The 134,660-nt window shown below is 45.1% G+C and overlaps 1 protein-coding gene and 1 pseudogene across 11 annotated transcripts; one reads left to right on the top strand and one right to left on the bottom strand.

Moving 5' to 3' along the window:
* Positions 1–27,849: 27,849 nt before the first annotated feature.
* LOC112313049 (EP300-interacting inhibitor of differentiation 1-like) lies at positions 27,850–30,697 on the bottom strand (annotated as a pseudogene).
* Positions 30,698–74,041: 43,344 nt separating this feature from the next.
* Positions 74,042–127,528, top strand: STEAP3 (STEAP3 metalloreductase). 11 transcript variants are annotated; one of them, XM_071220647.1, is made up of 8 exons: positions 74,048–74,117; positions 77,631–77,782; positions 88,856–88,922; positions 99,442–99,953; positions 101,502–102,029; positions 107,472–107,636; positions 124,754–125,073; positions 127,130–127,528. In XM_071220647.1, the coding sequence occupies exons 4-7, from the start codon at positions 99,450–99,452 to the stop codon at positions 125,033–125,035; spliced, it is 1,479 nt and encodes a 492-aa protein (XP_071076748.1). In that variant the 5' UTR covers positions 74,048–74,117; positions 77,631–77,782; positions 88,856–88,922; positions 99,442–99,449; the 3' UTR covers positions 125,036–125,073; positions 127,130–127,528. The 11 variants fall into 11 exon arrangements, with proteins under 11 accessions (XP_024425506.1, XP_071076748.1, XP_071076749.1 ...); XM_071220648.1 differs by lacking the exon at positions 127,130–127,528 and adding an exon at positions 121,216–121,271 and having other exon boundaries at positions 124,754–124,886; XM_045203125.3 differs by having other exon boundaries at positions 124,754–127,527.
* Positions 127,529–134,660: the final 7,132 nt, after the last annotated feature.

Here is a 134,660-nt window from a genome sequence, read left to right as displayed (position 1 = left end):
AGAAAGGGCTGACTGGCAGCAAGGACCCACTCTGTACTCTGCTCCTTTGCCCAGGAGGCTGGAAAAGCTAAGGAATTCAAGGCTTCTTGGAGCAGCCCGTAACCAGTGGCAAGTAGGAGCTGGCTTGTAAACCCTCCTTAAAGAGGAACAACTGCAACACAATTTGCACACCTTCCCTCCCAGCCTGATTCACTTCCTCATCCCCCTCCCTAGCCTCACCTCCCAAATAAATCCCTCTCACTGACACTCTTGTTCTGGGCTCTGCTGCCCCACAGTGCAGAACTACATATGATCACACGCATCCATTCATGGCTTGCTGTTACATGGGTAGTGGTGAAGAGAGCATTACGATATAATATTTTAGGTCAGGAATTTTTATCACAGCTATCCTCTGATCCCCTAAGGGGTGTGGGTCACTGGCTTCCACCTGCCTCTAAGTTCCCAGAAGTGTTTTGGCCTCTCTGAACAACCCCAGTGAAACTGCAGCCCCAACTCAGCTCCCTAATCTGTCGTTTGGCCCCTGTGCCAGTGGGGTTGGCGGCAGAAGAAACAGCTGGCTCTGGCCCCAATGGTCTCTATTTGCATCTCAGCAGCCTGACCCTGTTCTCTGATATCCAGAAAGACCCAGCAGTCAGGCTTCCATAGCCCCTTATCACCCGTTCCGCAGTCTAGACACGGAGACAGGCTCACAATGCTGGGCACAAGCCTGCCTCCCTTTCCTGAGCAGCATGACCCACTTTCTTTCTCCCACTCCAGACCTCCACTGCCTTCCCCACCTCCCTCAGTCCTTCTAAGAAAAGATGAGCTTTCACAAGTATGGTGAATTTGCAATTTTTTAAAGAAGCTGGAGATACAAAGCTTAAACAAAGGAGTGGGCTCTGACTGGCGGGTTTTCAGGCATAGGCAGGACACCTTAGGGTATTATTCAGATGCAGAAGGAGCAGCATTCTGCCCAAGGGCAGGTGTATTTAAGGTGGGCAGGTCAGACTTTCAGTGGGGATTCCACACTGTGCTCTAAAAGGGGCCCAGACAATCCCTCTTCTCTCCCCTATATCCCCAGGATTCAAACCCAAGCTATATATTTCTGATTCCAAAAAACATGGGCTTGTCATAAGAGTTGGGCCTCAGAATAGAAACAGGGATGGGAGGGGAAGAAAATAAACAAGGCCCCCCTCCTTGCTTTCCTCCCTACTTTTGCCTTGAGGTTGGGAAAAACCACCAAAGGAGGCCCCTCTGTCCCTCTTGTGGCTCTAGCTCTGTCCACTGGGCTGGAGCCTGTCCGCTGAGCCCACCAGGGCTCCCTGTGTGTCATCCCTCAGCCGGCAGGACACTAGTAGCAATTGTCAGAGAGACCAGCCAACCCTAGCCAGCCCCCTCCCCACCCTAGGCTCTGCTCAGAGGACAAGGCTGAACTGATTCTGTCAGGAAGAGTTAGACCTCTCTCCCGGTCTAGCTCGATTAGACAGTATGAGACAAATGTGTTTGGACAGCCTGGATCCAGAGCACTATCTGTCATACACACTGGCCACCTCTCCAGCAGGCAGCGCTCTCCCCAGAAAGATCATGCAGGCTCCATCCATCCTGTCTTGAGAAGGCTGGCATCAGAGCCTGAGGGTCCAGGGAGGAAACCAGAGACATCAGGTGTCTGTAAGCCAAGGGTCTGTGGGGGAAAAGTGTTAGGGCCAGCTACATGCAGGACCTTGTGGGGAGGCCAACAGCCAGCACCTTCTCCCTGCCCCAAGGAGGTGACTAATCAGGCACCCAATTCCAGGATGATCACAGAAGCACAATTTTCTGTCACCTGAGAGCTGCCAGTTGGGTGGATGAGGGAGAGCAGGTGACTGGGTGAATATGACAGGGCCTTTCTGTGAGGGGACTCTAGCTTGATTCCAGAGGAGACTCCTACCCTCACCACCCCCTCTTATACCCCACATGCTTCCTACACAGACCAGCTGGCATGGCAGCCAATAACAGGCATGTTGGTTGGAGTAAGCAGGAAGGAATCCTCAAGACTCCAAGCCCCCCGACCGGGTGAGCTTGCAGCGGACAATCCACGAAGCCAAGCCCCTCATCAGCCCTCAGCCTGTCAGCACCTAGCAGGCAGTCATTCCCTCCTCCCAGACTTCCCGCAGCCTTCCCCTGATAAATGCAAGAACCAAAAACTTCACTGAGGTGATGGAATTTCCCTGTATCGAGTCATCTTGGGGGCACAAAAATTCCGAGCATCACCCACACCATCCAGCAAAGTACATTTCTTGTCATTAACATAACTGGTTGGAGGCAGCCATGAATGTGATGGCCAGGGTCTGAGTAACAGATGCAGGTGTTATGGACTGAATGTATTCCCCCTAAACTTCATGTGTTGGAACCCTACCACCCAATGTGATATTAGGAAGTGGGTCTTTGGGAGGTGGTTGGGATTTACATGAGGTCATGAGAATGGAGCCCTGATGAATGGGATTAATGCCCCTCAGAAGAGACGCTGGAGAGTTTGCTTCCTCTCTCTGCTCTCATCATGTGAAGATACAACAAGAAGTCAGCCATCTGCAACTTGGAAGAGCTTTCACTAGGCACTGGATCTGCCAGCATCTTGACGTTGGACTTCCCAGCCTCTAGAACTGTGAAAAATACATTCTGTTGTTTATAAGTCACCCAGTCTGTGTTATTCTCTTATTGCAGCCTGAGCTAAGACAGCGAGTTAGAGGATGAAAATTGGGCTCCCATTAGAATCACGCCTGGCCCAGCCTGGCCCTTAATTAGCTATGTGACCTTGGGCAGTTGCTGGGGCCTCTCTGAGACTCATCTGTCTCCTATTTGTCTGTTTTGCCCGAAAGATGGTTTGGGAACAGCTGTAGTCACCCTTCCCAAAACCACTGCCCAGATGCTCATTTAATGACCACCTGTTCAACACTGGTATTTTTCTAGGTTCTTGGAATACAGTGAACAAAGCAGACAAAAATTCCTGCCCTCAGAGAACTCACGTTCAAGTGGGTGTGCCCCAAAACCTCACCTTCCTCTTCATAAGGCACTTCAAATATCAAAGAGATGGGAACCCTTGTTCACTGTTGGTAGAAATGCAGACTGGTGCAGCCACTGTGGAAAGCAGTATGGAGATACCTCAAAATATTAAGAATGGATCTGCCTTTTGACTCAGAAATCCCACTTTTGGGAATATATTCAAAGAAACCCGAAACACTAGTTCAAAAGAACATAAGCACCCCTATGTTCATTGCAGTGTTATTTATAATCGCTAAGATATGGAAGCAGCCCAAGTGCCCATCAGTAGATGAGTGGATAAAACAACTATGGGACATTTACACAATGGAATTCTATTCAGCATAAAAAAGAATATTTTACCCGTGACAGCATGGATGGACCTGGAGAACATTATGCTAAGTGAAATAAACCAGGCAGAGAAAAGACAAATCCCATGTGATTTCACTCATATATGCAATCTAATGAACTAACTGAACAGGAAAAATAGAGACAGACTCATACATGGAGAGTAGAATGACAACTAAGGCAGAGGAGCTTAGGAGGTAGAGGGATTAGGCAAAAAGGAAAAAGGACTCATGGACAGTGTGGTGATTTGCGGGGGGAAGGGAGCATAAGGGGGCTAAACAGTAACGGAAAAAATACAATAAGAATTCCTTTTAAAAAAAACTCCTCTGAACTTCCTACTGAGGGTTACCTCTCAATGTGACAACTTCTGTAAGCCTCCACTAGCTGCGCAAAGCGAGCCTGCCCTCTACTGACTTGTGAAAGAGCCAGAACAATAGGAAAGGGACAGGAGGTGGATGCAGATGGCAGGCCCCCATTGGGCTGTGGCAGGACATACCAGCATTCAGAGCCTGCCACTATCCAGCTGGGGCCTTTCTTGAACCTTTTTAGGAAGTGCTTCCTCCAGATGTAGACCCTCCAAGGTTAGGCCTGGAGGTGGTTCTGAGGTAGGAGGCTGCTGTTCCCACCCCAAGACCTTACTTCTATTTTTTCCTCTGGTGATCACTTTGATATCAACAACCTCCCACCATGAGACCTTTGGTGCTGCTTCCCCCGTGAAAATTGGCCAAAGAATAGACTCAGAAACTTTCCCCCAATTCCCACCCCCATAACACAGGACAGCAACACCAGGAGATTCCAGCAAGACCTGGGAAAGAACTGAGGGTTGAAAAGGGGGGACTAAGAAGCCCTTATGGTATGGCTAGAAAAATATGCCTTTCTTTCTACCAACTTCTTGGCTACTGTAAGGGCTCTGCCCCCAGCCTACCCCACCTCCTCTGGGTACTACCAGCTGCTACCAAGTCTAGACTCAAGAAGAGAAAGCCCTCTGTTCTCCCACCCACCTGAGGGCCATTGTCACTATGGCTCCCTGGCAGCAGACACTGGGATGGGACAGAAACTCCCTTGCAGAAGCTCCAGCCTCTATCAACAGGTCATAACAGGTCATAAGCAATATGACCTGCTGTACCATGACAGGGAAATAGAAGCTCAACACAGCAACCCCACACCCAATCAGGGAGGAGCCCATCCAACAGCTGCCACAGCTGAGGGGGCTGGGGCTGCTGCTGGGATGCCACCAGGGGATCGTCTCCCTTCAGCAGACAGGGTATGGCAGGAGAGTTGAGCAAGTTAATCAGGTGGTTTGAAAGTCTGCCTGCAAGGCTAAGCAGAAGCCCGGCCTAAAGCTGCTCCACCTAGGCCACCCACCTGTACTGCCTGTCTCCAGCAAGGCCTCCCAAGGCCCCCCAGGTCCCCAGAAGAAAGCTTCAGCAGCTGTTTCCACAAAGCTAAATGTGTGTGCAATGTTTCCTAATAAAATGCAAAGTCTGTCGAAGGCACTCCAGCCCCGTCTTTTAGCTCTGAGGTGTAATTAATACATAAATTAAGCTCACGCAGACTCACAAATGCCCAGAAAAAAAAGAAAAGAAAAATATAATTAGTTTGCTCATATGACTCCATCTGTTAGCTCTGAGCTCAGCACCACACAGCAAATCCTGAGGGCTTTGGCCCCATTGGCAGTGCCGGGCTCTGCTCCTGCCCTGCTCTGGGGAAGAGGCACTTCGTGATAACTGTAGGGACCTGGGGACTCTGGTCATGGGTGAGCAGAGTGCTCTGGAGCACACGCACTGTAGGATAGGAGTGTCCCGAGACCTGCCGATGTGGCCTTGCATGAGGGGGGCTGGGGAGGGCAGCCACAGGGAATTGGCATTTATGTCTTCCAGTTCTGTCCTTCTCTGAGCAGAACTTGAAGAGGGGTGAGTGGGGAACAGAGAACTGGAATGGATGTAAGACTCATCCTCCTCCTCCAACCTGTCATCTCTGTCACATACTATCTACAAGAGAAAGGCTGAAAAGGATAACAAGAACTGGAGGGGAAGGTGCTAGAAGAAGGCTTGGGGCAGGGGGCTGGGGAGCAAAGAAGGCCAAGAGTAATTTAACAGTACGATTAATAACTATGCAAACATTTGTGTAATACCAAGGGCTTTCATGTGTATTGTGTCACTAGATTTTCAGTACTCTGGGGAAAGGACAAACAGATGGGATTTTTTTTCCAAAAATTATTTATATTACAAAATAAATACATGTTTCTTTAAAAACATTTAAATAAGAGTATGAAGTAAAAATCACCCCCAAATATTTCCTCCCTTACTCTCAGTTCCCAGGAGATTATGTAATTAACAATTTATTGTGTATCCTTTTTGCAATACATTAATATTTGGAACAATAGTTATTAAAAGGGGGGATTGTGCTTTGCATGTGGTTTGGCAACTTCTGTGCTAACTCACAGTTACAAGCACCATACATGCACATCTTTCTAGGTGAACACAGAACAAGCTCACTGTTTTTGGTAATGCATGGTACTCCAGCATATGAAATGATTTATAGATGTTTTGTTTATATTTACCACTCAGTTTATATACCCTCCTATTGATGAATTATTGGCTTATTTCTAAAATTTTATTAAATTTACAGAGATATTTAGGGCTGGTATTTCTTTCTTACATATTTTATAAAGACTTAATTTTTTAGAGCCATTTGTGGTTCACAGCAGAATGGAAAGGAAGGTACAGAGATTTCTTATTTGCCTCCTACCATCATACATGCATAGCCTCCCCCATTATCAATAGCCCCACAGAGTGGCACCTTTGTCACACTTGATGACCTACACTGACACTTTGGCATCACCCAAAGTCCATAGCTTACTTGAGGGTTCACTCTTGGTGTTCTATATTCTATGGTTTTGGAGAAATGGGTAATGTTTGCATCCACCATTATAGTATTTCACTGTTTTAAATATCCTCTGTGTTCTGCCTGTATTTTTCTTGTTTTCAAAGATAGAAATAAAACAGGCCCTAGGTAGATTGCAACCCTGGCTACAAAATTAGGAAGTGGCAAATACTACCTTGGGCTCAGCTCTTCCAACTCCATACCCAGTGTGCTCTTTTCACTGTACCGTAGTGGAAGATGGGGCGGGAGACAGGACAGGCTAGGAGAAGAGGAGAGGGGAGGAAGGGAGGAAGGTTCAAGAAAAGAGGCAAAGAACCCTGGCTGGTGTGGCTCAGTGGGTTAGGCACTGACCTGTGAACCAAAAGGTTGCTGGTTCGATTCCCAGTCAGGGTTCATGCTTGGGTCGTGGACCAGGTCCCCAGTTGGAGAGCCAAGTGATGTTTCTCACACTGATGTTTCCCTTCCTCTCCTCCCCTATCTCTAAAAATAAATAAATAAAATCTTCTAAAAAAAGAAAAGAGGTGAAGAAAATCAAGAGGGCTGAGGATGGAGTGGTAAGAAGAGCCACAAATAATTCACCAAAAAACATTTTAAGATTCTTAAAAGCCTTATTTGTTTAAGCAGGTCCTTGCAACCATGTACATTATTATGAAAAATCAGACCCATCTAAGTGTCCACCCATCTGGAGGAGATTAAGTCCATGACTGATGCCCCATGGAGGGAACATGGCACAGGAGCATGAGTGCTGGTCATGAAAATGACAGCCACAGAGAAGGGCTAGGGTGTGGCTGGAGGGGTGGGGAGCAGAATACAAAAGAGTGTTAGGGTGGAACTCCTTGACTTCACCTCCTGCTTTCAGCCTGCCAGGTGGCTCCTGCCCTTTGACACCATGGAAGTTGCTTCCACCAAGGACCTCGGGACTTGTAGGTAAACCAAACCCATGCACATGTCTAGACCCTCAGGTTTCTGGGTAGTGTGCCCACCTTACATTTCATAGCACACTGGGAACACGGGGTGAGGCTGCTCTGCACTGGAGGTGACCAGGGGACTGTGGGTGCCCCAGCCCACCCTTTAAGGTCAGAGAGGACCAACACCTCACCTACCAGGCTCTACCAGCACCACTGGGACACCCAGTGGGAAGCTCTGCTCTGCAGCATCCCAGGTGATCGCTGCCATCTCCTTTCTAAAGGGCTTCTCTCTGGGATGGTGGTAGCCCTATGGCCTTTCTCCAGGCAGGTAGAGTGGTGCCATGAGCCCCAGCCTTTCCTAATTATGCACGCTTCTCGGCACCCTCAAGGGCATATTTGCATATTTGTTTATTTTTTTAATATAGGGCATTAATCATTATATGTACTACAAAGCACATGCAAAATTACATATTAAATAGGAAGATATAACAATAAAATAAAGATTTTCAAGATGATGCTGTAATTTTACATGTTAATGGTACCCAGTAAGAGCCTTTTCATGTTCTCACTAAAAGATATTAAAAAGCACTGTTAGTGAGAGCAAGGTACGTAATTGATACTGTCAGATCTGATCAGTGAGTTACTTCCTTTTCTCCTTGTGCCTGATAAAGAGCTCCTCCTAGGAGCAGGGTGTCAGCTCTGCCCTTTCTTTTCATTCACTTGGGCTCCCTTCTCAGTATCCTGGTCAGCCCTAGGTGACTTGGCAGGCATCTTTCTAAGCTGTGTCTGCTTTGGGAGGTTTGCTTAGTGAATGTGCCTGCCTGCGCAGGTGTGGGCCACACATATCCCAGCAGACTGGGAAGGGAACCAGACTGGGGAGCCCCTTCCCTGAGGACAGCTGGGGGAGCAAAGTGCATATCCCATGACCATCCAGGATGCCTGGTCAATCTGTACTACAGATTGAGAAAGACTATATGTCTTTTCTAATTTCAGTTAAAAATATATAGAAATAAAAGGTCTTATAGTTTTCCTATACCCCCAGGGGTTTTCTCACACATCCCCATGGAACACACACCCCACTGGTGAAGTGGTTAAGAGCTTAGACTCTAGAATTTGACTACCTGGGTTCAAATCCCAGCTCTACCACTATATTAGTGTTCTAACATTGTGCCACACATTGCCCCAAAACTAAGTGCCTCGAAACAACCATACTCATGGATTGTCTCCCACAGGTTCTGTGGGTCGGAAATTCTGGACTGGCTTGGCCAGGCAGTTCTGACTTGGAGTCCATCAGAGGCTGTAGTCAGATGTCAGTGGGGCTGTACTCATCACGGAGCTTGATCAGGACTGGGGCTTTATTTCCATGGCACCTCACTCACCTTCATGGCTGGCAACTTGGTGACAGCTAATGGCTGGGGGTCTGACTTCCTCACCACAGGCTCTTTGAGAGACCTCATGGCACAGTGGGGGCAAGGCTTTTTGTGACCTGGCCTGGGAAGCTACCACCACAACATCTGCCATGCTCTGGGGGCCCCACAGGAGGTTCTGATTGGTTGTGGGAAGAGACAGACCTGTGGGTGAATCCAGGAGGTGAGGGGACCTGGGTCCCTCTCAGAGGCTGCCACCCATAGCCCTTACTAGCTGTGTGAATTCAGGGCACTTTCTCCACTGCACTGTGCCTTGTCCTTGCCTATGAAATGAGGGCAATGATATCCTGGAACAAGTTTATAACAGACTCAACTCCACTGGGTAGATGTATAAAATGGCTTCATTTTCTCAGTCCCTGTCTTCACTTGGGCTCTTTCAAAACACATTTTTGAGTCTCTTAAGGACATCTCAGGCAGGTCCAGCCCTGTTTATAATCATAGTCTCATATCCAACTGACATATTTCCTCTGTGCACGGCCAGCCTGGGCCAGGCTTCTGGGACCTGCAGAAAGGAGACTTGGGTCTGCATTTCATTCCCCTGCCTTCCCTCTGCTAATATACTTTCTCCCTCTGGGGACAGTGTGGGGTGTGCTGAGAGGAGGGTTAAGAGTGATAATCACTTACTGACAGGCGTTGCTCTGGCCTCTCTCAGCTGTCGCCATCTCTCTGGAGAGACTATCCGTATGGAGCTCATGCCACTCTCTGGGGCATGGATGGATCGTCTGCTGAAGTTTTCCAAGGGCTGTGTGGCTTTCATGGGTGATCCCCATCTAGTTCCTTCTTCTGCCGCCCCCTACTTCTGTACTGCAGGGTGGGCACCAGAGATGCCCCTTTCTGCAGCACCCTTCCAGGCCAAACTTGCAGGCTCAGCCAACCCATCCCCTCCATCCCCACACCCGTCTCTTAGGAAGGGGGCACCAGTCTGCTCTCTTGCAGGCACCCCCATGGCTGAGAGGCCTTCTCCTCAGCCCCTCCCTGACTTCAGACAGGCTAGTGGCCCCTGGCCCTGCCCCAGAAAAGGGATAGCTGTCCTGCTTGCCTCAGGCCAACCACTCACTACCTGCCCTTTCTCTAGCTCCCTCTCTGCTTATATAGTAGTTTGATGAGGCTTTCTGTTTGTACACCCTGGGAGGGGTCTGACTTTCCTAATGGCTTCCTTCGTGTAGAGTATGGAGCTGTTAGTGGCCCTTTGCCCTCAGATTTTGTTCACAAGAACCATAGCTGGGACAATGGGGAGAGTCCCACCAGCCTATGGCTGTCTAGTGCTGCATGCTGAAGCCACAGTGTGACGAACTGGGGAGAGGGAGTGCTCAGTGCAGTTGTCCCAAATGATGGCTTGATGTTGCTGTCCCCTGGGCCTTTGTGGTCTTCCATACAGTTGCCCCCCCTGGCCTAACTCTCAGACTCCACACCCTAATTATCTGACTCTCTTCTCTTATCTGTCTTCCAGAGTGACTTTCTGAAATGGAAATCTGACCCTGTCAGTCTGCTTAAAATGGTGCCTGTCAAGTTAAGTGCAAGCTTCAAGGCCCTCCACGTGGGGGCAGAGGACATACATGGTTAGCTGCAGCCAATGACCCTGAAGTCTCTCCTGCCTTCCCATGAAGGAGCTAGCTGGGACTGGAGGTGCCCCACCCTGGCCCAGGCAACTCATACAGCCTCCTGCATGACTCAGGTCACCCTACAAAAAGGGAGCAGGAAGGGTCAGGTCCCTCTCCCAGAACACAGCCCTATTGTGGTTTAGCTGCACCTGGTTCGCACATGCGTCTCGCCAAGAAGCTAAGAGAGGACTTAAGTCCTGTCGGGTCCTCAATGCTCGTCTACCTAAGAGTCTGAGCCTACACCCTGCCCTTGGCTCACCCCCAGGGCTATCTCCCAGAGCCAGCGGTCTCTCCCTCCCCCACTGTTCATGTACACATACATACCGACTACCCTCCAGCCACAGGGACTGCTTGTGGGTCGTGCTATTCTTCTGAGAGGAGTGCCCTCCAGTTCCTTCCCACAGTATCCCTAAAACCTCCAGTCCATAGATTCGTCTCTTGTGCTCTCCTGAGGATTTAAGCACAGCTGCAACAAAGCACTTTCACAGGATAGTGGGCACAAGACCACAGAGAACAGCTGGCCCCTGCCCCAAGGATCTCCAGGTTAGCTGAAAACACTAATACGTAAAGGATGCAGTCAGATGATGCAACTAGAGAGTGTGCGGAAAACCAACTGTGGTGCAAAAAAGGATCTGGCTCTGCCTGTGGAGAATGGAGGCAGCTACCAAGGAGGACCAGCTGGATCTGGTGTCCAGGAGCTGTAGTCAATTTTTCTTCTCCACCCCCAGGTGATTCCTGCTGACATGACCACAGGGCCCCTTGGTGGGGTCAGTGCCTTCCTCAGGTACAACAGCCCAAGCTGGATGCTCCAGCCTTCCCATTATACCCACACACAGGTAGGTAGGCTGGAGCACTCAAATAAGTCTCTGCTGAAGACTACCAGAGAGGGGGAGTAACAAAATAACCATAACAATACGACTAACATTCATTGAGTGTTACTGTGTTTCAGGCAATTCTACATGCTTTACAAATATTAACTCGCTTAATTTTCACTAATAACACTGTGAGATGGACACTGTCGTTATCCCCATTGTGTAGCTGAAAAAACTGAGGTTCGGAAAGGTCAAGGAACTTGCCCAAAGCCACATATTGGTGTAGCAGAACCAGGATGTGAACCCCGTCATTTTCATCCTGAGCCCTCACTTTTTAATTTTTTAAACTTTTTTTATGAAAAAAATTAAACATACAAAAATAGAAGAGTGTACCAAAACCTCCTGTACCCTTCACCCTCTGCCAGCAATGATCAGCGCATGGCCCATCCTGTCTCATGCATACTGCCACCCACTCTACCTCTCCTCTGTTATTTTTAAGTAAATCCCAAACATTATACTATTTCATTCATGAATATTTTAGGAGAACTTACTAAAAGATAAGAACTTTAAAAACACATAGCCACAATACCATTATCTTGCCTTTAAAAAATTAACAATTGCTTAGAATCATCAAATATTTAGTCACTGTTCAAATTGCAGTTGTCTCAAATACACCATATTATTACGGTTTGTGTTTGAAACAACACAAAAATAAGATCCATGCATTACTGCTAGATCTGTATTTTTTAGCTTCATTTAGTCTATAGATTCCCACAGCTCTCAATGCTCGCTCACTCTCTCCCTGCTTATGATTTAATTACTGAAAAAAACTGCATTGATTTTCCTCTTAAATTTTCTACCATCTGAATTTTGTTGACTATAACTTCATAGTGTAAACTACTCATTTCTCTGTTCTCTGTATTGCTATAAATTAGTAGTTGGATCTTGTTCAAGTGGAGGTTAGATGTTTGGCAAGATTATTTCATAATATTCTTCCATGGAAGGCATGTTATATCTAATTGCCTCCCTTTTTGTGATGATAGCAATGGTTGGTGCTCAGTGCTTAAACTCCTCATTAACTAGAGGTAACAATACAGATGTTCCAATTCTATCGTTCGGTTTTCATTGACTTTTACAAAGAGATACTTCCTCTCATCTACTATAGTATTTGGTTACTCAGTGGTAACATTTATATGGGAGGGACAAGATGTTTTGTTCTTTCCCTTTAATGACCAGTTTTCCAAGTAATATACTTGCTTTTAGCATCAACCAGGTTTGGGTTTCTTGGGAGTTTGTTTTTGTTTATGCCCTATCTTGTGGATTTAAGTGTATCTGGTAGTTTTCAATTCATTGTAGTTGTCAGCATTAATCATATTCAAATACTCCCATCTTTGGTCAGAGGGGCTCCTGAGTGCTTGTGACCAGGTCCTAGTAGTGTTTAGGAGCACCCTTTTTTGTGTGATGTGACAAGATGTTCCAGGTCCCCAGCCCTCTCTTGTAACCAGCACACACAAAGATCAGTGATGGTCTCCACATATCTCTCCAGACAACCAAATATTTAGTACCTCCTCTTTATTCACCTCATGGCCGAGCATAATGGAGAGTCATGCATTGGGACACAGACCATTCAGCATTTCTCACAGGTAGCAACCCACCTTCCTCTCCTTGTAGCCCCCACCTTCACACCCACAGCCCCTCCAACATCCCACAATATACTTCCATGTGAACAGTAATTTTCTAAGTATACTGAATTACTGGGCCCCAAAAGCTAAATGGCAGGATCTCCATTCTTCTCCACTCTTCCCTATCCTCTGCTATGGGGCTGCCCATCTCACCATCTCTCTGGGCCACCATTGGCCTTCATCCTGCTTCCCACACAAATGCCATCTACACCCATGCTCTAGGCTGCTGATGTACCTTCTGGGGGGTCCACCTGAAGAGCTATTCACCCTTGACCCCCAAGCTTGACCTTGCTTTGTGGACTATGCCCCCATGGAGGTCCCCCTTTCTGCTAACCTCTAGGACCTCAGGGGTATCAAACTCATCTTCACCAGGGGCCACATCAGCCTTGCTGTTGCCTTCAAAGGGCCGAATGTGATTTTAGGACTGTATAAATGTAACTACTCCTTAACAGTTAAGCAAGAGCTCGGCACTGCCACTGGGTAGAAACAAGGTACTGGGCCAGATAAAACAAAGTGGAGGGCCAGATTCAGCCTGTGCGCCTTGTGTTTGCCACCTGTGCTCTAGGTCCTCCTCCTTATTGCCCCTTCATGGTCGGGTGCAGCTCTCATCTCTCTGGGAACTGGCCTGCCACTCAGTCATACAACTTGACCCTGGCCTTTGTCACCCTGTAAGTCTGGTCTCTAGCCACTACCACCCAGATGTCTCCAGGCCCTGACCACACCTGACTGTCGTCTTTCTTTCTCATGCCCTGCTCCTCTGCAGAGGACTCACTGTCCTGCCCAGCTCTCTGCACTCGAAGATGCTGATCTGATGTTCTGGGAAGAACCTGAGCAAGACCATTCACCCTCCAGAGGCCACCAGAAGAAGTGCTGGGGGTGCACTGGTACAACAGGTAACCTACCCACACAACTTATGAGCATATACAAGCCCTGGGGAGAATTCAAACAAGTGGCCCTGCCTGCCAAGGTGTGACCAGCATCTGAATTTCCCAAATAACTTGAAAATGAAGTGTGTGTGTGTGTGTATATGTATATATATAACTTGTATGTGCATGTAATATTTCTTGAAGAATGCATAAAAAACTGGTAATATTTGTTGTCTCTAGGAAAGAGACTGGCTGACTGGTGGAGGGAGTGGGAAGACTGATAGAAAGAGGCTGACAAATACTTTTATACAGTGCTTTATTTTTTATCATGTGTGTTATTACTTCTTTCCTTTGGTAGAGATTCTGTCTTTGTTTTGTTTTTCCTGGGAGGCAAATTTTATTGATAAGAAAAAAGATGGCAATGACATTCAGTCATAGTCTCAGCTGATATCAACTGATTTAAGGTAGATTAAGTGCAGATGAGGGTGGCTCTAGGGTTGGTTATTTAGCGGCTCACCAATGTGACCAAAGACCAGGTCCTTCCGTGTTGTCCCCTCAGTGTGTGGACTTTGTCCTCGGACTTCCTAACCTCATGGCTACAAGAAAAAGGTAAGCAATAAAACAGGGCAATGCCTAGAAGTAGAAGAAAAGCCATGTCTTCCTTGGGTCTCTTTTGAGGAGTAAAAAAACTCTCCCCCAAAGTCCTCTGGCAGACATATCTCACTGTCTAGATTACATCCCATATTCACACCCAGACCTGTTACTGGCAAGAGAAAGGGACACCTTGAATGTTTCGAGCAAGGACTGCTGCTCAACCCATCACCAGCTAGCCCTCTTAAAAACAATTATTTTTATAACAACCCTCCTTCAATTCAGAAACCAAATTCATAGATAACATAATTTACCTATAAATATACATTTCAAAAGAGAATCAAAGTGATGTTTTAGCTGTAATACAGGGAGAAAGTAAAGGTAATTTATAATAAATTATCCATCTTTTAATAAGCAAATGCACAGGCAGCATACTCTATAGGATGTAATGAATCAGTGAGATGCTGGCAGCTACATGGAAATGCCAAGGCCTTGGCAGCCAGAAATGCAGGCACGTGCCAGAGATGATTCAACTAGCACAAGGCCATTGCCACTGACACAACAATTATCCAAAATGGTGAACAACTCTTGATAAAGTTTCAAACAAAGCACAGTACAATTATCCCTTGATTTATGCAGGAGTCACTTTCCTAGAAAAGTCAGGGCATATTTTAAAACATGCAAAAAGATACTCAGAGTTTATATGCCAAATGGAATAAACTTTTAGGCTTAGAAATGGGTTTTTCATTTGCATGAATGTCTTAAAAGGACATCAGAAATTTGAGTGTCATATGGGGCCATTCTCTGAAGAAGGACCAAGAAGGAATGCCTCACACACTGGAGGATAGTTAGCATTCTTAGACTCCCCTCATTCAATGTCTATTGGAGGGGCTTTCCCCAAAAAAAGCTCCCACCAATTTCCAGAACACACTTAAGGAATGTTACCACCTCCTCTGAGAACTACTGACTTATACCACCTTGCTCTCCTGACCATGGGACTTCGCAGAGCTGGCTGGGTGCCTGGACAAAATTGGGGCTCTGTAGGAAATGCAGAGGTGATTAGAGGTGAACAGGGAATCAGCAGTCTGCTAAACACAGGTAACATTTGGAAATATTTGCTTATAGCTCTTCCTACATATACATACTTTTCAATACAAATAAGAATAGCTGATTTACCAAATGGGCAGAACTCAATAGGCATAGACAACAAATGGCTTTCTTTCTCCTCCCATCGCTGTTATTCAGTTCTGCTCTGTCAGTGTTCCTTTCCTCATCCCAGACAACAGCTCACACAGGCAGTCCCACAGCTTTTACAGACACGCTGGCCTCTCACAATCAGCGTAGTATTTTCAAGCATAGAAAGCACAGCCTCGTCTACATCAAGGTTCAGTCTGGCATAAGCTTCTCTCCAGGCCCCAGCTCAGACCCACCAGAGACAGGATAGTAAGAAGCTAGGGAAATTCCTTCACAAGTGGGAAAGGGAAACTGAGACAATATAATTAAATAAAGCCAAACTGTCTGAGCAATTTACAGCCATCTAATGAATCACAAGGTTTTTATCTTTGCCAACTAAGGACACCTAGGAGCAATTGGTTCACACATTCCAGACTGCCTGGGACAGACCAACCTCAGTCCAGGTCCCTCTTCAATGACACTAACCTGAAAATAACCCCTGATCCCTCTATACGAACATTTTGATGAATAAACATATTAAAAGACACACCTGAAAAGCCAATGAATATTCTGTTAAGATGTTCCCCTGAAATCTCCCCTAGGATTCCGGCCAAAGAAAGATATTGTAAAAAGCTTCAAGGAAAAGGACCCACAGTTTGCTCTTCCCGAAATTTCCTCGCTGGCCAGTCACTCTGGTGCCCTGGGGCAAGCATTCCACTCAGAGATGTAAGACACTTCCTCCTTCTTGTCAGCACCCCACACTCCACAAGCTATTCTCTTGGAGACCCTTACTTGTCTTGGCTCTGAACCCAATCCCATCCTGCCTGAAGAAAGGGGGCAAACAGACAAAATCCATGAATTAACTTCAGTGAATCTGTTTAAGTTTTTAATTGTCTGTTTTTAAAGCTTAGGGAATTGAGAAAGATTAGGAAATCACAGAAAAAGCTAACATTCTTTTGGATGACCCCCGTCCCCAATCCAGATCTTTGAAATCATTTGTGTAAAATCTATATACACACATACATGTATACATATGTGTATATATGTATACAGCTATTAAAAAGGAGCTATATATAATATATACCTATACACACACACACACACACACATGTATATCCTAAAAATATATATACTGTCATTTTGGTGCTTTTGTTGTTTGCACAAATGGTATCTTACTGTATGCATTATTCTGTAACTTGGTTTTCCCACATGATGGGACATCTTTTAGGCCCCTGTCTCACACTCCTTGGCTTGCCTTTTGCACAACAGTTGCTGTGGCAACCAGCTGCTCCCAGGTGTAGCCTGGCAGCTTTACGTCAGCTGTACCTTGTATGTCTTCCTTTCTGCCCCAGGTATTCCTGTACACCAGTAAACCCAGAAATGCCAAGGAATTAACCTTCCCTGGAGCAGTCCTTGACCACTGGAAGATGGAAGCCAGTGAATCACTATTTCACACTTCCAAGGATCAGGCGCTCAATTCTATCGCATACCCTAAATCAGCAATTTTCAACCAGTGTGCCACAAGAGGCACACTGGTGTGCCACAAGAATTTCTAAAACACGCCATACCAGATTATTTAGTCAGGGGCACTTGCCTCTTTTCCCTTAAATTGTCAAATAAAAAATGACAACATCCAAAGCAACAATAGCCGTTCAGTATAAAAGAATCAAAATTATACCTAATTTTTGTCATATAGGCAAAAATTATATTTTGGTGTGCTGCAGAATTTTAGTAATTAGCTTCTGTGTGCCATGAGATGAAAAAGGTTGAAAATCACTGCTCTATATGGTTTCTCAAGGGTCCCCAGTTAAAATGCATCCCAATTGCCGCTGCAGTCATTGGCTCAATAACACACCACTAGAATGGCTTTCCCTGCTTCTCAGTCCCTGAACTCCTAATCTCAGAAATTACTTCCCAAGATAAATCTCCTGAATGCAATCCCTTGTCTCAGGTTTTTGGTGGAACACAAGCTGAAACACTAAATTTAAAATATCATTTTAAAAAAAAACTGTATGTATCCCTGGCTGGTGCGGCTCAGTGGATTGAGTGCCAGCCTGCAAACCAAAAGATCGCCGGTTCCATTCCCAGTCAGGGCACATGCCTGGGTAGTGGGCCAGATCCCCAGTTGAGGGTATGTGAGAGGCAACCTATCAATGAATTTCTTGCATATCAGTGTTTCCCTCCCTTCCCTTCTCCTCTCTCTAAAAAAAATAAATAAAAACAATAAAAGTAAAATAAAATAAATCTATATTGATCTACTTTAGTGGTTCTCAAAACATGGACTGGAGACTTAGTCCCAGAGACATTTTCTGAGGGTCCACAAGGTCAAAACTATTTCCATAATTGATAGGGGAACCCTAGAGTTAAAGATGTTAGCCTTAGTTGATAGGCTTAAGCGTTGAATGCGTGGGGAGAGCTGTTATTCCAGGAACTGCAATGCGTGACCACATTGACTCTAGGAGATTGACAAGCAACTTAACCTTTGTGCCCCAGGGGGTCTGCAAGCAATGAAGATGGTATCTGAGTTCTTGATCAACATACAAAGAAGTACTAGGAAAAGTTGCCTGGACTGCAACTCTTACCCAATTAACCTTTTTTCCAACCCCCTTATCCACCCTTTCTTCTGCTTATAAAAAGGTCAGCTTGAGAGAAGATGTTAAGATGGTTTTTGAGGGTACATTAACACCATATTCGCAGATTGCTGGCATCTCAATAAAGTGCCTATAAAGATTCAATCTTTGTCTCCACTTATTGGTTCTGGTAGTGACAGGCAGCACAAATGCTGACTTTTCTGGCTTCACGATCTCATAAGAGGTTACTTGTCTTTTTCATTCTTACTCTCTCACAAGTCTACAATGAGGTTTTCAAGAAACTATATTGTATGTGCAATAGTCTGAATGCAGAAGCAGATAAGAGAATCTAGGTGTCTTCTAATAAGCCAGCAGTTAAAGAGATTTGAAAAAAATGTAAAATGATACCATTGTTCTCACTGTGGATGAAAAAGGTCAAGCAACCTCACAAAGTGGACTGATCATAAATTCCTCTCTGGACAGATCATAGTGGTTTGTCCTGCCCCAAGCATATAACTTCTTCAGAAAAATGTTTATCTTTGCCTTAAGCAAGTACTGTCCATTGTTCTTGTGCACCTTTGAAATACCAGAGTAATCATCTTTTTCAGACACCTTGAAGGCATGACCACCCTCAAGGGAGTACAGATCTTGTCAACTATCATATTATCCAATCCTCTCCTAGCTTTTTCCCACCTTCATTTAATTCCAAATACATAAAAAAACTGCAAGTTGTCATTCTAGGTCATATTTTTCTCAGTCTGTTTATAGTTTTCTTTTTCCTTCTTTTAAAGTATATCTTACTGATTATGCTATTACAGTTTTCCCATATTTCCCCATTATCCCCCTTCTGTTCTGCACCCCCCAACCCTCCAGCATTCCCCACTTTAGTTCATGTCCATGGGTTGTACATATAAGTTCTCTGACTTCTCTGTTTCTTATACCATTATTAACCTCTCCCCATCTATTTTATGCCTATCATTTATGCTTATTCCCTGTACCTTTCCTCCCCCATTTTTCCCCTCCCCCTCCGCTGAAAACCTTCCATGTGATGTCCATTTCTCTGATCCTGTTCCTGTTCTAGTTGTTTGCTTAGTTTTTGTTTTTGTTTTTTTAGGTTCAGTTGTTGATAGTTTGTTGCCATTTTACTGTCCATAGATTTTTATCTTCTTCTATTTCTTAGATTAGTCCCCTTAACATTTCATATAATAAGGGCTTGGTAATGATGAGCTCCTTTAACTTCACCTTATCTGGGAAACACTTTATCTGCCCTTCCATTCTAAATGAAAGCTTTGCTGGATGAGTAATCTTGGATGTAGGTCCTTGCCTTTCATGACTTGGAATACTTCTTTCCAGTCTCTCCTTGCCTGCAAGGTTTCTTTTGAGAAATCAGGTGACAGTCTTATGGGAACTCCTTTGTAGGAAACTCTCTACTTTCCTCTTGCTGCTTTTAAGATTCTCTCTTTTTCTTTAATCTTGGGTAACTTAATGATGATGTGTCATGGTGTGTTCCTCTTTGGGTCCAATTTCTTTGGGACTTTCTGAGCTTCCTGGACTTTCTGGAAGTCTATTTCCTTCACCAGATTGGGGAAGTTTTCCTTCATTATTTGTTCAAATAAATTTTCAACTTCTTGCTCTTGTTCTTCTCCTTCTGGCACCCCTATAATTCTGATGTTAGAGCGTTTAAAGTTGTCCCAGAGTTTTCTAAGCCTCTCCTCATTTTTTTTAATTCTTGTTTCTTCATTCCTTTCTGGTTGGATGTTTATTTCTTCCTTCTGGTCCACAACATTGATTTGAGTTCCAGTTTCCTTCCCGTCACTGTTGGTTCGCTTTATATTTTCCTTTGTTTCTGTAGCATAGCCTTCATTTTTTCATCTAATTTGTGACCAAATTCAACCAATTCTGTGAGTTTCCTGATTACCAGTGTTTTGAACTGTGCATCTGATAGGTTGGCTATCTCTTCATCTCTTAGTTGTGTTTTTTCTGGAGCTTTGCTCTGTTCTTTCATTTGGGCCATATTTCTTTATCTCGTATCTCATATCTCATATTTCTTTTATTTCTTACCTGTTATGTTGTAAGGGGGTGGGACCATAGGTATTCACCAGGGCGGAGCAACCCTCTTTGTTGCACATTGTGTCGTTGTCTGTGGGGGAGGGGTCAGGAAGGGAAAAATGCCACTGGCTTGCTCCACTCTAGCCCCACTTTCCAAGGATTTCTCCTGTAAGACTGGGAGTTTCTCCCACCATGGCAACCCCCACAGTAGTTTACAGCTAGCTTCAAGTCTTTAGTTTTCTGTTCAGCCAGCCCTGCCTTGCCCACGCAGTCTGCTGCTTTGCCACATGTCCTCTCCACTCAGCTGCCCATCTCTGCCCCTCCTACTGTTCTGAGTGAATGTTTCTTTAATTCCTTGGTTGTCAGAGTTCTATGCCATTTGATTTTATGGCATTTCTGGTTGTTCATTGTTTTTAGATTTGTTGTTATCCTTTTTTGGTTGTGCCAGGAAGTGAGGTGTTTCTACTTATGCCTCCATCTTGGCTAGAACTCCATCCTTTTGCCTTTTTTTTTTTGTAATTCTCACCTGAGGATATGTTTATTGATTTTTAGAGAGAAAGAGAGAGATAAGTATCAGTTGTCTCTAGACTCGGGATGGAACCTATAACCTAGTTATGTTCCCTGACTGGGGATCAAACCCACAACCTTTCGTGTATAGGACAATGTTCAAATCAACTGAGCCACCAGCCAGGACTCTCAGTCTATTTAGATCTTACTTCCAGACATGTCCTCTGTTTGGCTCACATAAATTTTTATAAAATTTCTCCACAGTCTTGGATGTTCTTATGTAGACACCACTAAATTGTTTTATTTTGGAAAATACATTTTTTAAAAATTAAAGTTATTCACATTAATATAAATATTATGTTAACATGTAATTGTTTTCTTATTTTTTAATTAATATTTTTTAAATTTCTCAGTTTTGTAATTTCTAATGCTATAAATATTAGTAGATATAACCTACATAAACAAAAGCTTTTCAAGAGCATCAATAATTTTTAAGATGTAAAGGGGACCTGAGAGCCACTGGTCCAGTTCATTGCTTTTAACTTCTAAATCCACTGAATACATGTTATCCATGTATATGCCTTATGCATCCCTTTCCTTCCTGATGAACATTTAAGTTATTTCAATTTTCTTTGGTCAAAGACGATGCTGCATAAACATCCCTGAAGCTGCTTCTTGCACATGGGTGCAAATATTTCTGTATGGCAGATTTCTAGAAATAGAATGCTGAGTCAAGGGATATAAACATTTTTAGTTGTAAAAGTCAAGTTGTCCTATGTATTTGCTACTAAAATGAAAAGGACCCACCCACCTGATGAGCAGCAGAGCCAAACACTAAACACCAAGTTTGTTAAAGTGTTTGTTGGCAGGGCATCAAGCCAGGAAAACAGGAAGCTATCACTTAAATGCCAAACTCCCCTGATGATTTTTAATGAAGTGATTTTCAAGGCAAGATTGAAGGTTAAAGATTAGGAGTCACAAATGAAGATAATTGGTTAGTTCTTGTGTAAGCTTCAGAGATGCTCCTTAGTTTGATTAATGTAGGTCCTGATGTCATCTTGTCTGGAGCTTTCCTAACTGTGGTTGAGTCATCTAACTAGGTTGAGGAACAAAGATTCTGAAAAGTATCTATGATTGTGTGTCAGTAACATGATCTTTAAAGCAAAAGGCAGAAACTGAACATATCCTAATCATTGTTTAAGCTATCACTGGTTTATGCATAACTAGATGCACTTTCCTATTATGTCAAGCAAAGTGTACTCTTTTGTTTGTTTTGCTTTAATATTTTTTTCATTTTTCAATTACAGTTGACACACAATATTATATTTGTTTCAGGTGTACAACCCAGTGATTAGGCATTTATATAACCTGCAAAGTGGTTGCCCTGATAAAACTAGTATCCTTCTGACACGATACATATTGTTATTACAATATTATTGACTATTTTCCCTATGCTGTACATTACATCCCCATGACTATTCTGTAAACACCAATTTGTACTTCTTAATCCCTTCCCCCTTTTCACTCATCCTCTTAACCCCTCTCCCATTTGGCAATCATCAAAATGTTCTCTGTACCTTTTCTCTAATCTATCCATGTTGTTGCAGATGGAAAGATTTCATTCTTTTTTTTTTTTTTTGGCTGAGTCATATTCCATCATATGTATGCCTGACTTTTAAGCAAAGTGAACTTTGAAACATATTTGCCTGGAATTCATGTTGTAGGAAGGCCTTCAGCACATGACAGACATATTTTCTTAATCTTTAAACTATAGGTGGCTAATATACTTTCTTAATCTTTAACTACAAGCTACAGGACAACCAAAGCAATTGAAACATTTCATTAAAGTCTACACCTACAGCTCTAGATTCTATGATCCAATGCCTAAACATGTGTGCTGTTGATTTTCAGTTTCACATTGCCTGTACAATTTATGTTTCCTGTGTCAGTATACAAAGTACCCATTTCTTCATATCCTTTCTTACCAACACTTTGTATTGTCCAATTTTGCTCTTAACAAATATGATGATTGCAAATGGTATTCTCTCACCACTTTTTTCCTTTGGATTTCCCTGATTACTAGTGCAATTGGTCACCTTTTTATGATTATTGGTCATTTGTATTTTTTCACACAGTATAAGAAATTTTATTATCTCAAATGATGGTGCATAACCTATAACAAGCTTAATTAGAAAAAGACACAGAGGGAAACTTCAAATACTGAGGTGGATTTCTGAACAGGTTTAAACCCTTTAAAAGTTGATGGTATAAGTTTCATATTCTTTGTAAAATGTACGGCCTTCCTTTCACTTGACAACTTTTACTTGACAGTTCTTACTTTATGAAGTTCAACCAGTCTTTAGCCTGTAAGTTAAATGAAAAACAGAGAGTGAGTAAAATAGAAAATTTCTCTAATATATGAGGGTTTTAGAAATAGTTTGTTTTCCTTATACTTTCACATACATTTAAATGTTTGAATTTGAAAGTTTACTAAGGACTTCTTCATTTTTGACTTTTAAAAATGGTCACCACTTCTGGTCAAGATGATAGCATAGGCAGACATGATTCACCTCTTCACACAACCACATCAAAATTAGAAATAAAATATAGAACATCCATCACTCAAAACTGTCAGAAATTGAGTTGGAAGGAAGTCTGACAACTATGGAATTAAAGAAACTACATCCATCCAGACTGGTAGGAGGAGCACAGATGCGGAACGAGCTGGTCCCACACCCACATGTGGTGGATAAATATTCAGCAGGAATATCTTAGGAGCAAGGAGTCCCAGACCTACACAAGGTCCACTAGCACAGAGTTCCAGTGCCCAGAAGATAAGTCTCCACAACTCCTGGCTTCAAAAACCAATAGGGATGACTTGGTGGAAGAAACTTCTGGAGCCCCAAGAAGTTCCTCTTAAAGAACCCACACATGGACTCACCTACTCAGACTCACTCCCTCTGGGCTCCAGCAATGGGAAAGCACCTTGAAAGGCACCAGTGGCATACAGGGAGAAACTGAAGTATCTGGCATCAAGGTAAGCAAAGGCTATCGTCCCTTTTCTAAACCCTCCCCCTACAAAGCCACAGAGCCAGCAAGCTCTTGCCATATCTGAGACTCCATCGCCTGGCTAACACTGTTTGACTGCCTTGGAGATCTCCAGACACTCCGCCCCGCCCAACTTATGGGCCCACAGAAGTTGCTATTCCATATGACTGGCTGGTCTTGGCTCATGCTGTACAACTTCCTAATTCCTCTCAAAAAAGCAATGGTTGGCCTCAGTGAGGTTCAGGTCTGGCACTAGGAGCAGCCAGCTTAGATTCACAGCTTGGCTTCACTTGGGAATCTCCAAGCCCAGCACAAGTAGCAGCCATCTCCAATTGCTTTATGGCTCAGGCAGGGTGGCCCTGGGAAAAACATATGTGGGGGCTGACCTTGGCCTGCACCACCTGGGAAAACCCAGGGCCAGCACACCTAGTTGACAGCTACAGACCACATCAGAACACCAACACCCTGCACCTGCACAGCTGATACTCCACAGAGGGCAAAGGTTTGTGGTCAGTGGTCACAGTCAATCCTTATGGCTGACTGGCCTGGGTAAATCCCTCCCATTGATCAGCCAATAGTAACCAAGGGTAAACTACAAGAGGAGGGTGTACTCAGCCCCCACAAAGACACACCTCAAGCACCCAGCTTGGGTGTTAGGGGAGGCTGTGCCACTGAACCCTAGTAGACACCTACTGCATTAGGCCTCACCACCAAGACATGGAGTCAAAGCAGCTCTACCTAATACATAGGCACAGACACAGGGAGGCTGCCAAAACAAAGAGGCAAAGAAACATGACCCAAATGAAAGAACAGATCGAAGTTCCAGAAAAAGAGCTAAACAAAATGGAGATAAGCAATCTATCAGATGCAGAGTTCAAAATATTGGTTATAAGGATGCTCAAGGAACTTAGTGTGCACCTCAACAGAATAAAAAAGATCCAGTCAGAAACAAAGGATACACTAATCAAAAATAAAGAACAATTTACAGGGAAACAACAGTGGAGTGGATGAAGCCAAGAAGCGAATCAATGATTTGGAACATAAGGACACAAAAAATCAACCAATGAGAAAAACAAGAAGAAAAAAGAATCCAAAAAACAACAAATATAGTGTAAGGAGTCTGGGACCACTTCAAGCGTTCCAACCTTGGCATTATAGGGGTGCTAGAAGGAGAAGAGAAAGAGCAAGAAATTGGAAATCTACTTGAAAAAATAATGAAAGAAAACTTCCCTGATTTGGTGAAGGAAATAGACATGCAAGTCCAAGAAACACAGAGAGCCCCAAAGAAATTGGACACAAAGAGGAACACACCAAGGCATACCATCATTAAGTTACCCAAGATTAAAGAAAAAGAGAGAATCTTAAGAGCAGCAAGAGAAAAGCAGTTAGTTACCTACAGGGGAATTCCCATAAGACTGTCAGCTTATTTATCAAAATAAACTTTGTAAGCTAAAAGGATTAGCAAGATATATTCAAAAATCATGAAAAGCAGAGGCCTATGGTCAAGATTGCTCTACCCAGCAAAGATATCATTTAGAATCGAAGGGCAGATAAAGAGCTTCCTGGACAAGAAAAATCTAAGGAAGTTCATCATCACCAAACCATTATTATGTGAAACGTTAAAGGGGCTTATTTCAGAAAAATAAGACCAAAACTATGAAGAATCAAATGGCAAAAATACATACCTATCAACAGTTGAATCTAAAAAACAAACTATCCAAACAAGAAGAACAGAGACAGGATCATAGATATGGAGAGGGTTTTGATGGTTGTCAGATGGGAGGAGGCTGTAAGGGAATGGGTGAAGAGGTGAAAGGATTAATAAGTACAAATAGGTAGTTACAGAATAGCCATGGAGATGTAAAGTACAGTGTAGGAAATGAAGTAGCAAAGAACTTATATGTATGACCCATGGACATGAACAATGGTGTGGGGATTGCCTGGGGTAGTGGAGGGTATTGGGTGAGTGGTGCAAATGGGGAAAAATTGGGACAACTATAATAGCATAATCAATAAAGTATATTTTTGAAAAATGGTCAAATTAATGAATTTTCTTAAATTGCAGGTCATAGCTGCTTTATAAATGGTCAAGACACACGTACAAACAAAACTGCAGATGCTTTTGGAAGCACTTTAAGATATAGGACACATGGCCCTGACCAGGTAGCTCAGTTGGTTAGAGTATCATCCCAATATGCCAGGTCTGTGGGTTCGATTGCCGGTCGAGGCACATACAAGAAGCAACCAATGAATGCATAAGTAAGTGGAACAACAAATCAATGTTTCTCTCTCTCTTGCTCTCTCTCTCTCTCAAATCAATAAAAAAAATTTTAAAGATATAACACACAATACATATTTGACAGCGGTATGTTTATCTTTCTGGCGTACTAAGAATACTCAATTTATTGTACACTATAAATTTAGCCTTTGATAACTATGACTTGGCTAGATCACAAAGTGAAATCTTCAAAGTTTTCTCAATAGGCTTTAGTCCAAATAACTCAAAGACATCGCGGGTCCTAAGTTGGATACATTACTTTTTTCTCATTGAATCAGTATCAGCAGGCTCTTGTACTGTCAGAGTGTCTTGGTCATGACCTATTCTCTCAAAAACATTTCTTACAATGAAATATGAAAGTAATTCTTCTCAATCCAAAGAAAATATTCTGGATCAATAACAGAGTCAAAACCATAGGTGTTTCAGGACATTCTTGAAAACAGTTTTCAATAATCCTCTAAGACCCTTTTTGTTTAACAGGGTTTTTTTTTTTTTTCTTTTTCACAACTGTGCAGTCATTGCCCTCTTCTGCACAACAAATTTTTTTTGAAAATAAAATCTTTCAAAAACTAAAAATGGAACTGCCTTTTGACCCAGCAATTCCACTGCTGGGATTATATCCTAAGAACCCTGAAACACCAATCCAAAAGAACGTACGTGTGGGGGATCTCCACCCACAGAGCACCCCTGGCTACCACGGATGAGTATAAGTCTACCAAGACATGATCTGGTTGGGGAGGAAAGGTGGCTGATCTCTCAAAGGAGAAGGTCCTTGAGCCTATTCCTCAATTGGCTTTTATTGGGTTCAATTTGCACAGGAATACAGGTAAAGCTCATCAATCATTGTCAGGCAGTAATGATCAAAAAATAGATAACATTCAAAGAACTATGAGGGCTTACTCTGAGTCAGGGTCAGATAACTAAAAGGCCATAAAACTTTGGGAAAAAAGGAAACTCATTTTCTGCAATGACCCTTATCAGAAAATTGAGGGCATTTTTAGCAAAGCAGGTTTCACAGGATTTTATGCATTCTCTTAGGCCTGATTGCCCCAGGGAACCACCCATTCCTGCCCAGGGCTGTACCACCCTCTGGCATTGTTTCAGGCTTAAGTCAGGCAGGGGAATCAAGGCAGTCAAGAGATTAGGAGACTTCATACAGACAGAATGAGGACTCAGGCTATGTCAAAGCTGAGGTCCATCACTCCTTTTTTCTATAGTCCCCCAAGTCCTTCCCTGATGACCCCACCAAGACTGTGCCTGTCTTAGGTCATCCCTCCCTTGAGGAATCTTACCCATCATTAGGTAACCAGTCATCTGCCTGGGGCCAAGTATGGTGAAGTAAAGGGGGTAGAGGCATTGCCTCTTCCAGAAAGATAAGCTTTGTCTCCTTAGTGGCTTATGGTCCCGAGGTCTTTTTACTCAGCCTTAGCCATGGGGGGGTTACAGCTTCTGAAACTAGGCAGGGCAGTTCCCAACACCTATGTACCCCAATGTTCATAGCAGCAAAATTTACAATAGCCAAGTGCTGGAAGCAACCTAAGTGCCCATCAGTAAATGAATGGATCAAAAAACTATGGTACATTTACATGATATTATGCAGCAGAGAGAAAGAAGGAACTCCTACCCTTTGAGACAGCATGGATGGAACTAGAGAGCATTATGCTAAGTGAAATAAGCCAGGCGGAGAGGGACAAATACCATATGATCTCACCTATAAATTGAAATGAATCAACAAAAGAAAAAAGCAAGCAAAATATAACCAGAGACATTGAAATTAAGAACAAATTGACAATAACCAGAAGGAAGGTGGTAGGGGATAATGGGGGGGAAAGGAAGAAGGGTTTTCAGGAACAACTATAAAGGACAAATGGACAAAACCAAGATGGGGCGGAAGCAGGGGAGGGAGGTGGGGATGGCTGGGAGGTGGGGATGGGGGGGAGTAGTGGGGGGTAAATGTGGACAACTGTAATTGAACAATAAAATAATTTTTTTAAAAAATAAAAATTTTCATTGACACAGAACTATTTGGAATAAATCCAAGAAACAATGGAATGTTGGGTCTCTCCTCAGATAGTTTCTTCCTCTTTAACCGCATTTAACTACTCTCTATCAATATTCACAGGCAAGTTCTTCCTTCAGATGATTGACAACCATAACTGAGAAAAGCTCCTCAATAAAAGCTGACTGATCAAATGGAGTCTTCTCATAATGCTTCCAAAACTGCCATCCAGAGCTGCTCCTCTTGCTCTGGTTGTTCTCAGAAACATCTTGTTAGCTTCTTCAAGGGTCGCTAATACTCTGTAGCCTACACCACTCAGCAGCTCCATTTCCAGATAGTCATAGTTGTCCTCCCAGTCACCAAATTCCTCTCCCTTTATTATGGGGATTTGTAATGGGATCTGGAAATCAGTGTGTCCAGGAAATATTAGAAAAAATATATTTATAGGATGTCCTTACCCCCACAAGTCTGAGCTGGGGGATGGGACGCATGGAGCAGGGCCATTGAGAGTTGAGAACAGGCCTGGGGAGGGAGGTGAATGATATACTATTACCGAATGAACCCACCCCTGTGCTCCCAGGGTGTCCCCCCGTACTAGGTTTACCTTGCCCACTGCCAGGGAAAGACATCTCTCAATGCCAGAGATTGGTGAAAAGGAAAGGGATTATTTATTTAAAAAGTTATACAGACTTAGAGTAATGACTTAATGTCTTCATTAAAAATACTGAAGTCCTTTAGAATACCCACAAATGCACACAGTCCTTCCTTCTCCCTTTTGCCCAGTCCAGGGTACCATATCTCAGGAAAAGAAGTAGAAGTCCGTCCATGGTTCAGGCAGCCCCTCAGTTCAGGCACCATCAGCTGTGTTGCTGCCACAATCTCCAGTTAATCCAAAACCATGTGGCACCTTCTCATGGCCCATTAACAAGCATGCTTTCACCCCTTTTCTTCCAGTCAAAGTCTCTCCTGCTTCCTAAGCCATGTGGCAAAAAGGGAGCACCCTAAAGCTGCACAGTCTCAACTTTTGCCAAAGCTGCAGGGTCCCAAAAAGCCCCAGCATGGCTGCTGGGCCTGGGTTTAAATCCCAGTGCCAATCTTCCTCTGCAGTCCCATTTCTGACTCTTCCCACAATCAGTTACACCTGCCAGCATTCCCGTATTTTTCCAGCTTTACTGGGCTGCCATAGTACCGTATTTTTTGGAGCATAAGACACACTTTTCCCCCCAAATTTGGGAGGAAAATGGGGGTGCATCTTATAGTCTGAATGTAGCTAACCTGGCTTGCTGGGGAGGGTGGGGGCAGCAGTGGAGCAGGGTCACAGGAGGCAGAAGCAGGGTCACCACTGCAGGAAGCCGGCAGCAGCAGGAGTGGGGCAATGCTGTGGGCCCTGGGCTAGGAGGAGGGGGTGTCCTAGTGGTGCGAAGTAAGGGAGGCAGGAGCAGAGTCCCTGGTACGCACACTATAGTGCTAAGGAGGAGGGTACAGGCGGTGCAGGCATGTTAGGAGAAGAAAGTCTGCGGCACCTGTACACGCCTCCATTGTGTGACTGGTGTGTCCCCCATTAACATTAACATAGGCAAATTCCACTGCAGGGTCACCTGTCAATGTGGCCCTGCAGCTGCTGCAAAACTACAACTCCCATCATGCTTGGACAGGTTGGGATGATGGGAGCTGTAATTTGGCAACAGCTGCAGAGCCACACAGGTTGTGCAAAACTGCTGTCCCCATACAAGAGTGTTGTACAACCTGTGGCCCTCCAGCAGCAGATCTCCCCTATAACAGTATCAGCAGCGGATCCCCCCATAACAGGGTCAGCAGCAGATCCCCCCATAACAGTGTCAGCAGCAGATTCCCCCATAACAGTACGTCATCCACTGATGTTCTCAGCTACAGCGCCCCCATAACAAGGAAGGACACAGTGCTGATAGGTCTGTCATTACTGTATTTTGTTGTAGAAAGATACAATAGCATACTGTAGTCTCCTGCTGAATCTACCGTAATTGTGGAAAGATGTCAAGCAGAAAAGGGTTTCTGCTTTAAAGGGTGTTATTAAATATATTTTGTTGTAGAAAGATACAATAGCATACTGTAGTCTCCTGCTGAATCTACCGTAATTGTGGAAAGATGTCAAGCAGAAAAGGGTTTCTGCTTTAAAGGGTGTTATTAAATATTCTACCATTTCTTTTGCTTCAATTTTTTTTTTCCTCTTTTCCTCCTCTAAAACCTAGGTGTGTCTAATGGTCTGGTGCGTCTTATAGTCCAAAAATACGGTAAGTCCAGGCAGGTGTGGCCCCATGGCATGGAGCCAGTCATCTCCAAGCTCTGCTGCAGGTGCTGTAATCAGGGGGCGTTGCCTCCCAGTTGCATCCTGGGTGGAAGTCACTCCCATCCCCCTGGCTCAAAGCTTGGCCATAGCTATTTAACATACCTATGAAACCAGTTAAAGGTTATAGATATGTTAAACGACCGTTCTAGAGGTTATCTGCAAAACTGTGCTATTCAAAACAACGTTCAATGGCCCTGCTCCATGTGTCCCATCCCCCAGCTCAGACTTGTGGGGGTAAGGACATCCTACATATATATTTTTTCTAATATTTCCTGGACACACTGATTTCCAGATCCCATTACAAATCCCCACTTGTGGGCCTCACCTTGGCTGCACCCTGTTATACCTTGTACTCACTTTCAAGTCAGGAACCCCAATGTGGCCTGGCCAGGGCTGGGGGTCTTTAGCATGGCCTCCTTTGCCCTCTGGCTCCACCATTGGCTGGGCTCCCTCCTCCTCCATTGGCCTTTCCTTCTCAACCTGTGGCAGGGCCCATTGCGGAAAGGGTTTGTGATGGCTCTGGTTCCCGCTGCTTACCACCACCTGCAGGAGCTCACTCTTACCAGGCATTGCATCCATCTATAGATCATTTCACTCTTCACACAGCTCAACATCTCATGCACTTCTGACATTGCTCAAATGGCTTCACCTCTTGCAAGGCGTTTTCCAGCCATTTGTACTTTCTGTTATCAACTGATTGTTCATTTGCTCATTTTTCTATTGGATTGTGCCTTTTTCCTGGCTTGTGGGAGTCCATATATTCTGTATATTTAACCTTTCTTATATGCTCTTTCATTATTTACATGTCTTTTAATTTTATTTTCTTTTGTCATGTTAAAGTTGTTTGTGTTGACATCAAATTTATTGTCAATTTATTCCTGTATATTTTTTCTTCATGTGTTTTGTTTAAAATCTTTCCTCCCACAAATCAAGACAAGAGAGCCAGCTTTAAGCTCATTGCCCTCAAGAAATTGCTCAGCTTCTATCTAGCAGGTGAGCTCAAGTTTCAGGACCCAGAAGCTATCCCATCCCAATCCTCAGGGAATTGGCCCTTCAGCATTCTGTACTCAGATCTGATGATCCTCTCAGGCCTTTGTGGGTTCTAATGTTCAAGCTGCCTTCAGGCTTCCCAAGTTTCTTCATAACAGCGTTCAGGTATGGCCTAAGCCCCTGAGACTCCCTGGCAGGCTTTGGACTCCAAGTTCCATCTGATTTCACCTGAAACAGTTCTCTGAACCTTGAGGCCTGAATATCCACACAGATTGAGATGGCCCTGGCCTGGAAAATCTTCTCATGTGCCCTGATGCCATTCAGATCTGTTTTCAACCAAGCCACCTGGGTGAGACTCTCTCGGAGCTTAAAGATGGTTCAGAATATGGAGAAATTAGAACAGGGACATCGGAACAAGAACAGAGCTTTCTGGACAGTGATACTGACAGACAGTTACTTTAAGGAGCACTGTAGGCTCTGGTGTTTTGAGTCTGCTCTGAGGGAAGCTGTTGAAAGGACTTCATTGACAGAGGTTGAGACTTGGGCTGCTAAAGCCTTCTTTTAGTGACTAAAGAGCTTCTGGAATTGGGAATAGCGAAGATAATGAGGTGAATTCTACTGTGCTCTGTTTGGAGTGAGGCATTATCAGACAAAGATATAAAGCAACCACAATAACTGCACTTTGAGTGGTAAACACTTGGAATTAATGGAAAGATTCTCATCACAGAAATAGAGACTATAAAATATTAAAATATGATATCAGACATTAAAATTCACTGGATGAATCTCAATAGCAGGACAGAGGTGACAGGAGAGGTCAGTGAACTTGACAATAGGTCAATAGAAATTATACTATTTTAAGAACAGAAAAGGAGGGGGAGACTGGAAAGATAAACAGAGCCTCAGGGGTCTGTGAGATAATATAAAGAGCTAAATGTGTGTCATTGGATTCCCAGATGGAGAAGAAAGAGATATCAATGCACAAAAAAGTATTTAAAGGAACACTGGCAAAAACAGAAAAACAAAAACAAGAAGAAAGAAAAAAATAAATAATGGCCAAAAATGTCTCAAATTGGGAAAAGACATAAATGTATAGATAAGAAGTTAATAGAAAAATAAACAGGATAAACTCAAAGAAAATAATCCCAGATACATCAAACTAAAACTAGTAAAATCCAAAGGTTAAGAAAAAAATCTTGAAAGCACTAGAAAAAAAATAGCATTACTTTTTTGGAGAACAATAATTGGAATGACCACAGAGGCCAAAGACAGTGAAACAACATTTTTTAAGTGCAAAGACCTCCCAACTCAGAATTCTATATCCCCTGAAAATGTCCTTGAGGAATGAAGGCAGAATAAAGATATTTTCAGAAAATGGAAAACGAAGAGAATCATTACCTGCAGACCTGCTTAAAAAATAATAATAAAATAATGCCCTGGCTGGTGTGGCTCAGTGGATTGAGTGACCGCCTGTGAACTGAAAAGTCACCGGTTCAATTCCCCGCCAGGACATATGCCTGGGTTGTATGCCAGGTCCCCAGTAGTGGGCGTGCAAAAGGCAACTGTATATTGATGTTTCCCTCTCTTTCTTCCTCCCTTCTCCTCTCTCTAAAAAAAATAAATAATAATAATAATAATAATAATAATAATAATTTCTTCAGGCTGAAAAGAAATAATACTTGGGTACCAGAAACATCAAGAATGAAGGAAAAGCAGGCTTTCTCCATCTCTTGAGCGCACTCTTGCTTTTCCATTCCCTTTCTTCCCTCAAGGCACATACCTTTGTTTTCTTTCTCCTAAGCTCCAAGTGACATTCTTTTGCTTCTGTAAATTGTTGCCTGAGTCCATGCACCAAGCTGGCTCACTTCTTCTACCTCTGTGACTTTCTAAATAAACGTTTACTTGTAAAAAAAAAAAAAAAAAAAAAAAGAATAACAGAAGAGCAACAAAAATGCAAATATCTGTATAAATAGAAAAATGTTTTCTGCTTTAAGTTTTTTAAAGTATGTATGACTAGTCAAAGCAAAAATTTCAATAGTATCTGGAGTAGTTTATGTAGGACATGTGACATATGACAACTATAACACAAAGGCCAGTGGGAGAATGGAATAAAAGGACCTGTATAGTTACTTGTACATTTTATTTGAAGTAATAATATATTAACTATAAGTACACTACAAAAAATTAGTTATTATTGTGGATTGAACTGTCTCTCCTCCAAATTCATATGTTGAAGTCCTGAGATTGTGGCCTTATTTTGAGATAAGGTCTTTACAAAGGTTATCGAAATAAATTGAGGTCATTAAGGTAGGTCCTAATCCCATATAACTGTGTACTTATAAAATGAGGAAATTTGGACAGAGACAGAAACACAGGGAGAATGCCATGTGAAGATGGGAATTGTGCTACCACAAGCCAAAGAACTATGAGCAGCTAGAAGGGAAAGATCTACCATGCTCCCCTTCAGAGGGAATATGGCCCTGCCAACACATTTACCTCAGACTTCTAGCCCCAGTTTGTGGTACTTTGTTACAGCACCCAGACGAAACTAATAGAATTTTACATATATTATTACATATATTATATTTTCTAGATCAACCACTAAAAATAAATAAGTAAATACAAAGAGACACAGGTAAAAAGCCAATAAAGTGGAGTACTAAAAAATATTCAAATAATCAAAACAAAAAATGGAAAGCAGAGAGAAAAACAGAGAAACAAATTGAAAATAAATCTATATCAGTGATGACATTAAATATAAATTATCTAGATCCCAATTAAATAACAGATTATCAGATTGGATTTTTTCAAAAATATCAAACCATATACCATCTTCAAGAAAAAAACTATAGGTATAAAAACATAAATATTTTGAAAGCAAAATAATGGAAAAAGTTATGCTATGTGAATACTATTAAAAGAAAACTGAAGGATTTCCAGTCAAGATGGTGGCGTAGGTAAACACAGCTCACTTCCTCTCACAACCACATCAAAATTACAAGTAAACTATAAAACAACATCATTTAGAACCATCAGAAATAGAGCTGAATGAAAGTTCTACAACTATGAAATTAAAAAAGAAACTCAATGAGACTGATAGGAGAGACAGAGACAGAAAATGGGATGTTCCCACATCCACGTGTGACCAATAAATACTGAAAGGAATGACTCAGGAGTGAGAGGTCCCAGGTCCCCCAGTCCAGGGATCCAGTGCCAGGAAGAGAAGTCTCCATAACTTTTGACTTTAAAAATCAATGAGAATACAGGCTGTGGAAGACAGAAACTCCTAGAGTCCCAGGTTCTTCCTCTTAAAGGGCCCATGTACAGACTAACTCAGACTCACTTGCTCTGAGCTCCAGCATGGGGGCAGATTGAAAGGCATCAGAGACATACAGGAAGGAAATGAATTGTCTGGCATTAGGGCAAGAGCTGAGGGGCAGCTTTCACCCAGAGAGAAATACAGGTAGAGGCCACAGTTCCTTTTCTGAGCCTTCTCCCAAACAGCACCACAGAGCTGGCAGGCAGGTACCATATCTGAGACTCCATCAACCTGGCTCACTCTGTCTGCTCCACCGTGGTGATTCCCTGAGGCCCTGTGCCACCCAACTTCAGGGCCCATCCAAGTTGTTTCCAGTGGCTTTTCCATAAAAATGTCTTATATTTGCACATGCTTCAGACTTTTCTAAAACCTCTCAAATAAGCAGTATCTGGCTTCAACAAACCCCATAACTCTTCCTAAGTTGCTCCAGGCTCAGCACTAGCAGCAGCCAGCCTTGGTTCAACACTTGGCCTCACCTGGACACCTCCAAGCCCAGTACAAGTAGAAGCCACAAGCAGATTGCTTTGTAGCTTATTCTATGTGACCCCGGACAGAATATAGGCAGTGGTTGGCCTTGAACATGCCAACAGTAATCAAGACTCAACTACAATGAGGGGATGTATGCAGCCCACATGGTGGGCACATCTTGAGTACCCAGCTTAGGGATAAGGGAGGCTGTGCCACTGGACCCTACAGGACACCTACTACATTAGGCCATGCTACCAAGACACAGAGTCATAGCAGCTCTACCTAACACACAGAAACAAACATGGGGTAGCTGCCAAAATGAGGGGAAAAGGAAACATGGCCCAAATGAAAGAACAGATGAAAACTCCAGAAAAAGAGCTAAACAGAATGGAGGTAAGCAATCTATCAGATGCAGAGTTCAAAACACTGGTTATAAGGATGCTCAAGGATCTCAGTGAGGACCTCGATAGCATAAAAAAGATCCAGTCAGAAGCTAAGGATATACTAATTGAAATAAAGAACAGTTAACATGGAAACAAGGGTAAAGTGGATGAAGCCAAGAATCAATTCAAGGATTTGGAGTATAAGGAAACAAAAAACAAGCAATTAGAGCAACAAGAAGAAAAAAGAATCCAAAAAAAAAATGAAGATAGTGTAAAGGAAGGGTGTCCAACCTATGGCCTGTGGGCCACATGCAGCCCAACACAAAACTGAAAATTGCCGTTCAACCATGAGCACATCACAGCCAATTTCACCCAGTACTAAGGACAAGGTGGTTCAGGTTCTACTGAACATCTCCCCAAAGGACAACTGGAATTTCTTTCACGTCATGTCAAATCTATGCCAAACAGTGGGCATCTATGGCGGCACCATATTCCTGGGAAAACAAAAACAAACAAAAAAACAGAAAAACTGAAAATTTACTTAAAACATTATGAGATTTTTTTGTGATTATGTGTCCCAATGTATTTAACGTGTGGCCCCAGACAACTCTTCTTCTTCCTGTGCCACAGACATGCCAAAAGGTTGGACACCCTTTTAGAGAACTTCAAGGAGCCTCTTAGAGAACTTCAAGTATATCAACATTCACATTAGGGAGGTTCTGGAAAGAGAAGACAGAGAGTAAGAAACTGGAAATCTATTTGAAAAAATAATGACAGAAAATGCCCCTAACTTGGTGAAGGAAATAGACATACAAGTCCAGGAAGCTCATAGAGTCCCAAACATGATGAACCCAAAGAGACCCACATCAAGACACATCATAATTAAAGTGCCAAAGGTTACATACAAAGTGGGAATCTTAAAAACAGCAACAGAAAAGCAGTTACTTACCTTCAAGGGAGCTCCCATAAGACTGTCAGCTGATTTCTCTGACATTGCAGGCTAGAAGGAATTGGCAAGAATTATTCAAAGTGGTGAAAAGCAAGGACCTACAACCAAGATTACTCTACCCAGCAAAGCTATCATTTTGCATTGAGGGACAGATAAAGAGCTTCCCAGACAAGAAAAACCTAAAGGAGTTCGTCACAACCAAACCAGTATTATACGAAATGTTAAAAGGTCTTCTTTAAGAGGAAGATCAAAAATATGAGCAATAAAATAGCAATAAACACATATCTATCACAAATTGAATCTAAAAAACAAAATAAGCAAATAAGCAGATCAGAAATAGAATTATAGATATAGAAAACGTTTGATGGTTGCCAGTGGGACAGGGGTTAAGAAGGAGGACAAGGAATTAAAAAGTACAAATTGGAAGCAACAAAATATTCATGGGAATGTAAAGACCAGCACAGCGCCCTGGCTGGTGTGGCTCAGTGGATTGAGTGTCAGCCTGTGAACAAAAAGGTCACAGGTTCAATTCCCAGTCAGGGTACATGCCTGGGTTGCAGGCCTGGCCCTGAGGTGGGGTCATGCAAGAGGCAACCAATCAATGTATCTCTCACATCAATGTTTCTCCCCCTCTCTTTCTCCCTTCCTTCCCCTCTTTATTAAAAAAAAATTAAAATAAGGTACAGCATAAAGATAGAGCAGCCAAAGAACATATATGCATGACCCATGGACATGGACAATGGTGTGGGAATTGCCTGAGGGAGTGGGGAGGGGTGTGTGGAAGAGGGAAAAGGGTGAAAAATTGGGACAACTGTAATAGAATAAACAATAAAGTATAATTTTAAAAAGAAAACTCAAGTGACTATATTAATATCAAAGTAATCTTCAGGACAAGGAATATTATCATGCATAAAGAATGACATGACATACTACTGAAAGAGTCAATATAATCTTAAACATTTAGGCACTGAAAAACAAATTTGTAAAACACATCCACAGAAAGCTGAACTGAACAGAGAAATACACAGCTATACTTGGAGACTTCATACTCCTCTCCCAGTTACTAATAGAAAAATTAAACAGCAAATTGCTAAAGATATAGAAGAACTAAATAATACAGTTAACAAGCTTTCCCTAATGGAACTAACAATAGCAAAATATACATTCTTTTTGCACACACAAAGAACACTCTCCACAAAGAATATTTTCCAAACCACTTGGAGGGGAAAAGTTGTAATATGTTAAAGAATTAAAATCACACAAAACATTTTCTCAGACATAATGAAATTAAATTACAAATGAATAACAGAAAAATATGTGGATAATCACAAAATACTTGGAAATTAAACAACAAAATTTTAAAGAGATATATAGGTCATAGAAAATCTCACTAAGGAAATTTGAAAATATTTTGAATTAAATGAAAACATAGTATTCTAAAACTTGTGAGATGCAGCTAAAGTAACACTTCAAAGGAAATTTATAATATTAATGGTTATATTAGAAAAAAAATCTCAAATCAATTAATAAAGCTTCCACCTTAAGAAACTAGAAAAATCAGAACAAATTATACCCAAAGCAAACGGAAGGAAATAATAAAGATCAGAATATAATCAAATTGTTTCACAGTCCATGTGCCCATCAGTAGATAAGTGGATCAAAAAACTGTGGTATATTTATACAATGGAATACTACACAGCAGAAAGAAAGAAGGAATGCTTACCTTTTGCAACATCATGAATGGAACTGGAGACTATTATTCTACGTGAAATAAGTCAGTCGACTAAAGACAAATACCATATGACCTCACTTAATAATTGGAATCTAATGAACAAAATAAGCTAACCAGAAAAATAGAACCAGAGACATGGAAACATGGGACAGACTGATAGCTGTAGGAGGGGAGGATGGAGTGGTAGAATGGAGGAAGGAAGGGCAAAGGACTAGTCACGGAACACCTATGAATGACTCATGGACATGGACAATGGAGAGGAGATTACTGTGGGAGAGAAGGGTGGGCTGAGTGCAGGGGGGAAAAGGGGAAAAAAATAGGACAACTGTAATAGAATAAACAAAAAAGAAAAAGTTTCAATAAAACCAAAAATTGAAAACAATGGAGAGAATCAATGAAATTAAAATCGGGTTCTTTGAGATCAATAAAATTGATAACTCTCTAGCCAAACTGTCCAAGAAAATAAGAGAGAAGGCACAAATTACTAATATCAGGAATGAAAATATGAACACATGTGAAAATCTTCCATGAACTATTAATGAATTGAATCCAGCACAATATAAAAAGGACAGTATGTTATGAACATTTAGGATTTATCCCAAGAATTAAAGGTTTGTTCAACATTCAAAAAATCAAAGTAATTCACAAATTGAAGAAACTAAAAAAACAAATGTGGTCATCAAAATAGGCGCAGGACAAGCATGTAATAAATTTAACATCCATCCGTGATAAAAAGAAAACTCTCAGCAATCTACTAATAGAAAGAAACATCCCTCACCTATAAAAAAAACATACAACTGCCATGACTGGGATGGCTCAATTGGTTGGGCATTGTCATGCAAAACAAAAGGTCACAGGTTCAATTCCCACTCAGGGCACATGCTTGGGTTGCAGGCCAGGTCTCCAGTCGGGGGCATGCAAGAGGCAAACATTAATTTTTCTCACACATCAATGTTCCTCTCCCTCTCATTCTCCCTTCCTTCCCCTCTCTCTAAAAATAAATAAATAAAATGTTTTTTAAAAAATAATACAGCCTTGGCTGGTGTGGCTCACTGGATTGAGTGCCAGCCAGTGAACCAAAGGGATCGAACCAGCCTGGGGTTCAATTCCCAGTCTAGGGCACATGCCTGGGTTGTGAACCAGGTCTCCAGTAGGGGATGCGAGACAGGACACCACACATTGATGTTTCTTTCCCTCTCTCCCTCCTTCCCCTCTCTAAAAATAAGTAAATAAAATCTTTTAAAACATAAATAAATAAAAATAAAAAAACATACAACTGACGTTGTGTTTAATGATGAAACACTGAATGCTTTCTCCTGAGATCAAGACAAAGAATGAATGTGCAGTTTTACCCTCCTATTTAACATTGTTTTGGAAGTCCTAACTAGTACAATAAGGTTGAGAAAAAGAAATACAAGGCATGGAGATTAGAAAAGTTGAAATAAAGATATCTTATTGTTAGATGATCTAATTGCATAGAAAATCCCAAGGACAGCTAAACATAGACCTAAAACTATAAAAGTACTAGAAGAAAACATAAGGGAAAATATCCCTGGTCTTGGATTAGGCAAAGATTTCTACATAGAACTTCTGCTCAGTGAAAGACATTGTTCAGAGAATGAAAAGACAAATCACAAAATGTGAAAAAAAATGTGTTTTTGCAAAACACATTTCTGAAAAATTGTTTATATCAGAATAAAAAAGAACTCTGAAAACTCAGTAGCAAGAAAACAATCCAATTAAAAACAGGCAAAAAATTTAGACACTTCATCAAAGAAAATATATGGATGACATATAAGCAGATAACAATGATGCTTAACATTATTAGTCTTTAGGGAAATGCAAACTAAAACCACAGTGAAATATGACTAGGCAAGAACCTAATCCAAGATTACTTTATCCAGCAAAGCTATCATTTGGAATGAAAGGGCAGATAAAGTGCTTCCCAGATAAGGTCAAGTTAAATTTATCACCACCAAGCCCTTATTATATGAAATGTTAAAGGGACTTATCTAAGAAAAAAATCAAAAATACAAACAGTAAAATAACAACAAACTCACAACTATCAACTGAACCTAAAAAAAACAAAAACAAACTAAGCAAACTAGAACAGGAACAGATTCACAGAAATAGAGATCACAGGGAGAGTTATCAGTGGGGAGGGTGCAAGAGGGGAATAGAGGGAAAGGTACAGGGAATAAGAACCATAAATGGTAGGTACAAAATAGACAGGGGGAGGTTAAGAATAGTATAGGAAATGGAGAAGCCAAAGAATGTATATGTACGACCCATGGACATGAACTAAGCTGAGGAAATGATGGTGGGAGGGGGGCACAGAGCAGAGGGGAATAAAGGAGAGGGGAAAAAGGGACATCTGTAATACCATAATCAATAAAATATATTTTTAAAAAAACAAATACAACTATACCCCTAAGAGAATGACTAAAAAAAATAACAAATGCGGAAGAAGGTGTGGAGGAACTGGAATTCTCATACATTGCTCATGTATACCTATGTATGTACATGCATGTATACATGCAAACAAGGCAATTCTTTCATTGTTGTGTGTACACCCCATGTATGAACATGTGTGTACATGTATATACATGCATACATGACATGGATCCCGGCCCGCAAGATCCAGTGTTGTGGTTGCAATATACAAATACACACAGACTACAGAAATCCTGTGGAGGAAAAGGGACAGCACGGCCACTCTCAAGAGGAGAGCGCCCTGACCCTTGCCTTGACAGGCTTTTATTGTTTTTCTAGGCCCCTTACATCAAAGATGGTCCTCCTTTACTATGCATAGGTTTGTTTTGGGTGGTTATCTTTTGCAGACAAAGAAGAGGATGTCACTGAATACATCAAAGAAGGATATTTGCAATGTAAAAGGAGAAGTGGTCAAAATGGTTATGCTCCATACCTGGAAGGTCTAGCCCAGATTTTGGGAAGATAAAGATACTCAATAAACATTTGCTGCCTCAGGGTGAGGGAGTTTTAGCAAGAGCAAGTCTCATAGCAGTCTAGGTACAATGCAGGCCTGATTTCCCACGGGAGAACCTATCCATGGTTGTGGGTCCTGCCCACCAACCTCGCTCCCCACTGGCTTTTTCGAGTGGGGGGCTGAGCCACATTTCCCACACGTGGAACAGTTCCCCACACAAACATACAATCTCATACACTGTGTACACATACATACAAAAGGGTTCAGCCACTTTGGAAGAGAGCTTGGCAGTTTCTTACTAAGTTAAACTTATCACATGACCCAGCAATCCTGCTTACCTAAGAAAAAGAAAACATAATGTGAACACAAAGAGCTGTATACAAGTGTCTATAGTGGCTTTATTCACAATCACCCCAAGCTGGAAATAACCGACATGTCCTTCAGCTGGTGAATGAATAAGCAAGCCAGTATATCCATACAATGAAATACTACTCAACAATAAAAAGAAATGAACTATTGATACGTATGCAACAATGCAAGGAATCTCAAATGTACTGTGGTAAGTAACAGAAGCCAGACTCAAAGGGCTAAGTACTATATGATTCTATGAGATTCTGGAAAATATCATAGACTTTTTTTGACATTCTGGAAAAGCCAAAATTATAGGAAAAGCCAAAATCAGTAATTGTCAGGAGCTAGAGGCAAGGGAAGAAAATGACTAGAAAGTGATTGTAAGAGGTCATCGTGAGGGAATTGGACCTGTTCTAAGTCTTGCTTACACAAATGATTACATAACTATATTTCTCAATATCCTCAAAATTCATACACCAGAAAAAATGTGAATTTTCCTGTACATCAATAAATGTTTTAAAACGAATAAAAGGAATATGGAAACTGAGAGCAAAAAGGCAGGAGCTGAGTCAGGGATGTGGCAGATTGAGGATTGGGATTTGAGCAACAGTTAAGATTAACGATAAGGAGCAGCTATAGCAGGAGTTCTGGAGAGGGGCTCAGTGTGGGCAAGGAATGGGAGGAAGACCCATAAGGGCTCCAACTGGAAAGACAATAGAAACATAAAAGACTGCAAGAGACCATCAACATCTTATCCATGGGTCCCCCAACTTGATATGTCTTGAGTCCCTTAGAGAACACACTAGGAAGACATTACTACTGGTGGTGCTCACGTATTCCCTTGGGGCAGAGTGGGTACCTCTTCTGAGGACACCTGAGGGGGTCTCACTGGCCATGGCCTGTGAGAAACCAAAGGACAGTGTCATATCTGAAAACAATTTCCACATTAATGTGAAAGGGGCAGGGAAGGATGGTCCTGTGGTGAGGTTTTTCAATTAAGAGGGATGGGTTACTCAGTAAAACCTTTAGTGAGCACAGCCTGGGACTCCATAGGCAACACCAGTGAAATAGACAGCTTACACAGATGTCCGTGGAGGTCAAACATAGAACTGCTGGGTTCCAGCAGCAGGCAGGAGGGGTCGACCACATCCCGATGACTCTACTACAGTTTCCTCGATCTTTTCATTTCCTTCATTGTACAGAAAGCCACTAATGCATGTGCACAGGCATATCACATTTTTTAAAAATTTATTTTTTGCTACATGACCAATGATTTGTTTTCATGGATATCAAATAGAGATGGGATGAGAAAAACTGTTTTGGTAAAAAATTCCCCTTTTCTCTGTTACTGGCTTGCTCATTCTACTTTCATCTTTATCTTCTAGTAAATTTTTTTGCTCTCAATGCTTATCAAAAACAAATCCTTATACATCTTATTGGGAGAATTTCAATTTTTTAAAAGATTTTATTTATTTATTTTTAGGGAGAGGGGAAGGGAAGGAGAAAGAGAGGGAGAGAAACATCAATGTGTGAGAGATACATTAATCAGTTGCCTCTCACACGCCCCCAGCTGGGGACCCGGCCCACAACCCAGGCATGTGCCCTAACTGGGAATCAAACCAGAAACCTTTCAGTTCACAGGCCAGCACCCAGTCCTCTGAGTCACACCAGCTAGGGCTCAATGTTTTTACTTCTTGTAAAACAAAGGACCATCCTGTAACTTTTTTGCATGTAGCTATTTCATGCAGACAAATCTGTCCTTACATGGGGACACTACACTCTAAGTAGAGACTTCCATTTTGAGTTAAGAATCTGGTTATTTTTTTCACCCAAGGAAGCACACACCAAGGCACATCATAATTACATTACCCAAAATTAAAGATAAAGAGAGAATCTTAGAAGCAACAAGAAAAATGACATAGTTACCTACAAAGGAGTTCCCATAAGACTGTCAGCTGATTTCTCAAAAGAGAACTAACAGGCAAGAAGGAGCTAGAAATAAGTATTCAAAGTCATGAAAGGCAAGGACCTACATCCAAGATTGCTCTATCCAGCAAAGCTTTCATTTAGAATGGAAGGGCAGATAAAGTGCTTCTCAGATAAGGTCAAGTTAAAGGAGTTCATCATCACCAAGCCCTTATTATATGAAATGTTAAAGGGACTTATCTAAGAAAAAGAAGATGAAAAATATGAACAGTAAAATGACAGCAAACTCACAGTTATTAACAACTACTCCTAAAATAAAAACAAAAGCAAACTAAGCAAACAACTAGAACAGGAACAGAACCACAGAAATGGAGATCACATGGATGATTATCAGTGAGGGAGTGGGAGGGGGAGGGGGGAAGGTACAGAGAATAAGTAGCATAAATGGTAGGTAGAAAATAGACTGGGGGAGGGTAAGAATAGTATAGGAAATGTAGAAGCCAAAGAACTTATATGTATGACCCATATATATAAGGGTCATGGACATGAACTAAAGGGGGGGAATGTGGGCGGGAGGGGGTATGCAGGGAGGAGGGGAGTGAAGGGGGGGAAATGGGACAACTGTAATAGCATAATCAATAAAATACATTAAAAAATAAATGATTTTAATTATTGGAAAAAAAGAATCTGGTTATTTAAATACAGTTATGATGCTAGGGTTCTGGTTCTATGGCTCTGGGGTGAGACCCAGGAATCTGTATTTTGAAGGAGTACATGAAGTGAGCCTGGTATTACAGCCATCTGAGAGCCTGGGGACACGCTCTTCTAATCTAGAGATGGGAAAGCAGATAAACAGTCGCATGTATTTGACTGAAGTTGGGAATCTCCGTCTGGGGCTGCCCCTGACTTGCTTTTAGAGGGAGGCCAAGCAAACGTTGTAAAGACCAGTGGGTGCCTGATACAGTGCTTGTGGACAGGAAGACACAGCAGAAGGAAAGAGCACCATTTCTGCTTTGGAGCATTTAATAAATCAAAAATGGGAGGGATGCGGAATGGGAGTCTAGCCTGTGAGCTCCTGAGTGAGGGTGGGACTGGGGCCCAAGGCCAGGTCTGAAGCAGCCCAGAGGCATCTCAGAGTGGCATTTCAACACAACACTGAGTTCTCTGTAAAGGTTTCGGAGGGGGATATGGGAAAGGGGTGGTTCCCATCCACCCTCCCCATACCCATCCTCCACCAGAAAACCAACTCTTCCTCCCAGGGCTGTGTCTTGGATAACCATAACTCCAACTTTCTGGCCACCAGGGAGAGACCAAGGAGGAGCTCTGGTTTGGTGGGTGTGCTGAGGGTTGAGCATAAGGATGACAATTGCAGGGGCCAAGGGGCAGATGAATTGACTTGAAGACAAAAGCACTGTGCTCCTCACACAAGCCACCTCCTCCACACTCCCTCAGCCTTAATGTCCCTCATCCCAGCCCCTTGGCCACCCCACATGGGCTATGAGCACTGCCTTGACCAGGGATGCATTGGGTTTAGTTTAACCTTCAGGGACTCATTATGACTGTGCCCTTCCTTCCCTCTCCTCCCACCCTCAAGAAACACTTGGGGTCTTTTCCCTCCTTTTGTTCAGGAGACAAAGGCTCTTCCAGTCCTGTGTTATTTCGGGCTGTTTTCAAGGTGGAGTTTCTCATCTTGCCTAAACCTTATGTCTGTACTAGCCTGGCTCTCCTTATTTCTCAGGGAGCAGGATGTGGACAATAACACAGGAACAATTGCACTCCCTCCGGGCAGGGATTCATTTCTCAATTATTTCTTTATCCCATTTACTTAATGACCAAATCTAGTGTCATTCCATATTTTATGACCATGATCAGACTCATGAGGAGGGGAAATGGCTTCATGCCACTGCCAACAAGGGGCCCTGCCTCCTCTGTGCCTGGGGGGACCCAAGAATATTTTCAGGCTCTCCCCTCTCTGTACTTGTGCACCTGCCACACCTCCAACATTAGTTACCCCTTCCCACATTTGAATCTTTAGTCCGCCCACTCCTGTGCCTTGGACTTGGACTTTACCTTGGCAGTAAAACTCATCCTCAGCCTTACAAATCCTTCTCACCCTGGTGCCCTCTTAAGTATCCTCACCTCCCTTCTCCTACCCTCTACAGAAGCTGCTCTACCCAGCAGTAATGACAGCTGCTGGTGACTGGCATCCCTGACAGCAAGGCACTGTGCCAAGCACATTCTCAACTATCATCTCCTTTAGTCCCTGTGACAATCACATTTTATAGATCCATGCCCTGGTCGGTGTGGCTCAGTGGATTGAGCACCAGACTGTGAAGCAATGGGTCGTGGGTTTGATTCCCAGTCAGAGCACATGCTTGGGTTGTGGGCCAGGTCGCCAGTTTGGGGCACACAAAAGACAACCACAGATTGATGTTTCTCTCCCTCTCTTTCTCCTTCCCTTCTTCTGTCTCTATAAATAAATAAATAAAATATTTTACAGATCCAGATACAGAGACCAGAGAGGTTAAGTGATTTGCCCAAGGACACACAGGCAGCAAATGGAAGAGCTACAATCTGAACCCAGCTCTGATTCTAAACCCCATGCTATAAATCCCTGCCCTAGTCAATCCCCCCAAGGCCACCAAGGGCATCCCCAAACCAAGTCCATGGATCCCCTTGGCCTCAGTCTCCTTGGTATCTAAGCAACATTTGACACTTCTGGTTTCTGATACCTTCTTGGCTCTCCTCTGTCCCATTTCCCCTCGACCTCCCATCTTTGCCATCAGTACCCACCCCTATACCTCCCCTGCCACAGGTCAGATCCTCAGCCTTCTCCTCTCACTCTACAATATTTTATCCAGCTGGCTTTCTGAGTTTCAGCTCTTACCTCTACCCCAATGCCTATCCAATCTGTGTGTAGAGCTCTCCCCAAACTCTCCTCAGTTCCACATATGTGTTCACAAAGGCTTTGTCCATTCTCTCCACACTCCCACTACCAGAAGCTGTGTTGGAGATAGCTGCATGTCCATCTCCCTGCCTACTCAGGCTGGAGATTCTAGGGTCAGCTCTGCTTCCTTCCACCTTTCTGTACTGATGGAAATGGCTGCCCACACACCTCTCCCTATGAATTCTCATTCTTCGCACTGTAGCTTAGGGCACGTGTCCCTTAGAGGACACTGGGAGCTCATGATCACCACCCTCTTCAGGAACCTGTGACCTTTTGATGGGTACCAGTCCTGGAGTCCCTCACCTGGGCACAGCCCCCTGAGCTTAGCTGGCCAGTCAAGTTGGGACACCGAGGGCTAGCACTGAACTTAGCTCAGAAACCATCTCCACCTGGAAGCTGCGCCTCTTATCTGGGCACTTTCTCCTCTGGCTCTGACAACACCTGGACTAACCTTAATGTGCTGTGTTGTTCTGTACTTGGTGCTGGGGACACTAGTGAGGAGAACATATGCCCCTGATTGCCTAAAGTTAACCAGTTTTATCAGAGGAAACAGACATGGAGAAAATGCAAAGGGTGTGTCTAATGTTGGGTCTGCATGCAGGAGGTTGACACCAGTAAGGGAATGACAGAAGCAAGATGGGACTCAGGTGAAGATAAATGGAGATGCAGTCACACCAGAGTCCTCAGTTGACCCTATTAGGAGCTCTGAGCTGGATGGCCCTTTGGATTTGTCTCGAACTGAGGCAGGAAGACTTGCTTTTCTCCCTTCCCTTCCCCTAGAATTAGAATGTGGGCTGCTCCCAGCAATGGCATGGACTTGGACAAGGCATCTGCCTTCAGCTAATGGCATTCCCAGAGAGGGCTTGCAGCCATTGCACCATTGCAGCAATACCCTAGGCAGCTGGGGACACGAGGGCTTCCGTCCAGAAGGAAGGTATGTGCGGCACGCCGTAGCACCCACTCCAGGGTGCATACCATCCTGGGATGCCTAAAGAGGGGCTGACCAGTTCTAAGGCAAAGTTCTAAGGTGAAAAGAAATAGATCTTTCCATTTGGTCTGCTTCTTGCAATATACCTTTAGGTGTCTGTCAAGTAGACATTCCAAACACCTGCAGTTCTGCACTTCTCATATAAATATTATGGTAATGGCTAATGTTTCCTCTGCATTTGCTATGCACCAGGCCCTGTGCTAAGCTCTCCACTTGCATAGTTTACTTAATATTTACAGTACTCCAGGAATTAAGTACAGCAGATCCCTGAATAACATGCTGAGTTATAATGTTATTCATTACATCCTTTTGCTATAATGTTGGTGAGAGGAACTTCACTTGTTTATATTAGTTAGCCTATGGTAAAACTGGTTCATTATATGTCATTTTGCTGTAGCTCCAAGAACCTATCAACAACATCAACTGAGAACTCACTGTACTGTTATTGCCTTCATCTTACATAAAAGGAAAGCAAGGCTTAAAGAGGTAAAATAACTTGCCCAAGGTCACACAGCAAGTCTGAGGCAAGCTCCCTCTGTCTCAAATGGCTGCCCTTTCATCCCTCAAAGCTCAAACCTCACTTGCTCTATCTAGACCTCTTCATTCCTCTTAGAAAGATCACTCCTTGCACCTTGTCTCAAGAGAGCAAGCTGTCCTGGGCCACACACTTTGGTTTCTAGCCCCTTCACCATTGAGGACTAGGTCACCTTGGAGGTTCCATCCAGAGGGTTAATGTCCCTCTTTAACTGCAGCCTCCAGCTGAGCCTACAACTTCAGGGACATATGACCTTGCTGGTTTAAGTAAGATTTCACTTCCTTCACTCTGGACTCCAGCTTTGCTAGCACCCTGCATGATGGCATTCATTAACACAGGGCAGCTGAGCTGCAAAAGGAACGCCCTGAGTTTGAGGTCAGCAAAAATCATGATGTAGTTCTCACCTGTGCCCTGGAGGGCCACCTCTCCTTCACCTGTGCTGCTCATTTGGTTGACGCAACTAAGACAAAGGAAGGGCTTCAGGGTCCCTTCAGCTGTGAAACAGTTTTGAAACCACATTTATTTCATTTGTTAGGGAAGCATCAGGAATAGGCCATAATTTGTGTTTTGTCCTCACTGGTTGTTATAGGTCAGGTTCCCTGGAAGCAGACCCTGAGATGAGGATTCATGTGAATGGTTAAGGAGAAGAGGATAAGGAGTGAGAGTGCAGGACAGAGAAAGGGAAGAAGCTAAGAAGATGCTGCCGAGGGCATATGACATGATGCTGTGACCGTCACCATAGATAACCAGATGCCACCACTGACCCTGCAGCTTCTGCTGCTGGGGGCAACAATGCCACCTCAGCCAGCAGGAATTCTGACCTGCCCTGCTTCTAGGTGTCCCTTCCTCTTAACCCTGAATCACTTGTGGGATCCTGTCATCATCTAACCTTAGGGCACCTATGGCCATCCAGCTGCCCTGGCTCAGGAGAGCAAGTCAGGGCCTACCTGTCCCAGCGCTAGCCAGCTATTGTCTCAGGGCTGCCTTAGGAGGGTGCCACCCACTCCACGGGCCTGGGTCCTCTGTGAATGTGTGCAACAAGGTGATTCCAGCAGCCTGAAGGCTGCCGGCTGAAGCGAATCACAGGTGCAGGCATTTGACACCAGGCCCTCAGAAACCAGGGCATGGGTACACAGACATGGTAAAAGGGATCAAGAGGATCAGACAAGTGTCCCCTGTACTACTTCAGGTATTTTTGCCTACCCTTTGCAGAGACAGTAACAAGCCTTTTGTTCCTGGGTCACTAACCATTCTGTGCTGCTCAACCAGTGAAAATCAGAAGCTTCCCAGGCCCACAAGGAGACAAAGACCACAAAAGCTTTTGTTTTCAAACTCTTGGTTCCTGACATTGATAGAGTGGAATTTTCTAGAAGGAAAATATGTCAATGTTTGCAAAGATTGAAATCCGGGGAGGAAAGGAGGAATTAGTCTTCCCAGAGCCCAGAAATTAAAATCGAGAGATTCTGGGGATGGGTTCTCTGATATTGCAAGATTCTGGGCCTTCCCCATAACACCTTCCCAAGCAGACAGCAAACTCCGTACAGGAGGTGCCTACATAGGCTGACCTTATTGAAGCTCCCAACCTTAGTAGAGACCCCAGCTTCAGTCCAGCATGGAAGCAGAGGGACCACCCCTTATCAGAGGAACCAATGACAGCAGAAGACCAGAGGGCTTTACCCTGAATGTTCCCAGGGTGAAGTGCACCCAAAATGTGACACATACAGATTTCTCATCTATCTTGACAAATGGGGGCTTGCAGCCAGTTTAATTTGATTTACAGCAAAGAAAATAACATGACATTTTTTTCACCACCAGCAAGAATTAATCCCTTTCAGTGAGGAGTACATTTCCCTATTATTGGTTTTTGCATGACTGTTCTTCCTCCCTAGGCGACCCTGGCTCTTCAGGGGAGAGGCGATGGTTTTTTCATCATTTCTGGGGGTCTTCAAGGAGTGAGATCTATTGTAACCAGCCTTCTTCTACATGAACACATAGGACATCAGTGTTGTTAGTTATTTGCATTTCTACACCTCCTCCCCCTTCTTATACCATTGCTCTCCAAGCACGTAGAACAAAACAGTGCCTAGCCCAGAGCAGGTTCTCAGAAATGTTTTATGAAAGGAGAAATGGATGGATGGATGGATGGATAGACTGAGATACGGAGTCAGTGAGCAAGTGAAGGAATGCTTGCTCTAGAGTAATCTATCTGGGCCACAGCCACTTCCTGTTGACTGAGCAATGAGCATGACACAGGGTCAATCAGCTTTCAATGCAAGGGAATGTGTAGCCAGAGGAAAGTTCCCTCTCTCTCTCCTTCTCCCTGACAGCCATCACCCTATGGGCTAACAGAGGCCCTCCACCAATTCTCCCACCAGGATGAGAAAGTCCTAACAAGACACTTTGCATTCAGAAAATTAACATTTATAACACAACCAGAGCCCTAGCCAAGCTCAAGGCAATGCCATTTTGGTGAGTCTGACGAGCACTGGCCAACTAGTTCGACTTATTCTACCTTCCCCTCATTCCAATACCCTGGCATGTGGAGCAAACGCTCTCATTCCCATCCAGTGCTCATGGGAGTGCACACTGACAGCCTCCACTCAAGAGCAACTTGGGAATATACGGTAACATTTTAAATGGGCACACCATTTAAATCCAAGCACTCTACTCCTAGGAATTTATCCTGAAAATATAGTCTTATGTATGTACAAAAACCCATCAACACTGTAAAAGCAAAGCATAGAAACCATTGAACTCTATCAAAAGGGAGATAAATGAATATGACATATTCTACATCCATCCCTAAGAGTGACAGCTCCCCATGTTCTGATGTGGAGTGATCTCTGGATACTTTGCTGAGGTGGGAATCAAGGTACAGATCTGTGTGCCTCATCTGCTACCCTGTATGCCAATCTTATCTAGCAGAGGGAAGGGAGGCAATGCACTTGTGTTGTCACACTGAATGCTGCTTATGGAGGGAGAAGGGAGGGAGAGGACTGCACTGTTGCTGAGGTCCCCTTGTGGTCTTGGGTCCTTGATTGCTCAATACATAGTTTATGGGTGGAGTGAGCCCCTGGCCATTTTGCAGCCACATGTTTCTCTCCTGATGAAGTTCTTTTTGGTCCTGGTGTCTTCAGGAAGCCTCAGAGCACAAAGGTCAGAACGCCCACTGAGATGCTTCCTGGAGATGTTGGGCGGCACTGGGTCTCCTCTCCAGCATTCCTGGAATGAAAGAGGCCAGTGCTGGGCCCAGGTTGAGTCTCCTGGGGACTCAGTTTCAAGCTGCCTTCTCATGGACTATGAGCTCCTTGAGCTCTGGACCATGCCCCACATGGGGTGGATATGGGAGACCAGGTAAGTGCAGAACATAGTAGATGCACCTATTATCCCAACAACCTCTGCATGTTTCAGAAATGGGCCATTGGGTGAGACTTGGGGAGGAGTTGCCCCTGCCTCATCCTTAAAAGCTTAAGAGGCCCTGACTTGCTTCCCGTGGCCTGGACAGCTGGACAGCTGCAGGTGCCCTAGGTTTAGATTATGAGAGGCTCCCACCAGTGACTTAAGCCTAGAGGCAGAGACACTCAGAGCAGGGCAGGTCAGAAGTCCTGCTGGCTATGGTGGCATTGCTGCCCTCAGCAGCAAAAGCAGCAGGGCCAGTTGTGGCATCTGGTGTCCATAAGACAGCCATGGTGCCCTGGCACATGCCCTCAGCTGGCTTTTTGGTGGCCTGTGGTTCCAGCCTATTTCTCTTTGGCCTCCCTAGATCCTGTGAGGGCCAATATCCTGCCCCAGAGAGTCAGAGCCCAGGTCTGCTTGGGGCAACCCAGAATCTTGACAGTCACAGGAGATAAGACAGGGAGAGGGCAGGAGGGAGGGAGGAAAGGAAGAAAATATGCCACTGGAGACCCTTCTGTGGCATCTGGGGGAATTTAAGGCTGTTTCTAGCCCAGTTTCCATGGACCGAAGCAGCCTGGACAGACTTATCACCTTGTGTTGGTTAAACATATGCCTTCTTCATTTGCTTGGGGGTCTCTGGAAGTTAATTTGTACTTCCTCTCTCTGGGTCTCAGTTCCCCTCTCTTTAAACAAGAAATTAGGTAAGATTATCTCCAAGGCTGCTTCCTCTGATCGTTCTATCAGATGGTTCATGCATTCAACCAATTAGTCAGTCATCAATCATGCCTTCCTGGAAGGCTCCAGCTGTGTTAAAAACATGGGGAAACTGAAGCCCAAAGAGAGGAAAAAGGACTTCCCTGAGGTAAGACAAAACCAGTGCTGAGCAGGGAAAAGGTGCAGGACTCCTGTTCTTCAAAAATTGGTGCCTGTTCTCCAACCACTACCTTCATCTCTTGCATGTCTGCATTTTTTTGCAGCTCAATACCCATTAACAGTCAGGAGGGATGAGCAAAGACTCTATCAGAGGTCCCAGGTGTTCCTAAACATGTCCAAAATAACAGAATCACCCTCTGAGTGGTACCATAAGTTAGTAGAGGAGCTAGAAGCTGTCCTTGCGCACCTCCATCCCTGGCCCTTTTAGTCCTCCGGAACACCTCACCAAACTCCTCTAGAACTTAGTAGTGACATGGGCCACCTTTAGAAGTTACCTAACCTCTCTCCCATTTTACTATAATAAAATGGGCATAGTTGTTGAATAAATGAATAAATACACCTCAATTTTCTCATCTCTAAGTAAGAAGGTTGGACTAGAATTAACAAGAAGCTCTTTCAAGTTCCAGCTCCAACATCTTCATTGATTGCTAACTGGTTGTGGAACGATTGTGTGAGGTACTCCAGCCTCATCCGCTGTTTGACGTGGCCCTCTCTTTTTTCTTAGCTGGATAATGATGTCCTTAAGGGTGAGGACTTTGCCACACTCACTGGGTGTATGTTTGTCAGTCTGTGGAATGTGTGATGGGGGTCTCAGCACTGGCCCACTGGTTTTCCCTTACTATATTGGTTGCCTCTAGTGCCCCATCTCACACCCCTTCACTCTCCCCTATGACCAAAGCCATGCCTGGCTTACCTGCTGCAGGCTTGCACTTCCTCTCCTGTCCCAGGGCTTCTCCAACACTGTGACATGGGTCACCTGAAGCACGTGTTCCACATGCAGGCATTCACAGCTCAGAAGTGCAGGACAGTTGAGGATTCTCAGTGCAGCCCTCCTCCACAGGGTAGGGGTGGGGCACAGAAGCAGATACACTTTCCAAGAAGCCTCCAGCAGGACAGAGACCACCTCTACCATATACCTTTTATATGACTTTTTTTCCTTCATTTCACTCCCCCAGGACTCACTCTGCTCTGAGCTCTCTTCCCCTCTTAGCTAAACCACACATGCTGGGCTGATTCTCTGTCTTTACTGGGACTCCAGGCTGAGACATAAGCCCCAGGGATCTGAGTCAGGGCCAGAAAGCAGGAAGGTGCAGGGCTCAGGCTGTGGGCTGCAGCCAAGGAGGACTTCCTGGGTGCTAATAAAATCTCTGGCAGGACAGAGGGTATCTAACATGGAGCAAGGAGGAGAAACATCAAGGCAAAAACAACTGAATGAGAGGATTTCTCTGACAGTTTAAGAGGGCTTTGGTTAATCCAGGGCTTCTCAATCTACTGACATCCTAGGCTGAACACTCCTTGCTCGTGGAGGAGTTGTCCAGTGCTCTGCAGTATCTCTGATGTCTCCCCACCAGATGCAGGCGGCACCCTCCCGGCCATGACAACCAAAAAGGTCTCCAGACACTGCCAAATGTCTCTTGGGGGCAAAATTGGCCCAGATGAGAACCACTTGGTTAATCAGAGACGGTTCAAGAAACACCCCAACGGGTTGCTCAGTTGGTTGAATGTCATCTGGCAAAGCAAAAGATCGTTGGTTGGATTCCTGGTCAGGGCACCTGCCTGGGTTGTGGGCTGGTCCCCAGCTGGGGCATGTGTAAGAGGCAACCAATCAATGTTTTTCTCACACACAGATGTTTCTGTCCCTTTCTTTCTCCCTCCTGTTCCCTTTCTCCAAAAATAAATACATAAAATCTTTCAAACAAAGAAACACCCTAATTGGCGATTGAAAAGCTATTCACTAGAGACAGAGTGATTAAACCCATGGAATCTGGGAGTACCTCAGTTTCCTCATCTGTAAAATGGGGGTGATTGTAATGGAACCCACCATCATAGGAGATAACACTTATCAGGACATACATGACAGAACCTGGCCATGTAAAGGTGACCTGTCATTACTTGTCTCTCAAGTGGAAAGGACCTTAAGTCAAAATAGGAGCATGGGTGATTCCAGTTGGGGATCTTGTGTTCCTCCCTACTGGTTTCCCAGCCTAAAGAAAAATATGTAGGCCAAGTTAGCAATCATTAAACAAAGAATAATGGCAGGCAAGCTCATAGGGGGCTAAGATTCTGCTACCTAATTCCAATGTATGGTGGGGTTTTGTCCATAACACAAATAAGCAATGCTCAGACATCAGCTGGGGGTCCTACAATTCAGCTCAATTCTGACCCTATCTACCTGGAAATAGCATCCAATTCTGCAAGTTAAGCATTCACTCCAACAAGACTGTCCTCCATTTCAAACGTCAGTCATAAGTCCAGGATGTTACCTGTGCTTCTGACTGACCAAGTATAGATCAGAGATTTATAGACCCCCTCCCCATACTTTGGGTCTGATGTTTGTTAAAGCACACAACTCAGAAAACCTGCTTACTCACTAGATTACTGGTTTATTACAGATGATATTAAAGGAAACGAATCAACAGATGAAGACGTACATAGGGTGAGGTCCCAAACAAAGGAGCTTCTATCCTTGAGGAATTTGGGGCCCAGCATGGTAGCACTTGGAAGTATTCTGGTTCCCCAACCTGGGAACTCTCTGAAACCCTCCCTTTGGGTTTTTATGGAGGCTTCATTACATAGTCAGATCTATAATTTATATTTGAGTATGTACATACTAGGTTAGGGTGAAAAAGCTTGAACATCATTGATTTATGCCCATTTGACAAATCAGCCATTGAACAAAAGCTTTCAAATATGAATATATGCCAACAGAAAAGAAAAACCCTGAGCTTGGGAGAAGCTCCACAACAGGTGTTATCTCCCACAGCAAAAAAAGATGTGAGGTCTGATTTGCACTCACACCACACTGAGCTTGACAGTTCATGAAGCACAGCCCACCACCCTGAAACTGGAAAAGCCAGAGTTCGTGCTGCCTCTCACTACCAGAACCAATAAGGATCGAATATTTATGGGCACTTTATTCTGATGGCCAGCAATCTGAGAAAACAGCAGGTTATATACCCTCAAAAAACATTTTATCTCATTTCAAGCCAACCTTTTATAAGGACCAAAAAGGGTAGGTAAGGGGGTTGGAAAAAAGATTAATTGGATAAAAAGGTGCAGTCCAATACTTCTTTATCTATTCATCAACAATTCTTTTTATTTTATTTATTTATTTTTAGAGAGAGGGGAAGGGAAGGAGAAAGAGGACAGAAACATCAATGTGTGGTTGCCTCTTGCGTGCCCCCTACTGAGGACCTGGCCCACAACCCAGGCATGTACCCTGACTGGGAATCGAACCAGCGACCCCTTGGTTCAGGCCAGCACTCAATCCACTGAGACACACCACCCAGGGATGATCAACAATTCGTTATCTGAGTCAAAGGTGTTCCCTCCCTGGAACCCAGTGGCTCAGATGCCATCTCCACATCCTGCAGACCCCCTGGGGCACAAAGATTGAGTTGCTTGTCAACCTCCTGGAGTCCTGTGGTCCCGTATTCCTGTTCCTGGAATAACATCTCTCCCCACGCATTAATCACTTAAGCCTATCAACTAAGGCTAAAATCTTTAACTCTTGAGCTCTTCTATAAACAGGACTTCATTCCATTCCCACTGCTGGAGAATCAATGTTCTCAATTGAGAAATGGGCAGAGGGAGGGCCTTCCTAGAAGGGTGCTGAAGACCTTAGTGATAATGAAAGTGAAGCACCAGGCAGACAAGAGCTACTCAGCAGCAGCAAGACGGCCAGTTGGCAGGTGAGGGGGCCCAGTGTGGGGCATAAGGAGAACCATGGCTGTCCCTGCTCTCATAGAACTTCTGCCCTAGAGTATTTGAGACATGTCTTCTGCCTCAAGAAAGAGACTGGAGAATGTGGGCCTGTCTTCAGGACATGTGCCATGGTTGAACATGCTCGAGGTGAGAAGGCAGGGCCTTAGAGGAGGGTCAGCAATGGCTTCCCAGACCTGAGTCTCGATAGGAGACCTCGCCTCAGGATCACTGCCTCAAACAACACTCTTTTATTTCAAAATTTCATTTATTTATTTTTAGAGAGAGGGGAAGGGAGGGAAAAGAGAGGGAGAGAAACATTAGTGTGAGAAACATCAATTGGTTGCTTTCACATGTGCCCTAACCAGGGACGAACCTGCAACCTGGGCACATGCCCTGACCAGGAATCGAACCGGCGACCTTTCACTTTGTGAGAGGACACCCAACCAACTGAGCCACATTGGTCAGGGCTCAAATACACTCTTGAGAAAGGCTATGTGGGGCCGGTTCCAGTGTCTTTCTCCTACTCTCCTCTTCCAAAGACCAGACAGCCCTGCCCAACTCCCACCTACCTTTCAGGTTCACAACATGCATTTGAGAACCTGAGGGATGCTCCTCTCCAAAATACATTACCCAGGCCTATGGTGAATTTTTCAGTAGCTGCTCACCTCTCTAATGGTCCGGGAACAGCCTGGGCCTCCACCCCAGCTAAGTGCTCAGGCCTTCCAACCTCTGCCCCGCTCGGGCAAGATGCCCAGCGCTGCCCTTGTAGCCAGGCTCACCATATTGCCATCAGCTTCCATTTGCCCTCTACCAAGGACTTGGGCCTCTGCTGTGGCATTCAGCATGTTATTTTATCCCTAATTTTACCTGGTCCCTGTGTAATAAGCCTGGGGAAGTGAAAAGTTGTGTTTTCTTTCACTTGGGGAACTAGTCAAATTCCAAAGTAAATATTGCTTAGGAAGAAATCCCAATGCTCTGAGGTTGAGAGTAGAAGGAGACTGGCTGCTGAGCCTGGAGACCCTGTACCGTCACCAGTGCCACTGGATTTCCCAGCCCCTGCCAGCTCCAGCCATTCCTTCAGTCACCACCATACCACCCTCGGTGGGTATAGTCCTTCCACACTTTGCCTACCCAGTCCCAGGCCAGAGGCTAGGCTTGGAAATGTGGGTCTCCAAGCCCATCAGCCTGTCATCTCCTAAAAGAGTACCTTTGCTTTTGAGGCTGAAATCATCATAACACAAGCCCCTACCACCACCTACCCAGAAAGTTATTACCTCTCAGAGTAGACCTGCACCACCTCTACCACCATTATTTCTGAATATTTCCAAAAAAACTCTCTCCAAAGCCTCTTAAGTGAGGCCCTTTTTCCAGCTTTTGGTCTGGCTACTACATTACAAATGACTACATGAGACAGCCACATGCCTACTTGTTTGGGCATAGCTTTCTCCACCGGGGCCCACGAATGCCTCCACTTGCTCTGCAGAGGGAATGGGATCCCTGACTGCCCACAGCATGAGCAGGCCAACTATGACTCTGAGCAAATAGCCCTCAAAGCTTGGAGTTAACCCAAGTCCATCACTCTCAGTTCACATAGACCTCAGCCTGACCTTACAACTCCACTTAGTTCTTGCCTGTGCCTTCTTGATTCCTCAGAACCAGGTGTTTGAAGGGAAAAAGAGGAAGGAAGTTACCAGCAAGCAGTGTCCGCGGCATTGTGGCTGAGACGAGAGAAATTCACACGGACTACTGAGTCCTGTGGAGGAAAAAGGACAGCACAGCCACTCTCTCAAGAGGAAAGAGCCCCAACCCTTGCCTTGACAGGCTTTTATTGGCTTAATTTGCATAGGAATACAGGGTGTATATGGAAAGCTTATCAATCATTGTCAGGCAGTAATAATCAAATAGATAACATTCAAAGAACTCTGAGGGCTTATTTTGAGTCAGGGTCAGATAGCTAAAGGGCTATAAAACTTTGGGGAAACAAGCTCATTTCAGGCTTGGACCCTTATCACTTAAATTGAGGGTATTAGCAAAGGTTTCACAGGATTTTATGCATTCTTTCTTAGCCTGATCGCCCGGGAACTTGCCCTTTCCAGCACAGGGCCACACCCACGTCCAGCATTGTTTCAGGCTTAGGTCGAGCAGGGGAAGTAAATCAGCCAAGAGATTAGGAGACTTCTTGCAGACAAAATGAGGACTCAGGCCATGTCAAAGCCTAGGGGCAAGGGTCCACCACTCCCTTTCTCCATAGCCCCCCAAGTCCTTCCCTGAGGGCCCCCTTGTGACCATGCCTGTCTTAGTTCGTCCCTCCCTTTAGGAATCTTACCTGTCATTGGCTAATAGATCATGCACTGGGGGCCAGGCAGGGTGAAGTAAAGTGGGCAGAAGCAGTGCTCCTGCCAGGGAGATAACCTTTGTTTCCTTAGTGGCTTAGGGTCTCAAGACCTCTCACTCAGCCTTAGCCATGGGGGATTACAGTCTCTGAAACCAGACAGGGCGGTTCCCAACAAACCCCCACCAGTGGGAACTCTTGCCCCTCCACACCTGAGCAGTCAAGCCCAGAGGGGACCCCCTTGCCCAGTTCTAAGGCCTCCTAACTCCCCACCCCAGGATGAATGTCTTTCCCATAACTGATCAACAGACCATCCATTTCCTGAAATTAAAAAAAAAACCTACCCCAGCTATGCACAGAGTGTAGTCTGACCTAGACAAGGTCAACTTAGGGAAAGAGCAACAAATACCCCTAGTAGCTGAAATAGACTTTATGTACCACCTTAAAAGGGTGTTTTCATGCATTTATACCTTCCAGGTGCCAGGCCCCAGGTCTGGGAATGGAGAGGTGGCCCGGAGGTAACACATTTAGGAGGGTCTGAGTCCCACTGCAGGGGTCTGTAGGCTCTAGATGCTTCCATGCCCACATGTACATGCATGGCATGGTGTTTACTTATCAGGTAGCACAGCACAATAGGCAGCAGCATTGGCAAAAGGACATTTTGGGGCTGTCACCTCCCCTCCCCACAAACACACCTGAGGCCCCTAAACCCTGGAATCAGAATCACGCAGCTTTGGACTGAATTCCAGTTCTGCCACCTCTACCTGTCTGGTGGGAAAATTCACCACACCTCTCCAAGTCTCACTGTCTTTTTCTATGGAATGAGAATATTGTCACCAATCATAGGGTTTGTGCCTGAAATCTTCCCATCAGTGCCTCAGGTGCCTTCCTGCAGAGTGAGACCTACCCACAGTGGACCATTCATAGTTGCTTGTCTCCTGCTTCAGCCCACTGAGAATGACTATGCACAGGGAAGTTGGCAGGCCTCTCCCTGTGAAGTCCTTGGAGGCAGAAACAGAAGACAAAGTCAGAAGTAAAAAGGTGGGGGAGGGACACCTCATCCCAATCAGCTGCCATCCCAGGGCACCCAGCCTAAGGCCAGCTACATTTGCATTCTATTTGCATAAATTTCCATGAACACATGTAGCCAATTATTTCATTCGATTATCTCTGCATCCAGGAAAGGGCACCAGCAGAAATGTGGCCCTCTGGGCTTCATGTCAAGAGCCCCTATCCAACCCAGAGCCCCTATCCACCCCCCAGCAGAAAATGGTCTCCCCTGGGCTGTCACCTCCCCTCCCCACAAACACACCTGAGGCCCCTAAACCCTCTTCAGGAGCTCCTGCCCATTGCTTTTGACTGAGGCCACCAGAAGTTCCTATTACCTGGGGAAGACAGGTTTTGGCAACTCCAATCCTCCCAAACTCCTGAGCGCCCTAATTTAACCAGATTAGAATCTCATATGTGGAGGCAACTTTTAAGATGTCTAACTCAGGGGTGTTCAACCTGATCCCCCTATAGACAGGTAAGAGCCGCCCTGCTTTAGATAAGGGATGGGTGGGACCTAGATTCCCACCCTTGGTCTAGACCCTCATACCACAAAGGTGTCTGCAGGGACCTCAGGCTCCTCAGAGCATTTGAAACCCCTCACTTTACATCTAGGGAAATGGAGGCCCAAGGAGGAAAACGGTCTCAGTCAAGGTCACAGTGGCTGCAGCAGAGCTGGACCCAGAACCCAGACCAGCTGGTGTGCCTGTGCACTCAGCAGGGGTAGAGAACAAACCCAGGAAGCTCCCAGCCTCACAGAGTAACTTCCAGAATCAGAGTAGCCAGATGGGTCTGGAGCAAAAAGGGGAAAAGAGGGGCCCCATCCCCCCTTCCCACCCTGGGAAGATGAGGGTTTCTAGAACTCTGAAAAAGATTGTGAAGCAGAGAGCTGAGGGAAGACTGGGCCTTGTGGTCACCCAAATCAGGCCCTCCAGCCACGGCTGGGGCCAAGAGGCAGAGTGCACCCTGAGTCCTAGTATTCTCCTTGCATCCCCTCCAGCTTGTGGAATCCACGGGCTGGGATTGATTGTGGAGCTAACGAAGTATAGGTGAGGGGAGGGGGGGGATTAACAAGTGTTCAAGGCCCAATTTTGCCATCAGCACTTAGCTTACTCCTACTGCTGTCATCATCCCCATTTCACAGATAAGAAAACTGAGGCTCAGGATTCAAACCTAGGTTCTTGTAACTTCAAAAGTCTTCTTTCCAAGTGTCAGCCAGTACATGCCCAAAGGGTGCTACATTCACTTCCTTTCCTGGATTTCACAGGCAGTAGACTTGACCTAGGGTCCTGGCTGGTGTGGCTCAGTGGATTGAGCACTGGCCTGCAAACAAAAAGGTCAACAGTTAGATTCCCAGTCAGGGCTCATGCCTGGGTTGAGGGCCAGGTCCCCAGTAAGGGGTGTGTGAGAGGCAATCACACATTGATGTCTATTTCCCTCTCTTCCTCTCTCACTTCTCCTCTGTCTAAAAATAAATAAATAAATAAAATCTTTAAAAAAAAGATTTGACCTTGGATAATGGACCTTTCTGCAGCCTTTTCAACCCAGGTCAGAGAGGTTATGGGCAGTTGCTTAGAACTCTGATTAACTGTGCAGGCTCTGGGCCTGGGCAAGGGGTTCCCAACACATGAAACTTACAGATTTATTATGATGCCTAAGTAGACTTCAAAACACAGCTCATCCCCGTTCTGTTTTGATCCACTTCCCCCAGGGCTGCATCCAGGCAACAGAAACAAAGTGGGAGGGCTGTGCATGGAAACTGACCTGTGGGGTTTCAATCCTGGCTCTCCCCCTTTTTGAACTATGTTACATCTTGGAGAGGATGTGTAGGACCCTTGGGGCACGTACTGACTGACACTTAGAAAGAAGGCTTTTGAAGCTACAAGGACCTAGGTTTGAATCCTTATCCTCAGTTTTCTTTTTCTTTTTTTAAGATTTTATTTATTTGTTTTTGGAGAGAGCGGAAGGGAGGGAGAAAGAGAGGGAGAGAAACACCAATGTGTGGTTGCCTCTCGTGCTCCTCCTACTGGTAACCTGGCCCTCAACCCAGGCATGTGCCCTGACTGGGAATCTAACTGTTGACCTTTTTGATCACAGGCCAGCACTCAATTAACTGAGCCACAAGAGCTGGGGCTTGAGCCTCAGTTTTCTTATCTGTGAAATGGGGATGATGACAGCAGGAGGAGTAAGCTAAGTGCTGATGGCAAAATTGGGCCTTGAACACTTGTTAATCCCCCACCTCCCCTCACCTATACTTCGTTGGCTCCACAATCAATCCCAGCCCGTGGTGGATTCCACAAGCTGGAGGGGATGCAAGGAGAGTACTAGGACCCAGGGTGCACTCTGCCTCTTGGCCCCAGCCTTGGCTGGAAGGCCTGATTTGGGTGATCACAAAGCCCTGTCTTGTCGTCCCTGTCCCTCAGTTTCCTTATTTAAAAATGGAGGAAAATGTGCCATGAGGATTAAATGAATAATATCATTAAAATGTGTAGAACAGTGCCTGGTATATAGCAAGTCCTCAACAAATGTTAGCTATTATCATCACACACACTTAGCCTCTTAAAATCTTTCTGGGTCCTTACTGCCAAGAGATAAAGCCTCACTTCTCATCCAAAGGCAAACCAGGTCTCTCTTCACTTACCCTCCACCGCCAAGCCCACCAGGATCATCACCCTCAGGGGCCCTTCAAACCATGCCTGTTCCCAGCGGCCCTCAAAGCAGTTAGTTTCAAACCCCTTGAGCTGGCAAGGGCAGGGGTCCAACAAGAAGAGATTCCATGGTCTCTCCTGAGGCAGGGTATGGCCAGGCCTCCTGATTCCCAGACCAGGGTGCCCACAGAGCCACCCGACCACTGGGACAGTGGAAGAGAGGTAGGAGGGGTGGCTGGCATTCATTGCCCACCTGGAGTTCCTTGCCATGGGGCAAGGGGAGGCCAGAGCAGAGCTTGCTCCCTGAGGGCTTCTCAGAGAGTTTGTTTAGGTCAGGACACGGGATCAGGAAGTCTTTTCCAAAGGGGAAGAGAGGGCCTGTCTGGAGGTGTAGTTTCGTGGAACTGGCTTTTTCAGTGGTCTGCCTTCCTCTCTGAACACCATTTCTTTTCCACTCAGATTGGCTGACTGTCCTTTAATGAACACTTACTAAATATTTGGCACTTTGCTGGTAATTTCTCACTTTCTGACACCCACCTAAGGAGGTATATACTCTCATCTTGCATCTGAGGAAGCCAAGGTTCAGTGGAGAGACCACCTTTGAACCCAGGACAGTGTGTCTCATTGTCCTACAGTTGCCGCCAGTAGACCAAGCCCTGGCCCATCCTCTCCCTGCAGGCCCCTCACCTGGCCAACTACAGTACGTGGCCCTTAGCACATATAGCAGGCCTTAGGCCATGATCTCCCTCATCTTTTCCTGCAGGGACCTGGCTTCTCAAATGCTGCCAGTGACCGGTAAATGCCTAAAGATGGCTCTAAGGATGATGGTCCACTTGTGTGCATATCAATGGAACCAGGCATCACAGCAGATAGAACCAGACTCTTGAAGACGTACCTGACATTCCACAGACCTGCTTGCAGACTATAAAAATATCAGGTGGACAAACCTGTGAGAAACTGGCTGGTGATAATCTCACTGAGCTGGAGTGGGGGTACGCTGTGAGAAGTGTTTGGGGGAAAGGCCCCCCTGGTTCACCTGGCCACATACACAGACCGCCCCTGCTCTGTCCTCACAACAAGCTGGCTCCAGTCCTTGGCACTAAGAGGATGTCACCGAAGGTATTGGCCACTACCCACAGGAGCCCCCCACCTAGAGAGTCAGAGAAAGCAAAAAGATATGGGCGTCAGGAGGGCCTGGTTCAAATCTTAGCTCTGCCACTTCCTCACTGCATGGTGCTTTTCTTATCTGAAAGATGGGACTGATCCCCGGCAGGATGGGTCTGTTTGGGGCTTAAAGAAGGTCATGTAAGCACAGCACAGTGCTGGCCTCAAGGTGCAACTTTAACAAATGTCACTTCCCTACCTCTGTTGGGGAGGAAAAATGATCCTCCACCCTTCGAGGTTCTTCTGGCTCGACCAATATCAAATTAACACAAGACAGATTATCAGTAGAAAATTAAATGGAAGTTTAATAACATGGATACCTCCCGTATACATGGGAGAGACCCAGGAACACTGAGCAACTAGCCAAAGTAGCTGAAGCCATTGCTTTAAATGGGTTCAGCTAAAGAAAAAGGATGATATTGGGATGGAGAGTCAGCTATGGGAGGTACCAGGAAAAGCACAGTATACAAGGCAAAGGTTGTCCTGCAGATTTAAGTTCAGGCCTTCACTGATTTGAGGCAGGCCCAGGACAGTGAGGGAGATACCTTACAGGCACATATTTCCCTCACAAATGTAAATGTGCTTTACAAAGGGAAACTTCTTGAATTTCAGAGCTTCTCCCATGTAGCCTTTTTCTTAAAAATGAACCAGCCTAACATAATCAATATCCCCAAAGAGGCATATTTTGGAGTAGCAAACTCTGCTCCCTTCCACCTCCCCTTGGGAACCAAAACCCAGGAAACAGAATTGAGCAAGTCGAAACACATCCTCAGGCCTGGATGGATGTGTGCTAACCAGTTTGTTTGTACTTAACTTTGAGGCCATTGACCCACCTGCACTGGGCCAGGCTGTGACCCTCCTGATCTTGATCAGCCTCAGATGACTTTCTCCACAGCCCGTGCTGTGCGGGGTGAGTGCTGCTCACCCAGCCTGGGGTCCCAGCCAAAGGAGCAGCAGCACATGGAGAGATGGCAGCTGAAGCCTCTGGTGAACAGGGTCCTGCCCTAGGCTGTGGAGAGTCCCCTAACATAAAGGACCCCTGATCACGTGAGATGGGCACTGATGTGTAGAGAGAAAGTTTGGAGGGACACAGTGTAATCACCCCAAGTCGTTACCGGCAAAGTTAGACTGCGGTTCTTGAGTTCAGCAAAGAAAGAATTCAGAGCCAGGATCTCAAATTATAAGAAAAAGTTTACTTAGAAAGCTACAGAGATAGTAGAAGTGAGCCAGCAGGGCTGCATAGGCTCAGGAAACAGGTTACAGAAGCAAAAGAAGGGCCCTTGGAGCTTAGGGGAGAGAGAAAGGTAAAGGTAATGCACCTAGGGCTAAGGGAAAGGTGCTGCTGAGCTCCTGAGAGGGCTAGCACAGCAAGAAGGAGGGTCCTTCCTTTTGAGGGTATTAAAGAGTGGCAGTTTAGTGGAGGTCTTAGGGTCTTAGTAGAAGATCTCAATAGAATATTCATCAGCTTTATGCTACTGTGCCAAAATGAAATTTATCCCGCTGAGTTCATCCATCCTTGGGTGTGGTTGGCACCAGTGGCACTAATTGGATTTACGTTATCTACCTCCCGGAGCAGGGTGATTTAAGCTATTTACCCTCTGTTAGGGGATAAGTGTGCACCATTTACTCCAAGTGTCCTTGGTTACAGAAGATAGGATTTGTGATTCACTAGATGGCTATAAATTGCTTGGCCATTTACCAATATCTTGCTGTGTATAATGAGCACTTTTTTGTCCAAGTTTTTGAGGGAGAAGTAATGATGCACATTATACATGGATAGTACTAATTCTGTATCTATAGGAATGTTTTTAATTCTTTTATTTATGCTTATATGTTAAAAGTATAACTCTAGAAATCAATAACGATATCCATATGTGGAATAATACCCTGGAATACAATAACTGGTTTTGTTAAACTTGCAACAAAAGCAGTTCGGCCAGTGATTCAATGAAATGAAATGAAGAGCGACGTACCGTTATCCACAGAGTAAGACAGGTGATGCCGATTGTCATCCACTCGATAAGACATGTAATGCCGACTTTATTACCACAGGGTGAACAGCACAACATATCTCTTCGTACACTTTAGGCAGGAGAAATTATTGGAAAATCCTTTAGAAAGTGTCGAAATGGTTTTTGTACACTGCAAGCTTTAAACTAAAAGTTAATAAATATGCTAAAAAACATGGCAACAGAGCTGCCGAGAAACACTTTAGACCTCCTTCCTCAGAGAACATCAGCAGATTGTGGAGGAAACAGGAAGAAAAGCTTCAGATGCCAAGATACAAGAAGGCGGTGCGAGGGAAACCCCCACAGTGGCTGGAGGTGAAGCAGGAGGTGAAGACCTGGATTCTGGAGCAGCACCAGACTGGCGTCTATTTTGACCAAGGTGATGCAAGAAGAAGGTGAAAGGATTGCATGAGAAAAAAGCATTGATGATTTCTCAGGGGCACCTAAATGGTGTTTTAAGTTTATGAAGAGAGCAGGTTTGAGTATGAGGACATGAATGAAACTTGCCCCAAAACTTCAGCAGCCTATGAGAATCAAGTTCTGGAATTTCATTCTTATGTTATCAATCTTCGAGAGTCTTAGCACAACTTTAAGCTGTCCAGAATCGCCAACATGGATGAGGCCCCACTCATATTTGATGTGCCACCCAACAGAACTCTGGACGTCTAAGGAGCAAAGACCATGGCTGTTAAAACTAGTGGTGTGAAAAAACACATTTCACTGTTGTTCCAGCCTGCTGTGCAGATGGGACAAAGCTACCACCTATGATCATCTTTAAAAGAAGTGTGTGCTGCAACCCTTCAAGGCCGGGCAGGTCCATATAGTATTCGCACAAACAAAATAATATTCCCGGAGCCATTGGGATGTCTGGCATGCCTTTATTCACGGGTGGGTGAGCCATGCATACGGCAAGCTGCATGTCTCCCTGCATGTCACACGTCATGGCCTTTGCTCCCCAGCGTGGCACCCATCATGGTACCTGTCCCCTTGTGTGTCTCTCATCACCCCCAGCAGGGAGTCCCTACCTGTTTAAGTACTAGAGGGGAACAAAGCCAGAAAACTGCCAGAACATTACGTAGCATAACATGATTCTGCACATGTTATGGGAACAGTTTTTCTGACCCAGTCTCAGGGCTATGAGAACACTGGTTATCAGGCCCCTCCAAGACTATGGGAACACTGCTCCCCTTAGCTACCCAAACACCTGAGTGAGGAAGCCAGACTGCCTCCACTTACACTACAAAAAGTGTTTCTAAAAGGAAGACAAAAAGATTCCAAGTGGTGTTATTGTCCACGTGCATGAAAAAGGATGAATGAATGAAGAAGGAAAGAAAATCTGGTTTAACAAAGTCTGGACATGAAGGCCTGGAGGATTATTTAGAAAACCAGCTTTGTTTGTTTTGGATCACTTCAAAGCCCACATTACACAAAGTGCAAAAGCAATTGCAGCGGACTTGAAAACCCAACTTGCTGTGATACCTGTTGGGCTAACCAGCCAACTACAACCTCTTAATGTTTCAGTAAACAAGCCCTTTAAAGCCCTAATGAAGAAAGAGTGGACATCATGGATGCAGTCAGCTGGTAATGATTTAACACAGACAGGACCAAGAAAGCATCCATCGCCCAGGTTTGTGACTGGATCCTAAGATCGTGGAATGGTGTCAAGAAGGAAGTGGTTGTGAACTCATTTTAAAAAATGTGGCCTCTGTTCAAGTCTTTTGCCCATTTTTTAATTGGGTTCTTTGTCTTCCTGGAGTGGAGTCATGTGAGTTCTTTATCTATTTTGAAGATCAAACCCTTGTCCAAGGTATCATTGGCAAGTATGTTTTCCCATACAGTTGGTTCTCTTTTCAATTTAATGCTGTTTCTTTAGCCATCCAGAAGCTTTTTTAATTTGATGAAGTCCCATTTGTTTGTTCTTTCCTTTATGTCCCTGGCTTTAGGGGACATGTCTGTGAGGATGTTGCTGCGTGGAATATCTGAGATTTTCCTGTCTATGTTTTCCTCTAGGACTTTTATGGTGTCACAATTTATATTTAAGTCTTTTATCCACCTTGAGTTTATTTTTGTTTATGGTGTAAGTTGGTGATTGAGTTTCATTTTTTTGTATGTAGCTGTCCAGATCTCCCAACACCATTTGTTGAAGAGGCTATTTTTACTACATTTTGTGCTTCTTCCCCCTTTGTCAAATATTAATTGACCATATGTGTCCCAATGTTCATAGCAGCACAATTTACAATAGCCAAGTGCTGGAAGCAACCTAAGTGCCTATCAGTAAATGAGTGGATCAAAAAACTATGGTACATTTACACAATGGAATACTATGCAGCAGAGAGAAAGAAGGAGCTCCTACCCTTTGAGACAGCATGGATGGAACTGGAGAGCATTATACTAAGTGAAATAAGCCAGGCAGTGAAAGACAAATACCATATGATCTCACCTTTAACTGGAACATCATCAACAAAAGAAAAAAGCAAACAAAATATAACCAGAGACATTGAAATTAAGAATAATCTAACAATAACCAGAGGGGAGGGGGGAAGGGATAGTGGGGAGAAGGATTTTCAGGAACTATTATAAAGGACACGTGGACAGAACCAAGGGGGAGGGTGGAAGCAAGGGAGGGAGGTGGGTTTGGCTAGGGTGGGAGGGAGCGGTGGGGGGAAAAGGCAGACAACTATAATTGAACAACAATAAAATAATTTTTAAAAATGTGGCATCAACAATGCCATGGATGTAACTGAGGACGGAGAAATTTACCAGAATGAGGAATGAGACTCTTCAGAAGATACCAGTAATGTAGAAATTGAAGAAGATGATACTTCTGATATCGACAGTGAAGAGTTCTTGGCCTTCTATGATGCATAAATATCATAAATTTGTTACCAGTATATAAAATTTCTTGTACCATATTTTCAAAAATAAATGCTAAAATTCCTTTATAATACAAAAAACAAATGTCTAAATATAAATAAATAAATAATTAATTAATTAAAAAGAAAGATTTTTTCCTGAAAGTTTGGACCAAAAATGTGGGTGCACATTATACACAGCAAAATACAGTAATTATCAGCCTCAGTTTCCCCATTCCACTTGTCCTGGCTTACTAGCCTGTCTCAAAGTGACCCCTAGCAGGTTGGGTTTTCTTTTCTCAGTAACGCCAGGTAGAAGTCCAAGGACACATCCTTCTCCCAACCCCTCCATCTTCTTCTCAAACAAAATCTAGCAGAGGATGATCTGTGACCTGGTTCCCGCCACAGACGGGTGATGGCCACCAAGGGGACAGAGAGGATGGGCTGCTGTAGCACAGAGATGTTTCCAATTTATCTTAAACAACTGGCTTCTCCTAAAAGCAACTTAAGATAGCTTATAACGAGGGGAGGGAAGTGGAGATGGCTGGGGTGGTGGGGAGAGGTGGGGGGAAAGGCAGACAACTGTACTTGAACAATAAAATTTTTTTGAAAAGATAGCTTATAACGAAAAGCTTTAACAATAATGCTAACAGTAAACCAAATACAAAAAATCATAGACTAAGGGAAAATAAAGTAGGATTTACATATATTCCATAAGGTTAATAGTGTCATGAATATGCCTCTGATTGTAATAGCAACCATGGGAAAAGGGAAAGTAAGACCAGTTGCTGGAAAGGAGTTAGCATACTAGTCCTATATTTTTTCTTGAAGCTTTGTCTAATAGGCATCGAATATTGTGAAGGACAGCCATTTACTCCATACTTATTCATATCCAGAAGCAGATTAAATCAAGCTATTTGGCTCATGAGGACCTCTGAGAAAGGAAAGCATATGTACGATATTAAAGTGCAACCCAGTGAGGATGACCGCAGTCCAATATAGGCTATCTGCCCTGGCCCACCTATTCCAGGACTTATGCTTTATGTTGTTTGCACTGTAGACCAGCATTTCTAAACTTTACTGTGCATGCAATCTCTGGCAGGTCTTGTTAAAATGTGGTTCTGATTCAGATCTGCGGTGGGCCTGAGATTCTGCAATTTAAAACCCTCCTGGAGGGGAAGGTGGGTATAAGAGGATTAAATAGTAATGGGAAAAAAAATACAAAAAGATTAAATTAAAAAAAAAAAAAACAAAAAAAACCCTGGCTGCTGTAGCTCAGTGGATTGAGCACAGGCTGCAAACCAAAAGGTTGCCAGTTAGATTCCCAGTTAGGGAACATGCCTGGGTTGTGGGCCAGGTCCCTACCTGGGGCCATGTGAAAGGCAACCACACATTGATGACTCTCTCCCTCTGTTTCTCCTTCCCTTCCCTTCTCTCTAAAAATAAATAAATAAAATCTTTTAAAAAATTAAAAAAAAAACCCTTCCAGGTTATCATGTGTACCACATTCAGAGCAAGGGGCTGAGGCCCAGACTTCTCTAGCTGTGTGCCTGTACAATCTCCCCCATCTGAAAGGCAATGCAATAGTCCCACAAACACACAAGAAGGATGTGCTCCTGGGCTCACTAAATGCTCCCTGGTGGTGCTGGGCCTGCTTCTACATTCCCATTGGCCACCTATGGCCTAGTCACATGCCAAGACACTTGGTCTTACAGAAAAATTTATTAAGTGCCATGGACAAAAATTTTTTTTTTAAAAAAAGGATTCTACAGAAACTAACCTCACAGGGTGATCTGAAATTCCTAACTGGGCAGGTCATAGTAGGTAAGTTATGTGCCAGGCATATAACTTCCCTAGTAAAAGGTTATCCTTGCCTTAAGCAAGCCTTGTCCCTTGTTTTGTGCATCTAGGTTAACACACCTTTGAAATGCCTCTTTTCAAACTCCTCAAGCAAAACCACCCTCAAAAGAGCGCATAATTTTGTTAACTATCCTGTACGCCAACCCCTACCTGGCTTTCTTCCTCCTTATAATCTTCCTATGTTCCCTCCTGAATTCCAAATGGACAAAAGAAGCTGCACACTGTCATTCTAGGATGCACTTTTCTCAGTCTGTTTAGATCTTGCTTCCAGGCACATCCTCTGTTTGGCTCAAATGAATTTCTATAAAAATTCTCCATAGGTTTGGGCTTTTGTACTTTGACAGTAACAACTATGTGCCAGGGAGCAACCTTGGAGAGGAGGTTGCTTCTGCTCACCCCACCCCCAGTTCTTTACCCACCCTTCCCTTTAACAGCTGCCCTTAGAACCTTCTCCGCACTCTGGTACTGGCCACAGTTAAATCTCCAGAGGATACACAGTTTCTCATTCCTCTGAGCTCAGAGAACTCTTCCTCTAAGGAGAGTTCAAGTTTCAGCAGAGGACCAGAAGGAGGGCAGCGTTATACCAAAGTAGAGTACCAAGCTCTGGGGTGCAGGGAGATTTGATGTAGGGATGGGTGTATCCCAGTGCCCTGTCACAAAATAAGGTGCCATGTGAGAACAGAGTCTGTAAGCTTAAATCCCAGGCCCCAAGCACACTTTTGCCAGCTTGCCTTCCCATTCAGTGCTACTCCCTCACAGACCATCCCCATCGTTCTCACTGCCTCAGCTCCCGGAGGTTCTGACATGGCTTAACCCACTGAGTCATCACGGTGGCAGGCATGACCCCTCTGTTTGCCCAAATTACCCTCAATATCCCCATCCCTTGAATTTGTGGGTGAGGAAAGGGGCAACATACTAAACCTGACAAGCTCAGGGTAGGCCTGCACCACAGCCTTACAAACTCAGACACCAAAAGTAACCACAGAGGATGGTTTGAACATAAAAATTCCTAACTAAGGAAAAGCGGGTGGGAGGTAAAAGAGGGCAAAGAAGGGATAAATGGTAACAGAAGGAGACTTGACTTTGGGTGTGAACACACAATACAGTATACAGAAGATGTATTATAGAATTGTACACTTGAAACCTATATAATTTTATTAGCCAGTATCACCCTAATAAAGTCAATAAAAATTTAAAACTAAATAAAAATTCTTAACTGAAAAGAGACCACAGCGGTAGTCACGTCCTAGGTCTTGACATGATTTTACAAAAGTCAGAGCATGTCTATTTGTCTTTTTCCATCTAAGACAACATACCTTTATGGATTGATTGATTTTTAGAGAGAGAGGATGGGGTTGGGGGGGAGAGAAATCCATTTGTTGTGCCACTTATTTATGCATTCATTGGTTGATTCTTCTAATATGCCCTGACTGGGGATCAAACCCACAGCCTTGGTGTGTAAGGACTGTGCTCTAACCAACTAAGCTATCTGCCCAGGGCTAAGATAACATACCTTTGAAATGTCAGAGTAATCTCCTTTTCCAGACTCCTTAGCATACTACCTCCCACCGAAGCAGGAGACCACAGAACTCCTCATTGTTATCTTTTTCCCTGCATACCATCTCTATGTGCTACAAATGTTGTTAACTATCCTCTGTAAAAGAAGTGTAAAAGAAGTATGTGTCTCTCTGTTTGACTCTTTGTCCAATCCCAGAGACTCCCCGCTTTGCTTTCTCCTGCTCCTTTAATCTGTTACCACCGTATTTCAGGTAACTCCTTACATCTCCCCCTTTGATTCTAGTGTGTAAAACAAGCTGCAAAACTGCCGTTCTCCAGAGTGTTTTCTCAGTCCATTGAGATTTTTTATTTTTCTTCCTGGCAATTGCCATCAGTTTGGCTCAAATAAACTCATAAAAATTCTCTACAGGTTTCTTACATTGAGGAATTGTAGCTTTACTCCCTCTCTCACAGAGGCGAGTAGATCCCTGTGCTCAAATTTGGAGGACTCTCACCAAGCCTGGGTGAGAGGGGAGGTGAGTACAGGTGAGGGGCCCCTTCCCTGGGTCTGCTGCCCCGGTCGGTCAGGCAGGACTGCATCTGCGTGACCTGGCTCCCAGCCAACACTGTCAGAGTACATCAGGGCACACAGTTTCTCCTGACCACCTGGTTTTAACAGTCAATTAGAGTATTTATTTTGTGAAATGGATGTGCTCTGCCCCAGCCTATAAATGTTGCATCAATATGAGAAGCTGAGAGGGAACAACAGCCCTCTCTTCTCTTGCCCAAGCAGGAGATGACTCTAGATTCTCAACCTGGATGCTCCTGTCCTCTTAACCAAAAGGTTAGCATTGACTTCAGGAAAAAGGGAAATCTCAAGAGGCTGACAGTGACAGGCTCTATAAAGAGAATATTCAGCAACTCCAGGTGTAAGCATGCATTAGTGGGTGCACTGAGTACCTCCTCTGTACCAGCACCCTGCTAGCTCTGAGGCAGACAAGGGAGGAGAAAAAAAGTAGGCAGAAGGTGAAGAAGGATGAGAATGGGAGTGCATTAATTCAACAACCATTTACTGAGCACCTTCTATATGCTAGGCACTGGGAATACAAAAGTGAATGAGATAGAAAAACACTGCCTGCCCTGGGGAGCTCATATTTCTGTGGGTGTCATTACCCACCATGACCTGCCTAGTTAAGAATTTATAATCAGATCACCCTGTGAGGTTACTTTTCTCAGAAAGACCTCTGCCTGTACAGCTTTCAGTTCTCTCTCTCTCCAGCTCATGGGGAACCCCACAAAGACACCTATCAAGTCTATGCTGGATAGATCCAAGGATCCTTCCAAGAATGCTGAAAGACCTTAGCCCTCCATTTTCCAAGTTCTGTTTCCTGTGCCACCCATTGTAGTTGTAGGAAGGATGCTCAGAGATCCCCATCAGGCTAGAGCAGACATTTGGAGAGCACCTGCTCTGTGGAGGGCACCAGGCTAGGGGAAACTCACCATCCAAAGGCAGGGACGAGGCAACAGGCACCTGTGTCCCAAGCACTTGGAACATTGTGTGGCATTGTGGGGCTCCCTGAGTGCTGAATGAATAAAGGACCCATGAGAACTTCCACAGGAACTCAGAAAGGGTGGTGCTCTAGCTCAGGGTAAGTCAGGAGGGTCCCTGAAGAAGATGGGAGAGGATGGGGGCCAGACAGAACACAGAGCTGGGAAGGGAGGATATTTTAGACAGGAAGAAACCCATGGAGGTAAGAAAGCACAAGATGCTCATGGGTGGGTCTTGGTGGGGAGAGGGGGTGGAGAAGACACCCCTCACAGCAGCATTCCCACCACAGGGATGTCCCAATTATGTGTCTTCATTCCCACTGTGCTCTCTGAGGCCCAGTTGTGGGGCCATTCCTGAGGCCCAGGCCCCATGCCTCTGGCCTCAGGTTCAGATAACCCCTGCTGGGCTTATCTCTCCAGCACAAGTTGGATTCCTGGTGTAATTTGAAGCTCTTTAACAGGGGCTGGTGGAATACGCCCTTCAGCAATATTCCAGAAAGAGCCTCAGGGTCAGATAACCCCTAGTTAGCCTCCCAGAAGAGGAGTAACCTTGGTGCCTGACTTTGCCATCAGAGCCCCCATGTCCTGCCCTTAAAGAGAGAGGAATAGCTGTCAGTAGCACCCCAGTGTGAGAGGTCTTCCATGAGACAGGGCTTCAGATGAAGGCACATACCTCTGGGAAGCTACCCAGAGGGTACTCTCCCCCAACTGCTGTGCTGTGATGCCATCAGCATGGGGGACAGGAAGGCAGCCAGCCCTGCTGGAGGCCGTCTTTTCCCGGGGCAGGGTGGTGGTTTGGAATCCACAAGGTCTAGACCCTGAGTCAAGCTCCAGAGTTCCCAGCAGCTACTGAGGGCCCAAGGATCTTGAAACCTTACGACTATTGGGAAGGGTCAAAGGTCTGCCCTAAGGGTGGACAAGGGACAGAGATGTGACAGGACCACACAGGCCTGAATGCAGCCTTGTTGAGGGGCTTTTGCTGTCTGCTTCCATTGCAGAAAAATAGGAAGCCAAATCCAATCTGGCACGTCGGCCTCTTACCATCTGTGCCTGCCACTTAAAGTGGGTTATGAAATAGACGTGGACTTGCAGTGTCCCGCTGAGTAAGGGAGCGGGTCTCAAAGTCATTCTGGCCTCCACGCCCTTCTTGTCCTGGTTAACAGGAGTTCTGCGCACTTTAACACGAGTAGGGTAGGGAGGGGGGATGGGCGCAGATCCGGAAGCTACGGGGCTGACTCCGAATATTGGGCTAGGGGCGGAGGGTCTTTGCTTGCCACCTACGCCGCCCAAGCTGCGAAGACGCGCGGAGATCGCGGACCCTGCAGCTCCCCGATTGCCGCCCTGGGGGAGGTGGCGGAGCCGGATAAGCTGCAGCTTGCAGGCTGACCGCCAGCCACCTCCCCCGCAGGGGCGGACCCCGGGCAGGCGGGCGGGGCGCAGGGGGCGGGGGCGGAGCCTCCGGGCGGGCTGTCAGCCTCCGTGGAACCTTCAGCCTCCGCGGCTTCTCCGAGCAGCGGGACTGAGAGGTGAGTGACTCGTTCCCCGTACTGTGGCGGGGCTGTGGCTTCGCCCTGTCCCGGGGCCCGAGACCCGGCACTGTCCCATTGCCCCCCTGCGCTATCGCCGCGCGGAGGCCACCAGTCTGGAGGCGACCATAGCCGCTGGGACGCAGCCACGTGTGCCCGGCAGCGGACAGTCAGTCCCGGGTCCGCACTCCGGGCGTCCTTACTGCTTCAGAGACGCCAGCCGCGTGCGCCTCCGGGGCGGGCTGGGTCCGGTGCGCCCTGCTCTTGGCGCGGCACTAGGGGGAGCCGGCTTCGGGACCCCTAGATGCATCCCGGGCGCCCCTCACGCGCACCCGCGGTGTTGACTGGACGGTGTTCCCGCAGCTCGGCTGGGAGCAGTGGGCTGGGTCTCCTTGGTCGGAAGAGGCTAGACTGAGCAGTGTCGGCCTCTGGGCGAGAAGCTCTTGCCTGGCAAACTTACCTCTCCCGTTCATTTCCCTGAAATCTGGGATAGGCTGCCGGAACACGTATAGTTGGAACTTTGGTCACTCTGGGAAAATGAAGGGAAGGGTATGCTAAGCTAATACGGGGGTAGGCAAAAGTAGGTTTTACTTACGGTCTCAATACAAATAATACAATAGTAAATAATGCAAAAGTACGAGTAATACAATAATTAATAAAAATACAAGAATAAACTGTTTCGCATACTCACAACTGTAAACCTATTTACCCATCCCTGTATGTTGTTCAGGGACTAAGAGGCGGGATCCACGCAGAAAATGAAGGCAGATCCTGCTGGAGCCCTGACAGAGGGCATGGAGAGGCCTCCCAGGTGTCAGAAGTAGGCGCTCCAGAAGTGGAGGTTCTCAGAATACCCCTGGGGAAGTATTTCTGTCTGTCAGTGCAGTGATGATGTAATAAGAGCAGACATTTATTATGCATTTATCTATGCCAGGCAGCTTGCTTTGCACACGGTATTCCAGTTACTCCTCAGGACAGGAAGGCACCATTATTATCTAGTTAACGATAGGGAAACAGCTTCAGAGAGCATTGGCATTTTGTGAAGGTACACAGGTAGCAAGAGGTACAAGAGGATTTGTACACAGCCTGATTTGGGGTCCCAGAGGAGCCTACCACTGGGAAGAAGGCATGTTCTCAGGATTGTGGCAGCCCAAGAATGAAAGTGCTGGAGGCCAGATTATTCACAAGACCAAAGGGTCTCACTTGGGTGTGCCCCTTCGATCACCTTCATAGTTTGTTAGGTCCCACCCACAGCTGACAGAATCCGAGTCTGTAGCGTGAAACCCCAGCCCACACCCAGCCAAGAGCACCTGGGTGGCTGGGGCCTGTTTTATTCTCCTCTATCCCCAGTGGTCTACAGAGGGGCTGGCATGGAGCATGTGCTTAATCATTATCAGATAGATGAGTGGACCTAGTGGGGCAGGGGGCATCATCACTGGGGTAGAGAAGGTTTCCTGAAGGAGGCCTTGAATGGACAAGTGGCCTCAGCCAGGCAATGTGGGAGGAAGTCCTGGAGTTGGCATGGTGTGACACTGGCCTCAGAGCCATTGGGGAGTTAGGGGGTTGGACAGGCAGCCCAAGCCTGCTGAGCTCCCGAGGACCTGGCCTGGTCATACTGGGACCACATGTCGGGCCTGGAAGTGCCAAGCAGGTGAATTCCTCACCTGTTCACGTTTCCTGTCCATTGCCCCGTTGCTCTTCCCTCCTTGGACTTACTAGAGTGTTGAGCAGGGCTCCAGGTAGTTTAAAAGTGAAAGTGAATGACCAAAGTCCAAAGCTGCAAACCTCAGCGGAAGAGGCATAAAGTGGCTGTACTGATTGTAGGGAAGGGCTCCTGGCTTTGGAATCAGATGGACCCAAGTCTGAATCCTTGCAGCTCTTTGCCATGTAATGACCTTGGCAGAGTCCTCAGCTCTCTGAACTTGTCTCTTCATCTGTAAAATCTTGGTAAGATTGCACCTGATATTCCTATAAATGGGAGACAATAATGCCTGCCTGGGTGATTAATTATGTGAAGGGCTATGCTTTTAGGAGTGCAATAAATATCAGATTCCTCCCCCTTCCCCTGGGGTTTGAGTGTTAATCATCTGGGGACCTTCTAGGCTCATTGCTCTCCTAGTCTGAACCCCTCAGTTCACTAGAGAAGGTAACTAAGGCCCAGAGAGTGACCTCAGGCCCAGCCTCAGGACTCCCTGCTGAGTGTCCTGGCCTATGACTCCCACACTAGGAGAGGTCTGTGCCTCCTGCTTCATAAAGCTTCAGCAGACAGGGGTGATGTTCAGGTAGGCTGGAGTAGGGGGAAGCAGGCTGTTCAGTGATACCCAGGCTCTCTGGACTCCACCAGAGGCTGGAACCACCTTTCCTGACCTCCCCACAAAGCATAGGGGCCAGGTTTTCCTGGGCTGGGCAGTTATTTGGAGCTGTGTAAGTTAAGCACTCCATGAAATTGCTTTCTAGCATCTGGACCAGGAATGGGCCTCTTGATTTAAAACAAAGAAACTTGCCAGTTTAAGGCAGCTTTTAAAACCTAAGTCCAAGCTGGCTCTTTTCCTCCCTCCTGGGGGTTGGAAGGGTGAGTGCCTCTTTTTCTCACTTGCCCTATTCTCGCCAACCCTGTCCTATTCCAGGAGGCTGTGGAGAGTACAGAACTTGAAGAGGTGTGGGGACGGGCCACTGTAAGTGGTTTTCAGAGGTTTGGCTATAGAAGTTGCACTTCCTGCTGTAATCAGGCCCACCTACCTACCTGTCTGACCTGACTTCCTATCAATCTTGGGCCTCTGCATGTCAGCCCTTCACATCCTTAGTGTGCCTTGGGCATCACTTCCATCACACCTGAAGTGATTATCATCATCATCACTGAACACTCAGCTTCCCACATGCCAGGCCCTGGGCCAAGCAAGTTATATGTGTGAGCACATCTGAACCTTCCGACTCTTACGATGTAGATAATGTTCTCTTAACCATTTAACTTTTCTGAGGACACGTGAGACTCCAATCCATTCTTTCAACCCCAAATTTGTGGCTTCTAAGTTCTAACTACATATCCTTGTCCAAATTATGTCTCATTTATTCATTCAACAAACATTTACTGAGCACCAATTTGGTGACAGGCACTCAAGACCTGGCTGAGTCCCACTTCTGTCAAGATGAGTGTTGGTTGTCATTTATAACCCTGCACAAAACCCACACCCTCCACTTATTTTTTTTCACATTTTCATGGTTTGTTTATTTATTTATTTATTTATTTATTTATTTATTTATTTATTTATTTATTTATATTCAGTTACAATTGTCTGCATTTTCTCCCCTTCCCTCCACCCCACCCCAGCCAGTCCCACCTCCCTCCCTCCACTTATTTTTGAATGCAGGTGAGGGAACCAGGTATCAGTGAGGCCCAGGTCCCACAGCTGTGGGAACCAGGATTCAAAACCAGAGACAGCTCCCTGCTGAGCTGGAGGGATTGACCACTGTACCTGCTGTCAGGGCTTGATTGGTGACTGCTAATTTATGCAGGACCATGAACTCCTGAATTGTCACTTCAACACAGGGACACGTGTCCCTCCTCCTTAGGTGTGGAACACTGTCCCTGGAGAATTACCTGAAGCTCAACTCTTCCCAGTCTGTCCTCATCAATCACCACAGTCACCTGGCAGAACGTGCAACAGGTGAGCACTAATTGTCCTGCAATCACGCAGTAACTTATTCTTGTCTCCCTCTTCCGCTTCCTGAGAGCCAGGTGGAATCTAAGTAAACAGTACATTGTTAAGCCTTCTGGAGCTATCAGCTGAGGAGATTAAACTGTAAAAAATAATAGCCCCAAGATTATAAAATCAGTCACAGGTAAATGTGATGTGGGGACTGGAGAATGAGCCTTCTAAGCTTTCCATGGTGGGGTGGGCCGCCGGCTCAGTTTATGTGTAGGCAGCAGGTTTCCCAAAGCCTGGCATCGGTGTGCTGGCATCGGTGATGGAATGACCCTTTCTGTTACTATAGCATCCAACATTTGTGGTGTGGCCATCACCAGAGTGGGCCTTTTGAGGTCCGAGGGGCCTGTGCTGAGGCTTTCTGGATGACCACCAGACTTGCACATGGGTTAGTAGTAGTAGTGCATTGGACACACTGGGGTAGGGATGCGGGGGTCAGTCACCACTTGCAGCATATCCACCACAGCCTGGGTGTGGGCTGAGCAGTACAGGAGGTGAGACCATGCTCTCTGTGGGTCCACGGAGCTGGCCCCAGGCTGGCCAAGGATATGGTGGCCGCCATAACTAGAAGAGAAGGGAACAGGAGAGTGCTGGGCATGGGCAGTGGAGGATTATGATGGGCATCAGGGTGTTTCCATCGGGAAAGACCCACCCTCTGGCCTTCCTGGATTGGAGGGCTGGAGGTTGTAGACGTGACAATGCTCTGCTCTGGTGAGCTCTGGCATGGCTGCGTTTTGTCCTCCCATAGCCTTTCTACAACTCTCTTGAACGTTCTGAGTTGGCATGGCTGTTCGTGGTGAGAGGAAGCAGCTTCCAGGATTGGGGGGAGCTCAGGGCACAACTAAAGGCTCAGAGAGAACCTCAGGGTACAGGGAAGCACAGCTGGCCTCGACACTCCAGGAGCTGTGGGGGTGCTCTTGGAGGCCCTGTTCCCCCAGGCCCGGAAGGTTTGCTGTCAGAAGGAAGTATGGTTTCCTGCCAGGGCAGTGTCTCCAAGGGGGTCAGACCACCCAGGAGTTTTAGCAGGAACAGAAATGATCCAGTGTTCACTGCCTGAGCCCTTAGGCCCAACAAGCATCTACCAACCTCCCAATGAGCAGAGCACACTCTGCAAGACTGTGTAAATACACAGGTGTGTGCAACACACAGGTCCTTGCGCTTCGGTCGGGAGCTTAGAGTCTAACTGGGAGGCTGCATGACAATGCAAAAGGTGACCTGGCAGCAAAGAAGAGCCCAGTCTCAGAGCAGAGCACAGGAAATGTGTAAACAAGAGCAGTTCTAAGGTGTGTATTTGAGGGCTTTCAAGTTCAGTATTTTGCTTACTCATCACGAAAGAGAAGGAAAGTAACCTGCCCAAGGTCGCAGGGCTGGTACATGGCTGAACCTGAATTCATATCCAGGTCTGTCTAACGAGATCCACCAATGAACACAGCTTCTTCTCTGAATTCAGAGCAGGGAGAGCTGGTTGTGGGGCTGTGGGGCTGGGGAAGTGCCTAAGTGCCCAAGGGCGCCGAGGCTGGCTCTTTCAGGAAGGGGGATTTGGATGGTCAAGAGGATGTCAAGACTTCAGGTGGAAGTAACAGGGTTGGCAGAGGTGGGGAGCAGCAGGGACTGGAAGGAAGGGGAGTGGAGAATGAGCTAAGCAGGAGTCAGTCTGTGCGTGCTGGACAGTATTGGACTCCGGGGAGAGTCAAGAATGCCTCTGCTCACAAGAGCTTTCTGTCTAGCAGAAGAGACAAGACATGGGGGCCACAGCACTCAGAGATCATGCGGGCCCTGTTCTGTTGTAATAACAGAGTAAACCCTCCTGGAGCCTGTGGTGTATGTTCTGGTTACCAAATGCCCGGGGTTATTCAGAGCTACCATTTCCCAAGATCACCAGTTTTTTCAAACAAGTTGAAAATCAAATATACTTGTCCTAAGACTGAACGTGGCGTAATTTACTCTAATGATAGAGAAGCCTCCAAACCTCCGGCCTCCCTCTGTGCTGTCGGCGTGGCCTCCAGGCAACTTTGAAAGCCCTCAGCAGCAGGCAGGCACACACCCATCCTGCTTTGCCCTGTGACAGTGCTGTGTTCCATCTGTGGGTCCGATGGGCATTGACAAGCAAGTAAAGACAACCAGGAAGCCTTTGTTGGCACAAAATGCAGAGAGAATTATCACTAAACCTGTGACAGCCACAGGGATTGCAATAAATGACCCCTGTACTTTCTGCACTCATTATGTTTGGCTTTGTATCCCAAAGTTCGAACATACCTCCTCTCTCCTCTCTCAATCTCTCTCTCTCTCTGCCTCTCTGTCTCTCTCTCTCACACACACACACAAACACACACACCCCATAGTGAAGCAGCCTGCCCTGCCTTGGATGACATTTATTCATTTTGTGCATCCTGGGTTCTGCTCGTTATTCTACCCTAGTTCCTGTAGAAAACAAACTTGAGCCTGAGCCATTACTTATCACTGGTGAGGTTTCTTCCCCACATAAGTGTATCAAGCCAGAACTGCTCTCTCATGTACACTCTGCAATTGATCATCAGTTAACACTGCCCAGCCAATCATGTCGCCAAGAGCCGGAGTGCAGGGTGAGGGGGCAGCCACCCTGTTGTCCAAGTCCCGGGAGGTCCCTCACCTTCTGAGGGTCATCTGGAGTTCCGCCTTCAAAACAGAAGTCAGGCTGCCCACAGGTTAGTGGGAGACCCAGGCAAGAAGCGTGGCCCAGATCACAGTGGAGCTGTCAAGGACTAGTGCTTCAGGCCCTTTCATCAGCTAGATGTACCAGCCTGTTGTTGGTAAATGTGGTTAGGACACTGATCCCAGACGGGCGTGTGCAGTCACCTCCCAACAGCCCCATCAGCCCCCTGGCCTGCTCACTCTACCCTGTCATCTTGGGGTCCCAAGGGCCAGGGCTGCACAGCCTCAATTTGGGTGCAGTTATTTTGGGACTGGCAGCAAAGAGCAAAATATAATGAAGTTCTTGCCAAAATAAAACAGGAAATATTATCATCTAACCATTAAGTCAGGAGCCTTTTCAACGTAAACAGTTGAAGGATTTATCACACACAGTGCCTTGAGTTAGTTAGAGCCACAGTGTTGTGGGGTCTGATGTTTTAAAGAAAAAAAATTGTTAATGTTTATGATGCATTTCTGTGGAAGGCAGGCCCACTGGGAATTGTAAATTTTATTTATTGGTAACCATTTCTCGGGTGGTTTATCACAGAACTGCTGCTGTAAGTAATCGAACCGGACTTTTCTAGAATGATTAGAAAATCTAGATGTTTGTAAAAAGCCCTAAATTATTCATTCACTTCTTTTTTGAGAAGCGTTGTGGTAATAAACTTCTCTTTTCCGTCAGACCAATTTGCACACGTATGCATTGTGTGTGGATCGGCTTGTGTCTGTGTGTGCCCCAGCTTTTTGTATTCTCTTCTGTAGAAACTTCTCAATCTTCCCCTTAAAAATATAATGATTTTTTTTATGATGTCTAAATAACAATTCCAGACAGAGGTACAAGAAATATAACAGTAAATGTGAGAGTCCATCAGAAAGGGAACATTCCCACAGAGAAAATAGAAATGCACCAATTAAGATGTGTGTGGCTATAACCCAGCTTTTAAGCCTGATTTGAGACTGGCATCCTCTGTTCTCTCTCCCCTCATGTCAGCTGTGCAGACAGGGGTGGGGAGGAGGCCTCAGATGGAGCCTCCTTCAGGCCTCCTGAACCAGCCTAAGAGGAAGGGAAGGCCTGGGGCTCATCCTGCATGGTTTGGAATCTAGGATAGAGGGTGGCCCTGGATTTGCAGAAACAGTCTGAGAATAAGAGGCTAGACAGTATGGGTTCGGGCAACTAAGCAAGGTGAGAGACAGCGAGAGGAAGGAAGCAGACCACCCTTGAGCCCCATGTGGACCAGGTGACCAGCTATTTCTTTCTTTAGTTAGCATTTTTTAAATTATCTTTTTCATTACCATTTAACTCCCTTATACCCCTGTCCCCCTTACCCCCTCCCCTGCAATCACCACACTATTGTTCATTTTCATGAGTCCTTTTTCCTCAACCCCTCCACACCCTAACCACTATCCCCCAAACCTGTCAGCCTACTCTCTATCTATGAGTCTGTCTCATGTTGGGGGAATGCAGACTGGTGCAGCCACTGTGGAAAGCAGTGTGGAGATACCTCAAAAAATTAAAAATGGAACTGCCTTATGACCCAGTGATTCCACTTCTGGGAATTTCTCCAAAGAAACCCAAAACACCAGTTGAAGATAATATAAGCACCCCTATATTTATTGCAGTTCTATTAATAATCACCAACATCTGGAAGCAGCCCAAGTGTCCATCACTAGATGAGTGGGTGACACAACTATAATACATATACATAATGGCATACTATTCGGTCATAAAAAAGAAGAAAATCTCACCCTTTGGTACAACATGGATGGACCTGGAGAACATCATGCTCTGAAATAAGCCAGTCAGAGAAAGACAAATACCGTATGATTTCACTCATGTGGGAATCTAATGAACAAACCGAAGTGACCGGCTATTTCTCATGCCCATGACAGCGAGCTGCCCGCCTTCACCACCCAGGGGACAGCTTGAATGCAGGGACTGGATGGGACCTTAGAGAAGTCCTAACTGGGCCTTAGTTCTCTCATCTGCACGATAGAAGTAAGGATAGTTTTCTACACATTAAACCCTGCGTGTAAGTCCACAGTCAGGATTTCTCCATTGTGAGCCTGTCCTCGCCTCACAGTAACTTCTCCTCATGTGACTCCTGGTTGCTGCAGAAGTGCCTCATGCCAGACACTTGCTGGGTGCTGGGGTGTGGCTGGCTGCTGCCTCTTTGTAGGGGAAGGTGGACCTTCATAGCCCCGGGGAGGCCCAAAGTTTCTACAGGGAAGAGGGAACAAGGGGACTTCCCTGAAAGTGGCTTCTATTTGCATAGCAAATGGCCCACTTTTTACTTAGATCGCTTATTTCAGATCCATAAAATGGGAAAGATTTTACCTCACTAGGAATTGTGAATTATTGTATCCAAATGTAATTTTAGTTTAGTTTAGTTTTTTAAAAGATTTTATTTATTTATTTTAGACAGAGGAGAAGGGAGGGAGAAAAAGAGGGAGAGAAACATCAATGTGTAGTTGCCCCTCTACACCCCCTACTGGAGACCTGACCTGGCGCGCCACCCAGGCATGTGCCCTGACTGGGAAGTGAACAGGTGACACTTTGGTTTGGAGGCCATTGGTCAATCCACTGAGCCACACCAGCCAAGGCAAAAGGTATTACTTTTAATATGAACCTTAGCATGTGGGAAGGAGTGATGGAGATTATGGTGGCAGGACCCCACCACCATCCACCCCTTGGACCTCTAAGGGAAAGGGACCCAGGGAGAGGGAATTAATCCTGCCTCAAAGAGGAGATAGTGGCCTTTCTGATAGATCTTGAATTTCATCAGTTGGAGGGAAGGGGCTTTGCAGGCAAAAAGATTAAGTTATGACTTTAGCAGTAAAAAGTGTGAGGCTTGGTTGTGCTGGCCAGTGATGAGCCTGTAGACTGGGCAGGACTGAGATGGGAAAGTCCAAGAAGGTCATCAACTGGGCCTCACCTGCCCCTGGAGACCCTGCCTGATGGAGACTGGACAGAATCCTCTGAATGACTGCTACCCCCTGTCTCAGAAGTCCACTGGCCTGGGAGCCATTGACCCAGCATCCCTGAAGCCTCCTTCCATGGGAACCCACATACCAAGCTGCGCCAGATGTGCCCTAGATGTGGAGTTTGATTTTCCACGCTGACCAGAGCTGCGTGAGTCATTTGTGTTTTTCTATTTATTTGCATTGCTTAAACACATCTGTGCATTATTAGTCCTCTGTGTTATTAAGTTTATCAAATAGGGAAATGCCTGGCCAGGTCTGACAATATTGCCAGGCTGCTGTAAGGATTAGAAACTTGTGGTATTTAATCACCACTGGGTACAGGAGAGCCCAAGCTAGGTTCTGGGGAGAAGGGCCAGGACTCACAGCACACTCTGCCCTCAGGCACAGAGTTGAAGTCATTCAAGCCACAAACATTAATTGAACACCACTTGGTGCCAAGCCCAGGTTAGTTGCAAGAGACGCGGAAATGAGTGACGCAGCCACGGGTAAGCAGTGTCTGTGGTGTTGTGGCTGAGACAGGACAAATTCTGTGGAGAAAAAGGGACACCACGGCCACTCTCTCAAGGGAAGAGCACCTGGGAGCACCTGGGCCACTCTCAAGAGGAGAGCTCCCTGACCCTTGCCTTGACAGGGTTTTATTGGGTTTAATTTGCATAGCTAAAGGGCCATAAAACTTTGGGGAAACCAACTCATTTCATGCTTGGACCATTATCATTTAAACTGAGGGTATTAGCGAAGTAGGTTTCATAGGAGTTTATGCATTCTTTCTCAGGTCTGATCCCCCGGGGGAACCTGCCCTTTCCAGCACAGGGCCGCACCCACCTCCAGCATTGTTTCAGGCTTACTGCATGGTTTAGGTTTAAGTCAGGCAGGGGAAGTAAGGCAGACAAGAGATTAGGAGACTTCTTGCAGACAGAATGAGGACTCAGGCTATATCAAAGCCAAGGGGCAAGGGTCCATCATCCCCTTTTTCTATAGCCCCCCAAGTCCTTCCCTGAGGACCTCTTCATGACCATGCCTGTCTTATGTCTTCCCTCCCTTGAGGAATCTTACCCGTCATTGGCTAACCAGTCATCCCCTGACGGCCAAGCAAGGTGAAGTGAAAGGGGGCAGAGGCAGCGCCCCTATCAGGAAAATAAGCTTTGTCTCCTAAATGGCTTATGGTCCCAAGGTCTTTTTATTTAGCCTTAGCCATCAGGGATTACAGCTTCTGAAACCAGGCAGGGAAGCTCCCAACAAATGAGTGACACGTAGTCCCTAGTTTGGTCACAGGAGTCCCTGGTTTGGTCGGGTGCCAGACAAGTGAACCAGGGTGTGTAGTCCGTAGTAATGTGTCTAGAGTGCACAGTGAGTCCCAGAGTTTGAGTGCCCAGGAGGAAGCCAGGAGGTGCTCCTGGGCTGCCTAGATCAGTGTTTTAAGTTCCTGGGGACTTAACAAAAGTCGGAGTTCTGCATGGAGCTGGCCCATGACAAAACTGGTCATGATTGGGAAGGAGTTGCATGACCCTCCCCACACAGCAGTTAGAGTGGAAGGTGACTTCCAGTGACCCTAGGAGCCACTGAGGGTCAGGGGAGGACCATCCTTGCCCCCTCAGAGGCTTCCTGAAAAAGTGGTCCATCAGCTGGGCAAAGCAGGGGAAGCATGCATCCCCAAGCCCAGGAATTGGATTGCAGGAGGCAGCTGAGCTTCTTGGCAGAAGCCCCTGGAGCTGGTCCTGTGTGTCTTAGCTGCCTCTGCCCCTTTCCCTGTACTCACGCCTTCCCCTGCCCACGAGCAGGGCTTCTATCCCTGATCCTGCAAACCTACACTATGGCAAGGGGTGGGGGGCGGGGGCAGCCACAGCCCACAAAACCTATCTGGTCCCAGGGTTTACAACTCCAACTGTCCCTGGAAAGCAAGAAGCCACCCAACCTGAGACGCTGAGGCTGCAGATTCAGCTGCTGCCTCCTGACAGCCTCTAGCCTGGCTGGATTAACCAGTGCAGAAGGATTAGGCTGCCCCCCACATGCCAGCTCCCTCACCTCACTGGGAAGAGGTCAGCTACTTCTCCCTGGCTCCCACAGTTCTGGACACTGCCGTCAATCAAGCACTTCACTCTTTGCTGCAGTGTGTCCAAGGCCTTTCCCCTAAGAGCCCCAAGAGGACAGGCTGTCTTCTGGCCACCTGCATAGCCCTAGTACCTTGCTCCATGCTGGGTACACAGTAGGTATACAGGGAATAACAAATGAGATGTTTCAGATGATGATTTTCAGGACCAACTATTGCATAAAACTGCATAGGCTGTCCACTTCAGAACTCCAGAGGGTACTAGTCATGTGGGTTACAATGTAAATGGCACCCGCTGGGGTTGTGCAGCATGGGGACCATGGGCATAAGCATCTTCACCACTTTGAGCTGCTGACCTTGGTCCTGACCACTGGACCTTCCTCCTGCCCCTACCCAACCAGCACTGACCACCATCCTGCCTATTGCAGGCAGTGGGCAGTAATGACCTGTTCTAGTGAGCAGTTCTTCCAGGCCTAGCTGTCAAATCGTGGTATTGAAAACGCCCTGGATGGAGAGTCAGGCCGTCTGAATTCTTGGTCATCCAGGAAACTCAGTCTTCCACAAAGATCTCCCTACTTGGGATGTTGGGGTCTCCTGGGTCCCCAGGATCTGTGGCCACCCTGCAACACTCGTCTGTTCTCCATCAGCCCATAGTGGGCCTGATGACCAATGCACAGGAGCGGGGGGAGCTATGGGAGCATCCCTGTGGTGTTTTCCTAATTGGTTCAGCAAAGAAAGCCACTACGGCTTCAACTGCCCTCTCCTCATTAAGAAGACCCAGCTCTGACCCTCAAGACCTAGAGACCACTGATGCCAGGGGTCCTGGGGTCAGGGAGGGCTTTAGCAGAGGCAGTCTGGGAGAGGCCTGAGTGTAAGGACCCAGGAAAAAAGTTGAATATGGAGTGGTTCCTGCAAGTAATTTGTTAATTCATTCACTCCCCACATGGACCTTTATTGAGTATCTACTTCAAAATGTGGTCCTGGGACCAGCAGCATCAGAGATTCTGGGGATGGAGCCCAGCAACACGTTTTTAACAAGCCCTCCCAATGACTTCACTACAGCTCAAGTTTGACACAATGTGTGCCAGGCACTGGACTAAGGGCTGGGGTTGCAAAGCTGAGTTCGCCTCCATTCCTTCCTGGTGGAGCTTGGAGTCCAGGGAGCAGGCAGACAGGAAAGAGAGAAATCCTATCTGTGGGAAAGGGCTGCTCTCAAAGGGTGGAGAGGCAGAGAGGCAGCTGGCATAGGTTTCATCCAAGAGCTGGGGATGCTGGCAACGAAGGTTGGCCTGGAGACCCCAATGATGTGAGTCGGATTTTGGCAAGCAGCCAGATGGTGGGACTAGCAGCCCCTAGTGAACTCATAGAGCCCAACACCTAATCCCAAACCAACCCCTGACCACTAGCCTCTCTACTATAACCCCCTACCTGTTCTACCAACCCCATCTTCCCAGTGCCCAAGTCCCAAACAGCAGCAAGTCATTTCCTCCATTGTTTTGGTGGGAAATGTATGCAAACCTCCTGCAAAATTATCTCAACATTTTTTTAGAAAATTTTAGAGTTTTTCCATTCAGTAGAGAACACCATGTATTGATTTAAGAGCATCTATTTCTGCTTTTAAACAAAGGTTTTAAAAAAAAACCTTTAAGAAAAGTTTTTTAAAGTTCTAGGCACAGAGGAACTAAATTAAAAATAGTGAATTTTATAGGTTCTTACTGTGGCACTTGGTTTATCTCATGTAATCCTTACTATAGCTCATTAAAGTAAGTCACTGTATTGTGCAGATGAGAAAACTGAGGCTCAGAAAGGTCAAGTGACTTGGTGAGGCCACCCAGCTAATACATGGTAGGGCTGAATTAGACCCCAGCTGCCTCCAAGCCTGTGTTTTTGCTGGCCTATTTTGCAGTTTACTGAGGCAACTGATGCTGAGTAAACCCAGAACATCCAGATGTTTTCCTGAGCTCACATTCTGTGGCTGCATGGTGGGGAGCCAGCCTGGCTTGGCTGACTCTCAAGGGGGCTGATTCTCTGTCTAATTAAGGAAGGGGTGAGTTGGATAGGGAAAGGGGAATGAATCTGCGCAGCCTAGCAGCTTTGCAACTGTGTGCTCTGTTAACGCTCAGCCATTTGGGTGATTAGCAAATGATGCCTTCCCTCATCCCCTCACCAGCACACATCTGCCTTGTTCACTGACCCATCCCTGCAGTTGGTAGGGTTGGCCTCAGACCACAGCACCCTCCTCTGCCAGCCATGCCGTGTGGGCCTGGAATGGCTCTGTGCCTATGTGAGGGGAACTACAGAGAAATGCTGTGTGCACAAAACCTGCTGGGAGGACTGCTGAGCCTGTGGCACTATCTCTCCACAACAGCAGTTACTGGTGCTGGTTACATGCGCTTTCCTTTCCTGGAGGTGATGGGGCTTAGAAGCCTCAGATATGTGGAAAACAGCTAGGAAATAACTTCGGAAGATTGTAGAACTGCCAACATTGATTCCAAAATGTATGCATTAAGCTCATGAGGAGTCCTTAAGCTGTCACTCAAAGCATGTTTACTCTTCGTGTACACACATTAGTAACAGGCTGCAGTATCTCAATTTTGTTTTATATAACAACTTTATTGAGTTATAGTTCACATACCATAGAATTCACCATTTAAACTATACAACACAGTGAGTTTTAGTATTTTAAAGTTGTACAACCATCACCACAATTGATTTTAGAACATTGTCATCACTCTGAAAAAGAAACCCTGTACCCGTGAGCACTCACTCCTTGTTGCACCCGAGCCCCACCCCCCATCACCTGGAAACCACGAGTAATCTACTTTCTGTCTGTGGATTTGCCTGTTCTAGACATTTCATATAAATGGAATCTGCAATATGTGGCCTTCGATGACTGGCTTTCTTTTTTTCATTTAACATGTGTTCAGGGTTCATCCATGCTGTAACATCTATCAGCACTCCATTTCTTTGTATTGCTGAATAATATTCCATTGTATGAATGGACTGCATTTTAGTTATCCATTCATGAGCTGATGGACATTGAGTTTTTCTACTCTTGGCGTATTACAAATATGCTACTAGGAATGTTTGATGTACACATTTTTATGTGGACATATGTTTTCCTTTCCCTTGGGTACATACCCAGGAGTGGACGTGCTGGGTCACGTAGAGACCCGGTTTAACCCTTGAGCCGCTGCCAGACTCCTTTCCACAGTGGCCGCACTGTTTTACCTTCCCACCAGCAGTAGACGAGGGTTTCCATTTTTCTACAGCCTCACCAACACTGCTAGTATCTCTCCCTCTCTTTTTAAAAGATTTTATTTATTTATTTTTAGAAAGAAGGGGAGGGAAGGAGAAAGATAAGGACAGAAACATCGATGTGAGAGAAGCATCATGCATCACGTATGTGCCCTTGAAACGGGAAAAGACGGCGTTCGTACTGCCTGTCACTACCAGATCCAATAATCTGGGATTGAATCTTAATGGGAGCTTTATGCAGATGGCCGGTGATCTGAGAAGATGGCGGGTTATGTGGCCTAACAAACCCTTTTTATAAGGAGAGGAAACGTGTAGGTAAGGGGTTTAGAATTCGGGGGAAAGTGAATCAGATAGTGCTGCATTCATCTTTCTTTCATCTGTGCCCTCTGCGGTGGTCTTTATCTGTGCCCCGGGTGGTAGACGTCTCACCCTGGAGTACAGTGGCTCAGATAACCATCTTGAATTGTTTGCAGTCCTAGTGAGGCACAAAAGTGGAACTGCTTATGGTCTCCTGGAGTTAGGGTGGGTCATACCTTCAGTTCCTGGAACAATAGCTTTTACATGCATTGATTACTAAGCTTACTAGCTATTACCTAAACTAAAATTTTCCAACTCTTGAGGCCCCCATCACCTTGACCAGGGACTAAGCCCACAACCCAGGCATGTGCCCTGACCGGGAATTGAACCAGCAACCTTTGCCTTTGCAGCACAAAGCCCAACCAACTGAGCCACACTGGTCAGGATATTCTTTCGTTTTTTGATGATAACACATCCTAATAGGCATGAAGTGTGGTATCTTATAGTTTTAATTTGCGTTCACCTGGAGCTAATGATGTGGAGCATCTTCATGTGCTTATTAACAATTTGTATGTCGTCTTTGGAGAAATGTCTATTCAAGTCCTTTGCCCACTTTTGTATAGGTTATTTGTCTTTTTAATATTTAGTTGTAAGAGTTCTTTTTATATTTAGAAACAAGTCCCTTATTAGATATATGATTTGCCAAATTTTTCTCCCTTCTGTGGGTTGTCTTTTCACTTTCTCGATGGTGTGTTGCTTATATTTCTTGTTCACAGAAAATCAGCAGGACCTGGGGTGGGGGGGAGGCTTTAAGAGGCAAGTAGGTGGACAGACAGCTGTGATAAATGTCCTGACCACAAGGGAGGATATAAACCTACAGAAGACAAGACCTAAGAACATGTCCTTCTCCAGCCCAGGGTGATCCCTGGGTTCCAGGTGAGGATCTGACTGCCTTCTCTTGAAATACATACTGCATTTTGAAAGGATTTCCACCCCCAAAGGACAGAGTAAGTTTTGAAGCTGTGAGTTCCAGGGATGGGTGCCTTCAGTCAGAAACATGCGTGGAAGCCCTATTATGTGCCAGGACAGTGCTGGGTGCTACAGGTACAGCCCTGGAACAAAACACGATGATCTCGGCCCTCCTGAAGCTGACAGGAGGGTAGGGAAGGCAGACGAGCATGGAAGCCACCAGGCAAGGACTTCCAGATGCCCCAGGTGTGTGCAGCCCTCAACTACCTGATGCCTGTCAAAGGCAGCTGGGCAGCTATTGGCATTCTTATCTTACAGGTGAGGAAACTGAGGCTAGAGAGAAGATAGGATTGTGGTGTTTCTAGGTGAGGAAATAATCAGGACAAAGCCCAGACTTTCAGCCTCTCATTACTCCCTCCATTTCTACACTTTTTAGGCTTAAGAAAGTTCTGGCAAGAATTTGTGTTTTCAGATTGCTAAGTAACTTGTGTTACCACACTTCACGCCTATTAGGATGTTCTCTGTAACTTCTGTTACAGATTGCTAAGCCCCTGGTGCTGCCTCTGGGCACACACCGGAGGGTGGGCCCCTGTACACTGCCGTTTTCAGCCCATAGGCCCCTTTTTCCAGAATGCCTTTCTCTGGTTTATTCTCATGTCCTTCAAGTCTCGGCCCAGGCCCAACCCCTGCAAGAAGCCGCCCAAGTCCCGCTTTGGAGGTCAGTGCCCGCTTCTCAGGAGACCTTGTTCAACTTCCTCCAGTACCCAGCACTCTCTTTGAGCACACATCTCCAGAATGGGTGTGAACTCCCCAGGGGCTAAGAAAATTTAGAGCTTCTGTTTGCATATAAATTTTAGCTGTATCCCTTAACATTTATGTTTGTTTGTATATGATTTATGTTGAATATAACATCGTGCACAAATTATAATATTTTAAATGTACTTAATTTATAAGTAAATATAGCAATAATAGGAATGTATTCTCCCCCACATTAATTTTACTACTAGACAAAATTTAAAATAAAGTTTGAAGATACTGTGGGCCCCATGAGGACGAGCACTGTGCCATATTCCTCTCCAAGTGACCACGGCCAGCCCCAGACCAGGAATGTCAGCTCAGCCTTTCCCTGGGAGGGTATGGGAGGCTCTCCTGTGGGCCTGCAGGCCATCTCTCCATTAGCTGCAGGGTGCCACAGCCAGCTACCCTCTGTCCCCACCCCACATCCACCCCCTCCCACACTGGAGCCCATGGTGACCCCTTTGCAGATGTTCCTGCCCCAGCCACTTGAGCCGGAGGGTTGTCTGCTGCCGTGGGGGCTCCAGGGCCGCCTGTGTCATGACTGCCCACTGTGAGTGGCTGGACTGCTGGCAAGCAGGCCCGCAGGCCAGGTGTGGCTCCCAGCCACAAACAGCCCTTGTCGTGGCTCTGCCAGGAAGTGGGAAGGGATCCCTGCCTAGGCAGAGACCCAGAGGGACTAGGACCAGTGCTTTGTGTGAGCTCCTGCATGCCTGCGTCTCAGTGGTTTTTGCTGGAAGCTTGGGAGGGGGAAGTGGGCAGGTCTGTGTGTAGGTGGCAGGCCTCAGCCCAGCCAGCAGCAATCTGATCCCCTCCCTGTTCCTGCCCCCAGATCTGGAAATAGTACAAGCAGGGAGCCAGGGCAAAGCCAGGATTAGTCACACCCTCACCTTCCAACAGGGGCTCTGCTGGTCCTCTGGGGTCTTCTGGACTTGCTCCACCTGTCATACCCTTGCTGGCCTTTACCCCCACAGCAGGCCTTGTTCTGGGCACTGAGAGGGCAAACAATTTTGGGACGTGACCAACTGCCCGTGAAGCACCTCAGAGTAGAGTAAGCATGCACAAACTTGGCACATGCACCAGTCAGAATAGATGACTCTGAGCTCTTGCACGAATTAGCCCCATTCATCCTCACAACAACTCATGTGAAAAGGTACAGTTAGTGTCCCTGTTTTAAAGGTGAGGGAACTAGGGCTCAAAGGCACCCAGCTAGTAAGTGAGGGGCGTGGCAATGATTTGACCTCAGCTTTTGGCCCAACAGCGACTGTCCTGTATCTGAACTAGAGAGGAAAATTTGCCGCCCCTGGGATGGAGGCCTTACCAGGAGACATTACCACCTGGCCCGTTCCTGTCCTAAGGACCAAATTTTGATTGCAAGAAGCGCATTAGAGGGGCTTTATGTTTCATTGCCATTCATCCTGCGGCAGGGCCCCTTAGGACCGTAGGTCTGGAACTTTGAATAGATCCCTAAACTGCCCAGGTGAGTAGGGCTCAGAGAAGATCTGATGTTAGAAAAGCCACCCAGAGAGGCTCAGTGATGCTCCCTTGTCTCTTCTGGGGCAAAGGTGGGACCAGTCCCAGATCCCCCCAGCCCCTGCCCATGGCTTCCCTCCGTCCAGTTGCCTCCATCTCAGCTTCCCAAAAGGAAGCAAGTCCTGTTGGGTTCTGAGCATTGAGCCTGAGAGCCAACCCCAAACAGTTCCTTCCCACTTGCACCACTAAGTCTGGGATTAAACACAGCATTCAAAGTTTCGGTCTCATTGTCTTTTTTTCTTTTGGTGGGTTGGGTTTTGCTTTGAATCTATAAACCGTTGGGGTTCTTCAAGGAGCAGGGGATGCATGTGTGCCACAAAGCCCAGCTTGGCTTCCCCTCCAGAAGTGATGTCTGCCTCCTGGGCGAGAGCCCCAGCATGCCTGGGCCACTCCTGGGCTCCATCCCACATGCTCTGTGTTCAGTCCTGGGCGAGTGAGTCTAATCTTACTGCTTAAACATACACACATGCCACTGAAAACCAGATTGTCGACCATCTGAAGTGGGGGCCACGTCTTACTCAGCTTTATGCTCTTAGAGTATTCCTATATAGTTGCTCAGGAGATGGCGGGGAGAAGGAGAAAGTGAGAAAACACAGGAGAGACTTGTACAGGAGGCTTCTTGGGCTCCTCCAAATTGCTAGCAAATGTGGAGAAGACAGTCTGGAGGCCTCAGTGTTGTTACTTTCCTTCCCCAAAGTGCAAACTTGCCCCAGGGCTCGTGTTTCCAGGTGGCTGAGGCAGTGACTAGGAAGGGTGCCCGTGTATCTGTTCCAGCCATGACTGACCACAGGGAATACTGGAGTGTCCAGGGATTCAGCCTTTACATTCACCTTGGCCCAGATCCCCTAAGCTGCCTGGAGCCTAGGCTGCCTGCAAAGCCCGGTCATGATGTGGCCCTCTTCCCCATGGCTGAAGGGGTGCTGCCAGGGTCTTTTGCATCCTTCCTTTGCCTGTCCCTGCTGCTGGTTCGGTGCTGGCAGCCAGTGTTGTGTCATCATTACTGTCCGATATCTACTGAGTGCTTACTGTGTGCTGGGCAAGCACTGTTCTAAGTGCTTTACAAATACTGACTTACTTATTCCTACAGTTGCCCCATAAGGAGAGTACTCTGATTATCTCCTTTTTATAACTAGGGAAACTGAGGCACTGACAAGCCCAAGGTCATAGAGCCAGCAGGTGGCAGCCAGAATTAGAGCCCAAGCAGTCTGGCTCCAGAGCTTGGCTCGTGGCCCAGGCAACCTTAAGTGGGTGCCTAGCCCTGCTCTCCGCACCCGTGGACCACAGCTCCTAGCCTGTGTGCGGAGGAAAGTCAGGAGGCGACCCTGCACCTACAAGGGTAGCTCATTACTACTTGAGAAAACGTCCCCAAACCAGGCAGAAAACACTCCCATTTTTCAGGGAGCTATTGGCCCCTTCATTTCCCACAGTCGAGTCTGGTGTGAGCAGGGTGGGGATCCTGGATGGTACTTGCATGTCAGTGTGAGCATGGCGCCTCCATCTGTGGGTCCCCACAAAAATAACCCTGAAAAGCCTTAGCTCAGCTAGTCCCTGATATGCTGTGAGAGACACAGGGTGATACTTTGAAACTATCTGTGTGAAGTGTGAGAGGCGAAGGGAGTTGCCTACACACAGCAGAAGCAGGATGGCGGTGCTGGTCCCCGGGCACTCAGAATGGATGTTCGGTGCATCCGCTTTCACTCTGACCCCTCCTCTTAGCCAGTGTGGCCCTAGCTCTGCCACTCACTGGGGTGTCCCTACACAGGTCCCTATCCTCTGTCTGGGCAGTAAGCCTGTTGGTGAAGCTCAAACTGCAGAGGTAGACACACCAGCATCCGGGCCTCTCCCCACTTATGCTCTGTGCCACCTGGAGAAAGTTCCTCAGCCTCTCAGTTTCCCCCTCTTTAAGTTGGAGATAATAATGGTACCTATTTCGTGGAGTTCTTATGAGGACTGGATGTCACTCGTAGCAAGGCAACATCCAGCACATAGGGAGCATCTCATAAATAGGAGCTGCTACTGCCTTGAAAAGTGTCCATGTCACAGCTTTCAAAGCCTTTTAGGATTTCATTGTCTGTCATCTCCAAGCAGAGATTGTGATTTCATTCACAAAGGTGGGGTGCCCAGAGAAGCACAGGGCTTGTCCAAGGACAAGAGCTGCTCCACAGCAGAGCCTGCCACAGCCTCCTGGTGCCCCTGCTCCCCCTTGTATTAGACCTGTAACCCCACCCCCACCCATCCACTTCGCTTTGCTTGTGTTGAGGGGTCTCAGGAGACTGCTGTGGAAAGTGGGAAGAGGCAGACATCTGTGCAGGGTGTGAAATCCTTCCCGGCTGCTCTGCTACTTCCAGGTAACAGTTCTGAATGCTGTGTCAGGGACCCCTGTATACTCATCAGCTGGTGAAGCTCAGAATAATGCTCTTACATGCATAAAATAAAATAACAGGGTTAAAAAGGAAACCAGTTATATTGAAACATAGCTTCTAAAATGTTTTTTAAAAAGGATATGCTGTAGTAATGTGTGTTCTTTATTAGCATATTAAATAACAAGATCTAGTGGCTGGTCTAAAAATCGACTATGATGATGTTTTATGTTTTTCCCTACCTTTAAGGAGGTATGATTGACAAATAAAAATTGTTTATATTTAAGATATTCAGTGTGATGTTTAGATATACATATACCTTGTGAAATAATTGCCACCATCAAGCTAATAACATATTCATTACCTCACACATAGTAACCATTTGTGTGTGTTAGGAACACTGGAGATCTCCCTACTCTCTTAGCAAGTTTCAAGTATACAATACAGTATTATTAGCTACAGTCACCATGCTGTACACTACATTAGATCTCCAGAATTTACTCATAAGTGAAAGTTTGTGCCCTTTGACCAAATCTCCCCATTTCCCCCACCCTTCAGCCCTGGTGACCATTCTCTGCTTCTGAGCCTGACTTTTTTAGATTCCACATACAACTGAGATCATGTAATATATGTCTTTCTGTGTTTGACTTATTTCACATAGTATAATGTCCCACAGAATTTCCTTCTCTTTTAAGGTTGAATAATACTCCACTGTATATACTTGCCACATTTTCTCTATTCATCCATAAACAGACACTCAAGTTGTTCCCGTGTCTTGGCTACTGTGAATAATGCTGCAGTGAACATAGGGTGTGGAATTCTCTTCAAGATAGTAGTTTTATTTCTTTCAGATAAATACCCAGAAGAGGGATTGCTAGATTATATGATAGTTTTATTTTTAATTTTTTGTTGTTCTTTGGCTTCTACATTTCCTATACTATTCTTAACCTCCCCCTGTCTATTTTCTACCTACCATTTATGCTACTTATTCTCTGTACCTTTCCCCCCTCTCTCCCCCTCCCACCCCCCTGCGGATAACCCTCCATGTGATCTCCATTTCTGTGGTTCTGTTCCTGTTCTAGTTACTTGCTTAGTTTGCTTTTGTTTTTCTTTTAGGTGTGGTTGTTAATAACTGTGAGTTTGCTGTCATTTTACTGTTAATATTTTTTACCTTCTTTTTCTTAGATAAGTCCCTTTAACATTTCATATAATAAGGGTTTGGTGGTGATGAACTCCTTTAACTTGACCTTATCTGAGAAGCACTTTATCTGCCCTTCCATTCTAAATGACAGCTTTGCTGCATAAAGTAATCTTGGGTGTAGGTCCTTGCCTTTCATGACTTGGAATACTTCTTTCCAGCCCCTTCTTGCCTGAAAGGTTTCTTTTGAGAAATCAGCTGAGAGTCTCATAGGAACTCCTTTGTAGGTAACTGTATCTTTGTCTCTTGCTGCTTTTAAGATTTTCTCCTTATCTTTAACCTTGGGTAATGTAATTATCATGTGCCTTGGTGTGTGCTTCCTTGGGTCCAACTTGTTTGGGATTCTCTGAGCTTCCTGAGCTTCCTGGAAGTCTATTTCCTTTGCCAGATTGGGGAAGTTCTCCATTATGTTTTCAAATAAGTTTTCAATTTCTTGCTCTTTCTCTTCTCCTTCTAGCACCCCTATGATTTGGATGTTGTAATGTTTAAAGTTGTCCCAGAGGTTCTTAAGCATCTCCTTATTTTTTTTGAATTCTTGTTTCTTCATTCTGTTCTGGTTGAGTGTTTATTTCTTCATTCTGATCCAGATCATTGATTTGTGTCCTGGTTTGTTTCCCTGTATATTTTTCTTTATTTTACTTTGCATAGCCTTCACTTTTTCATGTTTTGCAACCATACCCCACCATTTCTGTGAGCATCCTGATTACCAGTGTTTTGAACTGTGCATGTGATAGGTTGGCTATCTCTTCATTGCTTGTTCTATTTTTGGAGCTTTGATCTGTTCTTTCATTTGGGCCATATTTCTTTGTCTCAGCGCACCTGTTATGTTGTAAGGGATGGAGTCTTAGGTATTCACCAGGGCTGGGCAACTCTCTTGGCTGTGCTGTGGTGCTGTATGTAGAGGAGGGGTCCGAGAGGGAACATTGCCACTTGCTTGGCTCTTGGACAGCTTTCAGTCACTTCTGCCACTACCCACAAGCAAATTGGGGCTTTCTGGTGCTGATTTCCCACTGGGTGGGTTTGTGTATGTTCTAGGACCCTGTGGGTCTCTCCAATTAACTCTCCTGTGAGACTGGAAGTTTCTCCCTCCTCCACAACCCCCACAGATTTTTACAGCCAGAGGTTTTGAAGCTTTATTTCTCCATGCTGGAAACCTGAGTCACACTGTCTATCACTCCCCAGCTATTCCTCCCAATTTGTCCCCACAAAAATGTGGGGCCACCCAGTCTATCAGCTGCTGCCTCGTCCACCCTGTCCAACAGCCACATTGTTCCATGTCCTCTCTGCCCCTCCTACTGGTCTGAATGAATGTTTCTTCTTTAACTCCTTGGTTGTCGAACTTCCATACAGTTTGATTTTCTGGTGGTTCTGGTTATTTTTTGTTTTTAAATTTGTTATTGTCCTTCTTTTGGTTGTGCAAGAAGGCAAAGTGTATGTACCTACATCTCCATCTTTGCCAGAAGTTGAGAATTTTTGCATCTATGTTCATCAGGGATATTGTCCTGTAATTTTCTTTTCTTGCAGTGTTCTTATTTTGGGTACCTCACAAAATGAGCTTGGAAGTGCTCCCTCCTCTTCAATTTTGTGAAATAGTTTGAGAATGACTGGCATTAATTCTTCTTTAAATGCTTTGTAGAATTTACCATTTAGCCATCCAATCCTGGGCTTTTTCTTTGGGAAATTTTAAACTAATGATTCAGTATCCTTATTCATTATTTGCCTGTCAGATTTTCTATTTCTTAATGATTTAGTCTTGGTAGATTGTATGTTTTTTAGGAATTTATCTATTTCTTCTAGGTTATCCGATTCATTGGCATATAATTATTCATTATAGTCTCTTATGATTCTTTGTACTTCTGTAGTATCAGTAGTAATTTCACCTATTTTATTTTTTATTTTCTTTATTTTCTTTTTTTAGTCTTACTAAAGATTTGTCAATTTTGTTTATTTTTTTTAAAAAATTTGTCTTAGTTTTGTTGATTGTCTTCTATTGTTTTTCTAGCTTATAGTTCACTTAGTTCCACTCTGATCTTTTTGTTTCTTTCTTCTGCTAACTTTTGATTTAGTTCATTGTTCTTTACCTGGTTCCATGAGGTGTAAAGTTAGATTGTTTGAGATCTTTTTTCTTAATTAAGCTATGAATATCCCCCTTAGAACTGCTTTTGCTGCATCACAAAAGTTTTGGTTTCTATTTTCATTTGTTTCAAGATTTTCTTTTTATTTCCCTTTGTTTTCTTCTTTGACTCATTGGTTGTTCAGGCTGTATCATTTAATTTTCACATATTTGTGAAATTTTCAATTCTCCTGTTACTGATGTATAGTTTCATGTTCTTGTGTTCAGAAAAGGTATTTTATATGATTTCAACCTTCTTGAATTTGACCTAACATATGATCTATCCTGGAGAATGTTCCATGTACTCATGAGGGGGCTACAGGGCTGTCTAATGTTTCCATACTGACTTTCTGTCTTTATATATTTAGATGCTCCTATTTATATGTTTATATATCTATATATTTAGATGCTCTGTATATTTAGAGGATCCTATTTACAATGATTTTAATTAGTGATGAGTTTAAGCAATATTTGGAAAACTTTCACAATTAAGCTTGTGCTGCCACATTGGCCAGTATGGGTGACAGACTCACTTTAACTTCTGCTATGGTTTTTGCTTACATTTGTGCATAAAGGAGATAGCAAATTTTGGTGAGACCTTGGTGACAATTAAAATATAATTTTTCCCAATAATTTTACTATAATTCCTGGTTCAAGTCCAGGGTCTTCTCCATGTCTACTCATACCTCAGGCTCAGTGAAGGAGATCCCAGTGCACCCACCCAATCTCAGGATCCCATTCAATTTCATGACCCACTCCCACCTTACCCCCAGAGAGTGGGATTTCATAATGTATTCATTCATTCAGAGAATACTGAGCACCTGCCTTGTTGCAAATAGTGAGATCCAAAGTCACATAAGATAAGGTCCTTGTCCTCAAGCTGCTCAACATCTAGTTAAGGAACAGCATCAAAGATACCATTCCAAAATGTATAATGTAAACAAGCAGGGGAATATGTCTACCTTTCCTGGCAACCAAGGATAACACTCAGCGATGGTGAGGTTGGGTTTAACAGTCACTATGAATTGTAACACTGTCTACTACATAATTCTTTTTAAAATAACCATGGTATTGCACAGCATGACTGTAAAAATTCCATACCCTTCTTTCTCAGCACTCTCACTCTTGCAAATTTGTCCCAAAGAAATAATTTAGCAGGAAGGACAAAGGGTGGAGGGCAGGGGTCCTTCCTCTTCTTCTTCCTGAATGTGTGTGCTCCTCAGGAAGGGGCTGGGTCTCATTCAGCTTGTCCCCCTCCATGCTGGCACATGTTAGCATTCATATAGGCCTGTTGGGTGAATGCTTGAGCACCACGCAGTTACAGTGAACAAGAGACAGAGGTGTTGGAAGAACAGTCCAAGAGCCCTGTATTGACCAGGTTCCTCTTTTCTCTTCTAGCCAATAAAATGCCAGGAGAGATGGACAAGCCACTGATCAGCCGCCGCCTAGTGGATAGTGATGGCAGCCTGGCCGAGGCCTCGAATAAGGTCCCAAATAAGGCCCCCAAAGTGGGCATCCTGGGTAGTGGGGACTTTGCCCGCTCTCTGGCCACACGCCTGGTGGGCTCTGGCTTCAGTGTGGTGGTAGGAAGCCGCAACCCCAAACGCATGGTTGGGCTGTTCCCGTCAGCAGCACAAGTGACTTTCCAGGCAGAAGCGATAGGCTCCCCTGAGGTCATCTTTGTGGCCACGTTCAGAGAGCACTACTCCTCACTGTGTGGTCTCAGCGACCAGCTAGCCGGCAAGATATTGGTGGATGTGAGCAATCCCACAGAGCAGGAGCACCTTCAGCACCGTGAATCGAATGCTGAGTACCTGGCCTCCCTCTTCCCCACCTGCACAGTGGTCAAGGCCTTCAATGTCATCTCTGCCTGGACCTTGCAGGCTGGCCCGAGGGATGGGAACCGGCAGGTAGGTGCTGGGGGGATAACAACCATCATAATAATAATTATAAATGGCTAATTTTCCTTGAGGGCTCATTTCACATCACTGCAAAGGTCTATTTTATGGAGCAGAAATTTGATGTTCATGAACTTACGCCAAGTCCCACAATTGGTGAGCTGGGATTTGAACCCAGAGCCTATGAATCTGAAATTCATATTCTTTCTTCTATGGTAACTTGATTACCTAGGAGGCAAGCAGGAAAAGACTGATGGCTTTTTTATGATTAGAGTCAAGAAGAGAAGAAACTTTGCTTTTAGAATCGGACTCAGAAGAGGGAAAGTAGCACACTTCAGTGCCAAGCCCCAAAGAAGTGTGTGTGTCACATTCTTTCATCTGTTTATTCCAAGGGCTTCCAAGAACTGAGTAGATTTCTCAAAATAATCAATAGCAGGTTTTTCTGAGGGTGGAAAATGGCTCCAGAGAATGGCCAGAGCTGCATACAGTTCTAGCAAGAGCTCAGACCAAGACAATGTAGTTTTTAATATCAAGAGGCCAAGCATTTTTCTGGAGGAATGAGCCAGGATCCACATGTGTGTGAGAACTTCCAGTGAGTTCAGACCAGATGCTTCCTCTGCACAGCTCCATGCCAGGCTGTGGGAGAGCACACAGGTACCTGGCCTTCCCTGTCTGCTGGGCCCTCTGTGCAGCCTGCATTATAGGGTTCACGTGTGTGGACAGGCCAGGAACAGTAGGTAAGTGTTAGGTGAAAAGGCCTGGAGGGAAGAAAACTGGCGGCTGGCTAGGGAAGACTTTGAGGTTGACCTTGGCCCACCTCATGTTGTTCTGCACAGGGAGCAGCAGGGCATTCCAGGCTGAGGAGACAGCCTGAAAAGGCACAGACTTCAGTTTCCTCACCTGAAAAATTGGGACAGTAATACCTATCTATAGGCCTGTGGCAGGACTGAGGGATAGCAGATGTAAAGCCCAGAACACAGTTCGTGCTGCATCAGTGTTGGTAGACCAGACTGACCATAGCAGTGTTGGCAAGGCCCATGGTGGGAAGCAGTGGACTATGAGGCTGGGGCTGGCTTGTGGAAGACGTTGTGTGTTGGCTGAGGGCCACAGGGGGCTGAGGAACATGATCAAAAGAGATACTTCTGGACCCAGGGATATAACTGCTCTCATGGCTACATGTAAAGTCCAACTGCACTCATGGCCATATGCAAAGCCCTATCGCAGACCATAGTCCTTGAAGCACCTATTCCAAGGGCACATGGGGGGTGGCTAGGTGGAGGCTGATGGTGATGAACTTGGCAAAATGTTCACTGCTAGGTGAGCCCTGGGTGCTCTTCTTAAATAGTGGGCATTGCCCAGCCAAGTCTGGGAGACCCCAAGGGGGCAAGGAAATACCCCTGGCCTGGGAGTCAGAGCCACCTCTGCTCTCAGCTATACCATTAATTGGCATAGCTGAGCCTCAGTTTTTCAGCTGCTCAATGGGAAGTTTGTCCCTGATGCTCTCTGAGGCCTTGCCCACCCCAGTGGCCTGTTTGATTCCCCTTCTCCTTCCTCCTCCAGGTACCCATGTGTAGTGACCAGCCAGAAGCCAAGCGTGTTGTCTCAGAGCTGGCTTACGCCATGGGCTTCACGCCCGTAGATATGGGGTCCTTGGCCTCAGCCCGGGAGGTGGAGGCCATGCCTCTGCACCTCCTCCCGAGCTGGAAGGTGCCTACCATCCTGGCCCTGTGGCTCTTCCTCTTCTTCTACGCCTACAACTTCATCCGGGATGTGCTGCAGCCCTACGTGCAGGAGGGCAAGAACAAGTTCTACAAGCTCCCCCTGTCTGTGGTCAACACGACGCTGCCATGTGTGGCCTATGTGCTGCTGTCACTGGTCTACCTGCCTGGCACACTGGCAGCCACCCTGCAGCTGTGGCGTGGCACCAAGTACCGCCGCTTCCCTGACTGGCTGGACCACTGGTTGCAGCACCGCAAGCAAATTGGCCTGCTCAGCTTCTTCTGCGCTGCCTTGCACGCCATCTACAGCGTCTGCCTGCCTGTGCGCCTCTCCTACCGCTATGATCTGGTCAACCTCGCCGTCAAGCAGGTATAGCCCATGTCAGTGCCTGGCACCAAGGCCAGTCATGCCTGTGGCTGCAGCCTGCCAGTCACTGTCTCATCTGTGTCACTAGCCTGTGATTCTGCCCTGCTTGGGCAGTGCCCATGCCCTGCAGCCTAAAGTTTTTGAGTATCAGTGAACAAACTATGAAAATCCCTATGCTCACGAGCATAGCCCAGGCAGGGGAGACTTAACTGAATAAAGCAGTAAGTTAGAAAGGATTTTCAGAACGTTGTGAATGCTAAGGAGAAAAATCAAGCAGGGAGAGCAGTGGGGTACAGTTTTACAGGGTGGTCAGGGGAGGCCTTGCTGAGGGGTGACAGGTAAGGAAGGTGGTAAGAGTGAGTCTGCAGCTGGCAGCAGAGCAGCAGAGGCCTCAGGTGGGTGCTGCCTGGCACACATGAGGATCAGCCAGGGAGCTGTGTGGGTGGAGATGAGCAAGGAAGAGGGGAGTGTGGCCTGACAGGTTGAAGCCAGACCAAGGAAGCCTTGAAGGCTGAGGAGGGCTTTGGCCTTAGACTCAATAAAATAAGGAGTCAGCAGAGCTTTTGAGTAGAGGGCTAATGATCCATCTGATGCTTTAACTGGCTCACTCTGGATGTTGGTGGAGAATAGACAATATGGGGCCAGAGGCAGATGCTGAGAGAACACGTAAGGGCTGTGCAGGAACCCAGATGCGAGGCAATGGAGGTTTAGAAGGGGGTGAGTGTAGCAGAGGGGCGGGGCAGTATTGAAGCCAGAGCACACAGCATCGCTGATGGACATCGGGGTTATCAAAGATGATGCCTAGTTTTTGTCCTGAACACCTGGAGGAATGGTGTTGCCATGAGCTGAGATGTAGAAGGCTACAGGAGCAAGATTATCTTTGGTGGGGGAAGTAATTTTTCACTCATTTAAGAAACCTGCATGCTACTCTTTTGCCAGCAGGATTCTCTTGGTGGGGGAATTATCTTTTGGTGGGGGAATGGGTGGGTTTTCAGGCCAAGCCAGGTAGCAACACAGACAGCATCAGGCCCCTGTTGCTCTCTCCTGGTATATAAGCTCACAGGGCCCAATTCTGAGTCCCTAACTGAGGTATGCAAGTGACACTGCCTTTCTGTAATTTCCCCAACCTGCTTAACTCCTCCAGTCCCCAGCCTCGGGACTGGCGTATGGGTCCCACCCACTCCAGGACACTAGTCACCCAACAGACTTTGGCCCAGGTGCCAGTGAGACACTTGTCATCCACCCCTCTTTCCAGCCCAGATGGTCCCTGCAGTTTCTGTTCTAGCTTGGGGGAATGCAGGAATTCTGGTGGAGCTGTGCCCTCCCCAGGTGCACCCACCATGAAGCTGTCCTTTCAGTGGCCGGGCCACATCCCAAAGTAGGACCAGGAGGCGATGTTAGATCACTGCCTATGAACCACAGACCTGAGCCCTACTCACTCTCAGCTTCCCTGCTGGCAGCTTCTCAAATGCCCTTGTCCTTTCCCACCCACGGACACCTGGTGCTATGCATCTGTGGGCTTGGGCTTTCATAAGCAAAAGGGAGAACCCCAAACTTCAGGCAGAGAAGCGAGATGCCTGCTGGAAATGAGAGGAAGGGGAAAAATAATAATCACTAACCTTTAAAAAGAGTTTGCTGGGCTTTACATCCTCAGTGTGAATTCTTTTTTTTTTTAAATTCTATTTGGTTTTAGAGAGAGGGGAAGGGAGGGAGAAGGAGAGGGAGAGAAACCTCAGTGTGTGAAATACTTCACTCTGTTGCCTCTCCCATGCCTCTAACTGGGGACCTGGCCTGTGACCCAGGCATGTGCCCTGACTGGGAATTTAACCAGCAACCTTTGGGTTCACAGGCTGGTGCGTAATCCACTGAGCCACAACAGCCAGAGCTTCAGTGTAAATTCATTTAACCCTTATTTCATCCCTATAAACCAGATGCTATACTACCCTTATTTTACATGTGAGAAACTTGAGTCACAGAGAGGTCAAGTAACTTTACCAAAGTCACATAGTCATTAAGTGGCAGAACTGGGATTCAGATCCAGCCATTCTCCAGATCCATGTTCATATCCATACTGCTTTCTGTAGGGGAAACAAATACAGATGAACAGTTGAGTAAATGATCCCAGAACTCATGTCATTAACTCATTCATTCACAGAGCACCTACTCTTCCAGGCCCTGGGGTCACAGAAGGGAGTAAGACTAGACAGTCTTGTTCCTTCTCTTAGCTGGCTGGGGAGCTCTGGAGGGTCTAAAGGCCAGAGACCTGAGCTCTTGTCCTCAAGCATCACTGATTGAAACAAAGACCTTGACCTTAAACAAGTCACAGCCCACCCCTCTTTTGTTCTTAGGGCCCTGATGTATAGACCAAGGTCTCTCCTAGTGCTAATGTTTTGATGCCCTTTGATGATATTTTCTTCTGTAAAGGGCGGGTCTGCATGGTTCCTTCAGGACTGGCATAGTGTTTGCTGCCTAGGAGGTGGCAGATCAGGGTGGCAGGTATTTCAGGCAGTGAGTGGGGAAGAATGTAATGCTCCTCCCTGCCAGAGCCCAAGGCAAACTCATGCCCCACCTTCTGATGGCCTTTCTCTAAATTTTCCACCCTGCCAAGGCTCTCCTTGATAGTATGTGAAACTCAGTGTTGCCATAATGCAAATACCAGGGCACAGAGGACACATGCCAGATAGTTTCCCCCAATTCCAAAGTCCTTTAGGGCTGGAGGCCCCAGTGGAGGTTGCCGAGCAACCATCACTCCCACGGGACTAAATCACTTTCAGAGACAACAAAGGCCTGCCACCCAAAAAGGGGCTTAAACTTGTTCTGCAGACTTCTGGAGGGCAGAACCAGGCTTGATTGGGTATGTTGAGGAGGGGTGGTGGTTAGAGGAAGACTGGGGATTAACACAAAGCAGAGGAGCAACCCAGAAGTGGTGAGTTGTCTGACTTGGAGGTGTTCAAACAGGTGCTGGAAAGTCTGCAAATCAGCCTTGTCCTCAGGCTCAGAGACTGGGCATCTGAGGCTGTTCTGCATTAGCTGGGATTCCATGACTGCCCTCAGGGGAAAGCTGGCACTGGAATCCAGGCCTTGAGACTGTGAGGCCATTCTCCCCACCCCCAGCCCCCACTACAGGCTGCCCCTGCCTCCCCCTTCTCTGAGTTGGCATCACTTTCTTCCCACCCATCACCCACCCTTGGGACATGGAAAGGGGCTGCACTGCAGCCCAGCTGGTCCTCCTGGCCCTGGGTCCTTCAACATCTAACCTGCAACCAACAGGGAAATGAAATCCCATGTGAACGCCAGCCACCAGTTTGTCTTCTGTTGATGAACAACACTCTCATCATTCTCAAGGTGGCCACCTTGGTTAACTCCAAACATGGGAGAATTGCTAGGGGAATGGAGAGCTGCTAGATCTGTGTTCCAGCCCTGTGTGACATTGGGCACCGGGGAGCCCTGAGTACAGCACTGGGGTTCACAGGCTATTGAAGGAAGCTGGATCCAGATCCTCAGGCAGGCCACACACCATCCTTTGCTCCCATGCCACCCCTGGGCCCCCACCCCTTCCTAGCATCCCTGCAGAGTGGAAATATGAGAGGGAAAAAACAAGACATTTTGCAAGCAACTGTGTGGTAGGTGTGTAATCATCCGAACTCTAATTTGTGACATTAACTGCCTGATTTTTCCAAAATGCAGAAAGCAGTGACTAATAAGGTATACTTGAAGAACAAACAACTTGCAACAAGGAGATGACTTACTTACTGGTTGTTAATGCCGAGAAGTTGTGAGTAAGATGTCTTTGGGCTCAGTTACGCAGCAGCCATCTGCCCTCTGTGGGGTAATATCAGCCACCTTTCTAGCTGCTACTGACATTTGGTTGGTACACTAGCAGAGTCATAGGATTTTAGACATGACCTCACCCAACTCTCTCATGTGGAGAAAAGGAAGCCCAGAGTCACAGGTGTGACTCATGGTCAGGATGAGAAGCTATGTCCCTAGACTCCTGGTTCTTTTGAGGCTTAAAAACACCAGAGTGAGCCAGCCTAGCCAAATGAGAACAGAGGCAATCATTTTTCTCAAATTGCATGAAAAGTACCCAGCAGATGGCTTTTTCTCAGTTTTTTTAAACTTTATCTCATAAGCTTTCAACCATTTTGCTCAGCCCAGTAGATTCATTTTTAATATTTTATATGGTAACTGGGCTTGGCTATCTTTTTCCTGCTGAAGTACTTTCTCAAAAGCCTGTATGAGTCATTCTGTTTTGCAAAGCAGAGACCTGCCTACTAAAGCATTGTCATATTTCCTAATGGAAATACTCTTCCTTGTTCCGATGGTAGAATTAAAGCACCAGCATTTCATGGTGTTTCTCAGAGAACACCTTGACTTCCAGGAGCTCTGCTGCCTGGTCTATTTTGGAAATGGGGGTTCTAATGAAAGGACCTTGATAAGTTCTTCCTCATGTGTGCATTGTATGTGTGAGTGTCAGTCAGGCTGGCAGGGGGCTCTGCTGCAAAGACACTCTGGGCGGTGAGGGAGGGGCTAGAAATCTCCAGACCTGCATTGGTCTCAGGTCTGTGTGTCCCTAGAGCTCAGTGGGGGGTCTCAAAGCTCTGTGAGGGCAGGTATCCTTGCTCTCTGCAGCCCAGGGCCTGGCACACAGTAGGTACTTTATAAGTGCTCTCTGGTGTGCTTAGTGAGTGGTTGTCAGTCTCTGTTGCCTGACAGTAGTAAGCCAAAGCTACATGCATCAGACAGAAATGAGGATCTGGGTGGGAAAGTGGGAGCCAGAGTCTCTGACTCAGGATATGCTGATGGGTTTAGTGTGGGTGTGTCTTTGTGTGCCCCAAGTGCAAGGCAGTGATGGGGGCTGGCTGGCAGTCCAGGAAGGCAAAGCATCCACGAAGTAAGCGGACAGCTCAAACATGATCCCATCTGGCTGACAGGATTCTGAGACAGGGGAGCTTCTCCATCCCTTCTTTTGGAGATTTGGGGACCAGAAAACTAATGATATGATCATGTTTGAATGGTCTGTATGTCTTGTTGACTTCTCTGACTCTTACCTGGCTCATGTAACCAGTCTGGTTGACTGGCCCCAGGCAGATCTGTGAAAGCCACAGGGAGGGAGCCCATGCCATTGGAGCCAGACTGCCTGGGCCCTGATCCCAGCTCTGCCATCTCCCAGCTGAGTGTGACCATGGGGAAGGTACTTCATCTTTTTACCTTTTCCCTGTTCTGTAAAATGGGGATAAGAGGGACCTCTACCTTGTGAGGTGGTGGTGAGGATTAGATGATCCGATCCTTGAAAAGAGCTTAGAACAGGGCCAGGCATATGTCCTGTGTGGTGGAAATGCTAGTCATTACTCTGTGTTTTACATCTGAAGGTATTTACTCACCCACATCCCAGGGCAACAACCACTGCCCCAGTGTTCATGATTTTCCTTCCATCCACATCAGGTCCTGACCAACAAGAGTCACCTCTGGGTTGAGGAAAATGTTTGGCGGATGGAGATATATCTCTCCCTGGGAGTCCTGGCCCTTGGCACGCTGTCCCTACTGGCTATCACCTCACTGCCATCCGTTGCCAACTCACTCAACTGGAGGGAGTTCAGCTTCGTTCAGGTAAAGTAGGTCTGCCTCTATTAGTGAGGCTCAGCCTGGCCCTGCCTCACCTCTCATGGGCTGGTGCCTTCTCTTTGCAAACTGCCTCAGTTGTGATGATCCGGACAACAGGGCTGCTAGGTCAGATGCCAGGGGCTTCCCGGCCCTGAGGGCCTATCCAGGTCTCCCCATAAAGGGGCTGCCTGGGAAAAGCTCATCCTTCTGACATCTGTGGAGGCCAGATATAAGCGTGTGAAAAATTAGACAACAGAACACTGAACCCTGGATTAAATAGTATCCATTTCTATAATTTTTGAGCTTCTCAAACAAAATCTCACAATGTGCCATCATTGGATGTCTCACTGGTCTAGCTGGGAGTCAGTGAGCCAGTGAGCAAGCCTAGCCGGCCACCCAGCACCCGCTCTCAACCTGGCCCTGTTGGTTCTTTTCACCCCTTGATTTGGGCAGGGCACAGAGGAGGTAAGCATAGGGATTACCAGTTGATAGGGGATGAAACGCAGCATTTCCCACATGACATCATTCCTGTGACAAATCCAGAGAAAAGGAGGTCTGTAGTCTGAGGAATTTGAGTAAAGGTGTGTTTCTCCCAAGAGAGACACAATGCACTTTGGCACGTCGAAGATTCTAATAATGTCTGCAAAAACCTTGTTAACCAGGCTTATTTGAGTATTAGCACTATCTGCACTCCACAGAATACGCTTTGAGAGATGCTGCGGGTGACAAAAGGTTCTTTATGCATTTATTCATTCAGTAACTGATTATTGAGCACTTACTGTATGCCAACCATAGGGCTAGGCCTGGGATGTGACAGGGAACAAGACAGGCACAGTCACGTTTCAATTATAGGGACAACAGTGATGGACATTTTTACATTTCTTTGCCATCTGCCATTGTTCCCATGCAGAGTACAGGATCAGCCCCTCAGTGTTGGTGAATTAACGCATCCCCTCCCATGGATGGGTGCTGACTAGTACTGGATTCTCCCCCAGTATCGTATCAGGGTAGAGAACAGCTATCATATCTACCCCCGTTGTCAACAAAAATCTGTTGCAATCTTTTCTTTGCAGTGAGGACAGAGTACAGGATTCAAAGAGGGAAAATGACCATGCAGTGCTCTTCTGTAATCCAAATTAATTTTCCTTGATTGGCACCACTTATATACCTTAGAATAAAACAGACCTGTGGTGGTTGTTTTTTTCTAAGTGTGTCTGTTTCTGATTTTCACTGGCTCTGCTTATCCCAGAAGGTCCCTGGATGAGTGCTCAGGGCCAATACATGCCAGCATTAGAGGGGGAAAAAAGAATTTTATATATTGCCACTAATCCTCATGTATTGCACACCCAAATCTAGGATTTTTCTGTCCCTGCCTGGAGTATCCCAGGGTGCATGGTTTATCCACAATTAAAACAGAGTGTAGGTTGCTCATCTTACCAGAAAGTTGATCCCTGAAGCAGCCACAGATTACAAGGCGGGCTCTGGCTGCCTGGGAAAGCCAGAGGATTTGTTTTGTTAGCCAACCTGACTGGGACCTCAGCAGCCACACTCTGCTTTACATATTGAAGAGTTGAAAAGGCAAATATGAAAGTCCTCCTGTCACTGCAAGAGCAGGGGTTTGAGAGGCCAGGAGATGGGAGAAAGGCAGGGCTTTACTTATGAAAATCAATTGCCGGCATTCTGTCCACAAAAGCAGCAAATACTCTGTCTCCCTGAGGAGTGCTGCCGGGAGGAGGAGTGGTGAGTACCCTGGAGCCTGTCCTACAAGGATGCCCGGAGCCACTGTGAAAGATTATGTGTGAAAGAAAGATAAAAAGCATTTTGCTATTATTCTTAGGGTGTGTGGTTACATTTCCATTATCCCTGACTAGCTACCAATCAGCCATTTCTGAGTTAGTAGAAGGCAGCAAGGAAAAGGCCAGAAGACTCCAACCCTGGGCATGAGAATGGTCCGGGTCACTCTTTGTGAACTGTGATTGATACTCACTGGTGGTCATGAAATCAATTTAGGGGCTTACAGCCAGCTTTTTAAAACATGAAATAGAATAAAACGGGAAAGAAAACATCACAGTGCTTATTACGTTGTAAGGATAAGTATTTTTAAAGCTGTGTTGCTTCAGTAGTTACATATACATATGTGGTATGCCTGGTTGTGTACTGGGCAGTAGTGTCAAATATGATTCTCACTCTAAGCCACCATGGAAAATAGTTTGAAGTCACAGAGCTCTCTTGACCTATGGACTCAGGTGCCTGGGAGTGCCTTGGGATGGCTCTGGAGGCAGGTTTTGCCAGCTTCTTGGGGGACTCATAGGTGTGTATGATGCAGTCAGTGTGTGGCAGTCTCTGTGGGGGGACACAGGTTTGGAGCCAGCACACCTGTTTCCATCCAGGATCACCACTCTCCAGCCCTGCACCATTAGACAGTTTTTTAGCCTCTCAGAGCATCTGTATCCTCACTTATGTCTGTGTCCACCTCCTGTGGTCATCAGTAGGATTTGAGTTAAGGACATGTAAAGTGTATGAGTCAAAGGTGTATAAAAGTCACATGGCCCAATAGTGGCTGCATGATTTCTTAGGTAAGCTTCAATCTTCTGTGAAGTTAGAACTGCCAGCAAGGAGCAAACTGGACCCCATTTCCTTCCCCTGGCACACATGATGCAGTATGTCACCAGGGCTTTTAATAAACTGGCTATGGAGATGGCCATGGTTATCAATGGGCCTGGCCTGACTCCTGAGTCTTTACTGATTTACTTTGCTGAAAGCCATCAAAACAGTACATTAATTCCATATAGGGGACTTGTGCTTACATTTCTCTTTTTATTTCAATGGCTGTTTTCAAAGTACTCAATTTGGGTTCTTGTTTGTTTGCTGGTGGTGGTATTGCTTTGATTTAGTTTGGGCAGTGCTAACTGCGCCTAATTAAGCCAGTTAAACATCGTTAGATTGCAGGAGAGGGTCCAAGGTGGCAAAGTAGGTGGGAACTACACTCACATCCTCTCATGACCCCATCGAAATTATAATTAAATTACAACAGTCAACCCAGAGAACCGTCCGAAGACTAGCTGAACAAAAATCGTATAACTAAGGATATAAAGGAGAAGCCATGTCAAGACTGGTAGGAGGGGTGGAAACACAAAACAGGCTGGCCCTGTACCCATGTGTGGCAGTTGAGAATCCAAAGGGATGTCTTAGCTACAAAGGTCCCCACTAAGCAGTGGAGTCCCAAGAGGCCCCAGAACTGACACACCTGGTAGCTGACCTCAGACCACAACAGACGACCACCTGATTGCTCCACAAGCAGCACATCCAGAGGGAGGTCTCAGCAGGTACCAGAACCTGCGGGGACAAATTCCACTTCATAGGGTCAGCTTCTGCACAGTAGCTTGTACACTGTGGTCATGGCCAATCCTCACACATGAAGCCAGCCTGAAGGTCAGCTCCACCCACAGACATACTAATAGCAATCAAGGCTCAACTACAACAGGAGAGCACATATAATACACACAAGGGACACTCCTGGAGCACCTAGTTCAAGGGATCAGGGAGACTGCACCACTGGGTCCTACAGGACACCTATTATATAAGACCACCATGCCAAGACTGGGAGCTGTAGCAGATCTACCTAATACATAGAAAAAAAACATAGAGAGAGGCAGCCAAAATGAGGAGACAAATAAACATGCCCCAAATGAAAGAAGAGGACAAAACTCCAGAAAAAGAACTAAACAAAATGGAGGTAAGCAATCTACCAGATACAGAGTTCAAAACACTTGTATGGATGCTCAAGGAACTTAGTGAGAACTTCAACAAAGATACAGGAAGCATAAAAAAGGACCAGTCGGAAATGAAAAATACAAAAACTGAAATGAGGAATGCACTAGAAACAATCAACAGCAGATTAAATGAAGCAGAGGATCAGATCAGCAATTTGGAAGACAAGGTAGCAGAAAACACCCACTCAGAGCAGGAAAAAGAAAAAAGAATTTTAAAAATGAGGATACTTTTGTGTGGCTCAGTGGAGTGAGTGCTGGCCCGGGAACCAAAAGGTCGCCAGTTTGATTCCTACTCAGGGCACATGCCTAGGATGTGGGCCAGGTCCCCAATTAGAGGCATGCAAGAGGCAACTGATCAATGTATCTCTCGAACATTGATGTTTCCCTCCTCTTTCTCCCCCCCCGCCCTTCTCTCTAAAAATAAATAAATAAAATCTTAAAAAAATATATGAGGATAGTTTAAGGGACCTTTGGGACAACCTCAAGTCTAACAACATCTGCATCATAGGGAGTACTAGAAGGAGAAGAGAGAGACCAAGGCATTGAGATCCTATTTGAAGAAGTAATGACTGAAAACTTCCCTAACCTGTTGAAGAAAAAAGATACACAAGTCCTGGGAACATAGATGAACCCAAAGAGGCCCACACCAACACACATGATAATTAAAATACCAAAGGTTAAAGACAAAGAGAGAATCCTAAAAGCAGCAAGAAAACGGTAGCTACCATAAGACTGTCAGCTGATTTCTCAGCAGAAATTTTCAGGCTAGAAGGCATTAGCATGAAATATTCAGAGTGATAAAAAGCAAGGAACTACAACCAAGGCTGCTCTACCCAGCAAGGCTATTATCTTAAATTGAGGGAGAAATAAAGAGCTTCACAGACAAGAAAAAGCTAAAGGAAACCTGGCTGGTGTGGCTCAGTGGATCGAGTGACAGCCTGTGAACCAAAAAGTCACTGGTTCGATTTCTAGTCAGGGCACATGCCTAGGTTGCAGGCAAGGTCCCCAGTTAGGGGTGTGCAAGGGGCAACTGATTGATGTATCTCTCGCACATCAATGTTTCTCTCCCTCTCTTTCTCCCCCTCTCTATCTCCCTCCTGTCCCCTCTCTCTAAAAATAAATAAATAGAATATTTTTTAAAATGAAAAGCTATAGGATTCATTACCACTAAAACAGTATTACAAGAAATATTAAAGGGACTTCTTCAAAAAGAAGTGAAAAAGGAACATAAATATGAGGAATAAAATGGCAACAACTATTTACCTATCAATAATCACTTTAAATGCAAATAAATCAAATGCTCCACTCAAAAGACACAGGGTAGTTGAATGGATAAGAAAACAAGACCCATATATACGAGACCCACTTCAGATTGAAAGACATACAAGACTGAAATTAAAGGGACGGAAAAAGATATTTCATGCAAAAAGAAACCAAAAAAACCTGGAGTACCAATGCTTATATCAGACACAATAGACTTTAAAACAAAGGCGATAATAAGAGACAAAGAATGACATTACATAATGATAAAAGGATCAATCCAAGAGGATATAACCATTTATACACCCAATATAGGGGCACCTATATAAAGCAACTATTGATGGACATTAAGGGAGAGGTTGACAATAATATACTCATAGTAGGGGACTTTCACACCATTGACATCAATGGATACATCTTCCAGACAGAAAATCAACAAGGAAACAATGGCCTTAAATGACACACTAGATCAGATGGATTAATTGATATCTTCAGAGCATTTCACCCCAAAACAACAGAATGTGTTCTTTTCAAGTGCACATGGAACATTTTCTAGGACAGACCACATGTTATGATACAAAATAAGTATCAATATATTTAAGAAGATTGAAATCATATCAAGCATCTTCTCTGACTACAATGATATGAAACTAGAAATGAATTGCAAGAATAAAACTGAAAAAAAGACATGGAGGCTAAATCACATGTTACTAAACAATGTATTAACAGTGAGATCAAGGAAGAAAGCTGAAGATTCCTTGAAACAAATGAAAGAGAGAACACAACAACCCCAAATCTATGGGACATGGTGAAAGCAGTCCTAAGAGGGAAATTCATAGCAATACTGGCCCATCTCAAGAAACAACAAAAATCTCAGAAAAACAGTCTCAATTTACACTTAAAGGAATTTGAAAAAGAACAACAAAAAAGCCCAAAGTAAATAGAAGGAAGGAAATAATAAAGATCAGAACAGAAAAAAAATAGAATATAAAAAAATACAAAACATCAATGAAACCAAGGGCTGGTTCTTTGAAAAGATAAACCTTTAACCAGACTCATAAAGAAAAAAGAGAGGACCCAAATAAATAAAACCAGAAATGAAAAAGGAAAATGACAAATGACACCACAGAAATACAAAGGATTGCCCTGGCTGGTGTGGCTCAATGGATTGAGCAACAGCCTGTGACTGAAATATCAATTCCCAGTCAGGGCACATGCCTGGGTTGTGGGCCAGGTCCCCAGTTAGCGTGTGAGAGGCAACCAATCGATGTTTCTCTCCATCTCTTCTTCCCTTCCTGTCTCTCTAAAGAAATGAAATTTTAAAAGAAATACAAAGGATAATATGAAACAACTACAAACAATTATATGCTAGCAAATTGGACAATCGTGAAGATAAGGATAAATTCCTGAAAACATACAAACTTCTAAGACTGAAGCAAGAAGAAACAGAAAATCTAAACAGACTGATCACAAACAACAAAATCGAATCAGCAATCCAAAAACTTTACACAGGCAAATGTTCTGGATTGGATGGCTTCACTGGTGAATTTTACCAAACATTCAAAGAAGAGTTAACACCTACCCTTCTCAAACTATTCACAAAAATTCAAGGGAGTTAAGACTCCCAAGCTTTCTAACAGGACCATCATTATCCTGATTCCAAAACAAAGCAAAGGCATTACATTTTTAAACAGGAAAATTAGCCCTGAGTGAAAATTAGCACTGGTGTGACTCAGGAGTTGAGCACTGGCCTGTGAACCAAAAGGTCACTGGTTCAAGTCCTGGTCAGGGCACATGCCTGGTACACAGACCAGGTTCCTGGTTGGGTGCATGTGAGAGGCAATATCTCTCATGCATTGATGTTTCTCTCCCTCTCTTTCTCCCTCCCACCCCCTCTTTCCAAAAATAAATAAATAAAATCTTTTTAAGAAGAAAGAAAATTATAAGCCAGTATCCTGGTTAACATAGATGCAAAAATACTGAACAAATATGAGCAAATTGAATTCAGCTACAAAGATTATACACCATGATCAGATGGAATTTATTTTTTAAAATATATTTTATTCATTATGCTATTACAGTTGTCCCATTTCCCCCCGCTTCACTCTACTCCATCCTGCACACCCTCTCCCTCCCACATTCCCCCCCTATAGTTCATGTCCATTGGTCATACATGTAAATTCTTTGGCTTCTACATTTCCTATACTATTGTTAACCTCCCCCTGTCTATTTTCTACCTACCATTTATGCTACTTATTCTCTGTACCTTTCCCCCCTTTCTCCCCCTCCCACTCCCCTGTTGATGACCCTCCATGTGATCTCCATTTCTGTGGTTCTGTTCCTGTTCTAGTTACTTGCTTAGTTTGCTCTTGTTTTTGTTTTCGGTGTGGTCGTTAATAACTGTGAGTTTGCTGTCATTTTTACTGTTCATAGTTTTTATCTTCTTTTTCTTAGGTAACTCCCTTTAACATTTCATATAATAAGGGTTTGGTGGTGATGAACTCCTTTAACTTGACCTAATCTGAGAAGCACTTTATCTTCCCTTCCATTCTAAATGAAAGCTTTGCTAGATACAGTAATCTTGGATGTAGGCCCTTGCCTTTCATGACTTGGAATACTTCTTGCCAGCCCCTTCTTGCCTATAAGGTCTCTTAGGAGAAATCAGCTGACAGTCTTATGGGAACTCCTTTGTAGGTAACTGTGTTCTTTTCTCTTGCTGCTTCTAAGATTCTCTCCTTCTGTTTCATCTTGGGTAATGTAATTATGATGTACCTTGGTGTTTTCCTCCTTGGGTCCAGCTTCTTTGCAACTCTCTGAGCTTCCTGGACTTCCCAGAAGTCTATTTCCTTTGCCAGATGAGGGAAGTTCTCTTTCATTATTTGTTCAAATAAGTTTTCAATTTTTTGCTCTTCCTCTTTTCCTTCTGGTACCCCTATAATTCAGATGTTGGAATGTTTAAAGATGTCCTGGAGGTTCCTAAGCCTCTCCTCATGTTTTTGAATTCTTGTTTCTTCATTCTTTTCTGGTTGGATGTTTCTTTCTTCCTTCCGGTCCATCCCGTTGATTTGAGTTCCAATTGCCTTCCCATCACTATTGGTTCCCTGTACATGTTCCTTTGTTTCTGTTAGCATAGCCTTCATTTTTTCATCTAATTTGTGACCAAATTCAACCAATTCTGTGAGCTTCCTGATTACCAGTGTGTTGAACTGTGCATCTGATAGGTTGGCTATCTCTTTGTTGCTTAGTTGTATTTTTTCTGGAGCTTTGATCTGTTCTTTCATTTGGGCCATTTTTTTTTTTGTCTTGGTTTGCCTGTTATGTAAAGGGGCAGAGACTTAGGTCTTTACCAGGGTGGGGTCACACTCGTTGCTGTGCTGTGATGCTGTATGTGTGGGAGAGATCCAATAGGGAGCAGTGGCAGTTGCTGCACTCTCTGCCGGTTTTCAGTCCCTCCTTCTGCTACCCACAATTACATTGGGCCCTTCTGGTGCTGCTTCCCGAGTGGGTGGGTTTTCGTACATTCTAGGCCCCTCTGGGTCTCTCCAAGGAACTCTCCTGTGAGGCTGGGAATTTCTCCTGCTGCTGCCTCAACTCCCACAGGTATTTTCAATCAGTGGTTTGAGGCTTTATTTCCCCAGGCTGGAACTCTGGGTTGCTTGGTCTGTCACCCAGTCCATCAGCTGCTGCCTCGCCCGCCAGCTGCAGCTTTGCCCACCCGGCTCCATAATCTGCCACCTCGCTGAGTCCACCAGCCACCACCTTGCCGCATGTCCTCTCCACCCAGCTGCCCGTGTCCACCCCTCCTACCGGTCTGGATGAATGTTTCTTCTTTAACTCCTTGGTTGTTGGACTTCCATACAGTTCAATTTTCTGACAGTTCTGTTTGTTTTTTTGTTTTTAAATTGTTGTTGTCCTTCTTTTGGTTGTGTGAGGAGGCACAGTGTGTCTACCTATGCCTCCCTCTTGGCCGGGAGTCAGTTAGATGGAATTTAATCCTGGGATGCAAGGTTGTTTCAGTATTTGCAAATCAGTGTGATATACCACATAAACAAAATGAAAGATAAAAATCATATGATCATATCAACAGGTGCAGAAAAAGCATTTAACAAAATTCAGTATGCATGTATTGTAAAGACTGTCAGCAAAGTGGGAATAGGTGGTACACACCTCAACGTAATTAAAGCCATATAGGCAAGCCAGGGTAGCAGTTTTTTTTCTGATATATATTTTCAGGCAAGGAAAACAAAAGAAAGATTTAAAAATGGGACTACATCAAACTAAAAAGTTTTTGCATAGCAAAGGAAACCGTCAAGAAAATGAAAAGACAACCCACTGAAGAAGAGAATGTATTCACCAATGAGACATCTGATAAGGGGTTAATATCCACAATTTATAAAGTACTCATATATCTACACCTAAAAAACCCCACTACAATGTAAAAATGGGATGAGGACCTCAATAGAAACTTTTCCAAAGAGGACATACAGATGGCCGATAGATGTATGAAAAGTTGCTCAATGTTACTAATCTTCAGAGAAATACAAGTTAAAACCACAGTGAGGGACCTGGCCTGGTAGCCCAGTTGGTTAGAGTATCCTCCCAATACACCAAGGTTGCAGGTTTGATCTCCAGTCAGGGCACATACAAGAATCAACCAAGGAATGCATAAATAAGTGGAATAAAAAATCTCTCTCTCTCTCTCTCTCTCTCAAATCAGTAAATAAAAAACTTGAAAAACACAATGAAATATTACGTCATACCTGTTACAATGGCAATCATCAATTAGTCAACAAACAATAAGTGTCGGCAAGGAGGGTTAGAAAAGGTAACCCTCGTGCCCTGTTGATGGGAATGCAGATTGGTGAAGCCACTCTGGAAAACAGTATGGAGGTTCCTCAAAAAATTAGAAATGGAACTACCTTGCTACCCAGCAGTTCCACTTTGGGCATTTTATCAAAGGAACCCAAAATACTAATTTGGAAAGATATTCACCCCTGTGTTCATTGCAGCACTGTTTACAATAGCCAATATATGGAAGTGCAACCCAAGTGAACATCATGGATAAAAAACTTGTGGTACATATATACAATGGAATATTATGGGACCTTAAAAAAGAATGAAATCTTACCATTTGCAACAACATGGATGGGCCTAGAATATATAATGCTAAGTGAAATAAATCAGAGAAAGAAAAATACCATATGATTTCACCTAAACGTGGAATCTAAAGAACAAAATAAATGAGCAAACAGAAGGGAATCAGACTCATAGATGCAGAAAACAAACTGATGGTGGCCGGAGAGGAGCGGGTTGGAGACTGGGTAAAAACAGTGAAGAGATTAATAAGTAAAAAACGGTAGTTACAAAATAGCACTGGATGTAAAGTACAGTGCAGGAGATGTAGCCAATAATAGTGTAATAACTATGTATAGGGCTAGATGGGTGCTTCAAAAATCAGTGGGATCAGTTTGTAAGTTATATAATTGTCTAACCACTAAGCTACACCTGAAACTAACATAAAATAATATTGAATGTCAATTGTAATTGAAAAGTAAAATTTTAAAAAAGGAGAGAAAAAATTGCTAGATTATAAAATACCCAGGTAGGTGCAGCTCACCTGGTCAGAGAAGTTGGAGTTCAGCTCTTAGCACCTCATATGGAGGAACTTCATGTGGCCTCACCCACTGCAGCTACTGGTCAGAAATAATGACAGAGACTAGCTCCACCCAACTTTGGGAGCACTTGTCCAGTAGCACTTGTTCCTACGGGTGCTCAATTACTAGGTGCCACAGTAATTGAGCACCAGTAGGAACCACCCACCATCTGGCTGCTGCTTTTTTGCTAACAAGCTTACATATAATAAAAATGTCTCTAATACCCTTTAGGTCCATCCATGCTGTCATAAATGGTAAGATTTCATTCTTTTTTATGACAGAGTAATATTCCATAGCATATGTGTACCACGGCCTTTTTATCCAGTTGTCTATTGTTGGGCACCTGGGTTTCTTTAATAGCTTGGCTATTGTAAATAACACTGTAAAGAACATAGGTGTGCATATATTCTTTCAAATTAGTGTTTTGAGTTTCTTCAGATAAATACCCAAAACTGGAATTGCTGGGTCATAGGGCAGTTCCATTTTTTATTTGTTAAGGAAATGCCATACTGTTTTCCATAGTGGTTTCATCAATCTGCATTCCACCAACAGTGCATGAAGTTTCCTTTTTCTCCACATTCTCACATGAAATAAGTTAGATTTCTGAGCAAATTCCATACTGTTTTCCATAGTGGTTGCGAGAGCATTATGGTAAGTGAAATAAGCCAGGCAGTGAGAGACAAATACTATATGATCTCACCTTTAACTGGAACATAATCAACAAAAGAAAAAAGCAAACAAAATATAACCAGAAATATTGAAGTTAAGAACAATCTAACAATAGCCAGAGGGGAGTGGGGAAGGGACAGTGGGGAGAAGGGTTTTCAGGAACTAGTATAAAGGACACATGGACAAAACCAAGGGGGGAGGGTGGAAGCAGGGAAGGGAGGTGGGTTTGGCTGGGGTGGGGGGAATGGTGGGGAGAAAATGCAAACAACTGTAATTGAACAATAAAGTAATTTTTTAAAATAAGAAATAAGTTAGAGAGACAAATGCCGTATGATTTCACTTATATGTGGAATCTAAAGAACAAAAACAACCAACAACATTGAAACAGACTCATGGACATAGAGAGTGGACTGGTGGTTGCCAGAGGGTAGGGGGGGCATTGGGGAACTGGGTACAAGTGGTGAAGGGATTAAGAAGTACAAAGTGGTAATTACAAAATAATCTCTGAGATGTAATGTACAGCCTAGGGAATATAGTTAATGATATTGTAATAGCTATGCATGGTGCCAGATGGGTACTGGAAATATTGAGAGGACCAATATATGATTGTCTAACCACAATGCTGAATACTTGAAACTAATACCTAATAATATTGAAAGTAAACCATAATTGAAAAAGAAAAATAAACAAAAAATATAATATGACATGTAACATAATATTTTTTAAAAACAACCCTAGCTTGTGCAGTGTGGGTATTAAGTGCCACATGAGAATGCCTCTTTCTTTTCTCCTCCTTTGGCTGTTCTGGATTTTTGGTTTGCAGGCTGGCACTCTATCCACTGAGCCACACCAGCCAGAGCTTGTTCTGGGATTTTTAAATTGTTCCCAAGAAGCCAGAGTTTAGGAAAACAAATTTGCTGGAATCATACAGGTTTTCACTGGGATTGGAAAGTCACAAGTCCCTTTGTTACTGACTGGCCTTTGGCCGACAGCACTCTCTGTGAACCTGGCCCCTGGATGGGGCTTCCTGCCATTTGTCACTATGGGATTTGGGGCAGCAAAAGGATGAGGATGTATGAACTGGAGCAGCAACTCCATACTCCCTGTGTATGTCCCACATGTCCAGCACAATCTACTTTCCACTTAGGTGCTGGGGACAGTGGCTCCCGGGCATATCATTGAGGGAGATACTAAGGCCTCACTAGGGCCACCAGGGCTGGGATCCCAGGCCTGGGTGGGTTCTCATTGATGCAGCATCTGGGAAGCCCCGCAATGCAGAGTGTGGGCACATCAAGGCCCTCAGTGGGTCTTCGTCAAAGGAGCAGATAAGTCCAGCTTCTTCATCCCAACTAATGGCCTGGGCAGAGGAGCTATGAGGACTTAACCTGCAGCTAAAAGGGCTGCATGATGAGAATCTCCTAAATCAGTGGTTCTTTGACCTGGCTATACATTGACATCATCGCCGAACATGTTTCTAGACACCTGAGCCTTGGGCATTAATATATTTTCCCAACCTCCTCAGGTGATTTTAATGTATAGCCAGATTTGAAAACCACAGTATCAAACTGTAATAAACATTCATGGATAAAAGGCACTTCCCAGCCATCTCAGCATACCCCATAAATCCACACGAGTAGGCAGAACAAGGGTTTGGGGCTGGGTGGCTGGCTGGGGACTATCAGGATGGCCATCAGGATTGTTCGAGACTAATTTCTGATGATCGATGCTGGGACCTTCTTATTTCCCCCTCAGCTGATTTTGTTGGGGTAAAATATACATAAAAGTTATCACCTTAACCATTTCTGTATAACCATATAGTCAGAGGCATTAAGTACAATCATAATGTTGTACTACCATCACCACCATCCATCTCCAGAACTCTTTTTATCTTGCAAAACTAAAACTGTGTATCCACTAAATAAAAATGTCCCATTCTTCCCCACACCCACCTCTAGCCCTGACAACCACCATTCTGCTTCTATCTCTACGAGTTTGATTACTCAGGTTCCTCATTGAAATGGAGTCATATCGTGTCTGTCTTTTTGTGACTGGCTTCTCTCACATGTGTCAGAATTTCCTTTCTTTTTAAGGCTTAATAATATTCATATATATAATATATATTATACTTTAGTATAATATATATTAGAATATTATTCATCTGTCAATAGGCACTCTGTATTTTAGCTACTGAGAATAACGCTGCTATGAACATGGGTCTTCTCTCTGCAGGCCCTGTTTTCAGTCTTTTGGTTATCTACCCAGAAGTGAAACTGCTGGATCACATGGTAATTCTATTTTTATTATTTGAGGAACTGCCATACTGCTTTCCACAGTGACTGCACCATTTTACATTCCCTCCAACAGTGCACTTGTTTCCAATTTCTCCACATCCTCACCATCACTTGGAATTTTCTGTTGTGTTTTATAGTAGCCATCCTAATGGGTATCTCATTGTGGTTTTGATTTGTCTGTCCCTAAAGATTAGTGATGTTGAACATCTCTTCATGTGCTATTGGCCATTCGCATATCTTCTCTGGAGAAATTTCTGTTCAATTCCTTTGCCTGTTTTTGAATTGTGTTGTTTGTTTTTTTCTTGTTGAGTCTAAGAGCTCTCTGCATATTCTAGATATTACTCCCTTGACAGATACATGATTTGCAAATATCTTCTCAGAGCCTGGAAACCCAGTCTTCTTCCATATCCATAGATCAGGACTTAGAAAAGGTTGGTGGTCACAGCTTGCGAGGAGATTTGGAATTTTGATAGATGCATCTGGAATTGACAAGGATCTGGTTACATGTGACTCACAGTCAAAGAGTTCTCAGTTTGTGGACTGACCATTTTAATATGCCACATGACAGAACTGGGTAGTGGCACAGAACTAACCATGGCTTTTCCCAACTGGCTACATTAAGCTGGGAAGTTGTTAAGGATGGGATAAAAACATCCTTGATGTGGTCTGGTCACAAGCCAAGAATGGCCAGAGCTGGCTAAGAAGGGCAGAGATTGGGGATCTTTAGCAGCTAGTATTTTATTTGGAGTCGAAAATGTTGTACTTGGGAATCTTTCAATGAACTTACAACAAATAGCCATTAGAAAATGTTTATTATTATATTATTAAAAGCATTATAAGCAATTTTTCTAAAACATGTTCCTCCACTTACTGAGGTTCACTGTCGTGGTGTTTGTACTGGAGCAGGTACCAGCAAAGCTCCCCCCATCCTGGGGAGGAGGGAGAATAAGGCATGGTAGCAGAATCAAACCCACTTAAACGTCTGTTCTGAGGGGAGCGCAAATAAGCCAGTGTCTCTTAGCTGAGTCCCTGGCTCAGTGCTAACAAGCTGGGCTGAAAGGAAATCCAAGAGGCCCAATTGCAGCTTCTCTGTGGAAAACTCAAAACCGACCTTTAAAGAGGACCCTGAGGTACCATCATGCTGCCACACTTCAATGAAACCTTTGCATTGTGTCCTTGGAGAAAGTGCATTTGTGTTCACTGCTTGGTGCATCACTGCTATTTGCATTCATTATGTAATAAACACAGGTCTCTCCTGCCCCAGATCTCTCCGTAGCTGCTTCTTGGTGCTTACAGAATCAATGAGATTTGCCTGTGCCTCTCCTCCCTGTCCCCCTAAAGCCCTAACCCTTGGTGCACTCCCCTCTCCATCTGCCTGCCTTCTCTGGGATCTGGAGAATGCTGGTCTGCACAGCACTGCTCCCACATATCTGACTTCAGTGTTTGGAATCACTTCTCACTGAGGCTGACTGACTCTCCCAGGTTCACAGCACCAGTCAAGACCAGCACCAGCGGTAGAATGTAGATTATATCATTTGTAGTTCAGCAGAAACCTTTGTGTGTGGCAGTATACTGGCTTTTTAAATATATATATAGAAAAATACATATATATATGTATGTATAAATATATAAAAATATTTATATTTATGTATTTATATATTAGTTATATAAATGTTATGTATATTTTAATATATCTGTATGTATAAATATATATATATATTTAGAAACAAAACAAGCAACAAATTGTGTATGTGTCTGTAACAAATTGGGATCTGTCTTGATATTAAACCATATCGTGGACCAAAATGTGCCGCACATCCTAACAGGAGCGTTTAGCACAGTGACAAGCATGGAGTCTGAAGTTTGGTGCAGCTCTGGGTCAGTCAGTGTTAGCAGCCTGCCTGCTATACTTGTAGTAACCATTTTCCTCTGGACTGTTCAAGCAAAAAACCTAACTAACCCCTCCATCTCCTTTTGCACTTATTTGGAAATTTTAGTTTTAGCGTTTAAGTGGCATGGACTAATAGAGTTGGGGTTTTATCTTTAAGAAAAATTCACAAGCTAACTTCCACTTAATCCATATCCTTTATTTTGTTGAAATAACTACCTTAAGAAAAGATTCTTCTTGGGAATATGTTGTCATTTAAAGAGATTTCCCTTCATTTAAACTAAATTACTGTTTAATTTTGATCTGCCTATTTTTGTATATTTGTCTCGATAGTGCTTGCATTCTATTTGGTGTACTGAGGAAATAAGCCTTTCATTTAAAAAAAGAAAAGAAAAAGAAGGCTGGAGTCATGGAGCAGCACTTCCCAGCCATTCTCACGTGTGGTTCCCACAGACACTCGTGTGTAGGCACTTGACCAGGAGCTAATCTCAGCTGGAAGTGACCCGTGTGTGGCTTAATGGGTGGGGCGCTCCGTTGTAGCCTGGCCTGGACTGTTTTGGTTAGGGTTTGCAAAGGTCTTGATCTCCCCATGGTCATTAAGCTCCTTTCCAGCAGGAGAGTAAGTTCCTCCTGGTATTCATGACTCAGTGTGTGGGCAGGAGGAGAGGGACCAGCACCCACAAAGGGCTTCTGTGTGGTGTCCTGGGCTTTCGACACAGTGTCAGGTCACCTGGCCTCCAGGCCCCAGTGAGCCACTACTGATGCCAAGTCCAAGTGCCAAGTACATTTTTTACTTTTCACTTACCTTTAAATCAACTTAAAATCAATTCCCTTTTTTTTATCTGGCCTTAGGCCAAACATTATCTGTGAAATGAAGACTTCAGTGTGCTAGTAGGTACTTGTTTACTCTAATATACACTAAAACATACACAAAACTGCCAAAATATTTTTAAACTTCTTTGAACATCTAAGAAGTGTGCCACCCTCTGGCAAAATGGGAGGGCGTTGGGGGGAGCTGGGTGAAAGAGGTGAAGGGATTAGGGAGTACAAATTGGCAGGTACAGAGCGGTCATGGGGATGCACAGTGCAGGTAATGTGGTCAATACTGTTGTAATGGTTATGTATAGTGTCAGGTGGGTATTGGGTTTATCTGGGTGATCACTTAGTGGGTTGTATAGTGTCTAGTCACTGGGTTGTACACTTGAAACTAATTAATATTGTATGTCAGCTGTAATTGAAAAATAAACAATTATTTAAAGTCAAATAAAATAAAATAAAGTCCACTCTATGTGACCAAAGGTATGAATAACAGTAATGTTATTGAATCCTCGTGAATCAATCAATCTTTGTATACCTTAAGGGTAGAAACATTATTCCTGTTTTTCTGTTGGGAAAACTGAGGCTCAGACAGTTTAGGTAGTGATAAGATCATGCAGAGTGTGAGTGATAGGGCAAGGATTTGAACCCAGAGCCCTGACTGCTAAAGTCACACTCCTTCCTTCCCCTCTGTGGGCAAGCAGTAACCCAGTGGTGGAATCACTGTGTCCGTCATCCCCTGGCCCTCACTCTAGTCTTCTTTCTTCTGCAGTCCACTCTAGGTTTTATGGCCCTGGTGCTGAGCACCCTGCACACACTCACCTATGGCTGGACCCGCGCCTTCGAGGAGAGCCGCTACAAGTTCTACCTGCCTCCCACCTTCACACTCACGCTGCTGGTGCCCTGCGTTGTCATCCTGGCCAAGGTCCTGTTCTTCCTGCCCTGCTTAAGCCACAGACTCTCCAAGATCCGGAGGGGCTGGGAGAAGGACAGTGCTGTCAAGTTCACACTGCCAACGGACCATGCCTCGACCCAGAAGACAAGCCATGTGTGAGGAGCTTGCACCTGGCTTTGGAAACCAGATGCAGGCAGGTCAGTGCCCTGAGCCTGTCAGGACGTTTTTCCCCTGATTGAGCAGTATGGTGTAACTGTGCACAAGTTGGTGGTTTGAGGTCCGCATTCCTGGGATGCTTATGTATTCAGTAATAGTCAGAATGACACACACGTGTGTGTGATATATAGGTTCATATATATTTCATATATATATCAGGATTTGCAACTATACTCACTTAGCTAAAATGTTGAGTCCCTAAGATTTCAACTTGTAGATTTAAAAGCAAGTGCCAGATGTTAGGAGAACAGCAGCTCACATTCTTGTGGCACTTGCAGAGATATACACACACTTTTTGAACAGAAAAGGCAATGAGGGGCTTGTCCCTTGGTGGAGTCCATCCATCTGTGCTTCCTACTCCTCTTTTGCTACTTTCCCAAGGCTTTTGCAGAGCTGGGGCTCTAAGGTGGCAGGGGACAGGAGCTCGGCCTAGAGCCTGACTCCATCTGGCACCAAGCTGAAGAGTCGCTAGTGAGAAAGGGGTGCAGCTCCTTCCCTGACCAACCACCTTTGGGTGGAGTGGGGGTGGGTGGGGAGGGAATCCTGGTGTCTGTGCCCTGGCAACCAATTGAAGGCCCTTCCTTTGCCAGGTAGGAGCATAAGGAGGGAGGTTGGGGCTGAAGCTGCTCCCCCTAATCCTCCCTAAGCTGGGAGATTTTTTTCCTTAAAGTCAGAAGTCACCACTGTGGCTGCAAATTGGTCCTCCTGTGGGAGTGTGAAGTCACCTCCTTCCCGGAGCCACTAATGATCCCCATCTTGAGAACAAGTGTAATTTCTTTGCTTCCTTGAAGTTGCTGATGACCGTTCTTCCGACCGCTGTGCCTTCTCACTTTTATATCATTAGTGTGAATGTGTCCAGGAAGGCCTGGAGCAGGCCCTCTAACAGTCAGTGCAGGGGAAGGGAACGCAAGGCAGGGCACTCAGAGTCACAGGGAGCCTTTCCTGAGCCCACCCAGGGGGCTGAAGGACTGGCTGTCTTCATTAAATCGGTCCTGCGGAAAAACACTGGGATCTCTTCAAATATCTTCCGCTACCACAGGGCAGAGAGCCTGCCTTCCAAGCACCCAGAAAACCACACTGGTCCAAGTTCCTCTTAAAGAAGGGTAACATTTCAACATAGCCGGGAGTGTCTTCTCTACCAAAGCTACAAACTTAAAATTCTGCTGCCCCAAAGCCTAAGAGGCTGGACCACAGCCAGGGCCACAGGACATGTGCCCCTGAATCATATACCATCCTCACTGATGCATACGGAAACTTTCTACTTCCCCTGTGAACAAGTGTTATCTGCTGAGCCCCACCCCCCACCCCCCAGCTCCTGGCAGAACAAGGTCATGTGTCATTTCCACAGAAAAAGCGCCGTGAACACAAAGAGAGTAAGATCCTGATGGAAGACATCAGTGAGATGCACAGTGAACTCTACTCAGAGTGGGGGACTATGGGTCACGTTCATATTTCTTAGATCTCCTGGGCCAGAGGGCATGTTAGGGTGAACAAAGAGTCCATCAGGCAAAGGCTGAGCAAATTGTGCTGGAGGGAGAGGATGACCCTGCCTCCCGGGGGAGGCATCATGAGTTCATGTCTGTGGAGTGCATCAGGGTCCTTCAGTGAAAAGAGAAAAAAGAAAAAGCCAAGTGCAAGAATATCTCATTAAGCCAGTGACTTATGGGGGGAAGTCAGTGCCACAAAGCTGTTGCTCCCTGCAGATATTTTCCATCTGCTGCCCCAACACTGAGCGGCAGGTGCTTGTCTCCTAAATTGGCCCTGATGGAGTGGCCTTAGAGAGGCTCTCTGCAAAGTAGGCAGGTGAAGCAGAGGTTTCAGCCCTTGCTTGGCAAAATGAGGGCCCAGCAGTTTCCTGCTGCAGGTAACAGGGAGAACGTGGTCAGCTGGAACCCACCTAGGATCGCCAACCCCAGTCAGTATAGGCTGTCTTCCTTCTCAAGCCTTCCTGGGCCTTGGGATTATCCCTTATACCAAAGATGCTGACAGAGCAAAGTCCAGTAGGCACCTTCCCCTCATACCCATATCCCGCTGCAGGTGCTCCTCAGGAGGGAAAGGATGCCAAGGTGGGTGGCAGGAAGGAACAGACAACAGAGGACCTGCCCACCTGCCAACTGGATAACCAGCTTTTAAAAGGTAGGGAGGGCTATGGACTTGGCCTTGACTTGTGTCTGCAGCTGCTCTTTCCTTCCTCACCAAGCAGATGGCAACAGCATCCCCAAGAGAGTCAATCACTCCCTTAGAGCCTGGGAAATTCTGTGTGCCTCTGGGTATAAAAGTGCCTAAACCAACATGCTCTGGGAATCCTAAATGCCACATCAGAGGTTGATGTTTAAAATGTATGCCATTGGAAGAGTCTAATTTTTACCTTGTAGAGCTTGTCTAAGAAGCAGCAAAAATAAACATCTACCCTTCTGTGAGTTTCAGGCTTTTATTTCTGTCCTGTCAATCGCCTGCCCACCCACTCATTCATTTGTTCATTGGCTTGATGAGCCTTGTGACTGAAGCTTGCTCGGAGTTAGGCAGTGTGCAAGGTGAGCACAGAATGATCTGGGCCAGAGCTCCCCTCTGAGAAAGGGCAGAGCAGACAGGCAGATCTACAACCACAGGCGAGTAAGGAAACCTGTAAGGTCCAGGGACGATGTGCAGGGAGACGTGAAAGGACGCCCAATACCAGCAGAGGGGCTGGGAAGGCTTCCTGGAGGGAGCAGTGTCTATGCTGTGTCTGAGGACTGCAGCCTTGAGTGTAGGTTAGAGCAGCAGTGCTTCTAGAACTATAATGTGCATTTGAGTCTCTTAGGGATCTTGTTCACACACAGGTTCTCATTCACTGGTCTGGGATGAGGCCTGAGAAGGTGCATTTCTAATAAGCTCCCAAGTAACATGGATGGTGTTGATCTGTAGACACTCTGAGTAACCAGGGCTTAGATGGATCCTTTTGGTCTGCTGTGCCGTAGTCAGCAGCCCACAAACCAGTGGACACAGCTCTCTCTGCTGCGCCATGAATCTTCCCCAGGACCCCGGGGCCCTGGCTGTCCTGGTGAGCTATGACTCTGCATACTGCCCATATGGCTGCAACCACCTTGTTTTCTTTTCTTTTCTTTCTTTCTGTTCCATTTTCTCTGTTTATTTTTTTTTAATTTTTATTGTTATTCAGTTACAGTTGTATGCCTTTTCTCCCCATCCCTCCACCCCACCCCAGCTGAACCCACCTCCCTCCCCCACCTCCACTCTCCCCCTTGATTTAAAAAAAAAAAAAGAAGTGAAATAAGCCAGACGGTGAGGGACAAATACCATATGATCTCTTTTCTTTTTCTTTAAAGAGAGGAAGGGAGGGAGAGAAAGAAGGAGAGAAACATTGATGTGCAAGAGATACATCAATAGGTTACCTTTCACATGTCCGCAACTGGGGACCTGACCAGCAACCCAGTCACCTGACTGGGAATTCAACCAGTGACCTTTCAGTTCCCAGCCAGCACTCAGTCCACTGAGCCACACCAGCCAGGGCACCCACCACCTTGTTTTCTTAAAGTCAGAGGCCAGGCCATGTACTTTGTGCCTCCTGTTAGGATGCCCCCTGGTGGTCCCATAAATGGGCTCTGAGTCCATCAGGAAAACAATAACTCTTCAGAAACCACCCATCCTGCAGTCCAGCTTTTCCACTGAAGCAGGCAGAACTGTCTTCCTGCACAAGGTGGAAAAAAAAGAAACCCATGTGCAGAAAGCATACTAATGGCTATAAGCCATTTCTTGGGAACAATAATAAAAAAGATGGCCTTGCCATTCTGAGCCCATGATAATGGTGTTCTAAAGAAAGAACCATGGCCAGAAAACAATTTCACTACAAATAATTGTCAATGGGAAAAATAATCTTGTGCTTAGAGGTTTGTTTTTCTACTGTGTCTTCCCACACAAAACACTGGGAGAGTTAAGTATGAAAAGAAGTGATAAAATATTTTGATGAAAAGTCACTATTCAGGTAACTCACATGAAAACTAAGGAGCAACCAAAATAACTCATATTACAAATTATCATTCAGCTATTTGATAAGCTGAATCTTTTCCAAAAGCAGTGAAGTGGGCCCTTGGAAATACAGAAGTTTGCTTGCACTGGGTCACTTCCCTGACTCTTTACAATGAGGGAGTTGGTACCAGTAGAGCAGAAATTCAATCCCACCAGACCAGCACCAACCTTTTCTAACAAATATGTTGAAAATCCATTTTTATTACCATATGATCTCACCTTTAACTGGAACATAATCAACAAAAGAAAAAAGCAAACAAAATATAACCAGAGACATTGAAGTTAAGAACAATCTTACAATAGTCAGGGGGGAGTGGGGAGGGGACAGTGAGGAGAGGGGATTACAGGAACTACTATAAAGGACACATGGACAAAATCAAGGGGGGAGGGGGAGAGGGGGGAGGAAGGTGGGTTCAGCTGGGGTAGGGTAGAGGGATGAGGAGAAAATGCAGACAATTGTAATTGAATAACAATAAAAAAAATTTTTAAATCCATTTTTATTCATTTAAAATGAAATTCAGAAATGTAATAACCTATCTATATATACAGGTTTTTAAAATCGAGTTAAGGTCTTCATTGAAATATAAAGTAGAAATAAGCTATTTTACTCTAAAAAATATATACATTACTAAAATGAGTGGTAACTATTATAAGTAATGATCTTATAATAAGTGAGTGGTTTTAAGAGAAACACAATGATACTCAATGAAATATCGACCTTTTCTTTTTAAAGATTTTATTTATTTTTAGAGAGAGGGGAAGGGAGGGAGAAAGAGAAGAAGAAAAACATCAACGTGTGGTTGCCCTCACACACTCCCTACTGGGGTCCTGGCCCACAACTTAGGCATGTGCCCTGACTAGGAATTGAACTGGCATCCCTTTGGTGTGCAGGCTGGCACCCAATCTACAGAGCTACACCAGCCAGGGCTCATTGACCCTTTTAATAACTGACATTTTAAAATAAGCGCTGAACCAATATGGGGGAGTTGAGAGAGAGAGTGCATTCATGAACTGTGAGTGCTTGAAACTGTTGAATACTGTAGAGAAGTCAAGTAGAGGGAAAACAGATGCCACTGCATTTGGAAACATGGGAAATTCGTGGTAAAAATTTCACTGGAGTGTTGGGGTTACAATCCAGGTTGGTGGGCAATAAATGAGAAGTAAGGAAATGAAGACTAATTCTGAACAACTCTTGAGATTTGGCTGTGAAGCAGAGGAGAGAGAGGGTTTGTAATGGGAAAGCTATAGGGGGGTACAAAGTGGTTTGGTTATTTTGTCCACAGTTCTGGCATGAACATAATTTAAATGTTTGTGGAAGAGAACAAAAGGAACAAGCATGGATGAAGATGAGAAAGTGAGAATGAGCAAAAGTAGCTTTAGCAAGGAGTGGGGCAGGTTGTCTATTAAAATTAAGAGAAAAGGATCAGTGCCAGTGAGGGGAGGGTTAAGCTTTGGTGATGTGAGGTGCGGCAGTTCTCTCTGCAGATGTATACATCCTTTGTGTAAAAGTATTCAGTGCCATCTGCTGAGAGTGACAGGGAAGGAAAAAGGTTTGGCTCTGAGGGTTGAAGAGGGAGGAAAACGTTAAAAATAATTGGAAAAAGTGAAAAGGGAGCTGATCAGAGACACATGGTAGTGGTAGCCAAAGCAAAAAACAAAACTAACACACACTTGTTTATAGCTCTGTGTGTGTGTGTGTGTGTATGTGCAATGTGAAACATACTGATTGTGTTTCCTAGGAAGTATGCAAAGTGGAGTTTTCAGTTAAATTTTGTTTTACCCACCAATTTTTGTAATCATTCCAGATACTTGATTTTAGTCCAGTTTGATAGTTACTCAAAATGGTTTGGCTTCATTTTTGTTTTCTCTGTTCAGAAATGAATGATCACAAATGGAACTCTTGATGCACTTAGAAACTAAAAAGTTTCCACTGCCAATCCTCCTATAACATAAATAATCAACCCCTTGTTTAAGTGTTGATTTCACTTATTGGACCAGAAATCTAGCTTATTTCCGTCAAACACAGAGCCTACTCTTGAAAAATCTAATTTTACTCAACAATTAAAACTTTTCCCAACAAGAGAACTTATCAGGGCCTTCATTTCCAGAAGAGTCTTTCTGATACAAAGCAACTAGTTCCTGGACAAAAGACATACTTTTTAAAGCTGAACTTGTTATCAGAAAGGGAACCTGGCCCTGAGTGGGTCTTCGGGACAGGGTCAGGGGGTTAGCCCAGGATGAGCTGCCACTGCCCAATGCTCTGTGGTTGCAAGTCTCAAAAGGGCCCTTAGAGTTTAGGAGATACGTGCCTGTGGGGGAAGACAATGGGGAAGGGAAAGGCTCGGGCAAGCTACTGGATGGGAAAGCGTGTTTTAGGCCCTTTGTTTTGAGGGTTTTTACAGGCTGGGGGTTTAGGGGAGGTCTTGGGGAAGATCTCAATGGGATATTCATCAGCTTTATGCTGATGTGCCAAAGGGAGATTTATCCCCTTAACATCATCTGTCTTTGGGTATGGTTGGCAAATGAACCTAATTTGATTTCCACTATCTCCCCAAGTACAGTAATTTAAGCTATTTACTCTCTGGTTGGGGAGACATGTAAACCATTTACTCTTAAAGTATCCTTGGTTATAGAAGATAGTATTTTGTGATTTACTAGATGGCTGTAATTGCTTAGCTGTCTAACTATCTGTTTCAGTTTCTCTATTCTGCTTGCCCTAGCATACTAGCCTGTCTCAAACTCTTGGGAGGTTAAGAGAAATCAACAGGGCAGACGATAAGTGAGAAAACACACACACAAAAAAAATAAACAAACAGAACAATCCTCTCCTTGGCTCCTGGCAGAAACAAATTCAAGTCCTTTCTGGAGAAAAACAGCCTCAGCTCAGATCAACCAATAGGAGCTCAAATCTTAAATCAACAAACCGTAGCTGAGAATCAGCAGAAACACAACCCTCAAGGACATCAAAGAATAGAATTATCAAGTACAGAATAATATACTAGGTTTAGAAAAAAAGAAGTCGAGACTTCCGGTCAAGATGGTGCCATATGCAAATACGGCTTGCCTCCTCACACAACCACATCAAAATTACAACTAAAATACAGAACAATCATCAGTCAGAACAATCAGCAATTAAGTTGAATGGAAGTCTGACAAGTACGGAATTAAAGAAACCACATCCATCCAGACTGGTAGGAGGGGCAGAGACAGCACATGGGGCTCTCCCCACATCCATGTGTGCTGGATAAAAATTCAGGAGGGATGGCTTGGGAGCAAGGAATCCTGGCCCCCCACCCCCAGGGTTCAGTGCCAGGAAGATAAGTCCCCACAACTTCTGGCTGCAAAATCCAGTAGGGATTGAGTTAGTGGAAGAAACCTTTAGAGCCCCCAGCAGTTACTCTTAAAGAACCCACATACAAACTCATCTACTCAGACTCACTCCCTCTGACCTACAGCACCAGGGCAGCAGCTGAAAGGCACCAGTGTGATACAGGGAGAAACTGAAGTGTCTGGCATCAAAGCAAGCAGAGGCCATTGTCCTTTCTCTAAACCCTCCCCCTCATAGAGCCAGCAAGCTGGTTCCATAACTGAGGCTCCATCAACCTGGCTAACATTGTTTGACTGGCCTTGGAGATCGCCAGAGGCTCCACTACACCCAACTTATGGGTCCACCCAAGCTGATTTTCCATATAAATGGCTGGTTATGGCTCATGATGCACAACTTCCAAAATCCTATCAAACAAGGAACAGGGGCCTCAGTGAGCCCCAGGTCTGGCACTAGCAGCAGCCAGCCTACATTCACAGCTTGACTTTGCCTAGGAATCTCTAAGCCTAGCACAAATAGCAGCCATCTCAGATGGTTTTATATCTCAGGCAGGGTAGCCCTGGGAAAAACATATGTGGGGGCTGACCTTGGCCTGTACCACCTGCGAAACCCTAGGGCCAGCACAACCAGTGGACAGCTACAGATATGTGAGAGCATCACCACCCTGCCCCTACATAGCTGATAATCCACAGAGGGTGGAGGTTGGTGGTAAGTGGTCACAGCCAGTCCTTGCAGCTGACTGGCCTGGGTAAATCTCTTTCATTTATCTGCCAACAGCAATCAAGGCTCAATTGCAAGAGGTGGGTGTACTCAGCCCACACAAAGGGCACACATTTAGTACCCAGCTTGGGTGATAGGGGAGGCTGTGCCACTGAACCCTACTGGACACCTACTGCATTAGGCCACACTTCCAAGACACAGAGTCAAAGGAGCTCTAACTAATACAGAGACACAAACACAGGGAGGCTGCCAAAACAAAGAGGCAAAGAAACATGACCCAAATGAAAGAGCAGATCGAAATTCCAGAAAAAGAGCTAAACAAAATGGAGATAAGCAATCTATCAGATGCAGAGTTCAAAACACTGTTTATAAGGATGCTCAAGGAACTCAGTGAGGACCACAACAGCATAAAAAATATCCAGTCAGAAAGGAAGGATACACCACTGAAATAAAAAACAATTACAGGGAAACAACAGTAGAGTGGATGAAGCCAAGAAGCAAATCAATGATTTGGAACATAAGGACACAGAAAACAACCAATCCTAACAACAAGAAACAAGACTCCCAAAAAACTACGATAAAACTAATATAGTATAAGCAGCCTCTGGGACAACTTCAAGAAGTCCAACCTTAATGTCATAGGACTGCCAGAATGAGATGAGGAAGAGTAAGAAATTGGAAATCTATTTGAAAATATAATGAAAGAAAACTCTAATTTGTTAAAGGAAATAGACATGCATATCCAGGAAGCACAGGGAGTCCCAAACAAGATAGATGCAAAGAGGCCCACTCCCAGACACATCATAATTAAAATGCCAAAGGTTAAAGATAAAGAAAGAATCTTAAAAAGCAGCAAAAGAAAAGCAGAGAGCTACCTACAGGGCAGTTTCCATAAGACTGTCAGCTGATTTCTCAAAAGAAACTTTTCAGGCTAGAAGGGACTGGCAAGAAGTATTCAAAGTCATGAAAAGCAGGGACCTAGAGCCAAGATTGCTCTACCCAACATAACTATCATTTAGAGTCAAAGAGCAGATAAAGAGCTTCTACCTGTAGAAACATGGCCTCTCTCCCCTAAATCGGTACATGTAGAAAATTAATGTGAAGATCTGTTCAGGAGAGGTCATATATGAAGGTGAGGTATTCAAACACCTTTGTAAATTCAGCCAGCTTTGGAAAAAATTGCTGAGTCTGACCTCAATTTGGGAGAGATCTAACATTGAATAGGGAGCCTAGACCCAAATAATGCCCTCCAATTCAGCGACCTCATGGACAGAGAGCTGGATCACAGGCTTAGGGGCTTCCTGAAAGGGATAGCTGGAATGGGTATGACCAGGAGAAACCCAATATGAAGGGGAGGCAGGGTGAGAGGTTTGAGGAGGAGAAGTACGGAGAAGAGATGGAGGGGGTGTTAAAGAGTCAGGTGAAAGGGTGGAAGGGGTACATGGAGGAAGAGGAGGAGGTACAGAGATTGGGAGATCATCCAAATCTTGGGAAGATGGA

Source organism: Desmodus rotundus, chromosome 2 (genome assembly GCF_022682495.2).
Source record: "Desmodus rotundus isolate HL8 chromosome 2, HLdesRot8A.1, whole genome shotgun sequence".
NCBI lineage: Eukaryota > Metazoa > Chordata > Mammalia > Chiroptera > Phyllostomidae > Desmodus > Desmodus rotundus.
This window is presented reverse-complemented; position numbering and strand designations above follow the sequence as displayed.

Bases quoted from the DNA above. Each gene is read 5' to 3' on its own strand.
- STEAP3 (XM_071220647.1), top strand. From the start codon at position 99,450: ATGCCAGGAGAGATGGACAAGCCACTGATCAGCCGCCGCCTAGTGGAT. The intron at 99,954-101,501 runs GTAGGTGCTGGG...TTCCTCCTCCAG, and splicing joins CGAGGGATGGGAACCGGCAG to GTACCCATGTGTAGTGACCA. The intron at 102,030-107,471 runs GTATAGCCCATG...CATCCACATCAG, and splicing joins TCAACCTCGCCGTCAAGCAG to GTCCTGACCAACAAGAGTCA.